At 36.0% G+C, this 144,179-nt stretch overlaps 2 protein-coding genes across 5 annotated transcripts; one reads left to right on the top strand and one right to left on the bottom strand.

The window, feature by feature from the left end:
• The first annotated feature begins 72,319 nt into the window (after positions 1 to 72,319).
• LOC125873364 (chaperone protein ClpB4, mitochondrial-like) lies at positions 72,320 to 92,866 on the top strand. The gene is made up of 10 exons (XM_049554277.1): positions 72,320 to 72,698; positions 73,579 to 73,797; positions 73,871 to 74,108; positions 74,572 to 74,767; positions 82,880 to 82,934; positions 83,653 to 83,803; positions 84,468 to 84,776; positions 90,385 to 90,650; positions 90,742 to 91,671; positions 92,186 to 92,866. Exons 1-10 carry the CDS (start codon positions 72,444 to 72,446, stop codon positions 92,495 to 92,497), a joined length of 2,931 nt encoding a protein of 976 aa, XP_049410234.1. The 5' UTR covers positions 72,320 to 72,443; the 3' UTR covers positions 92,498 to 92,866.
• A 10,003-nt stretch (positions 92,867 to 102,869) lies between these two features.
• LOC125873372 (uncharacterized) lies at positions 102,870 to 141,224 on the bottom strand. 4 transcript variants are annotated; one of them, XM_049554296.1, is made up of 9 exons: positions 141,086 to 141,224; positions 140,876 to 140,974; positions 139,577 to 139,753; positions 132,024 to 132,103; positions 127,472 to 127,511; positions 123,884 to 123,991; positions 110,152 to 110,232; positions 103,872 to 103,994; positions 102,870 to 103,114 (listed from the first exon to the last, which is right to left on the bottom strand). In XM_049554296.1, the coding sequence occupies exons 1-9, from the start codon at positions 141,095 to 141,097 to the stop codon at positions 103,052 to 103,054; spliced, it is 783 nt and encodes a 260-aa protein (XP_049410253.1). In that variant the 5' UTR covers positions 141,098 to 141,224; the 3' UTR covers positions 102,870 to 103,051. The 4 variants fall into 4 exon arrangements, with proteins under 4 accessions (XP_049410253.1, XP_049410254.1, XP_049410255.1 ...); XM_049554297.1 differs by having other exon boundaries at positions 141,057 to 141,185; XM_049554298.1 differs by lacking the exon at positions 141,086 to 141,224 and adding an exon at positions 141,053 to 141,072.
• Between the last annotated feature and the right edge of the window lie 2,955 nt (positions 141,225 to 144,179).

Below are 144,179 nucleotides of genomic sequence, written 5' to 3'. Positions count from 1 at the left end.
AAATGGACGGTTTTTAAAGGCCAAAGTCTTAAACTTTCAAACTCTTTCACTTTCCCTCACTTTTGAACTTCCCAAAATCACACCCACACAATATTTTTCCATATTTCTTGCATTTTTATCACATTTTAGTCGCCTTATTTTTGTTTGGATTTGGATTACTTTGCCACCTAGCATTTCAAAGTTTTTATTCGACATCTAAGGTTGGTTTTCTGAACCCCAAATCTGTATTTAGCAATTTTTACTCATTTGCAATTGATTTTGTCTTAGTGATGTGTGTTGGGCCTCTTTGATTGTAATTGCACTTGTGTGTGCCTATTTTAATTTGAATACATTACCTGTAATGTCTATATTATTGAATTTCAGAGTTTGTCATGCCTTAAAATTGATTAAACTTGTGGGGTTGTGCTTGCATGTTGTTGAGTCTAGTCGAGAGAAGTCTAAGTAACCCGTATTTGTACCAAATGATGTAATTTCCCCAATGATGGAGTGGTTGACGTCATTCTTAAGGGCAAAAGTCATCAAATGGCCAAATTTGGCCAAACCGAGAGAAGTCTGAGTATCTCAGGGGCATGGGTGTAATGGGTCTTAGTTTAATTGTAATAGTGCATGCTTTTATTTTGTTTTCGACGGCTGCAGAGTTGAATTTGGGAAGTAGGGTTGAAAGTTGGCACGTTGGGTCATTTGGCGAGTTGGATCGAGATCGCCGAACCACTCGGCGGTTCGCCAAAATTCCCCTTATCGCCTTTAATTTCATGTTTTATCTTGAAAAAGGTTGTGTAACTTTTGGCGAGAAGCCTGAGTTCGCCAAGTGCACTCGGTGACTCGACGAAGGTCTTCCTTGATTGCCCTTTGTCTGCGCCCCTAATCCTTAAATGCACTATAACTTTCGGCGAGCTAAGTCATTCTCCCCGAATGTTGTCGGCAATTCACCCAAAGGCCCTTCCCATCGCTGACATGCCATTTGTCTGAGAAATTTTTTAGCCAATCCTTTCGGCGAGCGCGATCTGGCTCGCCAAAGTGATTCGGCGACTCGCCAATTGGTTCGGCGAGTCTGTCTGCAGCTACTTTTCAGTGCTTTTGCTTGAATTGTTTCAAACTCTTTTTGATGTTTTTGTAGACATGGCTAGACCAAAGGTTGCTGGTAGGGACATGTCGCCCACAAGAAGGCCAAAGGGATAAAAATCAATAAGGATACAGCTGCATCCAGGGCCAAAGCCACCAAAATTTCCACAACTGGTGGGAAAGGAAAGGGCAAAGGGAAGGCACCTGCATCACTGGAGGCTAGCTCCGACAGTGATGGTATCTACGCCACTCACCTCACTACTTCTAAGAGTGAGGGTGAGAACCAGGAGCATCAGGCTGCAACTTCAGAGCCTAAAGAGGATGAGTCACTTGTAACATTGAGGACAAAGCTATATTCCAAGAAGCTGAATGATCCATCTAGGATCAGGACTCCCCGGGCTACCACTACTACTCCTCCTGCTCCAGCACACGTCGTGGTCGTAGCACCACCAGTACATGGTCCTCCTCATCGGTCTATGAACAGACTGAAGACTGAGCAAATGAGGACAATTATAGAGAAGAAACGGTTGTCGACAGATGGTGTCATTGACAGGTATCCAAAAATTATAAGTTGCCTAAACTCGCACAACTTCCAAATCTTCACCAAGCCCCATGGCCCTTACATTCCTAATTGGGTCTGGGAATTCTACGCTGCCTATGGAGCCTTGGTACCACAGAGAAAGAAGCAGGCAAGTGCCATTCAAGTCGGTTGACTACGTACTTGTCCGGAGAAAGAAGGTCAAGTGTGATAATGAGACTATTAATGTTGTCCTGGAATGTCCTGATGATATTGATGATGAGTGCCAGCATCTGATAAGGACAAAGACACTGGAAAATATGAAGAAATGGTTGGCCCTGCTAATATCAGATGGTACTCCCAAGTGGCTGGAGATTGGAGCACCGATTGAAAAAAATGATCTAAACATAGATGCAAGGTTCTAGTTTGGCTTCATCAACATCACTATCATGCTATCACAGAATAAGTCGACTCTCTGCCTAGCCAAGGCAGCCTGGGTTGCATCATTGATGAGACAAGGATAAATCTAGGGATAACTATGGCATAGGAGATGGTCATGAGGGTCAAGCAGCGCCAGACTTCCCTCCCCTTTCTAGTGTTGATCACTGAGCTGTGCAGATGGGCTCGGGTTCCTAGAGATGAGAAGAATGATGTGGAAGTGATTCCCACATCTTCTACTGATATCTGGAGAATCGAGGTGGAGTATTTAAAATATGAGGCAGAGAAGAAGAAGGCAGCCCCGGTGGACTCTTCCTCGGTTGTATATACAGACGCATTGCCTGCAGAGGCATCTTTGTCCACTCCGACCTCTGGGCCTTCAGGTACATCCAATGTTGTTCCTTCTGACACCCCTAGTTTCTCTGCTGTTACAGTGCCTCCCAGAGCTGTTTTTGTTGTTGTTTCCCGGCCCTCACTCTCTCAGGATGCATTACTCCATATGGGGTAGCTAGCCCATTCTGCCGATCGTCGTGCTGCCAAAATTGATGCCCTTGCAGCTAAGATAGTGGTATGTGAGCGTGGCCAAGGGGCAACCGATGAGGTGACAGTTCTAAAGACCGCCATTGCTACATTGAGGAGAGATATGGATCAGCTAAACTCCACCAACATGTCCATGATTTTTGGGATGGTGGAGATCCCAAATGTGCCAGTCGAGCCAGATATGCCTCCGGCTACCACCGGAGATGATGTTAGCATTGAAAAGATAGCTGATCCTAAGTCCGAGGCGAGACGGATAAGGAGATGCTTGGGGTTGCTGAGGAAGCTTCTTACGAGGGCCTTACGGAGACTGAGGACGCCATGGTAGATACATTTGTGCAGGCTTCTTTGGCAGATACACCTTTAGCTGACCCTAGTGACCTACTACGGTTGATATGACTCTGGGAACTGATGCCCAAGATCAGAGTATTGCACCGGGCACTAATGCCCCGACAGATGGAGCGACTGTTTAGACAGGATCCCTTTTTACCTCCCTCTCTTTCTTATTTTTGTTTGACTTTTGGATATTTTATTATTTGCATTTGAGGATAAATAGCTTTTGTTTGTGGTGGGGTGAGGCCCACCTTTTGTGACTATTGTTTTGTCTATATATTTGGGTGTTTGAGCTATGAATTGTGTTGATACTGTATTTTGTGGGTGATTGAGATTGTTGCTCCTTGCTTGAATTGCAAATGATTTTTGGACCCTTCTGGAAAATTGTGTGCCACCTTTTGTTTGTGTTTGAATGTGGTTGTTCTCTTGTAAATTTGAGTATCGGTCTTGATCAATACCGATGACTTGAATAGTGCTCATAATCAAACAAAAACGAATGAGCGGCTACGATGAGGCCAACTAAAGTTGCATAGACAATATGTGAATTTTTTGCATCTCGTTGTGACTAGCCAATTATCAAATTGAGTCTCTTGTGATGAACATTGCACACTAGCGAAAGTGTGGAGTCTTGTTTGACATTGGTTTCAATGTCTTGTGTTATGAGCTTACCGTGAACCATGTGTGATGACACCTAGAATTTGCCCCGTTGGTCCCGCTCACTAAGTGATGCAAGCTCTTGAGATGATCTTAGACAACTTTGAAGAGTGTGAAACAATTTGACATTGTACCTCTTTTTGTGGCCTACCTTGTGAGTGTGTGAACTTCACTTGAACACATTTTGAGCCTTAACCTTTTCTTGGAAGAAACTTGATGAAATTGTGACATTTCTTTATCATTACCCATAATCCTCATGATTTGTGGTTTGTGTGAATAGCCAACTTAAAAGCCTAAGTTGGGGGTGGGGTGAAAAGAGAAGGTAAATCAAGAAATGCAAAGAAGTCCCCTTTGACCCATGGTTTTGAGAAAGATGGAACCCCTCCATACGAAAAAAATAGAAAAATAAGAAAAGAATGAAAAAGTTGTGAAATAAAGTTATGAAAATGCAAAAAGAAATGGGGTGTCCAACAGTCCATGGAAAGTGAATAATAGGGTGACTTTTGAGCATGAGTGATAAATGATGAAGAAAAGGAAAATAAGTATTTTTCATACCACATTTCATGAGGATTACAGCCATTGAGCCTAAATGACCATACCTTTGCACTCATCCCCGTTAAAAGCCTTAAAAAGACCTTTTTGATCTTGAGTGAGCTGAAACAATTGTTGGTTGGAAAATAAGGGCAAACCTATGGGTGAAATCATGCATTGTGTTCATCTTTGTGAGTGTTAGTGTGAGTGTTGCATTTGATTCTGGAGCTTTCAATTGTTAAACCATTGTGTGTGACTATGGAATTATTCTTTGTGTGAGGGCATTTGATTACCTTTGTTGAGCTTGAACTTGCTTTTGAAGCAAGTATTGTGTACTTGAAAATCTTTGATAATGGTGAGTCACAACTTGAATCTTTGAGTGCACAATTGATCCTTGCATGAGTAAGTTGAGTCTTTTTGTGTCCATTCATGACTGAACTTTGTGTAGCACCATTTGAGACATCCTTTTTGAACTGCTGAACTTGAGTTTTACTTGAGGACAAGCAAAAGTTTAAATTGGGGGTGTTGATGAGTCCATGATTTGGACTCATTTAGGGCTTTATTTGGATAGGTTTAGTGTCCTCAAATGCTTATTTTGTGCCAATAACTGGTGTAAAATCCCTGTTTTCCAGGTATTTGGATTGAGGAACAAAGCATAGACACTAATGGGCAAAAAGGAACAAGGCAGCTAAAAGAACGAAGAAAAGAAGGCATGTTGATCGCCTAATACATTGGGTGAGTCATCGAGTGGCCAATACCTCGCCTAAATTTCTAATGTGCCAAGCCCTGAAGGAAAAAATCAATTCGGCGAGAGAAAGGAGCAGTCGGCGTGTCGCCGAACGGTTCCGTGATGCAGTGTTGGATAACCCACAGTTACAAAACTTGAGGATGCTGAAGGCCAAAGCAAAAAGGCGATGGAATTGACCAAAGGGCGAATCACCAAGTTGATCAGCGATCCCGACATACTGCGCCGATTGGTCATATGCAGCATATCTTTGACGACTAAAAATACATTTTTCAATTCTTAGTTTAGCATCAGTTTTCATAATATAGAATTTTTGAGTTAGAACTCTGAGTTTGGAGACAAAAATTTTCCTTAGCTTTGAAGAATTAAAGTTTTCCATTTTTGAGAAATTGGAAGTGGGTCTTTCAGATTCTTCAATTTGGACCTTTGTAAAGATGAAATTAATCTTACCTAGTCGATGAAAACACAATTTGGTAACGATTTCTATCTTTTTATGATGTCTAGCTAAAACACCAATTCTTAGGGTGTGATTATGTGATTATGGGTTGATTTAGCTTATGGGTATTACTAATTGATAGTTTAAATTTTGTTTAGAAGTGATTTCAATCAGTAATTGTGGTTTAATTTAAAGGGTTGAAGTTGCAAATGCAAATTTGCCTTCGTGTTATTGGCTTGCTCGAGAGAGAGGTTTTAAAGCCAAGATTACTGAATTTATGGTCTGTGGGTATTGGGTTGGCATGGGTTCAGCTCGAGAGAGTGAATCCTAAATACTTTTCCACACATTAGCTCGAGAGAGTGAATGGACTAAAGTGTAGGTTGATCTTAATTGCTTCTTGTTGGTATTTGAGAGAAACCAACTTGATTCAGGGTAAATTTTTTGAGAGAAAGTTTATCCCCACTAAAGTCTAGTTCACTGATTTATAGCTACTTATTATTAGTTACAATCATCCATTTGTCTACCTTAGCCTATAATCCAATCACATCCCAAGAACCCGTCTCATTACTTGTTAATTCGTGTTATTTGTTGTTGTTGTAGTTGATAATTACAATTAAAACCCCCATGTTATTTGACACTTGTGTCACCCCTTAACTTGAATTATGTTTTTATTCGTAAATATTTATTCATATGATTGATTTGAACATATTCGTACTTTGTTCTTGATTCTCAAACACGTACCACTCCCTATGGGATTCTACCCCAACTCATTTAGTTGGGTTATATTACTAACTAACGATCGTTGACAATTATTATTAGATGAACTGTTTTTGAAACGTTATTAATCATGAAGCGGGCCACTTCTATGAGGGGGAGGCTACGAAGTGTTTTAAGAAAAACTTCATTTTCTTTGCTATTCTTATCGTATGTGAGGTATGATTCAACTTATCCTTTCTAATTTGTCACTATGCATTTCAGATCATGCCTCCTCGTAGAGATAACACGCGGAATGCTAACTCACGCAATGCTAGAGCAGTTCCTCCAGTCCCGAACCATGAGGTTACGGATGCAGAATTTTGGAATGTGATCCAGCTCTTGGCTCAAAGTGTGGCCAATCAGAACAATCAGCAGGTCCCAGTTCCTGCAAACACTAATGGTGGATAAGTTGCAGCTAGGGTTCGAGACCTTGTTCGAAATAATCCGCCTGAGTTTCTAGGTTCGATGGTTTGTGAGGACCCGCAGAACTTTATTGATCAGGTTAACAAGATTATTTGAGTAATGCAAGTGACTGGTACGGAGAGTGTTGAGTTAGCATCCTATCAACTTAAGGATGTGGCTCATATCTGGTTCACTTAGTGGAAAGACAACAGGTGTGTGGATGCAACTCTTGTGACTTGGGATTGTTTTACTAAAGATTTTCTAGACATGTTCTTCCCAAGGCAGTTGAGAAAAGCTAAGGCACAAAAGTTTATCAACATGAAGCAGGATTCAATGTCGGTCAAAGAGTACGGGCTGAACTTCACCCAGCTCTCCAGGTATGCTCCACACATAGTTGCCGATCCTAGGGCACAAATGAGTAAGTTCTTGTTTGGGGTATACAATTTGGTGAAAGCCGAGTGTAGGAATGCTATATTTCTAGGGGACATGGATATCTCCAGACTCCTGACTCATGCGCAGCAAGCTGAGGAAGATAAGCTTAGGGAAATGGCTAAGGACAAAAAGAACGCTAAAACAGGGAATTATGAATACTCTTAGCAAAAGTAAGGCGGTGGGAATCACTCACAGTTTCAGCAAAGGTATATAGCCCCAACACATTTATCAGCTAGTGCTCTATCCCCCTGGTTTCGACAGGATCAGAAAGCAATGGCATCATGCTCTAAGAAACAAGAGAGTGCTTCAAGTAACCCTACTTTTCCAACTTTCCCAAAGTGTGGTAAGAACCATCCAGGTGAGTGTCTTTTTGGCAGAGAGGGATGCTTTGGGTGTGGCTAGTCTTGCCATAGGTTGAAGCATTTCCCTTCTACCGGGCAGGGGAAAGGAGGTAACAACAATAGGGCTCAGTCTAAAGCTCCAGCAGCACCAACAGGTCGCCGAATTCAGCAGGGTGCCTCATCTGGTGCAGGTAGCGGTCAGCGCCAGAACAAGTTGTATGCTCTCCAGGCTGGCCAGAACCACAAAGTTTCCTCTAATGTCGTCACTGGTACTTTGTGAGATTTTTATTTAGATGTTCATGCATTGTTAGATCTTAGGGCTACACTGTCTTTTGTAACTCCCTATATAGCAGTAAACTTTAGTGTCATTACAAAAACTCTTTCAGAACCCTCCTCGGTCTCTACTCTAGTTGGTGACCCAGTTATAGCTAGATGGGTATACAGAAATTGTCTTGTCACAGTTTCCCAAAAATTCACCTCAGTAGACCTCGTGAAGTTAGAAATGGTAGATTTCGATATCATTCTAAGCAAGGATTGGTTACATTCCTGTTATGCCTCAGTCGATTGTAGAACTAGAATCGTTCGATCTAAGTTTGAAAATGAGCCAACCGAGTGGAAGGGTAGTAGCTCAGTGCCTATAGGTCTATTTACATCTTACCTTAAGGCCAAAAAAATGATTTCCAAAGGGTATACATATCATCTTGTTTGGGTTATGGATTCAAAGTCTGAAACCCCAACTGTTGAGTCAGTCCCGCGAATAAATGAGTTTCTAGAAGTGTTCCCAGAAGATCTTCCTGGAGTTCCTCCGAAAATGGAAATCGACTTTGGATAGATCTCCTTCTAGATACCTATCCTATTTCAATTCCTTCTTATAGAATGGCTCCAGCCGAGCTTAAGGAATTGAAAGAGTAGTTGAAAGACCTTCTAGATAAAGACTTCATCAGACCCAGTAACTCTCCATGGGGTGCTCCAGTGTTGTTCGTGAAAAAGAAAGATGGTTCTCTCAGAATGTGCATTAACCATCGGCATTTGAACAAAGTCACAATCAAGAACAAATATCTTATCCCTAGTACTGATGACTTATTCGACCAACTTCAGGGTGCTAGTTGCTTTTCTAAGATAGACCTTAGATCCGGCTATCATCTACTTAGAGTCAAAGATAGTGACATTTCAAAGATAACTTTCAGAACTCGGTATGGTCATTATGAATTTGTAGTTATGTCTTTTGAACTAACAAATGCTCTTACAGCTTTCATGGACTTAATAAACGGGATGTTCAAACAATATTTGGACTTGTTCATCATCGTCTTTATTGATGATATCCTCATTTATTCTCGGAGTGAGAAGGAGCATGCGACTCATCTGAAATTAGAAATAACTAATTTTGAAAGAGCAATAACTGAAATTTTCCAAGTTAAGTTTAAGTTATGAGTTTTGGGTCAACTTCAAACGACCATAAATTTAAGTACAAGATGAGTTAGGTGGGCTTTAAGATATCAAATGAAATGCCTTGGAATCCTCTTTCCAACGCAACCAAGTTTGCTAATTTTTGAGCTCGTATGAGGGAGATATGCTTGTTTGAAGTCGGGCTGTCCATTTAAGAAAAGTTGCTCGGATTTAAGAGGGGTATTTTGGTCTTTTCCTTAACCTATCATATTTAATTCATTTTTAGGAATTAATTAGGGGTCTAAACTAATTTGTTTCAGTTTACGCAATTACAATTCATGCTAGGGTTTTTAGAAAAGCGTTCAAGAAGAGAAAAGAGGAGAAAGGTCAAGATTTCGCCAAGGGTTTGATCCCTAAGAGGTATGTGAGTTTATATAGCATTAGGTTCATTCGCACATGTACCATTCAGGTTAATTTCAGCGTATATTCATCCTAAAGAGTTGAAGGTTTGATGTTCTTGATTGTGTTCAGCAAAAGATGTGCATAGACTTGCACGATTAGGAGTTCAACTTATGGATTCCAACGAAGGAGGAGTAGTGGTGATGAATGGGGCTGAATCGTCACCAGTGTCTACAGTGAAAGAGAAACAAGACCAAGATCCTATTTTGCTTGAATTGAAAGCAAATGTTCATAAGCAAAAAAGTAATGGCTTTTGAACAACAGGCAGATGGTGTATTGAAGTATCAAGGTAGGTTGTGTGTACCAAGGGTGGATGAAGTCTAAGAGATAATCATGGAGGAAGCGCATAGCTCTAGATATTCTATCCATCCAGGTTCCACAAAGATGTATCGTGACTTGAGAGAAGTCTATTGGTGGAGTAGCATGAAGAAGGGTATTACAGAGTTCATTGCTAAGTGCCCAAATTGCCAACAAGTTAAGGTAGAGAACTCAAGGCCCAGTGGTATGGCTCAGAATATAGTGATTTAAGAATGAAAGTGGGAGATGATCAATATGGATTTCATTACTGGCTTGTCGTGGTCTCGCAGGCAACATGATTCTACTTGGGTGATTGTAGATCGAATGACAAAATCAGTCCACTTTTTGCTGGTAAAGACTACTCATTTAGCAGAGGATTATGCCAAGTTATATCTTCAAGAGGTATTTATACTTCATGGAGTCCAGTTTCGATTATTTCACATAGAGGTGCATAATTTACTGCACAATTCTGGAAGTCTCTCAAGAAAGGTTTGGGTTCGAAGGTGAACTTGAGTACAACTTTTCATCCTCAGACAGATGGTCAAGCAGAGCGCACAATTCAGACTTTAGAAGATATGTTGAGGGCTTGTGTGATTGATTTCAAAGGTAATTAGGATGATCACTTACCTCTCATAGAGTTTGCTTATAACAACAGTTATCACTATAGCCTCCAGATAGCTCCGTATGAGGCTCTTTATGGGAGAAGATGTATATCTCCTATTGGATGGTTTGCGGTTGGTGAAGCTGGGTTGATAGGACAAGCCTTAGTTCATCAAGCTATGGAGAAGGTGAAAGTTATTCAAGAGAGGTTGAAAACAGCACAGAGTCGTCATAAACCCTATACTGATGTTAGGAGAAGAGACTTAGATTTTGAAGTAGATGATTGGGTATACTTAAAGGTTTCAACCATGAAGGGTGTTATGAGGTTTGGTAAGCAGGGGAAGCTTACTCCCCGGTATATTGGTCCTTACAGAATATCCAAAGGTATTAGTAATGTAGCTTATGAGTTGGACCTACCGCAATAGTTAGCAGCAGTTCATCCAGTGTTTCACATTTTTATGTTGAAGAAGTGTATGGGTGATCCTTCACTTATCATATCTATTGAAGATATTGGTATTAAGGATAGCTTATCTTACGAGGAGATTCCTGTTCAGATTCAAGATCGTCAGGTTCGCAAGTTAAGGACGAAGGAAGTAGTATAAGTCAAGGTTTTGTGAAGGAATCAGTTTGTTGAGGAAGCTACTAAGGAAGCTGAGGAGGACATGAATGTCACGACCCGAGCCTACACCCTGGACGTGACCGGCACTCGAGAACCATTGCTGGTCCCCAAGTGAACCCTCATATTTGCTGACTACAAACGAAAGACTAACTCAAGCACACAAAGCTTACAAAACTAAATAAAATTCATCAACTCAAATACAAAGCCTTAACTCAAAATATTAACTCTAAATAAAAATAATATATTCAACTCGTCATATAATATGAAACTTAAGTCTTTAAAACATTTAACAAAATAAATGAATAGACTTTTAAAACTCTAATGTCGATCTATGAAGCCTCTAATTGACAAAGATGGAAGTCAGGGCAAAACCCACGACATCCTAACAACTGATATAACTAAAAGTACAAGTGGAACCCTTCGGAAGCAAGGAGGCTCACCACAGCAACTCAAACTCCATGTGGTATCAACGAAGCTCATGTTGATGACCCTGAATACCTGTATCTGCATCATGAAACGATGCAGTCCAAATGGCATACGTGGAATGTATGAGCATGTAAGGGGAATTCTAAAGTATAAACATAGGCTTGAACTTGATAAAAAGGAAACATATTTACCTTTTCTGAACTCACTTAACTCAACTCAATAATTAGATACTCAACTCAAAGATATGATACTCAACTAAAAAATACTCAACTCAAGATACTCAACTCATGATACTCAAGGATAAAGCAACAGCAAAAGATGCAAAATATATGGAAAGTTTTTAAAACAATAGAAAGTAACTCAATGTATTTAAGAATACAATATACTCAGTTTGTATGCAAGGATACAAAATAAACTATTTTTGTATATGAAAATACAAAAAAAAACTTTGTGTCTATAAGAATACGATATAATCTATGTGGGAGTTTCTCTAACCGATAATCATCACTATGAGCTATGTGATGATACAGCATTTTGCCTCACGCTGCCAGGGTCGTCCTATACCTTGACGGGGGTATAGAATCTAACTACTAAGTGGATCCACTAGTCTATGCTAAAAAGCACTAAGGAATCATCTAAAAAGTATGACCTTTTTCTACCCATGTTGGCTACACGGTTTATAGGGGTTGTGAGTTGTCTGAACTCTCCCCCATATCGGTGCTCAATACTACTCCCAAAATATAACTAGCTCATATGTTTAAAAACATAAATCTTTCTGTGGTTTGAGATAATTGCTCAAAAACTAGCTCAAAGGCTCTCTAGGAAATAGGTGTTCCCTTTCTTGATTAAATGTGACAACATTTACTCTTTGGGAATACATAGTCCCCATATACTCTTTTGGAGAAGTGAACTGCACTCTTTAATCTTTACTCAACTCAAAACTCAAGTCTTAAAACAAGTTTAAAGCATTAGTAAAAGACTTCTTAAAATTGGGTTCATGCTGAATTATGGGCGTGAACGACTCAATTCAAGGGTTTCAATAACCATGGATAGAACTCAATACTTAGAACTCAAGAAATTCAATGATACTATTCATTTCAAGAATTCTCAACTCAGAGGGCTCATGCGGAATTATGAGTATGAACTACTCAACTCAAGGAATCAAAGAAACTTCTCATCTCAAGACTGCTAGACTTCTAGGGTTCATGCGGGGTCATGGGAATGAACAACTCAACCCAAGGGCTTCATGGGTAACATGTAGTAGTCCCATGATTAGTAATATAATCTCAAAGGGGTTAGGAACTCAATACTCAGGACTTAGAACTTAAAGATACTACTCCTCTCTAAGGTACTCAACTGATGGAGTTCATGTAGAAGTTATGGGCATGAACGACTCGACTCAAGGGTCAAAATATCAATAAGGAACTCATGTATACAACTCTTCTCATTCTCATACTTACTTCCTCAAAATTTAGCTCGAATCAATAGTTGATCTCGAAAGATTCACGATTGAACTCAAAGGCTTTCTTAAACTCTACTCTTAACTCTCTCTTGAATGTGAATTATGAATTCAAGAGTTATGGTTCATGATATGAAGGATCTCATGATGACAAATTAGACTCATTACAACATTGTCCTCATCCTCATACTCACTTGCTCGAGTCTTGACACAGGTTACTAGAAGTTGTAGAAGACTCCTCAAAAGGACTCAAAGGGACTTTGTTAGAATGTTCAAAAGAATTCTCAAAACATAACTCTTAACTCTACCTTGAATTTGAATTATGAATTCAAGGTTTTGATCATGTTATGAATTATTTCTAGGTGATTGGAAGTAGCTTAGAGTTGTTTGAATCGAAAGGGAGTGAAGGTACACTTTAAAAAAAACTCAACTGGAGCAACCGACTGCAAAGTGGATAGGGAAGGCAACCCTGGCGCACTGAGTGGTGCAGGGTTCTAGACCCCTAACTACAAAACATAATTTGGGGCGCACTGGCTGGAGCGACGCACCAGGCCCCAAGCCAGAAAACTCAACGAATTTTTTTGCTTGTAACCCTAACTCACCTAGAATCGAACGGTTTCTTCTCCAATCACTTGGATTTGATTACTTAACATAAGTACACTCTAATATACTCAATACAGCCCTCAAAACACTCACTTTCATCTCAAGAAATCATCAAAACCCCAACACAACAAGATTTAGGATGAACTTCAAGAACACTTCTCAAGAATTCATCAAGTACTCTAATCTTTCAACTTCAAGAATTAAATTTGGCTGAAAATAACATGATTGGCAAGTGGGTGAACAAACCCAACACTATGGAAGCTTACATACCTCTTAGGGATTAAACCCATGGCGAAAATCCGCAACAAATTGCAATACTCTCGACGAACGCTTTGATCCTCTCCTCTTTTCTCCTTTATTCTCTTATTTTCTCTTCTTGAACTCTCAACTAAAACCTTAGGCATATATTAGGATTATAAAACTGAACCTAATAGGATTAGACCCTTAAAACCTTATTAAAAATGAATTAAACCTGATTTGGTAAGGAAAAGACTAAAATACCCATTACTATTTTCGGATAACTTTCCTTATTTGGACAGCCTGACCTAAAAAGGGCATATCTCACTCATCCGACCTCAAAACTTAGTAAACTCGATGGCGTTGGAAATATAATTCAAAGACCTTTCATTGGATACCTACTAGCCCACCTAACCCATCTTGTACTGAGAGTTATGGCTGTTTGGAGTTGACTCAAAACTTAAAGGAACTTAGGAATAACTTGAATGAACTCTCTTTAGTTCTTCTTGGAACTCAAGGTGCTACATATAGTGACCTTCATTCTCAAGAAATTTTAATTCCCTTGGTAAAATCCTACTCACAATGAACGATGGTTCGAGTCTCGATTCAAAAAAAATTTTGGGGTGTTACAGTGACGAAGAGATACCCACAACTCTTTGAGTCTGGAAAAATTCCAAATTAAGGTACTAATCCTTTTCTTGGCATTTATTTTAAGTTGGCATGTTGTGTTATATATTGCTTGTTGGGTGTTTGAGCGGAATGTTAGATGTTACACCCTTAGTCTACTTAGAGTGATCTCATTCAAGGATAAATATTCCCAAGGGAGAGATATTGTAACATCCCAACTTAGAGAGAATTAGAAATAGAAAGAACTAATTTGTAAAGAGCACAAACAGAAAATTTTCAAGTTAAGCTTAAGTTATGAGTTTTGGGTCAACTTAAAAGGACCATAACTTTTAGTACAAGATGTGTTAGGTGGGCTATAAGATATCAAATGAAAGTTTTAGGTATTCTCTTTCCAGCTCCGCCTAGTTTGCTAATTTTCAAGCTCGTATGAGGGAAATATGCCCGTTTGAAGTTGGGCTATCCATTAAAGAAAAGTTTCCCAGATTTAATATGGGTATTTTGATGTTATACTTACCCTATCATATTTAAATTCATTTTTAGTAATCAATTAGGGGTCTAAGCTGATTTGGTTCAGTTTACGCAATAACAATTCATGCTAGGGTTTTTAGAAAAGAGTTCAAGAAGAGAAAAGAGGAGAAAGGTCAAGATTTCATCGAGTTCTTGGGGATTTAGTTGGGAATTTTGCCAAGGTTTGATCCCTAAGAGATATGTGATTTCACATAGCATTGGGTTTGTTCACCCACACACCATTCATGTTAATTTCAACGTAAATTAATCCTAAAGATTTGAAGGTTTGATGTTCTTGATTGTGTTCTTGAATTTGCTTTTGTAACACCCCGGAAACTAGTGAGTTGAACTAGAGAGTTTTAGAGCTTTTTGTAAGATTTTTGGAGTGTTGTATGAGGGTTAAAACTAGTAAAAATGATTCCCATACTTAGAATAGGGGTTTAAGGGTTAGGGTGTTAAGGAACGACCCCCCAAGGACCACCCAAGGGGTCCTTGGGGAGGACCCTCAAAATAGTCCAAAGCTGCAAAAATCTAGCAGCACCTGCGTTTGGTCACCTACGACCAGTAGGTGGACCCACACCCCGTAGGTGGGGGTCATAGGTCAATGCCTGAATTGGCTAAGATGCAAGAGTTTATCAACCTTAGGCAAGGAAGCATGAGTGTTCAAGAGTATTCCCTAAAGTTTACTCAACTCTCTAAGTATGCTCCAACCTTAATGGGGAATTCAAGGGCAGAGATGAACCAATTCATGATGGGAGTATTTTAATTAGTAGAAAATGAATGTCGTGTGGCAATGCTTATAGATAATATGGATATCTCACGTCTTATGGTTTTCGCCTAACAAATGGAAGAGTCAAAACTTAAGAAAGAATCTAAGGAGAAAAAGAGGTCAAGATTTGATGATGATGAGTCTGATGGACATGGTCGCCCTAAGTTTAGACCAAATATCCCCGGGCAAGGTCCCTCAAGTACTCCAAAGTTCAACCAAAAGAGGGTGTCTAACCCAAGTCTCAAAAAGAGGGTAGTGAGATTCTATTACCGGTATGTAGTAAGTGTTATAGAAAGCATGAGGGTGAATGTTTAGCAGGCTCTAATGTTTATTTTGGTTGTGGTGAGATGGGCCACAAGAGAAGGCATTTCCCTAAGATTGCTAAAAATGAAGAGGATAGTCGTCGGAGGTCCCAACCCTACCCTTCCTCCGGTCCAATTGGTTTGAGTGGGAAGGCTCCAAAGAATAATAGATCTTAAACTCTCCAATATAGAGAAGATCAAATGTGATCTCCTCATGTCCCTTTTGGTATGTGTTTTATGCTTTAGTAATTTCTGGATTTCTTGTCTTTGGTGACTTGTTATGATAGACTTTGATGTTGTCTTTAGTATGAATGATGCTTCATTGTTGCCCTTATGTTATGAAATATATTTAGAAGAATTTGTGTAGGCTTACTCCCAAGGGGGAGATAGTGTGCCTATCTATCAAGGTTTTTGGTGTGGTTAGGTTTAATTGATGGTAGAACCCGACTTAGTCATGATGAGTTTTGAGGTTTGTTGATAGATTGGTTGAATAGGGTGTTTAATAATGCCTAAAAAGGGTTGAGTGAATAAACTCCTCTAAGAAGGGTAGAAGTGTAATTTACCATGGTTTAAAATCACCTTGTGTGATGGATGTGAAAGCTTAGTAATGACTTACTCCGACCCTAGAATTGAATGACATGAGGCATAAAAGAGTTTGTATAGGCTTGCTCCCAAGGGGAAGATAATATGCCTAGATAGCAAGGTCGTTGAGTACCCTTGATGTTTATGAGTTAGGTTTGCTTGAAATATTCACCTTGAATAGTGTTAGTGAGGTTGCTTGTGATTTAGTTTCTTAAAGATAACCTCTCTAAATTATAAGTACCGGTAGAAGTCTTAGACCGGAAAGTTAAGAAATAGAAGAACAAGGAAGTTGTTACATGAAATGTAGGAGTGATCTTTTAAGGGTTTAGTTGATGATGCTACTTGAGAGGCCTAGGGCCAATTTCAAGTCCCAATACCCTCATCCTTCTTCCTTGTATTCCTCCTTTATCATTTAAGATCTTGAGATTTTAAGTTCCTCTTGATTTGCTTTTATATATGAAGCCATGTGTGATTTGTGAGTTGCCATGACTTCTTAATGTGCATGTTCATGAAATGCTTAGGTCCTATTAGAAATGACTTATATGCATTGTTTTCCTCATGTTGTAGTGCATTGAGTAGGGTTACATATAGACTTCATGAGATGAGTTATGAGCATGCCTTAGTTTGGAGTTAAAAGATTTCCTCTTTGAATAAATACTTTTTGTGAGTAAATTGCATTGGGGCTCCATGAAGGAGTGTTGAGCATGTTTTAGCTAGTAGATGTTAATTCATCCTTGAAAATGAGTAAAATATAAAATTTCATGCATTTTGGGTTGGTAGAGGTAGCTCCTACTCCCTTATGTTGCATTGAATGAGTTTATCTTGGAATTGAAATTCTCTTGCTTGGTTATGTGCATTTAGATGTAGTGCATGCATGAGGGGAAGCTAGTCTAGAGTTGTGACTTTAGGAAGTGTTTAGAATCGTCATTCGAGGATGAATGATCCAAAGGGAAAGATATTGTAAAGCCCCGAAAACTAGTGAGTTGAACTAAGGAGTTTTAGAGCTTTTCGTAAGAGTTTTGGAGTGTTGCATGAGGGTTAAAACTAGTAAGAATGATTCCCGTACTTAGAATAGGGGTTCAAGGGTTAGGGCGTCAAGGTACGACCCCCCAAGGACCACCCAAGAGGTCTTTGGGGAGGACCCTCAAAACAGCCCAAAGCTGCAAAAATTTGGTAGCACCTACGTTTGGCCACCTACGGCCAATAGGTGGATCCACACCCCGTAGGTGGGGGTCATGGGTCAATGTCTGAGTTGGCCTGCCTTTCATGGTTGCAGTACCCATCTACGAAGTAGCAGCACGAGCAGTGAACCCACCCACGGTCCGTGGGTGGGTGATCCGTCGGTCCTGGTAGTTTTAACATTTTTAGTTTTAGTTAGGGGTTTAGGGAATTACTTATGTAATTATTTAGGGCTTAGGGAGGTCGGTTAATTAGTTAAATAACCACCTATAAATACCTAATAAGACCCTAAAACTTAGTCATTAACTCATTCATCTAAGACCCCAAATTCTCTCCAAAATTCCTCTCTCTAGAAGTGAAGAAGAAGAAGAGAAGAGAAGAGGGCAGATTCTTCCATTGATGAGAGCTTGATTAGGGCTATGAATTGAGGTATGTTTAGCTTATTCATCTATTGGTTCTTCCCCATATACCCCCCCCCCCCAGGTTTTCCCCCAATTGTGAAGTCAAAAACCCAATCTAGCTAGGGTTTCCTTCTTACATTGTGGGTAGGGCTTAGGTATGATTCCAATCTAGTGGATAATAGTATTAGCATCTAATTGTGATATTATGTTGAATTCATGTGATTTCTATGGTAAACCCTAATCTAAATTGATGAATGTGATATTTGTGGGTTTATGCCATTAGAGGTGAGCCTGCGCCTTACACAGTAGTACAGACCTATGTTGATCGTCTTCGACATAATCAGGCCAAATGTGAAGTTAACATTCACTTGACAACACCTGAAATTACCACTAAACAAGGTTTACCTGCTGTTCTCTATGTTAAAGACGAGATCATTTGCGACTTAGCAGCTGCCTGCAAATTCACTCTCATTGGAAAATTCAGTTACACCATGCCTAAAGTGGATCTTATTAGGAAGAATTTCATTCTTCAGACTCAATTATCTGGTGGAGTTAAGATAGCACATTTTAATTCTAGACATGTGTATATTGACTTGGATAATGAGCTTGACTACAATATGGTTTGGACTAAGCAACGGATGAGTATAGCTGGACAGATCATGAGAATTCAAGTATGGACTCCTAATTTTAAACTTGCGGAAGAAACTCCTATAGTCCCCATTTGGATCTCATTACCTGAATTACCTTGGCATTGTTATAATAAGGAGTTTGTTTCTAGTTTGTTGTCTCCTATTGGCAAAGTGTTATACTTAGATTATGCGTCTATTAAAAAGGCTAGGGGTAGTCAAGCTAGGGTGAAGGTACAAGTTGATCTTACCCAAAAGAGACCTCCTTATATTTGGATGGGTTATATAGGGGAGGACATTACGGATGGTAGATGGCAGAAAATAGAGTATGATAATATTCCGGATTACTGTTTTTATTGTAAGCACCAAGGGCATTTGGAAACTGATTGTACCATAAGGCAAAGGGATGAGGATAAGAAGAAAAAGGAAATGGAAAATGTGCAAAACAAGAATAATAGAGATGCAGGCAAAAATTCTCAACAACCTAAGGGACACACAGAAGAGGAGCAGCAGGAGACTAATAATCAACAAAACAAACAGCAAAGAGATCCGGAACAGATACAACTTCAACAAGAAGAACATTGGCAAACTCAAAGGAGAAAGAACACTAATCAAATGCAGGTTCCTAGAGGCACCACCAGTCATGCAGATCAGACCACTAAACAGGCAGGTAAAATTACTATTCCTACACAAAATACCTACATTAATCTTGATGTGCAAGAGACACCACAGGGATTAGAGGTCAGGGATAAACACAAAGGTAACACCAGTGCTAGAATACCTCAGACTTCAGTACAAAAGCAACAAGACCAAGGTGACCAAATCAGAATTACAGCAACAAATATGGGAAAGGATAACACTAACAAACAGGTACAGGTGGATAACATTCTTATATCTACAACAGGTAACAATAAAGGAAAAGAAGTTTTTAAAGGCCCAGCAGTCACAGGTATTGACTCAATGCTCCCTTCCCTTCAACCCCTTGATAATGTTGTGAATATTATTGCTGTGGAAGTTGTAGGAGGTTTGGATGGAAAGGGTCAGGAAACACCAATTAATTTGCAGGAAGGGGTTGCCAAAGGGAGGGGGGAATTGGCTAATGTTGAAATGGAAATTGACCATAATAGAGACTCTAGAGCCCCTGCTACCCCTACCACAGATCAGCATAAATCTGGAACTCCTCAATTTATTGATACAGGGCAATCTCAGAGTAGATTTAATAACAAGTCTGGGGACAGATTGAGTAAAAAGAAAAGAGAAGCTATAAAGAAGAGACTGCAACAAAGTGTTGGTATAGATTCAGATGGTACAGGTACTGGTAAACAATCTAAGGCACAGGTCTCTAATAAAGATCAGAATCTCTTAGACTCCAGTCAACATGTTGATGAACAGGATCCTAATTTAATCAATAAGGGTAAATTGACTACTGATGATTATGGGGCAATTAACTCTGATGATGAGATGGACCCTGATAATCAATCTATAGAAGAGTCTGATGAAGATATTGAGGATACCAGGCAGCATACAGGTCAAGTTTTTGGTTCTACCTTGCAGGATAAATGCCCAGATGTTCAAAGAATGACAGAACAACAGGGTTTATCCCCAAGGGGAAGGAAAAAGACTAGACACAATCATAATCAACCTACCACCAGTATGTCTGACACCTTTAGCAGGCCCATGACTAGGTCCAAATCAAAAGGTTTTTAATGATTAGGGCCATTTGTTGGAATGCTAGGAGTATCAACACCAAAGGGTCGCTGGAAAGATTACAAACACTTAAGAAACTTCATCATTTATCCATTATTGCTAAACTGGAACCGTTTGCAGATAATTCTTACATTGATAGGTTTAAACTTCAACTCCAAATGGATCATGCAACCAGTAATCCTAATGGGAAAATTTGGTTGTTTTGGTCTAATGAAGTTGCTGGTTCTACTCTAGAACAGCATGAACAGCATATCACAGTCACCTTTCAGCATACTGATATCCCAGATAAATTCATGATGACTTTTATATATGCTAAATGTAAGGACTATATGAGGAAACCTCAATGGGACAGATTACTATTCTATTCTAACATTGAGATACCATGGTGCACAATGGGTGATTCAATGTTATCACATCTATAGAGGAGAAATTTGGGGGCATACCCTACAATATACATAAGAGTCTTGAATTTATTGGAGTAATAGAGGCATGTGGATTGACTGATATTGGGTATACAGGACTCCCATTCACATGGTGTAATCAAAGGGATGCTGAAGCTAGAGTTTGGAAAATATTAGACAGGGCTATGGTAAATGATAAATGGTTAGAGGTTATGCCTCAGACCACTATTGAGAATTTATCATCTGTTGGGTCAGATCATACTCCCTTACTAATGGAAATGTTTCGGGCTAATGAGAGTCATATTAAATACTTCAAATTCTTACATTATTGGGTTGAAAATGATACCTTCATGAAAACAGTGCAACAATGTTGGACAAAAGAAGTGTCTGGCAATCCAATGAGGAAATTTCATCAGAAATTAAAAAGAGTTTCAGCCACACTTAGCATTTGGTCTAAACAAGAATATGGAGATATTTTTGCTAAGGTTAGGGAGTTTGAAGATAATATCAAGAAATCCGAGGAAGAACTTATGACTAACAACACTGAAGCTTTAAGACAGTCACTGCAGCAGAGGAATGCCACTTATATTAGGTATTTAAAAATTGAAGAATCCATCCTTAAACAAAAGACACAACTTCAATGGTTTAATGAGGGTGATGCAAATACCAAATACTTTCATGCTTTAATGAGAGGTAGAAGAAAGAGGTTATTTCTACATAAGATTTGTACTGAAAATGAGATATGGGTGCAAGGTGAGGAACAAATTGCTAAGGCAGCCTGTGATTATTATCAGCAAATATTCACTGGACAGAATGATCGAATAGATGAAAGAATTATTCAGAATATCCCTACAATTGTCACTGCTGAACAGAATGAAATGATGCAAGCGATGCCTACGATGGAGGAACTCAAACAAGTAGTATTTGCTATGAATCCAAATTCAGCAGCAGGTCCTGATGGTTTTGGGGGTAAATTCTATCAAGCATGTTGGAGTATCATTAAAGAAGACTTGCTGGCAGCAGTACAATCTTTCTTTTGTGGTAATAATATGCCTAAATTTATGACTCATGCATGTTTGGTGTTGCTTCCTAAAAATGAGCAGCCTATCAGATTCAAAGATCTTCGACCTATCAGCCTTAGTAATTTTACTAATAAGATAATCTCCAAATTATTGAGCATGAGACTGGCTACTTTTTTGCCTTTACTAGTATCAGATAATCAGTCCGGCTTTGTTCGAGGTAGAAGCATTACAGAAAGCATAATGCTTGCTCAGGAGATCACTCATGGTATTAAAAAACCTCAGATTGGAAATAATGTTGTTCTGAAACTTGATATGGCCAAGGCATATGATAGAGTGTCTTGGTCTTTCATATGTTTAGTACTAAGGAGATTTGGTTTTGGGGAGTTACTTATTGATTTAGTATGGAGAATTATGAGTAATAATTGGTACTCTATTATTATCAATGGGCATAGACATGGCTTCTTTCACTCTACTAGAGGACTTAAACAAGGTGATCCATTGTCTCCTGCCCTATTTATTTTAGGAGCAGAGGTCTTATCAAGGTTACTTAATTCCCTGCATCAGATTCCAAGCTATAAAGGTTTCTATATGGAACCTAAAGGACCTCAGATCAATCACCTAAGCTTTGTGGATGATGTTATTATCTTTGTTGCTACTGACAGACAGTCTTTAAAGCTCATTATGGACAGCTTAGGGGAGTATGAACATACTTCTGGCCAGCTTATAAACAGAGAGAAGAGCCATTTTATGATCCCTGACAATACTCATCCGGATATTATCAAGATCATTTAAGAAGTAACTACTTTCTCACAAAAAACCAGTCCTCTTACTTATCTAGGCTGTCCCCTTTACATTGGTCGACAAAGGATTAATTATTACTCATACTTAGTTGAGAAAATCTCCAAAAAAGTCTGTGGGTGGCAGACTAGAATGCTTAGTTTTGGGGGCAAAATTACACTGATCAAGCATGCTTTGCAATCTATACCTCTACATACTATGGCTGCAATTTCTCCTCCCAACACTACTATTAAATACATTAATGCCATTATTGCTGAATTTTTTTGGGGAAAAGAATTGGATAAAAGGAAATATCATTGGGCCTCCCTAGATACTATGTGTTTACCTTATAATGAAGGGGGGTTAGGGATAAGAAGATTAACTGATATTTGTACCTCTCTACAATACAAACAATGGTGGAGTTTCAGGTCTAAGGTATCCTTATGGAGTCAATTTCTTAAATCCAAATATTGTCAAAGAGCTCATCCAGTTGCTAAAAAGGTGGATACTAGACAGTCTTTGATGTGGAAATACATGATGAAACACAAGATTAAAGTTGAAGAGTATATAGGTTGGCAAATCAACTTGGGTAGCTGCTCCTTGTGGTGGGATGATTGGCTAGGAGGAGGTGCCATTGCTAATTATACTTCTTCTGTATCCAGCTTAAATAATGCTACTGTGGCACATTTTCTCGTAGATGGGAAATGGAATGAAAGAAAGTTGAGGCAATAGGTTCCACCTCTTCTAATTCCTTATATTTTAAATACTAAAATCCAGTTGGTGCAGGGAATTAAAGATACAGCAGTTTGGAAGCAGACTGAAGCTGGAAAATTCAGCTGCACATCAGCCTGGGAAATGTGCAGAACTAAGAAGCAACATACAATCCTTAATGCTCAAATCTGGCACAAATATATACCTTTCAAGATGTCTTTTTTACTATGGAGAGCATTACGATATAAATTGCCCACCAATGAAATACTAGCAGCTTTCGGAGTGGAACCAGTGAAATGCTTCTGCTGTCTTAAACAGGGATGGGATGAAGTGGATCACATTTTCATTCAAGGACATTTTGCAGGTCATATTTGGAAGTTTTTTGTAGGTAGCATGGGATTCAAGATTCAACAAACTTCACTGATTAATCAACTGTTGAGCTGGAATGATATTACAGGGAAGAATGTAGCACACACGACCATTATCAAAACTCTGCCTATAGTTATATGCTGGAATTTATGGAAAAATAGATGTTCAGCCAAATATGGAGGAAAGGTATCTAGTATCCTCAAAGTTAAATATTTGATTTTTAAAGATATGCTTTTACTTCTCCATTCTGCTTTTCCTTACCTACAGCTGCCTGGGAGCTGGCTAGAAGTTGTGGACTGCATTGCAAAATGCAATCAGGATATCAGAATTACGTTGGTAATGTGGAAGACACCTCCTACTAATAAATATAAATTGAATACGGATGGTAGTGCCCTACACAATCCCGGGAAAATTGGAGGAGGAGGCATTCTTAGAGATGATCAAGGAGTTATTATATATGCCTTTGCTGTTCCTTTTGGTGAAGGCACTAATAATCAGGCTGAAGTGCAGGTTGCATGTTATGGATTAAATTGGTGTATACAACATGGTTATAACAATATCTTGCTAGAAGTTGATTCTGAATTATTAACTAAGTGGCTTTTGCAAGTTTCTATTCCTTGGAGAATGCACAAGTTTATACAGGAATTGAAAACTCTTGCTAACCAACTTGTTTGTTTTGAGTGTTTGCATATCTACAGGGAGGCCAATAGTACTGCAGATCTATTGGCCAAACATAGTCATCAAAATGATATTGAACAACATTACTACACTCCGCAACAACTACCTCACGCAGTTAAAGGAAGTTATCTTCTGGAGAAAATGGGAGTTCACAATTTCAGACGCAAGAAGCTGAAAAGGATAAAGCAACCACCTTGATTAACAATAATTTGTTCAATAGTCTAGCCTTTTCAATATCAATGATAGGCAAGGATATTTTATTACAGGACTTACCATCTCTTATGAGATCGATTAAGTCATCACTTGATTCTTACAATGAATTCTTGAGATATATTCTATTCTGATCTAATATGTCTTATTTAGGTATATTAGTTTGTTTAGGTGTATCTTCATTTCTTGTAAGGGGAGAGTATCCCGCAGTTATGTATTATTAGTACTATGTCTTAAGAGAGGAATCCTCTCTAAGTGCTTAGTTTAATTTACATCTTATTGTATTGGGTGAAGTAGACTAACCTTAGTAGGTAGGTTTACTTCTACCCACCATAGGATTGGAGGTAAGGTACTTGCCCCCCTCCATGTATTTTTGAATTTTATATATGATAAGGCCTGGGGGTGTTGCTCAGCCCCTGACCCCCTCAAGGGTCGTTTTAATTAAAAAAAAAAAAAAATCAATGTCATGTGTAGTAATTGTTCAAAGTTAGGAACAAATAATCATGAATTGAACTAGACTTCATTGAATATGATTGATCTTTACTTGTAAAGATGAAATTGAACTTTTATGATCAATTATGACTAAAATCACCTAGTAATGATGAATATGATTAGAATACCTTAAATCTAGGTATAAAGATGCTAATAGGAAGTAAAGCTTTGAGGAAAAGGCTTGTAGCCATGAATGTTAATCATTAGGGTTTTGAGAGTAAAGCCAATTTGATGATCGAGATACGATAAGGCTTTGTGAGTAAAGTCAAAAAGAGGATAGAAGCTTAAATGGATAGAATTATGGTGGAAGATCTTTGCCTACCTAATCTACCTAATAAATGCTTGAATATGTGAAGTGATAGATTCACTTGAGTCATGAAGATACCAATGTATAATGTAGAATTCTAGATATGGTTTTATGCATTAATATGATATGACATGAAAGGTTCTCTCACATAGAATGATTCTACGTTGAAAGGTTTTCTCACCTAAAATGAATCTAAGTCCTAGGACTATGAAATGTGATGAGGCTTGTGGTGATTCCCCTAATTGACTTTTGCATGAAAGGAATGTATGGTGAGTTCCCTTACTCCTAATTAGTTAAACATGATGTGATTACCCATGTCATGATGTGGGAGTGTGAGGTAATTACATGTGACTCCCAAGGCAAGAAGTGATTACCCATTAGCCTTTATGTTGATCATGGAGGCAATTACCTATGATCCTTATGTGTTGATGTGGATGTGAATACCTACATTACACATTAATATTGATATGGAGGCGAATACATATATCACCTTAATAATGATATGGAGGTGAATACCTATATGACCTTAAAATGGAAATGGAGGCAAATACCTATGATTCATTAACTTGTATGACTTATGGAGACTCCCCTTGTCTTTATGATTTGTTAGTATGTGTGATAAGAGGTGATTAACCTTGTTTGTATATTTCCATGATATATGTGGCTTGAGGTGATTCCCCTTGTCTTTCATGATGAACTAAACATTTATGCCTTGAGGTGACTCCCCTTGCATTTGTGAACATGAGCATGACTAGTTTGGTTTGTAGGTCTAGATACCTCTCCACTTCATGCATGACTAAGAGGTGATAGCCCTTATCTTTATGATATTAAGAGATGATGAACATAAATGATAAACCTAAAGTGTCTAGCTTAGCATGGGTAGGATTATGGGGTCTTGTTCATGCATGGCACAAGCTTGCCTTAAGGTGACTCATAAGGTATTTCTCTTATATGATGTATGCTTAGATAGGATTGTGCTATAGTTGCCTTCCTTGACATGATATGATTGACTAAAGGTGATAGTTCCCTTGTCTATATGAGTAAGTTAGTAATGAGACCAAAGTAGGGTAAATATGACTATGATGACTTCAAGGTTATGATTAGTGTGAAGGGTAGTATGGGATGCCTTTCATACGTTGCACAAGTGTGATTTGAGGTTACTTAGGAGTATGGTTCCCTTATGGTAGGAAGGCTTAAGAGTTGACCATGTATGTAGGCTATGATTAAGATGACCAAAATGGGATACTTGGCTTGGGTGGTATTATGGAATGCTATTCATGCTTTGCACTTGTATGCTTTTGAGGTTACTTGAGAATGGTTCTATTATGGTAGAGATGACTAAGAGTCAATTATGCTTATATGATGCTTATGTTGAAGACTTGGCTTATTATGATTATGACTTGTCTCCTATGCTCATTAACTATGTCTTATGTTGACTTATGATTATTTGATGCTTATGTTGGAGATTATGCTATGACTATGTTATTTTCTCTTATGCTTATGTCTTATGTTAACTAACCATTTGAGATGTTTTTATGGTGTTGTTCTAGCTATCATACTTGGTACATTTTGTACTAACGAATATTGCCTACATTCCCTTGATGTCTTTTAATTCATGTTTTGAGACTATTGTATGGGTTGTGTTCCAAGAGTTTAATCTAAAGTGTATTAGATGGTTTGCTACAAAGTATAGAAAGACTTCCGCTTGATTTTATGAAAATGACTTCGATTGTAAAAGTTTTAAATTTTCCCGTATTTTCTATTATCTTATGTTATGATATGCTAAGGGTTGTATGAAACCCCTTTGGGGTCAAGTACGCCATGTTACGTCTAGGGGGTACCCCTGGATCGTGACAGCTTTCGCTCTTGAATTAGGATGAGATTGATGAGTTTCTTGAGATAATCATATCGATTATAGGAGTTGTTTTTAAGTAAATTCTTGGGCACATGTATTGGGTAACTGAATCTAAAGAGAAATTGAGAAAAAGAATCTAATTTAGTCGAATTAAGATCAGAAAATAAGTTGAAAAATTCATTGAAATTGACAAGGGGAGGGGTGGCGCTGCGCAACATTGATGCGCCACGATGGGTGGGGTGGCGCGCCAGTAGTGCACCAGAAAGTGCTCTCTGAACTTTTGGGGTTGGCACCCCGCGCCAGCAGTGTGCCAGGGTCGCCTGCCCCCACCGTTTTCCGTCGTTTAACCTGTCTAAGTCCTTCTAAAGTGTACTAACACTTCCTATCGATTCTAAATACTCTAAATGACTTCTAAACATCTAGAAATCATCCATAAACATGAATCACAACCTTGAATCCATAAATTTAAATTCAAGGTTGGGCTAAGAGTCAAGTCTTAAGGGTTCTTCGAGTCTTTTCAAAAATTCTTTTAAAATCGTTGTAAACTTGTTTTAAGACTTGAGCATTGAGTTGAGTAACAGTAAGAGTGAAGTTCATTTTATTTAAAATGATATATTGGAAGTAAGTATTCCCAAGAGTAAATGTTTTCACATTTAAACAAGAGAGGGAACATTGATTTCCAAAAGAGCTTCTGAGCTAGTTTTGAGTATCATCTCTTTTAAGAGAATGAGTTTTGAGTAATAATATCAAACCACAGAAAGAGTTATGTTTTTAAACATATGAGCTAGTTAAATTTTGGGAGTAGTATTGAGCACCGATATGGGGACGAGTTTGAGTTCAGATAATTCAAAGTCTCCATAAATTGTGTAGCCAACATGGGTAGAAAAGGTTCATACATTTTAGATTATTCCTTAATGTGTTTTAGCATAGGCTAGTGCATCCATTTAGTAGTAGGTTCTATACCCCAGCAAAGTATAGGATGGCCCTGGCAGTGTGAGGCAAGACAATGTATCATCACATAGCTCATAGTGCTGGTTGTTGTTCAGAGAATCTCCCATAGAGTTACTTGTATTTTCATATATAAACTGAGTTATTGTTGTGTTTTACAATACATTAAGTTGTTATCTACATGTTTTAAAGCTTTCTTTATACTGCATATTTATTACTAGTTTATATTGAAAAGAGTTGAGTTGAGATAAGGTAAGTTACTTCAGTTCCATTTTCAAGCTTATGTCTTGTTTTAGAATTCTTTTCACATGCTCGTACATTCAATGTACTGAAGCGATTTGGTCTGCATCATTATATGATGCAGATACAGGTAACCAGGATCAGCATCCAGCACTTCGTTGATCTAGTTGAGCTTCAGAGTTATTGGTGAGTCTCCTTGCTTTCGAAGGACCCCTTTTATTTGCTTTATCATTTTGGTTGATTAGGATGTCGTGGGTCTTTTCCCAACGTCCATCTCAAGTAATAGAGGTGATAAATCCTAGATTTGGACTCATTTAGGGCTTTGTTTATATAGATTTAGTGTCCTCAAATGCTTATTTTGTGCCAATAACTGATTTTAAATCCTTGATTTTGAGAAGTATGAATTGAGGAACAAAGCAACGACACTAACAGGCAAAAAGAAACAAAACAGGCTGAAGAAATGAAGATGGGCTAGCCTGAGGATCGCCAAGAGCACTCGGCGTTTCGCCGAGTGGCTTATCAGACCACCTAAAGTTCCAGTGTGCCAAGCCTTGAAGGGAAAAACTAAGTTGGCGATGAAAAGGATCAGTCGGCGGATTGCCGAGTGAATCAGCAAAGCCAATATAGATCGCCCAAAGTTACAGACCTTGAATATGCTGAATGCCAAGGTGGAAGGGCGATAGAAGCGATCAAAATAAGGTTCGTTGAGTGGTTCGTTAAGCCCGACTTACTTCACCGAATTAGATTTTGTAGCTTGTTTTCGGTGACTATAAATACATTTTTTAACATTTAGTTTAGTATCAATTACTCTTTAGAACAATATATTCTTAAGTTTTGAGCATCTGGAGACAGATTTCTCTAGTTTTCCTTAGCTTTGAAGGATTGAAGAAATTCGCTTTTGAGAAATTGGAAGTGGGTCTTTGAGGTTCATCAAATTGGATCATTGTAAGGTCGAAATCACTTTTACCCAGTTGATGGATAATCAATTTGGTAATGGTTTTTACCTTTTTATAATGTCTAGCTAAAACCCCAATTCTAAAGGTGTGATTATGGGCATATTTAGCTTATGTGTATTGGTAATTGTTAGTTTAAATGTTATTTAAAAGTGAGTTCAATCAATATTTATGGTTTAACTTAGGAATTGTAGTTGCAAATGCAGTTTTATGTTTGTGTTCTTGGCATGCTCAAGAGAGAGGTTTTAGAACTAAAGTTTTTTATTGATGGTTTGTGGGTATTGGGTTGACCTGGGTTCAACTCGAAAGAGTGAATCATAAACCCAATCCCACACATTCAGCTCGAGAGAGTGAATGGATTAAGATGTGGGCTACTTTTATTTTGCATGCTTGTTGATGTTCGAGAGAAATCACTTGATTCGGGCTAAATTTTTTGAGAGAAATGTTACCTCCTCTATTGCCTAGCCTACTCACTAATATCTAGCTATTTACTAATAGTTGGAATTACCCATATGTTTATACTAGCCTATAATCGATCACATCCCAAGAACCCTTCTCATAATTGCTATTTCGTATTGTTTGTGACTGCTTGTAGTTGATAATCAAAACTAAAACCCCCATTTGACATTCGTGTCACCCCTTAATTTGAATGATGTCTTTATTCAATAATTTCTATTCATATGACTAATTTGACCATGTTCATACTTTCCAATTGAATCTGAAACACGTACTGCTCCTTGTGGGATTTGACACCAACTCATTTAGTTGGGTTTTATATTGATTTACGATCGTTGAACACCTAGAATTGGATGAGGTGTGCTTGAAACGTTAAATCAAAATGGCGTCGCTGCCGGGGAGTGGTGTTTTTTGAAATTCTTTTGGTGAAGTTGAATTGGGTTCTTTTTAATCATAGTTGAATCTACTTACTTTAAGTTTTGGTTTTTGTGTTGCTTGTTTAAAATAGAGGAAATGAGTGTATATGGCGGCAACGGTAACCAAGTGGACCACCCTCCGTCAAAGCTGATAATTCTAAGGGATAACATCCAAAATTACAAGCACTTGGAGGGTGAGACAATCCATGAGTTGTGGATGAGATTTAAGACACTATTTTTGCAGTGCCCAACTCATGGAATCCCAGATAAGATGCTATTGGACTGTTTCTATAGAGGTCTTGGTCCTGAGAACAGAGGAGTGGCTGACCAACTTTCTTTGATTGGTCTAATACGACAACCCTATGCAATAGTATCCCAACTCCTCGATCGTATGACCAAACCCAACAAGGAGCAAGAAAGGGACCAGAATCTAGCAAAAATGTTGACTCACCTGGGTCTCATGGCCAAAAAGATCGTGGAATTTGAAGTACTGTACAAAAAGAAAGATAGGTACATTCCTTCTCATGAGCGTAAAAAGCCCAAGGATTATGAGGGTGGACAGATAGAAGAGATACTTTCACTCATTCTCCACAGAGTTGAAAAACACGACAGAGTGTTGAAAGAGATAAAAGAGAATGTCTCAAAGTTAAATCAGATGACTACTTCTCATTCCATATCTATTAAGCTACTGGAGACCCAAATGGGTCATATGTTGTCTCGTCTCTACCCAAGACAATAAGGGGGGTTGCCTAGTGAGACTAGGGAAAACCCCAAGAATGAAGTTTGAGTGGGTACTTGTATCGTGCCACGGCGTTAACTAAGTCACTTCTTGGGAGGCAACCCAAGTTTTTTATTTCTTTATGTTTGTTTCTGGAATAACGGGTGTTTATTGTGCAGGTAAAAAGTGGAATATGCTTGAAAAATGCATGTTCGCGAGCCAAATGTCCAGTCAGTGACTCACCGAAGAGGTCGATGAGTCTGACTTGGACCGCTGTTGGACTCAGGAAAATATCAAGTTGGAGTCTGTAAAACTCGACGAGCCCATGGACAAGTCGGTGACTCACCGAACAGGTCGGCGAGCCCGACTTTGTCAGCCATCTTGACCCCCAAATTAACTGGAGGTCTTGTAAAACTCGGCGAGGTAAGTTTCCACTCGGCGTGTCACTGAGTCTTTAGAAGAGGTCGACTAATATCGTCGAAGGTTCGTGAACTGAACAGTTTGTAAAGGCCTAAGGTTTAAACTTTCAAACTCTTCCACATTCCCTCACTTTTAGCTTCATACAATCACACCCGCACTTTAAATTTTCTATATTCTTGCATTTTTGTCTCTTCTTGCTCTTTGATCTTGTGCTCGGAGTCGGATTTATTTGCCGCCTAGGTTTTCAAACTTGTATTTCGGTATAAAGGTTGGTTTTTCGAACCCCAAACTCTTGAATAGCGGTTAAATTCAAATGCATTTATATGAATTGTGTTGATGTGTGTTGCGCCTCTTTGAAATTGTAATTGTGTTGCCAATCGTAATTTCGTACTTGTGCTAAATTGCCTAAAATGCTTATATTGTTTATTTCCTAAATTTTGTGCTCTAAAATTAATCATAAACGTGTGGGTTGCGTTAAATTATTGTTGGGTCTAGTCGACTGAAGAATGAGTAAGCCCAATTGTGCTAAATGACGTGTTTTGCCCAATGATGGAGCGTTCGACGTCATTCTTAAGGGCTAAAGTCGTCAAATGGCCAATTTTGGCCAAACCAGGGGAAGTCTGAGTATCCTGGTGGTATGGATCATATGGGTCTAGGCTTAATTGATTGAGTATGTTGTTTGATTTTGTTTTTGGGGGCTGCGTGCTTGTTTTTGGGAAAGGGGGTCTAAAATTGGCACATTGGACAGTTTGGCGAGCTGGGTCGAGCTCGCCGAACCACTCGGCGGTTCACCAAAGTCCCCCTTGATTGCCTTTCATTTCATTTTTTGATTGAGTTTGATTCTGTAACTTTCGGCGGGAAGCCTGAGATCGCCGAGTTCACTCGGTGACTTGCCGAAAGTCTCCCTTGATCACCCTTTTTGCGCCCTTAACCCCTAAAACATACTGTAACTTTCAGCGGGATAGTCTGAGTTAGCCTAATGATGTCGGCGATTCACTGAGTAGCCCTGCCTATCGCCGACCTGTTATTTTTCTGGGAAATTTTCAGGCTAATCCTTTCAGTGAACCTAATCTGGCTCGCCAAAGTGATTTGGTGACTCACCGACCGGATCGACGAGTCTTTCTGCAACCTATATTCTACAGTTTTCTTGAACTGTATCTAACTATTCTGATGTGTTATGCATATATGGCTAGACCAAAAGTAGCAGGACGAGACATGCCACCCCGCAAGAGGGCAAAGGGAATCATCATCAATGAGGATGCGGCTGCATCCAAGGCAGAGGCCACAAAACTTCCTACCACAGGTGGGAAGGGTAAAGGAAAAGGGAAGGCACCTTCTCCTAAGTCACCAGAGGTCATCTCCGACAGTGAGAGAGTGTATGCCAATCACCTCACCACTTCTGAGAGTAAGGGTGAGCACCAGGACCCTCAGGCTGTCATCTCTGAGCCTGAGGATGATCAGTTGATATTGGCCCGGAGAGCTGAACTGTGGTCCAAGAGGATGCATGATTCGTCTAGGATCCGGGTACCCTAGACCGCTATTCCTCCTCTTGTCCCAGACTAGGCTGTGGTCCCAGCACCACCTGCACAGGGTCCTCCTCCCCAGTCTATAAATAGACTAAAGGCTGAGGGATTGAGGACCATCATTGATGAGAAGAGATTGTCTATGGATGGAGTGATAGACAGATATCCAGAGATCTTGAGCACCTTGAGGTCCCACAAGTTTTAGATTTTTACGAGACCCCGTGACCCTTACATTCTTAATTAGGTCTGAGAGTTTTACACTGCCTATGGAGCTCTAGTGCCAGAAGGGAAGAGGAAGGTTGCCACATTCAAGCGGTATATTATAAGGTCGTCAAGGGGAAGAAGGTGAAGTGTGACAGTAGTGACAAAAATGTTGTGCTGGAATGCACGGCTAAGATTTCTGATGACTACCAATACATGATCAAGACAAAGTCCTTGGAGACTATGAAAGAATGGTTGTCTCCTCTGTTTTCTGATGGTATTCCTATGTGGGTCGAGGCTGCAGTATAAATTGAAAAGAGGGACCTCAATGTTGCAGTGAGATACTGGTTTGGCTTCATAACCAACACTATTATGCCCTCCCAAAATGAGTCTATCCTCCGCCACAAAAAGGCGGCTTGTCTTGGTTCCATCATTACAGGGAAGCACATAAACTTAGGCATGATTATCGCATAAGAGATGGCCATGAGGGCCAAGCAGCGCTAAACCTCCCTCTTTTTCTAATGTTGATCACCGAGTTGTGTAGACGAGCCCTGGTGCCTCGCGATGAAAAGAAGGACGTGGAAGTGATTCCCACCTCTTGTACTGACATCTGGTGGATCGAGGTTGAGTATTTAAAGGATGAGGCTGAGAAGAAGAAGGCAGCCCCGGTGGATTCTTCCCCGACTATACCTGCAGAGGTAGTATTGCCTACTCCGGCCACTAGGCCTTTAGGTATATCTCGTGTTTCTCCTTTCATGACTCCAACTTCTTCTACTGCTTCCTTGCCTCCTAGGTCTGCTGCTAGTGCCACTACCTCCAAACCTCCACTCACCTAGGCTGCGAACTACGAATGGGGCAGCTAGCCAATTCTACACATAGGCGTGCCTCCAGGCTAGAGGCTACAATTCATGGGATGATTTAGAGAGCTCGCCTTGCTGTTGTGACACCTCTTTGTGTGTCTAATAATGCCCTCACGGAAAGGATAGAGGCTTGTGAGAGGGGCTAGGGGGCCACTGATGAGGTGATGGCCCTGAAGGCGCTATTGCTGAGTTGAGGAAAGACGTGAACCAGCTGAAGTCCACAGATATGTCCATAATTTTTGGGACTGTAGAGATACCCGACATGCCAGCTGATGCAGATGTGCCTCTGGCTACCACCGGAGATGAGGTTCAAGCTGAGAAGGTGGTTGTTGCTGAGTTACAGAGGTTGAGGAGGCTATGGTGGATTGAGCCGTGCAGATTTCATTGGATGATACACCCATGGCAGGCTCTAGTGGAGCTAGTGCTGATGTGACCCCAGGCATTGATGCCACGATAGACGGAGCGACTGTGTAGACAGGACTTTTCTTTACCTCCCTCTCTATTATTTTTATTGACTTTTGATTTTGTTTATTTCATTTGAGGTCAACTGCCTTTTTATTTGTGGTGGGGTGAGGTATTTCCATACCTACCTCTTGTGACTATCTTTTGTATATATATTGAGTTTTTGTATTTTGAATTGTGTGTTGATTCGATCTTGTGGTGTTTGAGCTTGTTGCTCCTTTCTATGAATGAAAATGGTTTTTGACTCGTCCAAAAAATTTTGCCACCTCTTGTTGCGTGTTAATGTGGTTGTTCTTGTGCAAATTTGAGTATCAGTTATGATCAATATTAATGACTTGAATAGTGCTCTTAATCGAACAAAAATGAATGCGCGGCTACGATAAGGCCAAATGAAGTTGCATAGACAATATGTGGATTTTTTGCATCTCGTTGTGACTAGCCGATTATCGAATGGAGTCTCTTGTGATTAACATTACACACTAGCAAAAGTGTGGAGTCTCGTTTATGATATTGGTGCCAATGCCTTGTGTGATGAGCTTACCATTAACATTGTGTGATAACACCTAGAATTTTCCCTATTGGTCCGGTTGACTAAGTGATGCAACCTCCTGAAATGATCTTAGGCAATAATTTTGAAGAGTGAAACAATTTGACATTATACCTCTTTCGTGGCCAACCTTGTGAGATATGAGAACCTTACTTGAACCCTCTTTGAGCCTTATCCTTTTCTTGGAAGAAACTTGAACAAATATCACCCTTCTTTATTCATTCACCTATAACTCTCATGAAGTGTGGTTTGTTAGAATAGTCAACTTAAGCCGAAAGCCTAAGTTGAGGGTATGGTGAAAAGAGAAGGTAAATCAAGTAGTGTGAAGAAGTCCCCTTGATCCATGGTCTTGAAAAATATGGAACCCCTCCATATAAACAAAAAGGAGAGAAAGAAAAGAAGAAAGCAAAAGAAAAAGAATTAAAAAGTTGTGAAATAAAGTTGTGAAAGTTGCAAAAGAAATGGGGTGTCCGGTCTTCCATTGGAAGTTGAATAATGGGGTGAATTTTGAGCATGAGTAAAAATGCTGAAGAAAAGTGATGTTCAGGTCACATTTCATGAGGGTAGCAGCCACTAAGCCTAAATGACCATACCTTTATATTTAGCCTGTTACTAACCTTGAAAAGACCTTTCTGATCTTAAGCAAGCTGAAACGAATGTTGATTGGAAAATAAGGGCAAACCTATGAGTGAAGTCATGCATGTGTTCAACTTTGTGAGTGTGAGAGTTGTATGTGATTCCGAAGCTATAAGTTGTTAAAGAATTGTGTGTGAATATGGAATCATCTTTGTTGTGAGGGCATTTGAGTACCTTTGTTGAGCTTGAACTTGCATTTGAAGCAAGTATTGTGAACGTGAGCATATTTGATAATGATAAGTCACAACTTGAATCTCTGAGTGCACAATGGATCCTTGCATGAGTAAGTTGAGTCTTGTTGTCTGCATTCATGACTGAGTCTTTTGTAGCACTGTTTGAGACATCCTTTTGAACTGCTGAACTTGAGTTTTACTTGAGGACAAGCAAAAGTTTAATTTGGGGGTGTTGATGAGTCCTTGATTAGGACTTATTTAGGGCATTGTTTATATAGATTTAGTGACCTCAAATGCTTATTTTGTGCCAATAACAGATGTTAAATCCTTGATTTTCAGGAATATGGATTGAGGAACAAAGCAGGACACTAACAGGCAAAAAGGAAGAAAACAGACTGAAGAAATGAAGATGGGCGAGCATGAGGATCGCCAAGAGCACTCAGTGTGTCGCCGAGTGGCTCATCAGACCGCCTAAAGTTCCAGTGTGCCAAGCCTTGAAGGGAAGAACCAAGTTGGAGATGAAAAGAAGCAGTCGGCGGATCGCCGAGTGATTCCGCGAAGCCAAGACAGATCTCCCAAAGTTACAGACCTTGAGGATGCTGAATGCCAAGGCCGAAAAGGGATGGAAGAGATCAAAGGGCGGCAAGCTGAGTGGTTTAGCGAGCCTGACTTACTTCGTTGAATGAGCTTCCGTAGCTTATTTACGATGACTATAAATATGTTTTTGAACATTTATTTTAGTATCAATTACTCTTTAGAACAATCTATTCTTAAGTTTTGAGCATCTTGAGACAGTTTTCTCTAGTTTTCCTTAGCTTTGAAGGATTAAAGAAATTCACTTTTGAGAAATTGGAAGTGGGTCTTGGAGGTTCATCAAATTGGAGCATTGTAAGGATGAAATCACTTTTACCCAGTCGATGGATAATAATTTGGTAACGGTTTTTACCTTTTTATCATGTCTAGCTAAACCCCCAATTCTAAAGGTGTGATTATGGGCTGATTTAGCTTATGGGTATTGTAATTGTTAGTTTGAATGTTATTTAAAAGCAAGTTCAATCATTAATTGTGGTTTACCTTAGGAATTGTAGTTGCAAATGCAGTTCTATGTTTGTATTCTTGGCTTGCTCGAGAGAGAGAGAGGTTTTAGAACTAAGGTTTTTGATTGATGGTTTGTGGTTATTGGGTTGACCTAGGTTCAGCTCGAGAGAGTGAATCCTAAACCCAATCCCACACATTCAGCTCAAGAGAGTGAATCGATTAAGGTGTGGGCTGCTTTTATTTTGCATGCTTGTTGATGTTCGAGAGAAATCACTTAATTTGGGGTAAATTGTTTTAGAGAAAATTTGGCTCCTCTATAGCCTAGCCTACTCACTAATATCTAGTTATTTACTAATAGTTGCCATTACCTATATGTCTATACTAGCCTATAATCGATCACATCCCAAGAACCTGTCTCATTATTGTTATTTTGTATTGTTTGTGACAGTTTGTAGTTGATAATCAAAACCAAAACCCCCATTTGACATTCGTGTCACCCCTTAATTTGAATGATGTCTTTATTCGATAATTTCTTTTCCTATGACTAATTTGACCATGTTCATACTTCCCAATTTATTCAAAAACACGTACCGCTCCTTGTGGGATTCGACCCCAACTCATTTAGTTAGGTTTTATACAGATTTATGATCGTTGAACACCTAGAATTAGAGTAGGTGTGATTGAAACGTTAAATCAAAAGGCTTCATAGACAGTTAGATAGTGTTAGTTCATAAGTCTTTCCATTTTCATTCAGTTATGTTGAGACTTGAGTTTCCACTTTGGCTAGTTGAATGCTCGGGGCGTGACAATACAGGTGCCACTAAGATGTACCGTGATTTAGGGGAAGTCTTTTGGTGGAACGGCATGAAGAGGGACATAGCAGACTTTGTGGTTAAGTGTCCTAACTATCAACAAGTTAAGGTAGAACATTAGAAACCAAGAGGTATGACTCAAGAGATTCACATTCCTACATGGAAGTGGGAAGTGATAAACATGGACTTCATTACAGGTTTACCTCGTACTAGCAAACAGCATGACTCCATTTGGGTAATAGTAGACAGAGTTACTAAGTCCGCTCACTTCTTGGCTATCAAGACTACAGATTCAGTGGAGGACTACGCCAAACTCTTCATCAATGATAGTGGACAGGTTACATAGGTGTTCCCTTGTCTAACATCTCACATAGAGTCCTCAGTTTACCTCTCATTTCTGGAAATAATTTTAGAAAGGTCTTGGTACTCACGTAAATATCAGTACAATATTTCATCCACAGACGGATGGTCAGGGAAAGCGTACCATTCAAACATAACAGGACATGTTGAGAGCTTGTGTGATCGATTTTAAAGGTAGTTGGGTTGATCACCTACCACTCATAGAGCTTGCCTATAATAATAGCCTCCATTCCAGTATTCAGATGGCCTCTTATGAGACACTATATAGGTGTAGATACAGGTCCCCGATTGGTTGGTTTGAAGTAGGTGAAGTATCCTTGATTGGGCCAAATTCGGTTCATGAGGCTATGGAGAAAGTTCAGCTCATCAGAGATAGACTAAAGACAGCTCAGAGTCATCAGAAATCCAATGTAGATGTGAGGACAAGGGACTTAGAGTTCGAAATTGATGATTGGGTATTCCTAAAGGTGTCACCTATGAAGGGAGTGATTAGATTTTGCAAGAAAGGGAAGCTAGATGTAGGTCCTTACAAAATTCTTAAAAGGGTTGGTAATGTGCTTTATGAGTTAGAGTTTCCAGTAGAACTAGCAGCGGTTCATCCAGTATTTCATATATCCTTGTTGAAGAAGTGTGTGGGTGATTCGGCATCAATAGTACCATTAGAGACTGTGGTTGTGAAGGATAGTCTCACTTATGAAGAGGTGATAGTTAAAATTCTTGACTGTCAAGTTCGTAGGTTGAGAAATAAGGAAGTCGCTTTAGTGAAGGTTTTATGGAGGAGTCTGCCCGTAGAGGGAACTACTTGGGAAGCAGAAGCAGCCATGATGGCCAAGTATCCTCACCTCTTTCCTTCCGATTCCGTTTCAGCTTAAGGTAATAGTTCTTCTCCGTCTCTCAGTTTACTCTTGTAATTCATCCTCAGTATCTTGTTCCCTAAATTATTCTTGCATATATGCATGTTCTTGGAACTCAGTTCAGTTAGATATCAATTTCTAGTACTTAGTGGTAGGGATTAAAGCTCATTCCCTCCATATTCAGCTTGTTTAGACTTCATTTGAGGACGAATGTTCCCAAGGGGGAGACAATCTAACACCTCTAATCTCAAGATGAAGAAAATCCTAGTTTACAGAAAACTGGTGCCAGTACCAACGGAACCACCCACGGACCACAGGTAGAACCACGACCGTAAGTGGGGTTCCGTCGTTAAGGTCCAAATTTTGATGGTCTCTGATCCCACCCACGATCGACCAGTAGGTCTTTGGTGAAACCTACGGACCGTAGGTCTGTGGTTGGACCTACGGACCGTAGGTGTGGGTCACCAGCTATTTAGATCCAAGGAAATAGAAATGATCACTTTTTTCATTCAGGCACAAGAACTAGAATATTATGAATGAATGCTCACAATGGGTGAAAAATATTTTACTGAAGTGATCAAAGCAGAGACATGATAGAAGATGGCATGAAGAGTGAAAGAATTAAGAGTCTAGAATCTTTACAATCTACCAGTAAGGCCCTCCAAACTGGTGCACTTCGATGTGGAAAGAAAAAAAAGAAAGAACTTACTACGGTAATGGATCTGGGAGGTACTTCATATCCCATCAACATCGTGCTCCCCATTGACACTACCTCCAATATCCCCACGTTCATACTATCAAGCTCCATCATCTTAGAAACCTCATCCATCACAATTTTCATACCCTGTCTACCACACACAACCAACATATCAAGCTCCACGACTACCAACATATCAAGCCGCACCACCAAACTTTTATTATCAAAACAATCCATCTACACCACGTCCAAGTAGACCTTCCCGCAATTTTACACCATTGGGGGAGCCACTGAGTGTGGTGTTTGAAAGGTTGCAATCATTAGGCTTATTGTATCCCATGGAAGGTAGAATTCCATATCCATTGCTAAGAAGTTTTGATCCCTCTAAAACATGCACATACCATTCAAGGGTTAAAGGACATTCCACTAATCATTGTTATGTGTTGAAACATAAGGTTGAAATCTCATTGAGATGAAACAAATCATAGTCAAGCAACCGATACCAAATGTGAACAACAACCCACTCCCAAACCATAATGGTGCCTCAATGAATATGATTGGAGTACATGAGGGTGACTGTGATTTAACCAAGTTTATAGTGCCTGTGGAGAGCGTAGAATAGTATACTCTTGTGGTTGTTTCTTCTCCTGGTATAATGGTAAGAGTTATTGCACCTATTGAGATATTAGGAGCATCAAGTCAGTTGCATGTGTATGATACTAAGGCCGTACCGTGGAATTATCAACAAGCTGTGATGGAATGTCGAGGAAAGGGAACGGTCCCTGACAAGACAAAGACTTCAGGAATGGCAAGGTCTGGGAGGTGACGCCGGAGGAACTCGCTAGACTAAGGCAAAGCAAAGAGACCAATGTGCCTCCCAAAAGAGTTGTGACAGAAGCTAAGGTAGAGGATTTTTTAAAAAAAATTAAGGCAAGTGAATACTCAGTTGTGGATCGGTTGAAGAAGACTAATGCCCAGATTCCAATTCTCTCTTTTTCGTGGAGTTTATATGTACATAGAAATGCACTACTACAGATTTTGAGTGGAGCATATATTCCAAGTGATACAACGAGTGGGGTGTTGGCTGGAATGAAAGAGCGCATGATTGACAGTCATCGAATCAGCTTTGATAATGAAGAACTACCACTAGAAGGATGTGCTCACAACAAAGCACTACATATAATTGTTAAATGTCGCAACATGTTTGTATCTAATGTGTTGATTGATGAAGGCTCCAAACTTAACATTTGTCCATTTTCAACTCTAAAAGAGCTAAGATATGATACCAGTGAGCTCAAGACAAGTGATATAAATATTCGAGCTTTTGACGGGGCCCAGAGAAGTCTAATTGGAGAAATAGAGTTGAATGTATTGATTGGGTCAGTCGAGTTTGTCATGGATTTTGAAGTACTTGATATATCTACGACATACAACATGTTGTTAGGACGATTGTAGATCCATCTTGCTGGAGTTGTGCCATTTACTTTACATCAGACTGTCAAATTTGAATGGGATCAACAGCTTATATGTATACATGGAGAATGTGACATATATATATCAAGATTAATATATTTCATTCATTGAGGCAACATGAGGGTTTGATGGAGCAACATACCATGCATGGGAAATTGTTGGTGCTACCAGCGTGTGTGAAGAGAGTCAAGTCGAGGAATCAAAATTATCATGTGCCGAATCATGGTTTGGAAAGAGATGCTGAGATATGGGTACCAACCCGGACTTGGGCTAGGGAAGACATTGAATGGAGGGGTCGAGCATGTGGCCCTATCTAAAAATCACTTTACATTTGGTTTTGGATATGAACCAACTGAGGAGGGAGTTAAGGAGGCACGTGAAAAAAAAAAGGAAAAGGGATTTTCTTGCCAATACCCATTCCTACCATTGATCAAAAGTTTTTCAAAACTTGTCATCGCCAAAACTTTAGACTTGTCCGCTGAGATTGCTTATGATGATATTGTCAATGGGATTAAGAGTTTGGTCTTGGAAGATAAAGATGATCATCTTGTGGTAATTGAATATATTGCTTAAACACCGACTGTGTGGATTTTTGAATCTGGATCTGAGTTGAAGTATTGGATTTTCATCTCAGCCCCGATTTGCTGGGAAACTAAGTAATTCTTTTTTTTGTTAATGGTTGGAGGCATGAGCTAGAACCTTTTTTTGTAATGTTCGCCTCTATATTTTGTTACAATCTTTATATTAATATTTTTTTCTAGTAAAGAACTACGATTGACCTGACTTTTTTTGGATACATAGGCAACCCACATCGGGTTCGGTCCCTTTATATTAAAATCTAACAAAGTCCTTATTTTGTATGCATGAACTACGTGCGGCCTGATTACCTTTTGGATACATAGGCAACCCATATCGGATTCATTCCCTTTATTTTAAAAATTATAAAAGCTCTCATATTATATTTTTATGAACTACGTTTGGTTTGATTCCTATTGGATATGTAGTCAATCCGAGAAGGATTCCGCGTCTTTGATTTGTCTAATCATGTTCTTTTCCATTTTTTTCAAATTTAAGTATCCTAGTATCAAAGATTGGGGCAGAATTTGTTTTTTTAAAATTGCTTAAATTACTCTTATAAAGCTTTTATCATTATATCTTATCTTCTAATGTTTAGAACCAAGGGCCTCGAAACTGGGGTAAATTCTCTTGAGTCGACTTTATTTTTTCTTTAGTCTTTAAAGCTTTCTCTTTTTTTGTATTAATCAGCTATCCTCAGTACTTGAAACTGGGGAAAATTTCCTAGAAGGAACATTGATATTTTCGGCATTTCATAATTTCAAATTGAGTTCAACCATAATTTCAAATTAGAGTATTCAGAATCATTTGATTCTTTAAAACCATTAAAACATATGTTTGAGGTCGTCTAGATCTTTCAAGTATAGATTTTTTATATTACTTACTACTGAAACTCCTTGGCTAATAATAAGTATTCAGTGGGATATCAAAGTATTTGGACGCATGAAGACAAGAATCCGCTCAAGGAACAAGTTCTCCAAAAGCACAAGTCAGCCCGTTTTCTTTTAAGCTCATAATTTTTCTTTGATGAGTTAAGTTCAAATTGATATGCACATTGTGGATGTGATGGGGCATTTAACTTCTCCTTTAAGGAAAATAATGACATATATTTGGCATATATTCAAATTATAATGCTGGACATTGATTCTCGAGCATGGATTATGAGTTTCAATTTCATTAATCTTATAAGCATTTTATACATACTCATTTTATTCAAATTCTCTAACAAATTATCTTAGTATGTAGTATCCATGAAATGACAGGATATTCGTGGATGTGATCGTGGATTCATCTCAAACTCTTTTAAGGTTGTGAGTATAATTTCTCTCAGATTCAATTATTTTTGAATTTTTACCGCTAACGCTTCTCTTTAGGTTATGGCATTTTCTAACGGATCATGGACATAAATCTAATCTTCTTCAAATCTAATACGAATGTGGACACATAACATGAACTTAGCCCTCCTTATAAGAGGGCGTGGGATGAAATTGTATTTCTTCATCATTTTTTTTGTGGATGTAGACATTGACTTGAAAAACAATATATCAACATGGACGTAAATTTGCGAGCACGTACGTGTCTCTTGGAGTTAGAATTAATTGGAAGTGGATATGAATTTATACTTTTACATCAAAGATTTTGTGGATATAATTGTGGATGTGGATTTGTACCTTTTCACGATGGATCTTATTTATGTGGATTTACTTCTACATTGTGAATTTTACGGACGTGGATTTGAATTTGTTATTTTCCTTTAGAGTTTGTGAAGGTGGACATGGGTTAAAATTTTGCACGGTGAATCTCATGATGTGGATGCGGATTTATTTCTTCAGAGATGTGGGTATACTCTTTAGCGCTAAGAGCTTGTGGAAGTGGATATATATTTTTACTGTGAACTAGGTGGATGTGAAAGTGGACGTGGATTTACTTTTGGTTATGTAAATTCGTGGACGTGGATTTATCTTTTTACAAATTGTGGACGTGGATGTGGATTTGTATTTTTAGAGTCCGTGAATGCGGATGTGGATTTATCCTTTTACGGTTTGTGGATGTGGATGTGGATTTATATTTTTAGAATTTATGGACATGGATGTGGATTTATCTTTTGAAATCTTATGAACATGGATGTGGGCGTGGATGTAGATTTATATTTTTACAATTTGTGGACGTGGATGTGGATTTATATTTTTTGAAATTTGAGGATGTGGATGTGAATTTATCTTTTTACAATCTATGGATGTGGATTTATCTCTTCAGAATTTGTGGGCGTGATGAGGATTCATATTTTTGCACCATGAACTTTATGGACGTGAATGTGGATTTATATATTTATATCATGGATTTTTGTGGGCATTATTGTGCTTCTAAATGGATGTTGATATGGATTTTAGCCTTCATTCAAGTAGACATAAACGTGGATTTAGTTTTTTCTTCAAGTCATCTCCAATTTGGAGATTCAATTCGTCTTTAAACTGTAATGTCGATTCTAAATTCTTCAATAAGCACGACTTACAAGTGTAAATTTCATCTATTTCATTAACAATTGTTTTTAGCTTGTGGCTATTCGAAAAATGTCAAGATCAAAGTTGGAATCGCTCTTCAACTCGTGGATCGTAATCTAAGTAGTGAACTAGGGCAATTATTGAAGTTTGAGTAAAGCTCGTCAGCAAGAGGTTGAAGATCTACTCCCAAACTACATCTCTACTAATGTGTGGATGTGTAGGTAATTCAAATCCACTCAAATCTAAATCGTGCTTATTTTTTGAGCCGTCAACTCCTTAACTTCCTTCTTCACATAGTCCGATATCACCTTTATTTGACACTGGGGCAGTTTATAAAACCATAGTCAATCTGAATTTTTACCTTTCGAACTGCACGTGACTCAATTCTCGTGAAACCCAAGATATGTAGGCACTCAAAACTAGAGTTTGGTCATAATACTCAATCTATTTCATATAAGTCTCTTAATTTTTCCAAATCTTCTACCTCATAACCAGTCCAGTAGCATACCTCCTCAAACCCCTTCTAAGGTTGTATTTGTTGATCGGGACAAAATTGGTTATTAAGTCAACTTCTTTGACCGAAGATTTTTTCATCCTTTTTGGTCAAAGAGGGGCAAGCCGTTGACACCTAATTTTGTCCCACCCCTTCTCTAATTTATTTCTTTGCGCTTCCTAGTCATTAATAATCTACTTTTAGTCATTGTTATATTTTTTACTATATTGTACCGCTACTTTTCATATATATATATATATAATATTACTCGTGTTATCGATATTATTCTTTTAGTTGCGTTATCTATCACTTTTACTCTATTCCATTGTCATTTTAGTGTTGTTAGTATTGTTATCGTCATATGTTCTAATTACAACGATTATACTTAGCTATTACTACTTTTACAAATATTTTATCGTCGTATTTTTAGTGTGTTAATATATGTATATATATTGATCAAATAATTAAGATAAGTAAGCCAAGAGAAATTATTTTTAGAAGGAAATGCCTTGAAAATTCATTTAAATAAGGCCCACACAAGACCAAATTTCAGCCCCCTTTTTATATGGAAGTTAGCTCAAATGAGCCCCCCAAATCAGAAATGTGTTCAGCCCATATTTAATGTCAAATCTGTCCAAAATATAGCCCATTTTCGCTACAATACAGCAGCCCACAACCCTTTCTTTTATCCAAAATAACATTTAGAGGATAGGGTTCCTCTAAGTGCTGCACCCACTCGCTCTTTTTCCTCTTCCGGCGAAACTTTCTAACACTTCTTCCATTTAAAAAACGCTTCCCTCGCCATTTTTTGCAAACCTTTGAAGTCATAGACGTGTCGCTCGTTCTTTTTCATCTTCATGCGAAACTTTCTAACACTTTTGCCACTTAACAAACGCTTCCCTCACCATTTTGTGCAAACCTTGGAAGTCATAGACGTGTCTCTATCTTCTCTTTCCCACTTTCATGCTTCAAGGATCTCCATATGAAAAGCATAGTCAAAGTTATAATATTTCCAACGAAGTCACATGAAGAAAGATGAAATTTCTCAATACCTTCTCTGGCACAATTTTGATTATCTTGAAGTAAGCATTTTGAATTTCAAACAGCTTCAAATCCCGCTCAAATCAAGCCTACTTTCATCTATAAAACACCTTTGTTTCTTGAGGAAAGGACGAAGTTTTAGACTCTAAAAAAAAATCCTTTTTTCTCTTACTCTTCTATCTCAACCTATACAAGTTATAATCTCGTTTTATTGTCGGTGAAAGAGTTTTGGATCTAAGACCTAAAATGCTCTAGTCACTGCCCCGTGGAAGGACGTTCGAAATCATGAGGAGTCTCAAATGAGACTCAGCTTCGTCTCTAGACCTCAGGCATACAACACAATAGTTCAATACCTCTATCGTCTCCTCACAATACTTTGGAATTGAAAAGAAGTTGGAGAACTAGAGGACTTGCATTCATTTCTTTATTGGTTTCTCTCTTTCTCTTGAAGGACAAGAGGGAACTCACAATCTGCATATGTTCCTTTACTCATATACTTTTGTCCATACATATTTGTTTGTGATTGATCAACTACCTTTTTTTTATTATTTATGATTATTTGTTGAATTTATTGTGATTTCATAGAATATTTGAGCCTTTAGAGGGGTAATTGAGACGTTATTTTAAACCTTAAGAGTTAATCTTTTTTTTCGTAATCTTTTCTTTAGTTCACTTTTTGAGTTGTCCCTTTTATATTGTTTCATTATTTAAGCACTTTTTGGACAATGTGATATTGACACTCTTTCAATTTGACACAATCTTTTATTTATTTTTAAAAAAAGAAAAAATCTATTTAAATATATTTATTAATAAAATGACCTTTTTCTGAAGCAAAATCCTAATTGAGGAGGATTATTTTCTTTAAGAAAATTTCAACTTGAAGTTTAGTTTATTTGTTAATTATCATCAAAACCAGTTTTTAAACTCAAGCTCTCTTAACTTTTTTCAATGGAGTCACTGTTGTCTCCAAATTTTGACTAATACTAATTTTGTACTAAGATGTATTTCTCATATTAGGATATATCATATACTTTAAAGACTAGCTACTTTATATACTTATATTAACTTTTATTTTATATCTTATAAGATTTCTTTTTAATCAACTTAAGTTTGATCAGTTAATCATTTTTAATGGATCTTAAAGGATGGCTTACCCCTTTTCTATAGGATTAATTGAACTCTTATGTTAGAATCTCCAATTGGTTATATAGACCTTTAAACGGTGTTTAAATATTATAAATTTTAGGTGCCCTAACTCAACCCTTTAATAGTTAGGTGTCAAATCCTTAAATAAGTTAATTAATTTAGGAATCACCAATATGTTGAACACTAATTTGACCTCTGTTAAAATGGCATATAACAGGACTTCCTACGGTCCGTAGGTTGGACTCGTAGAACCTACTTCAGTCAATTTTCAGCATTTTTCTTTACTCTCCAACTTCTGAGATGTTACACCATATTAATCATCTCCCACTTTCATCCCGGAAGAGCTATGTTCCAAGCCACACCACATGGCCTTTGGTGTTCAACCCTTTACTTGCTGGAAATTTGGGCAATTAGCAATAAAATTTGCAATACACCTCTTCATACTATTCCACTAATAAACTTCTCTCAAGCTATGGTATATCTTTGTGGAACCCAGATGGATCGACTATCTGCAACTATGAGCTTTTTCCATGATCCTCTCTTGGAGGTCATCCACCTTTGGAACATACAATCTATCTGGATATCTCAACACACCGTATCCATCTTGTTCAAAAGTCATCACCTTTTGCTTATGAACATTTACCTTTAGCTTAACTAAGATGGGGTCTTTGTCTTGCTTCTCATTCACTTCTTACACTAATGAGATTCAACCCCATTCATCACAATAACTCCACCTTTACTAGAATCTAACAACCGGACTCCCAAACATGCAAGTCTGTAAACTTCCTTAGCCATCTCTTTCTTGTCTTCCTCGACATGAGTAGTACTCCATATGGATAACATGCTCAAGGCATCAACAACAATGTTAGCCTTACCTGGATGATAGAGGATACTCATGTCGTAACCCTTGAGTAACTCTAACCACCTCCTTTGTCTGAGATTAAGCTCCTCTAACTGAAAACATGCTTGAGACTCATACAGTTGGTGAGAATATCCACATGAACTCCATAGAGATAGTGACATCATATCTTAAGAGAAAAAATTACTACTTCCAACTCGAGATCATGAGTCGGGTAGTTCCTCTCATAAATCTTAAGTTTCCCAAAGGCATAGGCTATACCTTACCATTCTGCATCAATACACAACCAAGACCCACTCTGGATGCATCACAATAGATGACAAAACCTTTTATACCCTCTGGTAGGGTCAACACTGGAGTAGTAAATAACCGAGTTTTCAATTTTTGAAAGCTTTTGTCACAAGCTTCAGAACATTAAAACCTAGATGTCTTATGAGTCATCAACTTAGTCAACAAGGATGAAATAGATGAAAACCCCTCGATGAACTTTTTGTAGTAACCTGTCAAACCTAAGAAACTTCTTATATCAATTGGGGTGGGTTGGGCCAACTCTGCATTGCCTCAATCTTTAGAGTGTCGACTCAAATTCCTTTACTATATGGCCTAAGAATGCCATAGATTCGAACCAAAATTCACACTTTAAAAACTTGGCATAAAGCTACTGATCCTTGAGAGTTTGAAGGACTATTTTGAGATGACTGACAAGATTCTCCTCATTCCTCGAGTAGATCAGGATGTCATCGATGAACACAATAATAAACATGTCGAGATACTACTTAAATACTTTGTTCATGAGATCCATAAATATTGCAGGAGAATTAGTCAAACCAAATGACATAACAAGGAACTCAAAATGACTGTAATGAGTCCTGAAAGTTGTCTTCATGATGTCACTTTTGATTACCTTCAACTGATGATAGTTGGATCTGAGGTCTATCTTAGAGAAGCAAGTGGCACCCTGAAGTTGGTCAAAAAGATAATCAATCCAAGAAAAGAGATACTTGTACTTTATGGTGACGTTGTTCAACTAACGGTAATCAATACACATCCTTAGGGAATCATCTTTCTTTCGCACGAATAAGACCAGAGTGCCCCCACACTGAGATATTTGGTCAGATGAAACCCTTATCAAGGAGATATTTTAACTCAGTTGGAGCTATTCTATTTGGCGGAATAGAGATGGGTCGAGTATTTGGAAGTATGTCAATTCCAAAATCGATATCTCTTTAAGAAGGGACCCTGGGAAGATCATCGGGAAAGACTTCAGGAAACTCATTTATGACTGGAACTGACTGAAGAGATAGTGTCTTAACATTAGATTCATTAACTCAGACTCAATGATAGACGCATGCCTTAGAGACTAATTTTTTGTCCTTTAGGTATGAGACGAAACGACCCTTAGGCACTACTGGATTACTTTTCCATTCTATGACTGGCACATTAGGAAACTGAAACTTGGCTACTCGAGTCTTATAATCGATTGACGCATAACAAGAATAAAGTCAGTTCATGCCTAAAATGACTTCAAAATCCACCATGTCTAATTTAACTAAATCAGCCATCGTGTTTATATGATAGATAGAGATGGTACAATTTTGATAGACTCTTTCTGCTAGAATAAACTACCTGATAGGTGTAGATACATTGAAAGGTTCAAGCAGTTGTTCGAGACAATTCCCAAACTCCATAGCTCTATAGGGAGTTACAAAAGATAAACTCGCACATGGATCAAGTAAGGTATATACATCAAGAGAAAGGGCCTTAAGCATACCGGTAACAACATCTAAGGAGTTCTCATGATCCGAATGACTGGACAGACGGTTTGAACCTCTATTTGGTCTTGAAGTGGCACCCTTTGTTGTACTCCTACCCTAGTTCTACATCGAGCATTCACTGGAAAAGTGATTCTCTCTTCCACACTTTTAACAAACTGTAACACCCCGAAAAGTTTTAAGCTAAGGCCTGAACTATTCTTTATTTGCACATAAGGTCTTATCAGGTTGTTCTCAAATTGTTCATATTTGTAAAGGTAAATTCTTAAGTATGGAAATGATTTTGGATATCAACTAAGATCACTAGAATCTCCTAGCACAAAGTTGAGTTGAAAGCTTTCTTACCGATTAAGTTTTAATGTAAGATTCTACTTAGGTCACTAGAATATCCTAGCACAAAGTTGAGTTGAAACTTGATATTTCTTATTGTGATAGTGACGGTGTGTTTATTTCATCTAAGGTTATAAATGTGAAGGAAGAAGGAGATAAGGTTTTACGATGAGTAATAAGTCATTTTCCTAGTAATACTGCATGATAGTTAAGTTGGTAGAAGTGATGAGAGAATGAAGAATTATTATAAAGGTTAGTGAGTAGGAGTTCATGGAGTGGTTATAGTTCTAGGCTTGAATGTGGTGTTGGTATCATGTGGATATTCGCATGATACATTAGGTGTTTCTTGATATGGGCTCAAGGTTAGTTGAAGGTTAGTAGGTAATTTCAAAAGTCAGAAAGATAGTAATAGTAACTCTTTTCCCTTCAATGCTCAGTTTAACAATCATTCGGGGAGATATTGTAACACCCCAAAAATTTTCAAGCTAAGGACCGAACTATTTTTTATTTGCACATAAGGTTTTGTTGGGTTATTCTTAAATTTCTCACACTTGTAAAGGTAAATTCTTTAGTATTGAAATGATTTTGGATATTAATTAAGGTCACTAGAATCTCCTAGCACAAAGTTGAGTTGAAAATTTCCTTACCGATTAAGTTTTGATGTAAGATTCTACTTAGGTCAATTTCAAATGACCATATATCTTAGAATTTAAAGAGTTACGTGGACCATAACATATAAAATTAAATATATTTGAATCCTCTTTCCAACGCCACCAATTACGCGTCAATCCAAATTTTGAGTAAAAAATTATGACCATTTTAGTAACATGATACAGTGCAGTGACGAATTAGCCGACGGGAAAACATTAAAAAGGGTTTTTTTTTTTGTCTTTTTACCTCTAAGAAAACCTTAAAATAATTTCTTGACTAATTAAAAACCCAACACAATAATATTTTCATCTCTTAATTCATCATTTCATTCTCTCTCCAACCCTATGTAACACCTCGAATCCGAAAGAGGGAACCATATAAGATTTCAGCATTTCCATGTGCCATCCACAATGACCAACCATGGCCCGTAGGTTGAACCACGGACCGTAGGTGGATCCATAGATTGGCCACTTAAAAATTGTCCAGGGTGGGAACCATGACTGGACCTACGGATCGTCGGTAGGTCCACGGTCCGTGGTCCAGGGGTTCGTAGGTCGACCCAAAGTTTTTGACCACCACCCACGGTCCACCAGGATGGGCTATGGGTCAGACCACGGTCCGTCGACTGGGTCCATGGGCTGGTAGGTCGGTGACAGGTGACAGTTTGTTCAAGGGTATTTGGGTCTTTTTCAAATTAATTAGTTCCTATACTACGTCGTTTTATCCTTCACTAAGACCCATATATAAGATTTTTCAACCCCCAAATTAACCCATTCACTTAATTCTTCCAATTTCAAAAAAAAAAAAACAAATCTCCTCTCCAAATATTTCTCTCTCTAGAAACTTGAAGAAGAAGAAAAAGAAGAAGAAGATTCAACCTAGGGTTTCAAGTCAAGGTCTCAATTCCTCCATTGATGGCTAGCATTTGGATTCAAGGTATGACAGTTTTCATTCATGGATTTCCCAAATTCCTCTATTTCAAAAGGTAGAATTCCCCAATTGAGTTAGAGTTCTCTTCAATTATCATTGGTTCTTTTCATTGTTGATTTTAATGATTGAATTATGATCTCTTATGCATGAATTGATGAAATATGATGATTTTATGATGATTTCCCCATGAACCCATGTAATCCCCATGTTTTCAAGTTATGAACCATATAATGTGGGATTTTGATCTTAAAGAAAGAGTTTTATGAAATTGAGCATGTATTGCAAGCATTACATGTATTTATAATGAAATCCATATCTAACCCATGTTTTCTAAGCATTGATGATTGAAAGTGGGTTTTGACCCTCAAGAATTAAATTATGGACTCATGTCATTTCTTATGAAATCTACGCAAATGTTTTAAGGGTGCTTTGAGAATAAAGTACCAATGATGATGTTGTGTTGCGAAAGGATATTCTCATAAACACATACTAGCATGATGTGAAAGGTTTTCTCACATAGAAAGGATTCTTAGGTTGAAAGGCTTTCTCACCTAATGGAATTAAAGAGTAAGAGCTATCCTAGTTAACTAGCTTGGATTGGTTGTCCAAGGGCACCTCCATGGGATTTATTCTTAGCACCAAGTGGATATTGATGATGGGCTGGAAGCACTCCCATTAGTAGAGGTCGGATTTCTAGAAGCAATCTCAAGAGATGAAAGCTCCCTCATTAGTAAAGGCCAGGTTTCTAGTAGCAATCTCATTATCCCTTAACTATGTGTCCCCATAGGTTAATTAGCTGGTGGATCAGGTTAAGCTAGAAGTTCATGGTTCTTCCTTGGAAAGTAGGACAACCCTTTTTGGTGTGGGAGACACCGAGGGATCATATTATAGCTCACATGGTCTCTATGTCGGTTAAGGCTAATTCCCCACAAGTAATAATGAACTAATGTTACTTCAAGAAGTATCGCATATGAGCTCAAAGGTTTTAAGATGAAGTTAGATTGCATTGACCATGATGTTATGACTTGTGTTTTCTAACTCTTTTATATCAAATTTTAGCTTGGTCAATTGCATGTCATGAAATGAAATGTCCCTTTTAGCATGATTTAAATGTTTTATGCATGGCTATCATGGTTGGTACATTGTTTTGTACTAACGCATTATATTGCCTACGTTTCCTCAAATGTAGGGTCCGGTAATCAGGGTACTCAGTTTTGTGGCTAGAGGTTGCGTTGAGATACTTCTGAGTTCTGGTGAGTCCTCATGCTTCGAGGATGGAGTTTTATTGTTTCACTTTCTTTCATGTATTTTCTCTTTTGAAAATGATGTATGCGCTAGGCCCAATTTCATTCTATTGTATTAGATGGCTATGATGAGACAAGTGTTTTAGACTTCCTCTTTCGTTTATAAATATTTTAGACTTGAACTATTGTTGTACTCTTATGTTCTATTTCTTATGTTATGAGAGCTAAGTTATATCTAGGGGTACCCCTGGGTCGTGACAAACTTGGTAATTAGAGCACAAGGTTTATAATGGTCCTAGGATGTTTCATAAGCCACGTCTACTAGAGTCTTGTTCACGAGTGTGAAGCGCGCCATATTTATTAATGAGAGGCTACAAGATGATTAGGAAACTCCACTTCTTTCATTACTCTTAAGTCGTGCAATAGAGTTTAACTCTATAAGGTATCTCTCATAATCCTTATCTTATGTTCTTTAGGATATGGCGATTCGATGAGCTTATAATGTGAGGGAGAATGCGGAACAAAAAGCTCATCCCTAAGCTCCTCAAGTTCTAGTTTATCATTTGGTTGAACAAGTGTCGAATGCGGAGTTTAGGGCTGCTTTTCAAGTGTTGGCTCAAGCCATGATGGTCCAAGACAATAGGGAGGTAGTGGTTCCCGTGAACCCAAATGTGGGTACGGTGGCTTCAAGAGTGAAAGACTTCACAAGGATGAATCCGCTGGAGTTTCATGGTTCCAAAGTTGAGGAAGATCCTCAAGAGTTTATTGATGAGGTCTATAAGGTTTTGATGATCATGGGAGTGACGCTGGTGGAAAGGGTGGAGTTGCCGCTTATCAACTAAAGGGTATGGCTCAAATACGGTATAACCAATGGAAGTAAGGGAGACCGAAAGATGTGGGTCCTATAGATTGGGAGAAGTTTAAGGCCACTTTTCTTGATAGGTTCTTTCCCCTTGAGATGAGGGAAGCCGAGGTGCTTGAGTTCATTAACCTTAGACAAGGAAGTATGAGTGTGAGGGGATATGCGCTAAAGTCACTCAATTGTCTAAGTATGCTCCATCTATGGTTGCAGATTCGAGGGCTAAGATGATTAAGTTAGTTTCAGGTGTGTCTGAAATGGTGGTGAAAGAGTGTCGAACCACCATGCTCATTAATGAGATGGACATCTCTCGTCTCATCGTACATGCGCAACAAATTGAGGAGGAAAAACATAAGGAAAATTCTAGGGAGGCAAAAAGGGCTAAGAGCGGAGATGGAAATTTCTCTAATACAAGGTCCGAGGAAAAAGGTCGTCCTAGATTCTGACAAAGGTTTTCCGGTCAAGGTTCCTCCAATGCTCCTCCTAAGTTCAACTAAGATAGGGTGTCTAACCCTAAGCCTCAAGGAGGTAATTCTAGTGGATCTTCATTTCCTAGGTCTAATTGCAGTAAGTGTGGAAGTAAGCACGAGGGTAAGTGCCTAGTCGGCACGGATGGTTGCTTTAGTTGTGGTAAGAGTGGTCACAAAATAAGGGATTGCCCAATGCTTGCGGCTAAAGGGAGAGAAGGCAAGCAAGCTACTTGTAGTGGTGCGGGTTCCAATGCTCCTAAACAAAACCACTTCTATGCACTTCAGACTCGTGGTGAACAAGAGAGTTCTCTGGATATAGTCACTGGTATGTTGAAAGTTAACTTGATGTCTATGCTTTACTTGATCCCAGTGCTACCTTGTCGTTTGTGACGTCATATGTGGCTATGAGGTTTGATGTTCTTCTGGATGTGTTATTAGAACCTTTTTATGTCTCTACTCATATTGGAGATTTTATTGTAGCTAAGAGGGTCTATAGAAAGTGTCCCATTTCCTTGTCCCGTAGAGTTACTCTTGTTGGCTTGGTAAAGGTTGATATGTTAGATTTTGATGTTATCTTGGGTATAATTTGGCTGCACTCTTTCTATGTTTTTATAGATTGTAGAACCCGTGTAGTCAACTTTCAGTTCCCGAATGAGCCTATGCTAGAGTGGAAGGGGGGAAATTTTATGCCTAAGGGTCAGTTTGTTTCTTGTCTTAAAGATAGAAAGATGATTTCAAAAGGTTGTTTTACTATCTAATTAGGGTAAGGGATGTCGATTCCAAACCCCTACTCTTGAGTCGGTCCCTGTTGTCAATGAGTTTCCGAAAGTGTTCCCAGATGACTTACCCGGTATTCCTCTCGAGTGGGAAATAGACTTCGGTATTGACCTTTTCCCAGATACTCAACTTATCTCTATTCCTCCTTATCGTATGGCTTCGGCAGAACTTAAGGAGTTGAAAGAACAATTAAAGGATTTGTTGGATAAAGGTTTTATTTGACCGAGTATCTCTCCATGGGGTGCTCCAGTTTTGTTTATTAGAAAGAAAGATGGTTCTCTTCATATGTGTATCGATTATCGAAAGTTGAACGAGGTGACTATTAAGAATAAGTATCCGCTCCCAAGGATAGATGATTTATTTGACCAACTTCAAGGAGCAAGTTATTTTTGTAAGATTGATCATTGATCGGGTTATCACCAATTGAGGTTGAAAGATGATGACATTCCAAAGATGGCTTTTCGAACTCGGTATGGTCATTATGAGTTTTTGGTAATGTCGTGTTAGTTGACTAATGCTCCGGCGACGTTTATGGATTTGATGAATAGAGTGTTTAGACAATACCTTGACACATTTGTGATTGTGTTTATTGATTATATTTTGATCTACTCAAGGAGTGAGGATGAGCATATTGATCATTTGATGATCGTGTTGCAAATTCTTAAGGACCAACAACTTTTTGCAAAGTTTAGCAAATGTGAATTTTTGTGAAGGTCCGTAGCTTTCCTTGGTCACATTGTCTCGAGTAAGGGTATTGAGGTAGATCCTAAGAAGACGGATGCGGTCAAGAGTTGGCGTAAACCTCTAACTCTTTCAAATATTAGAAATTTCTTGGGTTTAGCCAATTACCATAGAGGGTTTGTTGGGGGTTTCTCTTCAATTGCCTCTCATTTAACGGCTTTGACTCAAAAGAAGGCTAAGTTCATATGGTATGAAGCGTGTGAAAAGAGTTTTCAAGATTTGAAAGATAGACTTACTTCCGCTCCGGTGTTGACCTTACCAGAAAGGACGGATGGTTTCGTGGTTTATTATGATGCCTTGAGAATTGGGCTACGGTGTGTACTTATGCAAAATGGGAAAGTTATTGCCTATGCCTCAAGGCAACTTAAAATCCATGAGAATAATTATTTTACTCACGACCTTGAGTTAGCGGCGGTCATTTTTGCTCTAAAGATTTGGAAACACTATTTGTACGGAGTACATGTAGATTTGTTTACCTATCACAAGAGTTTGCAATATGTGTTTAATCAAAAAGATTTGAATATTCACCAAAGAAGGTGGCTTGAGTTATTGAAGGATCATGACATGAGTGTCCTTTATCACCCCGGTAAAGCTAATGTGGTAGCAGATGCTCTTAGTCGGTTATCTATGGGTAGTGTTGCTCATATTGAAGAAGAAAAGAAAGAGTTGGTTGGAGATGTTCATAGATTGGCTCGATTAGGTGTTCAACTAGTGGACTCTACCAAAAGTAGCGTTATGGTTCACAATGGTTTCGAATCATATTTTGTGATGGATGTGAAGGCCAAGCAAGGTCTTGATCCAATTTTGGTTGAATTAAAAGAGACGATGCTTAAGAAATACGTTGAGGATTTCTCCCAAGGGAGAGATGGTGTACTTAGATACCAAAGTCGTTTATCTGTTCAAAATGTGAGTGACCTGAGGAAACAAATTTTAACAGAAGCCCACAGTTCGCGGTATTACATTCACCCAGGAGCCACCAAGATGTACTGTGATTTACGGGAGGTCTATTAGTGGAATGGAATGAAGAAGGATATTGCAGGATTTGTGGCTAAGTGTCCAAATTGCCAACAAGTAAAGGTTGAGCATAAAAAACCAGGAGGTTTGTCCTAATACATTAGAATTCCTACTTGGAAGTGGGAAGACTTGAACATGGACTTTATAGTTGTGTTGCCTCGCACCTGGCGACAACAAGATTCGATTTAGGTGATAGTAGACCGGATGATGAAATCGGCTCATTTCCTTCCCATCAAGGTTTTCTTTTCGGTGGAGGACTATTCCAAGTTGTACTTGAAAGAAATGGTAAGGTTTCATGGAGTGCCTTTGTCCATTATTTTTATTGTGGTACCCAATTCACTTCTCAGTTTTGGAAGTCATTCCAAAAGGTGCTTGGCACTAAGGTTAAGCTTAGCACGACTTTACATCCTCAAACTGATGGGCAAGCAGAGTGTACGATCCAAACTTTGGAAGATATGTTAAGGGCTAGTGTGATCGATTATAAGGGGAATTGGGACGACTATTTGCCATTGATTGAGTTTGCTTACAATAACAATTATCATTCTCAAGTATCGATATGGCTCTATTTGAGGCCTTATATGGTAGGAGGTGTAGATCTCTCAGAGGATGGTTTGAGGTGGGTGAAGTTACCTTAATAGGCCCCAAATTAGTACAAGAGGTCATGGAGAAAGTTCAGCTTATAAGGGAAAAGTTGAAAATGGCTCAAAGTGGGCAAAAGTCCTATGTCGATGTGCGAAGAAGGGATCTAGAATTTGAGGTTAATGATTGGGTTTACTTGAAAATCTCACCCATCAAGGGTATAATGAGGTTTGGTAAGAAGAAGAAGCTTAGTCCCCAGTATGTAGGCCCATATCAGGTTTTGAGGCATGTTGGTAAGGTTATTTATGAGTTAGATTTGTCGAACGAGTTGGCAACAATGCATCCTGTTTTCCATGTCTCTATGTTTAAGAAGTGTGTAGGAGATCCAACTTCCATAGTTTCCCTAGAAGGGTTGGGAGTTGATGAAAGTTTTTCTTATGAAGACGTTCCGGTTGAGATTTTGGACCGGCAAGTTAAGAAATTGAGAAATAAGGAAATAGCTTATGAGATAGTATTGTGGAGGAATCAGTTGGTCGAGGGTTCTACTTTGGAGGCCGAGACCGATATGATGTCCCAATATCCTCATCTCTTTCCTTCTACTCCTATTCTAATTTGAGGTAATGAGTTCCTCTTGGTTTGTCCTTGTTTTAGGAGTCATGTGTTTTTATGTGTTTCCATGATTTCTTTATGTGATGCATGTTCATGAAAACTTGTGTTTTGAAAGAAAAAATGAGTTTACATGCTTGATTTTCCTCATGTTGTTGTGCATTGAGTATGAGTTGCCTATAGACTTCATGAAATGAATTGATGAACATGCTTTAGATTTTTTTTTTTGAGATCGAATTGCATATGAGCTCTATGAGATTGTGTTGAGCATGTTTTTAGCGTGGAGAAGGTAGTTCCTCCTTGAACATGAGTAATGTTGAAAATTCATGCATATTGGGTTGATAGATGTAGTTCCTACTTCCTTATGATGCATTTGATTATGTTGAGCTTAGAGTTGATGTTTCCTCCTTGTATATGTGCATTGCATGCATGATGGGCTGATAGAGTTAATTCTACCCGTCTTATGATATTTTGAGAACGTCCTAGCTTGGAGCCAATAGTTCCTCCTAGGTTGTATGCATTGCATTGTAGGTTGGGTTGTTAGTTCCTTTCCTACTCTTTTAGAACCAGTTTGAGTCACATTCGAGGATGGATGGTCTAAAGGGGGAGATATTGTAACACCCCAAATCCGAAGGAGGGCACCATATCATATTTCAGCATTTCCAGGTGCCATCCATGATGGCCAACCACGGCCCATGGGTTGAACCACAGACCATAGGTGGGTCCATGGGTTGGCCACTCAAAAAATTTCCAGGGTGGGAACAACGACTGGACCTACGGACCGTCGGTAGGTCCACAGTCTGTGGTCCAGGGGTCCGTAGGTTGACCAAAAGACTCTGACCACCATCCACGGTCCACCAGGAGGGGTCGTGGGTCAGACTGGTCTGTGTGTTGGTAGGTCAGTGACAATTGACAGTTAGTTCAGGGGTAGTTAGGTCTTTCCCTAATTATTTAGTTCTTATACTACGTCATTTTACCCTTCACTAAGACACCTATATAAGCTTTTTCAACCCCAAAATTGACCCATTCACTTTATTCTTCCAATTTCTCAAAAAAAAAACGAAAACCAAATCTCCTCTCCAAATATTTCTCTCTCTAGAAACTTGAAGAAGATGAAGATTCAACCTAGGGTTTCAAGTCAAGGCCTCAATTCCTTCATTGAAGTCGAGCATTTGGATTCAAGGTATGATAGTTTTCATCCATGGATTCTTTCCATTCATGGAGTTCCCAAATTCCTCTATTTCAAAAGGTAGAATTCCCCAATTGAGTTAGTGTTATCATGGGTTCTTTTCATTGTTGAATTTAACAATTGCATTATGATCTCTTATTCATGAATTGATGAAATATGATGATTTTATGATGATTTCCCCGTGAACCCATGTAATCCCCATGTTTTCAAGTTATGAATCATATGATGTGGGATTTTGATCTTCAAGGAAGAGTTTCATGAAATTAAGCATGTATTGCAAGCTTTACATGTATTTATGATGAAATCCATATCTAACCCATATTTTCTAAGCATTAATGATTGAAAGTGGCTTTTGAGCCTCAAGAGGTAAATGAACTAAGGTTACTTCAAGAAGTATCGCTTATGAGTTCAACGGTTTTAAGATGAACTTATCTTGCATTGACCATGATGTTATTACTTATGTTTTCTTACTCTTTTATATCATGTTTTAGCTTGGTCAATTGCATGTCTTGAAATGAAATGTCCCTTTTATCATGATTTAAATTTTCTATGCATGACTATCATACTTAGTACAGTGTTTTGTACTAACGCATATTTTTGCCTACATTTCCTCAAATGTAGGGTCCGACAATCAGGGTACTCAGTTTCGTGGTTAGAGGTTGCTTTGAGATACTTCCGAGCTTTGGTGAGTCCTCATTCTTCGAGGACGGAGTTTTATTGTTTTACTTTCTTCCATGTATTTTCTCTATTGAACATGATGTATGGTCTAGGCCTAATTTCATTCTATTGTATTAGATGGCTATGATGAGACAAGTGTTTTAGACTTCCACTTTTGTTTATAAAATGTTTTGGACTTGAACTATTGTTTTACTCTTATGTTCTATTTCTTATGTTATGAGAGCTAAGTGGCTTGTATGGATTCCTTCGAGGTTCTATATTCCATGTTACATCTAGGGTGTACCCCTGGGTCGTGACACCTTAAGGCAAAACCCTAAGAAAAATCAAAGTACAAGACTCCATTCAATATTCTTTTTAAAGGTAAGTTTTTCTCCAAAAATTTCATTCTTTCCAATTCAAATTCCTCCATACAATTATGAATCACTAATGAAAATCATAATTCTTGGCCATCGAGATTTTAAGAAACCAATTTAAGAATCTCAAGAAAGATTTTCTTGATTGTTCTCCTTCAAGCTATGGTTTCAAGGCATCTAATCAAGTTCTTCTTCAAGATTCTTCAAGATACTTCAAAATTCTTCAAGAACCGTATTCTTCCACGTATATAAGAATATCATAGTGTTGGACTAGTTCGTCCTCACGCCCTACATCTATTTTCAAATCAGTAAAAGAGTAATCTAGGACTCTACCCCTAGATTTGAGTATTCTTGAGATGAGTTGATTTCCAGTTCTAGAGTTCCTATTTCTTTTTGAAATTCTACTCCTAATTATTGAATTGCTAGAGGCTATGCATTAACATTCTGAGTTGAGTCATTCATGTCCATAATTTCGCATGAACCCTATGAATTGAGTTATAAATTTTGAGAGGCTTTTTAAAGCCAACACTTCAGTTTTAAACTAAGTTTTTTTGAGGAAGTAAAGATGAATTTTGAGAAAGAGTTGTATTCATGAGTTTCTACATGGTTATTGAGGTCCTCAAGTTGAGTCGTTCATGTCCATAATTCTGCATGAACCCTACAAATTGAGTTATAAGTGTTGAGAGTCTTTGAAAGCCAACCATTGTGTTTCAAACTGAGTTTTGCGAAAAAGTTTAAAGGTTATATTTCATAAAAACTTAACATTTTCTAATGTTATTTTATTCATATATATATATATATATATATATACCTTAGTATATGGTTAGACTTTTAACTTCTTAATAACAACGATGGATTAACCTGTAAATTCCTANTATACCTATGTTAATTATTGGACTTGAAAGATAAGTTCATAAGTGCGTGTTTTCAAGAAGATAAATATGTTTCATGTTTTGAAAAGTATTTCAAGTAATGTAAGATGCCCATTCTTTGTAATGGGTGAATTGAGCACAAATTTATATTAATTATTTTGGGAGTAGTATCGAGCACCGAGTTGGGTTTGAGTCTTTTATGATTTGGAAGTCCCATAGAACTACATAGCCAGCATAGGATATGATAGCATTGATTCTTCATGTGACTCCTCACTGCCTCTAAGAAGGCCAATTAGATGGATCCATAGTCACAAAATCATCCTATACTCCCGGCAAGGTATAGGATGGGCCCTTGCAACATGCGGTAGGACATTGTATCATTGCTAGGCTCATAGTAATTGTTGTCAGTTAGAGAAACTCCCCACAAGTAAAGTATATTATTTTCATGTTGCTTTCATTGTATATTTTAATGTAAAGCATAAATGGTTTTCACTTGATTTTCATGTATTGATTCAGTTGAGTTTCTTTCAGTCATTCAGTTCAGTTATTTGTTTACTCAGCCATATTACATACTCGTACATCCCATGTACTGATAGCATTCGACCTACATCCTTTTATGATGCAGATATAGGTGTTCATTATTAGCAACATGCGGTTCGTTGAGATCACTCTGCACTCCAGTTAGTTTTGGTGAGCCTCCTTGTATTCTAGAGGACTTCACAGTTACTTTTCAGTTAATAGTTTTGAGGTGTCGTGGGTCTTGTTTCGACATCCTTTTTTAATAGTAGATGTTTCACAGATAGACAGTTTTGGAGAGTCTTTCAGTTTCAGATATTTTATTTAAAACTTATGTTTCATACTCAGTATATCTAGTTCAATTTTGAGATTCAGTAAATCATTTTTAAACACTTCTTATTGATGCTTATGTATGCTTAAGTTAGTCTTCCGCTTGTAGTCAGCCAGGATGAGGGTTCGCTTGAGGACCAACAATGGTTCCCGAGTGTCGGCCATGTCCAGGGTGTAGGCTCGGGTCGTGACAAACTTGGTATCAGAGTACTGAGTTCAAGTGTCCAAGGGTGTCCATGAAGCCGTGTCAAGTAGGATCTTATTTATGGTTGTGAGGGTCCCACTTTTATAAATGAGGGACTACATGCATTTAAGAAAGGTTTCCCTTCTTTGATACTCTAAATCATGCAATAGAGCTGTATCATAAGGAATTTATTCAGAACTCGTGTGTTTCTCAGATTCATTCAACTATCTCCCATACTCAAGGTAGTTGAAAAACAAAGTTAGTTCATTATCGATGAGTTATTCTTAGCAAAAGACTTGAGAAAGATGAGATTACAGAGGGTCTTAAGAGAATCCCATGAGTGATCTTAAGTGTTGAGATTCAAAAGAATGCACTCTTATTTCATATGAATTGTGCATTCGAGCTAAAAGCGAGATGTATTCCCAAACTCTTTTCTCTAAACCTTGTTTCAGCTGAGACCCTTATGTGAAAGTGTGTTTTGGTGCTTGGGTAATATTTTCACCCGAAAAAAGATAGTGTGAGTTATGGGATTATAAGTAGTAGTAGTAAGAGTTCCCAAAGTTAGATGAATGCATGCAGAGGTTTAGTAATCTAAGAAAGGGAGATAGTAATGAGGCAAGATATGTTATTATAGTCATGCACCCAGTAGGTTATTAATGGAGAGTTTTCCCTTATGGGTAGACTAAGAAGTAATAATTTTGTATAGAGTTCATGATAGAAGGTAGAGGAATAGTTACTAGTTAGGGTGAGTTAGAGTATACTTTAATTAGAAAGGAGGTTATGATGATGTGTCATTGTATTAGTAATGATCAAGTGTAGGTGTTGAATAGAAGAGCATGAGTATTCATGAGGTGATATCTCTAAGCTAGGATTATGATCTCTAAGGGACAGCCCATAATATACAAAGGGTTATAGAACTAATTAGACAATGATGTATAGTGAATGAGTAAATAGTACTTAAGCCATGCAATTGAATGTGACGATAATTCATAAGTATGTAGACAAAGAGATAAAGATTGACCATGTGTCATGAGATTTTAGTGGGCAAGTGTTTCTTAAGTTGTATCTAGTAGTTGTAAGTTAGTATAGTAAGCGAGTAATCATATTGATATCCGGGTTTAGTAATAAACATTAGGCTTGAATTTGAGATGGAAGCGGTGGTAAAAAGAATAGAAACATGAGGGTGATGATGTTACTTCGAGATCTAATATGGTAGATTTGACATAGAGTAGGTAAGAAATTAAGGTGTTACCTTTTACAAGTGTGAGTGGTACAACTATGAAATTTTAACTTTTAGATGAGAGCAATGAAGTATGGCTAAGTCATTAGATTAACAAGATAATTAAGAGGTGTACCCGAGGTCGTATGCAGTTAGACAAGGTTCTAATTAAGTTAATGATTATTTTTCATATGTGCCTAGATTGTATAATGAGCTATTAATGTGTAATAGGCTGAGGTAAGCATTAATTTTCTTCCCTTAAGAGCTAGATGAAGCAATCTTATAAGCCATTGAGAAGAGGTTAAGAGAAGCATCTTAGAAAGAGGTCTTAGAAGGAGTCTTAGTACCTATTTATGGAGAGTTCAGTAGCCATGAGATAAGTCTTTCCCAAGTATTAAAGTAAATGGAATGTAGACCAGTTTAGAGTTCAGTAGCCACGACATAACTTATCGAGATCTCTTCATTTTTCATCATTTTTAGGTACTTGAACTTTTGTCAAGGTTTTATGAAGTATTATGTTATGGTGCTCTTTTAAAGCACTTGCCCCATTATCATGATCATTCTGATAAGTTTCTTTTCTTCTTCTTCAAAGAGTTTAACATTTGAAATCGATTGATCTATCACACTTTTAACTTATGATAGACTTTGTCCTTCAAGGACTATTTATTAGAGCATTTACAACTTAATTAAAATATTGAGTCAGTAAATACATCTGCCAAACTATTTGCAATATTTGCAAATGAATTATCTCTTGAACTTCAAGTTCATATTTTTTTAACGATGATCTAGATAATTCACCCCACACATAATTTTCAATTGCTAATCATATCTCCCCCTAATGTTAGAAAATCTAACATTTACCCCCAATCTCACTTAGGGATCCATCTTTGTGCATGGTAGAGCAATAAATCATATGTGCGCACATAAAAATTTTAGATGGAAATTATTTGGTTTCTGATCCTGAACCAATTGTGATAGGAGAACCTTATTGGCTAGATGCGTACATGTTAAATAAACCCATCTCATACCAAATTTCATTTAGGAGATTTGTTCTCATAATAAATGGTCTAGTTATAATTGGAGGCATACAATTTCTGCTAAACCAACCAACATTATTAACATAATTTTATAGTTTGGAACTGTGCTCTAAGTTTAACAATTCGAGCAAACAACCTTACAAAAACTAATTTGTAAGTTGATACAAATGCACATATGACCATATCATAGATGCATCTATTAAATCCTAATAGTAAGCGGTCCACATGACAGGTAAAAGGGCTCATATTCACCTTTCTATATGTTCCAAATAATTTCAGGGGATACAATCCCAACCTTAGCTGGTACATTGATTATTTTATCATGAGAATAAGCAACACAAGAGAATTCTTGAAGAATCTTTGATTTCTTCAAAACATATAGTCACGTGAATTCTCAATTTCTTTTGCACCACATTTGAACCGGAATGGCCAACTGGTTATGCCAACTGATATTTATTCTCGTAAACTTTTGGTTTACTTTTGCATGTGATTCCTTCATCATTCCCATATTTTTATACAACAAACAAGAGAAAGGCGGGTAACCTTTTACATAAATATTTATAACCCGCTTTGATTGTAATAATCTGAAGATATTTAATCTTTCAATAATTTACAGTCTCAATATAATAATTTTTTTCTTTTCAATTCCTCTGAAACTTAAAAAGTTTTTTTGAGACTTACTACAACCCCAATATTATGAACTATTTCATTTCTAGATATTAACAAATTACTCCTTTTGAAACTCTCAATTGATTTTGTGTACTGCCACAAATTTCATAACACCATTCTTATGGCGACAATCTCCTTCAAGGAGAAAATTATTATTATTGTCATGGTTAAAATTATTACACGCGAGACTTACTTCTTGACAAGCAATGACAAATTTGTGTTGCCACACAACAAAATTTATTTTGGTCATGGCCACAACCTTTATAGAAAATAATTATTTCTTTCTTTTGTCCTCCATTAGTTCATAATAAAACATACCACAATATTTGTCTAGTACTCAAAGTATATGACCAAAATGATCATTTATGTCAAAATATATATTTTTTCAGTCTCTCAAACTTTCCATAGAGGTGAGATATGACATTTATCCAACAATACACGAACATGTCCTTATCCATATGATCACAAGTCACATTCTCTTAAGAAATGACCATAACCATTTGTACATGCTCCATAAGTTTTTATTAGAAACTCGTTGTCATGCTTTGACTTTATCAATTGATGTGACTCACCTCAACATCACTTTAAGAGGTCAAATGTACTACCACTTTGTCCTTTACTTTGATGGAGGATTTACAATACTTTTCAAATTGGGTTGCACAAAAAACAATGTGCCCAATAACTTTTCATACCACTTTGATAGATAAAATTACATTCACATTTGAAGGATCATCTTAAGAACTCATAATGTTCTTCCTTTTAATTACAACAATGGCGATCATTAACATTTTACCACACTCATATTCATACATTCAACCACTTGTCATTTTTTCAGACATATTATGCACTGCTACCACGTTCACATAAGAGAATGGAGCAAATTAATTGGGCAAATTTCATGACTTTCAGTCAAAAGTATACAACTTTATGTTAGTCATCATCATATCATCACTATAGTGCATTAGGACTTAAACACAATGTCTCTCCCACATAAATATATCTTTGGTCATAAATCAACGGGAGTTGAACCCAACTTTTTATTATCATGGTGCACTGAGACTTTAACTCGATGTCTTACCGACTTGGTGCGGTGAAACTTGAATTCATCATCTTACCCTCAATGAATGTCTTAATAAACCAATTGCATTACCAAAAAAACAAATATTGAATACCATAAATATAATCTGAATTTGACTTAAAAATGAATAAAAATAAACAAAACTAATTAATTAGAATAACATGTCGGAACCATACAAAAGTCCCAAGTTAAAACAAATTAATACATTTTAATAGTCCCTCTCAATATTGTTATGAAGATTATCATAATTTACTAACCATTTTAAAATAACCACAAAATAAGCTTTGTTAGTACAAATAATATATAGGATATGAAGTATACCTTGCAGCCGAAGAATTACTAGGATAATTCATAAAAATCAAGAAATACCTACCATTGATTCTTGACAAAGAATGAGCAACTCGTGCTCATAACGTGTTGTAAAATTAAAGCAAAATAAGACAAGAAATGTTAAAAGATGAAAGCAATAGAAATAAAGAGACAAGAGATGAGAGCTTTTCTTATTCTTTCAAGTATTCAAGTGTTCACCAAATCTTCAAGTTTATACAATATGAACCATTATGCCTCTATTTATAGTGTAACATAGAGGCATACAAGAGGTTAGTCATAAACATGACATTAAACATGAATATAATGGCAAAGGTTATCGAGGTGAAAGGCTACAAGAATAATGATCATAAAGGTGGAGGTTATCTTCATAATGAAGGGAAGTAATGTAGTAACTTCTTGGTGTAGTGGACATCCACAATATATTATTTTATAACAAAAGAGAAATGAAAAGTAATAAGTATAATACCGAAATGTTTGTTTTGTCTCATATGGTGTGTGCCAATACTGATATATAAGAATTTTAATAATTTAAAAAAAAAGCAAAAAAAATTTACTATAATAGTTCTAGTTTGAGTTGGACAAACAGAATACTCATTTACTTGAGACACATCCTAAAAAAATATTTGAAAAAAAATAGGAAATAAAGTATAATTTTATATCTTATATTATATTATATAAAGAGAATACTAGGTCCGCCTATGTGGCAACCTTAGAAATCATCAATTTACTTTTATGTTTTCCTTCGAATTTTTAGGCTTCTTACTCCTATTTTATTTTTACCTTTAAATTCACTTCTTCAACTCTTGCGTAAGTTTGTTGTATTCCTTTTGTTGCGTCTCTTCAACAACTACCTATAAAAACTAGACAAATCATACCCATTATTACCTTCGTCTTCGTGAAAAATTTCATCCCTAATTTTTGTCGAACTTCGCCAATTTCTTGGAAGTTTACTTTGGATCTTCACCAAAAAAATAATGAAACAAAACTATAATTTCCTTGTAGTTTTAAAAGAAAATTATTTCAACTGCTCAATTCTTAAAGAACTGAGCACAATCATGACAATATTTTGGTTCGTACCTATTTCTTTTTGTGGATTTTTCCCTCCGGTCATCACTTTGTTTGAGAACTAATGTTAGTGTTTTATTCAATAATCTGTAAAATTTTATCTTTTATTAATTTGTATTGAATTACTTTTGTGTTTTTGGTTGTGAAATTTTTGTAGCATTCTTCATGGAATCAGAATTGAGGAAAAGACAGTAAAGAGAGAATAAAATCCACCATAACTTGATAAGGTACTTGTACCTATTAATATATTTTAGTGGGAATTGAAATGTTGTTGTATTAATCATATCTCAGAAATGTTGTAAAGTTTGGCCAATATAAAAAATTCACAATGCTTCGAAAAAGTCGTAACTCTTTGAAAAAGTCACGAGCCATTGAAATAGTCACAATCTTTTAATGTGAAAATGTATCTGCTTTTAATATATTTTATATATTTTTTATAATATAAATAAATATGATATGAAATATTTTTTTGGATTTAGGCTTAGACTTTTGGTGTTAGTACTTATCCAGCTTCTTTGAGATAATCAATTAGTCGGACAAATAGTCCATACAACTGCTTTAAAAATATAGTATGAAATATAGAATATGTACTAAATTGGGTGTGAAAAAGAAGAAGAACAGAAAACTTAGAAATTTTTTGTTTTAAAAATGTGGAGAACCCCTTTATTTACAACAAACAAAGGGTAGTATGTACAAGTGTTTATTGTGCCTTATCAAAAAAGTCACAACCTTTGGAAAAATCACAATATTTTGGAAAATATAATATCACCACTCTTTGAAAAAGTAACAACCCTTCTGGAAAGTCACAACTCTTTGGAAAAATCACAACCCTTTGAAAAAGTCACAATCCTTTAATGTGAATATACGTCTTCTTTTAATATATTTTATATTATAATATACAAATAAATATAGAATATGACTAAATTAAGTGTTTTAAGATGAAGATAAAGAAGAAGAATAGAAAACTTAGAAAATTTGTAGTTTAAAAATCTGAGGGAATTCCTCTATTTATCGCGCCAACAAACGTAGAAAGAACATGTGCTTATTGTGTCTTATCAGAAAAGGCACGATTCTTCAGAAAAGTTGCAACTCTTATGAAAGGTCACAACTCTTTAGAAAAGTTACAACCCTTTAGAAAAGTCAGAACACTTCTGAAAAGTTACAATTCTTTAGAAAAGTCACAACTCTTAGGAATAGTCTCAACCATTTTGAAAAGTCACAATCCTTTGAAAAGATCACAACTCATGGGAGAGCACAAAACTTTTGGAAAAGTCACAACCTTTTGAAAAAGTCATAATTCTTTGAAAACATCTCAACCCTTCAATGTTAAAAGGTGTATATTTTTAATATATTTTATTTATAAACTAAATATTTAAATAAAGGGATGTAACATAATATAAAATATTGAATTACTTTTGTGTTTTTTTGTTATGAATTTTTTTTAGCATTCTTCATGGAATTAGAATTGAGGAAAAGCCAATAAAGAGAGAACAAAATCCACTGCAACTTGATATGGTACTTGTACCTATTAATATACTAGTAAAATTACTCGTGCCTCATGCGGGAATTTGATATCATGGAATTTATAAAATAATACTTAAAATCTATCGATCATTAAAACTAAAACACTATATTATCTTACATACAAGATTATGTAGTAAATAACATTAATAATGTAAAGAAAAATGATAATTATAACATCTTATCATTTATCCTTCAGTCAACCATAATTAATTTGATTTTATAATTTATCCTTTTGCTTCTAGGAAGTGTTACTATTTGATATTTATGGGGAATCAAATGAACATCAACCTGAGCTATTAAATTTTCGAATAAATAATAATCGTTGGTGAAGGGATAAATAAATTTTAAAAGACTGAAAAATGAACAAATATTCTAATTCTAACGTGTAGAAAGTTCTGCCCTAACTTTTGTTTTACATATATCATTTTAAAGTTCCTCATTTAAATGTATCATAAGTAATTATTAAAATGAAAAATTAAAGGGAGAATGTATCATATTGGACAACAATTCAACTTATTTTATATGCTTGAAAGAGAAAAATATTACACAAAACTATTCAATTTAATTGGGTATTTATTTAAAATCAACATACCAGAGTGATGGAGTTCAATTTGAAACTACACTTTTATTTTGATTGCAGTGTCGAGAAACACATTTATTACTTCAAGAAAAGTATTTACAACCAGCAGTAAACATGAGAATCTATACATACTTCATATTGAATGTGAGCAATTAATTTATTGTGTAGTTATCTATGTCTTTAGGATTAAAAGAGGCTCCAGTTTAGTCATATTCCTTTATAGGTCATACGGCACATCCTTGAATCCATGTCAAAAGTTTATCAATTTTTGTCTTCTTTTCATGGTTCACTTTGCACATCAAGGCGCGATAAAGTTTTTAAGGTCTTTATGTCCTTACAATGGCATACCAAATATGAATTTTGTCTTCAAGAGATGGTAGTATGGATCTTTAAGGAATTTTTATTGTACCTTCAACAATTTCACTATAGAAAACTTGTGTGTATACTCAATTAATGTATGCTATTTAATTTGTACTAACTGTCACGCCTCGAGGCTACCCCCTTGACGTAAATACGGGACCTAGAATCACGAGTGACCCCAAGCTAACCCTGAGTTGGCATATCATAAGCATACTTAAACAACTAAACAAAAGATAATATATGGAAGCTTAAAACATGAGATAAAACTGAATGATGGGGAATACCCAAATCTGGTCTGAATATATAAATACTGAATAGTTTAGTGATACTAAACAATCAACCAAAACTAAAGCTGAATCTAAAGTTATGTCTGAATAAAGCCTCTAACTGACTAGAGATGTTGGGACATGCCCCCAGCTAACTCTAGAAAAATTGAAACTGAAATGAAAAACTAAAATACGAAAACATGTCTATTGTCCTCGAAGTATGAGGACTCACCACTGAAGCTGCTGATTGTGGATCGAGAATCGATCTACGTGTGATCTGAATGTTGAGGACCTGAACCTATATCATGAAAAGATGTAGCACAGAGTATGCGTCAGTACTTGGAAGGTACTGAGCATGCAGGCTAGGATAGAGCTGAACAAACATATAAACTGAACAAAGCATACTGACCAATGATATAATCTCGAATATACTGAATATATATAGAAATGAACTAACTTAATGCAATGACCAAGTACATAACATGCTGAGACTGAAAACTGTAATATAACTGAAAGTCTAGTCAAATACACTAGAGTCTGACTGTGGGAGCTACTAATGACCGACATAAAACCACGTGAGCTAAATGTGGAGTCCGATGTATACACCCCATCGAGAGGACCCAATATACCTTGCCAGGGATATAAAGGCATGACTGCGTGATCATTAAAACTAATGCCCACAAAGGGGACTTATAAACCTACGGGGCACCTAGTTCTAGAACTATGAGGGTATGTTGAACCCTAGTCCAAGTCGGTCTAAGCCTACTCCCAACTGGAATGTATATAACACATAATTGAAATACTGGATAGCTCAATGTTCTGACATACAAATCTGAGACTGAAACATTTTAAATATTGACAATGAAATATTATTAATTGGAGCATGTATATCTGTTTAAACTGACCTAGCAAGTGTAATTCATGAACTAACGAATCTACACAACTAGGGTTCTGAGTTTCATGCAAAGAACTAAGCAACGATTCCACGAAAACATGATAATCTGATTAGGAATACTCTAATAGCTAAATCACAACTAATATCTAAGGTTTTAGAAACCCTATGTCTAAGCAAGATATAGGAATCAAGAATCTGACTAAATTCTACGGGCCTAGTGAATGAAAGGAATCCACCAATGAAATTCCACATACCCGGTGACAAATTTCACGGATAAATCTTTTGATTTTGGGGCTGGAACTAAAGAAAATTTGCTGCGTGTTCTTGAGAAAGCTATTGCATGCTTCTTCCCTTTTTGCTCTAAGGTTTGATGGATTTAGGAAAATGGTCGACTAGGGTAGGTTCTGATTAAGTTACTAGGCTTAAACTAACCAAAACTACATAGTTTAGGGGTTAAACGACATAGTTTAGATGTCCAACACATGGGGATAAGACCAAAACGACCTTGACTTAAAATTTGATGGGGAAATCAACGGGCCTGACCGACGTACCGTGGACTGACCGACGGTTCGTCCTGTCAGTCCGTCAATTGGTGTTAGAAAGTTGAAAATTGGGGGTCTGAACTATGGACCGTGGTCCCACCTATGATGTGTAGGTCCTGGCATGGCTCTAACTTTTTTTCTGAAAATTTTGGGTGGCCGACCTACAGACCACACCTACGGTCCATGGTCCCACCTATGGGCCGTGGGTGGCCTCTGTCGGTGGCACCTGCAGATATCTATAAAGTCTGATATTTTTCTCCTTTTGAATTCGGGGTGTTACACTAACAAATACTTATAACAATAATTTTGCATAAACATAAACAACAAAGTTTAAAACAAGTACTCAAAAACAACAATTAATATCATAAGCATAAATTAGTGACTGTAATAAAACAAACCAGGATCTGTAACAATAGAATGAAATAGAAAGGAAAAAATCGAGCCCACTGAATGAACAATGTACCCTTAAGGAAATTATTCCCCTCTAGTACCCGAGGTTTAAAGGAATAGATCCTCTGACGATGGAATGATTCTATTCACCAGTGTATTGATACAAAAACAATGGTGTTAGCGAGCCACTCAACAGTAGCAAAGTACATGAATATTTAATTGTGCAGAAGAAGAAGTTCATAATTTTCGTTGTTTTAGAATGAGAGGAAATCTCTAAATTTATAGACAACAAATGGTAGTGTGAACAAATGCTTATTGTGCCTTATCGGAAAGGTCACAACTCTTTGAAAATGTTACAACCCTTCGGAAAGGTCACAACCTTTCATAAAGTCACAATTTTTCATAAAAGTCGTAACTATTCATAAAAGTCACAATTTTTCATAAAAATCACAACTTTTCATTAAAAGGGAAAGCTAGTTTTGGAAATAAATAAATTAAAAGGGAATAATGGTTTGTGGTGGCGCACGTTGGCGGGCCTAGGATTCTCGCTTATCTTAGAAATAAATAAATTAAAAGGGAATTCTGATTTGTGGTGGCGCACGTAGGCGGGCCTAGGATTCTCGTTTATATAAGATATGATATTATTGGGAGTTGAAATGTTGTTATATTAATCATATCTCGAAAATGTTGTAAAGTTTGGCCAATATTAAAAAGTCACAAACCATCGAAAAAGTCACAATTTTTCAATGTGAAAATCTCAAGTTGATGTTTATTTGATTCCCCCAAAATATCAAATAGTAACATTTTCTGGAAGCAAAAAGATAAATTATAAAATCAAATTAAAAAAAAATGATTTATTAAAGGATAAACGATAAGCATTCATAATTTTCAGATATCAGAAAAATGATCATTCATAATCTTAATGAGGTTATGGACGCGGATATAAATTAACTAGAAAATATAATAGTAATAAATTATGGATAAAAAAAACAATTACTTTCAATTTGTTGTCGCCCCTTCTCCAAGCTTCCGGTTTACTTTACAGGAAGTTAGGAACATTCTACACTCTTCTGGTTACAAAAATTTGTTTGTCCCGAAGCTTCAGTTTATTTGTCTCAGCGTTCAGTAAAACCCCATTTGCACAATCGCCAGACAAAACCCCATTTGCACATAAGCATTGCCGTAAGGAAGAAAAAGAATGAGCATGGCGACACGGAGGTCTGCTCTCGCGTCCCTTAAGGCGTCTCGTTCCCGCGTAATGTCTCAGTCTCGTCCAGCAGTCTCTCGTCTCTCTGAGAATAGAATACTTGGCGGCAGCACCACACCGCCTAGGAATGGGTTTGTTATTGCAGAAAGAAGTGCGGCCAGTTCTAATGGTTGGAGGAATTATGACTTGTTTGGCAAGAGTTTCTTACGCTCACACTCCACTGCTGCTCCTGCTAGCTCTGGACAGGCACGGTTTTCTTCTTCCTAATACCACTCATTTCTTTGTCCAATTAACTTCAATTGAATGCATTTGATCCTTTTAGCTCCGTATTAAAATATAATCTATGTGTACATAGTGCCGGTCAGAATACAGTTTTCTCATTTGATCGTGTTTTGGAACTGTACCTACAGAGGTAACTTTAAGAAATGTATCTCCCGGCCTTCCTTTGCAGACTGGAGGCCTTAAATATTGTTGGTTTTACTACAAGTATGGAATGCTTGAGTTTCACTGATACTAGGACCTGAGCAGACTGTTTTATGAACTCCTATGTATGCAAATTATTATTATAGTGGTACATATTTAACCATTCCCCATTTGTAGGCACACACAGAATTTGATATCCTATTGTCAATTGTTTAACAATTTGGTGGAGCACCCACTCTGTATTTCTCCCATTCTGTATAGACTTTTGTGATAGCTGTTTATTTGATGCTGTCAGTTTGCTTCTTTTTTCCGGCTGTGCATTTCATTTGACAACAGTGGTGTTGCCATAAAAGCTGCTCTAGTGTTCTACTATTGATGCTAAGAAGCAATGGTGTGAATGAAAGTAAATCTGCCCCCTCAACTATGTTATATCCTTTTAAACAAGGAAGCTTTGATGTTATATGGTACAATACTAAGGGGGTCTGCAGATAAAAACAGCCTTTTTAATTAGGGTCCATTGGTCTCCCAGGCATTGTCTAATATGAGAAGTACCATGATTGTAGATATGTATCTACACCATATTGCCATTTGTCAATTCTCTTATATTTGACTTGATGATTGCTTATTAACTTTGGCTAATTTCAGATGGTTCTGCCATATTGTTTGTTTGTTTCCTATATTAATTTGTATGAAGATTTAGCAGATTAATAATACGGACTACACCGAGATGGCTCTTGAAGCTATTGTTGGTGCTGTAGAAGCAGCACGGACCAACAAGCAACAAGTAGTTGAGACAGAGCACTTAATGAAAGCTCTTTTGGAGCAGAAGGATGGGTTGGCTCGAAGGATATTCACGAAGGCTGGGTTGAACAACACATCAGTTCTGCAAGAAACAGATAATTTTATATCTCAGCAACCGAAGGTATGAAAAATGGAGGCTTATTGTGAATTCTGTAAGTTCTTTGAATAGAACCATCAGATATTTTTTCTTGCAGGTTGTAGGTGATACTAGTGGCCCAATAATGGGTTCACATCTTAGTTCACTCCTAGAGAATACAAAGAAGCATAAGAAGGCAATGGGAGATTCTTTTATGTCTGTGGAGCATATGTTGCTAGCCTTTTTTTCAGACAAAAGATTTGGTCAAAAGTTATTTAGGGATCTCCAACTTACAGAGGAGGCTTTGAAGGATGCTGTCAATGCTATCCGTGGAAGTCAGAGAGTAACTGATCCGAGTATGTATATGCGTGTGTGTATATATAGCTTCAAGTTTCGTAGCCCTGTCTCTTCTGATATCATTCAATCTAGTTGGGGGTATAGCCTAGTTATCTAACTACATCACAATATGAGACGATCCTTACTTTGGTTGATTGGGTGGATTTTCTTTTGCAATCATGCAATTTTGTTTGTTGACAGGGATGTCTTGTAAGATAGTTAAAGCTAATTATATTTCATAAAATACATGCCTAATAAAATAATTCCTAGTAGCTGGTATAATACTCCATCCACATGGACTTTAGACTCGAAGGAACATTTTATATGTGGTAGAACCTTAATAACATGATGAAATATGTAATTCTCTTTGTGCCCTTGCTTTGTTATTGTCTTCTACTTGATACAGAAGTTGCCGATGACAGTGCTTTGAGGTGTCACTCATTTTTCTGGTTGCTGCTAACACATAGCTTTAACTCTTTCCAGACCCAGAGGGAAAATATGAGGCACTGGATAGATATGGAAATGACTTAACTGAACTTGCCAGACGTGGTAAACTTGACCCGGTAATAGGAAGAGATGATGAAATACGGCGCTGCATCCAAATATTAAGTCGGAGGACAAAGAACAATCCTGTAATTATTGGTGAGCCTGGAGTGGGGAAAACTGCAATTGCAGAAGGGTATGATCTCTAGCCTTTTGTGGTCTCACTGTGTGATGTATGCCTATGTTTTTCTTTATATTTATGTGGTATCCTGTTTCAGTTGAGAACACCCCAAAACACTACTGAAAATGCATGACTATTAGCTGAGGGAGGTTTGTGTTATTTGGCAGACTCTCTGTGGGATTTACACGAAGAACTTATTGCTTGTTTATATAGTTTCTGGACAATATGTTCGTACGGTTGACTATTTGAATTGTGAGATGGCTCCGGATATGTTATGTGGATTTGTTGAAAATTTGTAATTATGTCATTATCTGAAATAATTATTATCTTTCTTGTTTTCCATGGTTCCTTGTGTTCATCTTTAATGAATAGTTGTGGGGTAAAAGGAATATAGTTATCACACTTCTTACTTAGGACCTTTATGTTGCAGTATTAGGGTATCATTGAGTTTTATGTTAACTCCCTTTGCTTATAAGAATTGAGGTGGCAAAGCCCTTTGGATGACATTGATCCTCTTTTTAATTAATAGAATACCAAAATTGTGGTAGCTTGTAAAGCATTGCATCGTCTCGTTTTTTTTTTACATAGGTCCAAGATAGTATAGTGTGTAACGTTGCTAGTCTTGGGAGTTAAATGCAATTGGTAGCATTGTTCACATCGTCTATTATATGCATTATTTTAGGTTTCTGGCCTTTGTTTAATGGAGATGTGCTTTTGATAGCTTAATTTCTGAAAGTCAGCTACTTTTGTTTCTTGAAATGATCTTTTGATGCTCATATGCCGGAGTATTAGATTTGATGGCTGAAAGTGGTCACAATCTAAGAAATAAAATTATATGGGTAGAGTCGGAATGATGGCACGACCCAACTAGAAAATAGAAATTATATAGTAAAGGTCGGATTGATGGCACGACCCTATTGAAGAAGAGAAATAACATGGGTAGGGTCGGAATGACGACACGACCATACTGAAAAAGAGAAATTATCGGGGTAGGGTCGGAATGATGGCACAACCCCATACAAATCAGTTTTGAGATGTCATCGGAAAGACAAATGGAACTACGGAAATCAAATCTGAGGAGTCACCGAAAAGACACAGTGCTATGCAACTCAAATATGAGAAAGTAGTTTTCCACGGTACTACGCAAATTAAAAATGAAAAGTAGTCGGAAAGATGCACGGTGCTATGCAAATCAGATATGCAAAAAAAAGGTTACCGGAAGGATAGCACAGTGCTACACAAATTTAATATGAAAAAATTAGTCACCGGAAAGATCACACAGTGCCACAAAATTAAATATGAAAAAGTAGTCACCGGAAAGATGGCACAGTGCTACACAAATTAGATATAGGAAGTAGTCACCGCAATAATGGCAAGGTGCTACACAAATTGAATATGAAAAAGTAGTCACCGGATCGATATCACAGTGCTACACTAATACCGACGGATATGGGGTTGACACAAAGCAGTCCTAGAAAGTCATCGGAAATTGACGCGCGATGAACTGTTTAACTGAGTGTTCTTCCCCTAAATATGGGGTTCATGCATATATCATTGATGTCACTTTTGTTAACATAATTATTGGCCAGACGAGCGACATATTTGGGTAATAGCCACCCACCGGCAGCGGAGGCTCTTTGATTATCTACCAAGATTGTAGAGACTCTGATACCATGTGAGAAATATTGAAAAAAAATATTATTGAATTGTTGTTGTGTCAACATTATTACATTGAAATTCTATTTATAGACACTACAATATAATCCTTTACAAAGTAGGATACTATTTACTATTTCTATTTTATTTTAAATAGGATTGTATAAACCTATTCATGTTCTAACATTTCCAAAATTATGTTTGTCTTTTAGTTGTTACTTGTTATTACTACTTTGGTTTTAGACTTAGCCTTTGTGGTTTTTATGTTTCCAAAAATAGTCAGTATATTTTTAGCCTTTGTGGTTTGTATATGTTTCCAAAAGTAGTCAGTATTTTCTTAATTACATCAGTTGTTGTAGTTGTAACTGATTTATCTCAAGATTTATGAAATTCTAGTTTGTTTATCTTATGAGAAAAGCTGAAGTAACTGTTAGGCAGATGTGTGTCTGCAAGGGAAGGGAAGTGGGTATGTCTGAATAGATACTTGAGTATATTGAGAATGGAGCTATTCTTTGCTTCAACCTAGAGACGTAATATAATAGGTTGGCACGAAATGTGGGACAATCCCAATGAGAAATATTGGAAAAACATATTATTGAACTTGTATTGACATTATTACACATAGATTCTACTTTTAGATGATATAACACAATCCTTTACCAATTAAGATACTATATACTATTTCTATTTCTATTCCTATTTTAAGTAGGATTATATATACCCATTCTTATTCTAACACTTCCCCCTCAAGCTGGTGCATACAAATTATATGTACCTAGTTTGTTACAAATATAATTAATGCAAGGATAGATGAGGGACTTGACGAAGATATTTGCAAGTTGATCACTTGACTTCACCAATTTTGTAACAATATCTCGTGGGAGTATCTTTTCTTTGACAAAGTGAATCAATCTATGTGCTTAGTCCTCACATGGAACATTGGATTTGATGCGTTATGAAGGACCGCTTGACTGTTACACACAAGTTTCATATGATTGGTTTCTCCAAATTTTAGTTCAATCAGCAAATGTTTGATTTAAATTAGCTCACAAGTTGCTACAACTATTGCTTGATATTTTTCTTCTACATTAGATCGAGCAACCGTACTCTGTTTCTTACTTTTTCATGACACTAAATTACTTCTTATTAAAACACAATATCCGGTTGTAGAACCTCTATTAGAGGGTGATCTTGCCCAATCAACGTTTGTATATTCAGTGATATGCTCATGGCCTTGATCCTTGAAGAGTAGTCCTTAACCAAGAGCTGACTTTACATACCACAAAATACTAATAACTGCATATTAATGACTATCACTTGGGGAAGTCATAAATTGTCTTACATCACTTATATGAAAAAAATGTCGGGGTGAGAATTGAGATAGTTCAACTTTCCACTGGCCATCTATATCTTTCATGATTACCTAGTGTCTCCTTTAATCCGCAAGGGGAGCTTAACATGCGAATCCATGGGTGTGGCAATGGGTCTTCATCACATCATTCGTGTCTCCTCTAGGAAGTCCAAGGCATACTTGCGCTATGAAATAACAATACCTAATCTAGATGGAGCAACCTCAATACCTAGGAATACTTCAGTCTATCTAGGTAGACTAGGTCCTTAGTCTGAAAATATTGAAAAAGATGTTGCTTCAATTAGTTATACCATTGTGATTATTGTCGGTGATAACGATATCATCAACGTAAACAAGAAAATGAATATATAGATTTGGTGCAGAAGGTTGAAACATAAAGTGATTAGCTCCACTATGAGTCATGCAGAACACTCGAATTACTAACTTTTCAAACCAAGCTCGAGGAGATTGTTTCAGACTATAGAGTGACTTATGCAATAAACATACAAGGCTACTAGGTTCCCCTTCAACAATAAAATCAGCTGGTTACTCCGTAGAAACTTCTTTCTTAAGATTACCATGCAAAAAAGCATCCTTAATGTCCAACTGATGAAAAGGCTATTGACAAACGACAACCATAGATAGGAAAAGATAAGTATATGCTATTTTAACCATGAGAGCGAAAGTGTTACTATAACCTTGCCCAAATATCTAAGTATATCCTTTGGCAACAAGGCGAGCGTCAAGCCGTTCAACTTGACTATTTGGACCAATTTTGACGTTATAAACCCAATGGCAACCAATAATAGATTTACCTACACCAATGGAGACAAGCTCCCAAGTACCACTCATATGAAAAGTAAACATGTTAACATTTCATCAATCATAGCCTACCTACATCTAGAATGAGAAATTGCTTCATTTGTAGTCTTAGGAATGGAAATAGAGGACAAAAGTGATACAAAGGCATAATGAGGTGTTGATAGATGATGACAACGGAAGAAAGTATAATGTGGGTTAACATTTGGAGTGGATCGTATACCTTTTTTGAAGTGTAGTTAGTTGTCTAGGAGGAGGCAAGTCCACAACAGGAGCAGGGTCCCCGACACATGACATGAATCATTTGAGACTAGTGTTGGATGCAGATGAGGATGGTAAGTCAGAAGTGGTGGCACTACAACTTGAGATGTAACAGTAATTGCAGATTCCTCGGTGGTCGGTACAGGCAAGACCTCAGAGAAATTAAGATGATCAGAAGATGTATAGTAAGGTTAAGATTCAAAGAACGTGACATTAGCAGATCTTTCCTTGGTGCTAAGTCATGAATAAAGCATGTGCTTCTGTATTTCAGCAAAAACAACTTATCATTCATTCATTAAGAAAATCCAAATGCATCTTGAATCATCAATGAAACTAACAAAATAATGATATCCTCTTGTTGAACTAACTTTACTAGGACCCCAAATATCAGAATGACGTAATGTAAAAATAGACTTTGAACGACCCTCAGTACTATGTGTTGCTCATGTGTGTTTCCCAAGTTGGCAAGACTTACAATCTAATGTGGATAAACTAGACACTTATCTTTTGCAGGTTAGATAGAAGCGGACATTTGGAGGATCTGTAATAGAGCATGATGTGAAAGAATTTGAAGAGGTAAGTAGTAAGGTTGTTCTGATTCATGTCTTGTGCCAATCATTTATCCCATATTGCGGTCCTGCATGAAAAAAAATGACGAAAGATGTTATGCCACAATGTGGCTAGATTAAAAGGAGAACGAGGGACGTAAAGAATTGAGTCTAGAGTGATAGAAGTTAGGGATTTCGCTTTCTCAACCCCGTTTGGTTGTGTTTGCCCATTAATAGCAGGACGAGACTATGAATAAACAATATGAGACAAAAGTGATTTATTGCTGAAGATATGATCAAAAGCGCCTGAGTCCATGACCCATGATCCAAGAGTACTAGATTGTGAAACATAAGCAAAATTACTCGCAATAGAAACATGAAGTTAAGCAATCGAAGCTATTTGTGGAAACTTTTGCTTACTTGTTTGATACAGAAGGAACTCGTCATATGCTGTTTGAGAATTATTTGATGGTTTACTAGGCTGAGCAACATGTGCTACTTGCGGAGATGTTTGCTTACTTGTGCAATTTCGAAAAAACTCATTATAGTCTTTTAAAGCAATAGGATCATCACTAGGTGGTGGATTATGCAAAATATAACAGATGTCACGAGTGTGTCCAAGTTTATGACATTAATTACACTTGGGTTGAGGTTTCCCAAAATGGCCTCTTCGTTGATTCTCCATGACTAATATGTTTGTTTTTTTATGACTTGAGATGCGAGAATAGTGGGTGATGAAACTACTTTGTGACTAGGAGGCACAACAATATGAAGTAGAAGAGAGAATAATTCATTTATTGGAACTGTAGGACTAGCTATCTACGTAAACATTGTGTATTCTTTACTTATTGTTTTGTAGTTTTGTAGTTGCTTACCTTTTGCTTCAGTAGTAGTAATTAGGTCCATGACCTGGTTCCCTGACATGTGGTGGACTCATACTATTCATCAATTGATATCCGAGCATGTTTCTCCTAACATATTAATACGTTGGAGAGATCTTGCTCTGATCACGCACTGAATCACGATCCTTGTGATGGTGTTGGCTTTTGCACAACACCCACAAAATAAAAGATGACACATATTAGTTCCAACCGTTGCGGAAAATTGCCGCACAAAGACTAGTTTTTTTCTTGAATTTTGTCACCAATGTTGTGATACCACGTGAGAAATATAAAAAACTATTATTGAATTGTGTATTTACATTATTATATAGAGATTCTATTTATATCCACTATAATATAATCTTTTACCAGGTAGGATACTCTTATTCCTATTCCTATTCCTATTCCAAGTAGGATTGTCCTTCCTCACTCAGATATTGATAGTGCCCGTGAAGTTCTTGGAGAAATGAAAACTTCTTGAAAGAAGCTTCGACCAATGTATCTTCCACATCTCCAATCCATACCTCTTGAAAAGGGTATGTATTGGAAACCTACCTGGAAAAGTACTCCATTACTCGACAACTTTGTCCGCCTGTTTCAATATTCGGTGGATGATGTTGTAGACGGAGCAACGGCTAAATATGTTAAAGAACACAATATCTTTGTGAACTTAAAGCATGAGATAGCAGCGTTCATCTTTAATGTGAATAAAATTCATTCCATAGGATTGTGTATACCTATTCCTATTCTAACATTCCCAATTTTTTGTAGTGGAAAAACCACAACCCCTTGGGATTATCCTACTCAAATATAAAAGTACCATAAATGATGTGTATGAAGGAGGGGGGGGGGGGTGATCTAATAGTGGTTGGAGATGTAGAGGAGTTCTTTTGTAACAGTGAGTCCTTGCTAGGGATCTGCTCTAAGCCCACAATTTCTTAGCCTGGTTATGTAATGATTTATTCAATAATACATAAAATAAATTTTACAATATATGCTAGTTGCAAATGATATTTTGTTATTTGATAAACTAGTGACAGAGTTGATCGTTGATTGACAAAACTAGTGAGGAATCAATTAGAAGTTGCAATTGTAGACAAGAATGGTAAAGTATAAGGAATTTTACAATAGGTAAAAGTAAAACAGAAGATATGCATTGCAAGTTTAGCCTTAGAAGAATGAAGTTGAAGTGGGGGTTAGATAGGATAGTGGTGTCTAAATACAAAAAAAAAACAGATATCTAAACTCAATCTTTTATTTAAATGACATGAAAGATGAAGATGTAACACAATATTTAGGCGGACCCTCCATTAAATGCTTCCCGATGATGAGATACATACATAAGTGGAATGAAAGGTTAATGGGGTTGGTTAGATCAAACTGGATTATATGGGAGTAAATGCTGGACCATTAAGACCCAATTTTAAATAGCTTGTAAATATTAGTGTCATATGTCCTACAGGAGGAGTGTGAATAGGTTCATTATATTCACTCTATATAAATAAATAGAGGTGTAGGGTCTATCGATTAGCAATTTCCACCCTCTCTTTTCTTCCATGTTTATTTCTCAGACCCACCAAATTGACAAGATGAACATAGTAAATATGCGGTGTCAGATGAAGGTATACAAGACGAGAAATGATTGCATCCAAGTGAAGGTGCAAGTAGCACACATTGACAGTACAATGAGAGATTGCCTCACTCAGTTATGTCTTTCGTAGGCCTTTCAAGTGTGTTGGCTTATTGTTGATGCTATGATGATTGAAGGTCATAAAATTGTTTGAGTAGATCTAAAACTACATGGGAGTCAATCTAAAAACACCTACATTGTCAACAAATATAATTAGATTTTTTAAATTTCTTTATTTATATAATAACTAGATTTTGGTTATGAATTTACAACAGTAAAAGCAATTGATTAAACTTATGCAATACTAATTCGTTGGAGTTGAAGACTCGTCGCTATTACTCTTACATTACATTTTGTGTTTACCAGGAGCTCTTAATGTTGTTAAGAGATTTGTATATCAATGTAAAATGTAGAAAATCTCTATTCTGAAAAAACCCTTAATTTGTCAAGACCCAATTTACGTTAAATCGTGAAAGCACCCAACATCCCCATGTTGAGTGAACCACACAATAAACAACTAACACATTCCCAACATTAGATAATAAAGTCTAAAATAGGGAATGCCATAGATAATTGAGTCTCTACTAAGATGGTAGAGATTTTTGTATCATGTGAAAAAGAAGAGATAGTACTGCTTATTGACTTGATTATTGACATAATGAGTGGTTTTTATGAAGGGTTTTTAGTCTAGTGGTATAAGGTAAGTAATTACTTTATGTGAAGGATAAGATAACTAATTGTTCTCTTACAGATGCATAAGAAAGCACTAAAAATATCATATAAAATATTATACATTTTCTCCTATTAAGATAAAATGAGCCTAGGCAATGCTAACCTATAATTACTTTGATTCTCTTTTTATTCTAACATGGTCTTCAATCATTAAAAGAAGTCAGGAAAAAAAAGCAGAAAAGAGGTGAAAGATGGTATCAGCCAAATCTACATGACACTTTAACGATGATTTGCTTTCTTACCTTGCAGGTTAGCTCAAAGGATAGTACGTGGAGATGTTCCTGAACCTTTGATGAATCGGAAGGTTATAACTTCTCTTTCTCATTGCTTAATATAATTGAATTTATATTATTGTGTAAAGGATCAGCAAGAATTTCTCTTTGCATGAGTTTAATCAAGTGATTGTGTAAGTGCAAAAGCTTGGAAGATGGCATTTTGCAGTGTTAGTCGGATTGCTTTTTCTTCTATTTTTTTTTTGTTTGGGGAAAGCCTATCTTGATTTGAAGAAATAAATGATAGTTGAAAATTGCTGCTCTTCTATTGAGAAGTATGGGCCTTAAGCTGTTGCTTACTGAAAAAAAGGTGATGTCTCTCTTGTTGCAGTGATATTTTTATGACAAAAAATATCTAGGTTTCTTTTAGCTCTCCCAGTTTATTGGTAACATAATTTTCTGTTGAAGATACAAATCGGCTCAACCGCTCAAGACAGTTGATGCAGTTCTTACTCAACTGAACCAGCATGGCAAAGTTACATATTGTCTTAATAATTTCTGGGAGTAATATCCAATCGAGTTTGATACTGAGAAAAATATGCATTACACCTGCACTCAAATGTAGACTAAATTTTGATCAACTAAGCTAGTCCGCTTCATAAGCTAGTCTTTTACCCAACCCCTCACTCTCTAAGGGATAGGAGGAAAAGGATACAAATAACCTCATTCTCTAATTGTCTATGAGGTTTATAAAGTCTTTCAAGTGCTAATACTGTACTCTAATTTGCGTTTTCTTTTCATTTTATTTAGTTGATATCTCTCGATATGGGTGCCTTGCTTGCTGGTGCAAAGTACCGTGGAGATTTTGAGGAGAGGTTGAAAGCTGTTTTAAAGGAAGTCTCTGCATCCAATGGGCAGATTATATTGTTTATTGATGAGATACACACTGTAGTTGGTGCAGGTTTGGTATATTATTTTTAATTTCTATCTACCCATGAATGAAATTGTTTATTTCTACTGAATGTTTAGAAACTTTTTCAACAGTAATCTTTCTCTGAACGATCATTTCTCTATTGTCTATTTATAAATTTCTATGCTGAAAAGTGCTGGCTCAAGCTACTTTTCTGTTTTCAAATATCAAGATTATGGACAACAAGTGGTGACTTTCTCTTTTTGTTGGATGATTTTTCTCCTCGCTTAATTATTCTTAAGCAATATAAATTTCGTAGTTTAGTTCCTGTGATGTCATTAGGGAACACTAGGTCTGGACTTTAGTGAGGTCAAAAGCACTATTGCTTCGCCAATTGTGTTTTAGGTAATCCACTTTTGAATTGAGCTTGGACCATAGAAATCCTTAAATTATCATCCTGTTAATTTAGTCCTGGACCTTGGAAATGATTGAACTAGGTTTGTTTTTCTTGTTTTCATATCATAAAGCTGATAAAAAATGATTGATAATGTTCTTTATGTAAGCGGCCGGGTAGAGAAGAAGGCATCTTTATACCCAAGATATAGCTTCTGATTGTAGCTGGGCTTATATATCAACTAATTTAGTGAATATTACTTGGTTAAAACTTGATGATATGTTATATTCTAAAAATTGTGCTTGTTTATGTTGGTTCTAGGAGCTACTAGCGGGGCCATGGATGCAGGGAATTTGTTGAAACCCATGCTTGGTCGGGGTGAACTTAGATGTATTGGAGCAACCACTTTGAATGAATATAGGAAGTACATTGAGAAGGACCCTGCTCTAGAGCGTAGATTTCAACAAGTATATTGTGGCCAACCTTCTGTGGAAGATACAATTTCTATCCTCCGTGGATTGCGTGAACGATATGAGCTGCATCATGGTGTTAAAATATCAGACAGTGCTCTTGTGTCAGCTGCAGTTCTTGCAGATCGATATATCACTGAGCGATTTTTGCCGGATAAAGGTAGGCTAACTTATCATTACAACTGCAAGTTGTCTTAAATGCTTCCATTGGGTTCCTATGAGATCCTTGTGAATGTTTCTTGTTTCTCACCTTGACAGCAGTAATTACTGATGTCCCGTTAGTTCCTTTTCTTCAAAGCATTTACCATCCTCCTATAAATTTTATAAGCTTAGAGATTACTCACCTTGACAACTATAATCTGCTCTGTTAGCAGTATTATTATAATGCTAGCATTAGTTTATTCTTCATTTTATTACTACAGTTTTTCCTTTTTCTTTGGTTATTGGTACTATTTCTACTGTCAGTACTTGAAGAAATTCTTTCTTCAGTATCTCATCATAGCTTTTTATTCATTCATTTTTTGCAAGCATGTTCTGAAACACAATTTTTTTTTGAGCCGAGGGTCTATTGAAAACGACGTCTCTACCCCACAAAGTTAGGGGTAAGGTCTGTGTTACGCCATATTCTCCCCAAACCTGTGCGATGTATGGTATTGTTATTGACTTCATTAGTTGGTGAATCCTTTTTCACATCAAGTAGTACCTCTGGGAACTGCTACTTCTATTGAATATATTATTTTCAATAGAGTAGTTCATTTTGTTTTTGAAAACTTGGTAAGTTTAATTAGAGAATTGTGTTTGATTTTTTCTTTTGATGTGTGGAATCAGAATATGTCATTAAGGTGTGGGATGGGGAGGGAAAATCAAATCAACCTGATGGATATTAAGATCTGCGTGGGGGGGGGGGGGGGGGGGGNAGGGGGTTGTAAACCTTAAGATACGATTAAAGAGTACCATACTGTATACATGATCCTTGTAAACAATCTGAAGTAATAAGACAAAAGGAAAAAGAAAAAAAATTGAGATTGATATTCTCTACAACAACAACAACAACATGCCCAGTGAGATCCCACTAGGTGGGGTCTGGGGAGGGTAAATTGTACGCAGACCTTGCCACTACCTCGTAGAGGTAGAGAGGCTGTTTCCAGGAGACCCTCTACTGTTATATAAATCTTTGGAAGGAATGGAAGACTCCTAATAAATACTGGAGCTAAAGTAGACATGTTAACATGAAAATTGCTGTAAGATTTGTGCTATATATTTCAAGAAATATTAGAATAGTCGAGGAATTTACCAATCATCATTCAAGTTGTAGAGTAGTATCTGGAAAATATTTATTAAAAGCAAACCTAGAGACTCGGGTTAAAAAATTTAATGATGTAGCAGTTGTTGTCAAGTACCTTGTGAGAAATAAAGACTTGGGAAAATATTATTGAATTGTGTATCTACATAATTACACTGAGCCCTATTTATAGACAAACATGACAATCCTTCTTCAAGTAGAGTACTAGATACAAATCATATTTCTATTCCTATTTTAACACTCCCCCTCAAGTTGGTGCATAGAAGTCATTTGTACCGAACTTGCTACATATGTAATTAATACGAGGATTAGTGAGGAACTTGGTGAAAATGTTTGCAAGCTGATCACTTGATTTCACAAATTTTGGAACAATATCTTCGGAGAGTATCTTTTCTCTGGCAAAGTGACAATCAATCTCAATGTGCTTAGTCCTCTAATGATATACCAGATTTGATGCGATATGAAGGGGGACGCTTAAAAAGCGGTCTCATTTGCTGCTGGGCAAGCACTTTGTTGTTAGGACTGATCTGAAGGCATCGAAACATCTCCTAGAGCAGCAAATTCATACAGACTTTCAGGTTGCTGGCATTTCAAAAATGATGGCCTTTGAGTTCTCCATTGAATACAAAAAGGGGTTTGAGAATAAGGCTGCTAATGCCTTATCCAGAATGCTTGATGCTGAACTTTTAGCCATTTCCTTACACATGATTGACTTCTACCTCAAGATTAAGGAAACTTGGTTGACTGAGCCTGCCTTGCAGTTGGTAATTGAGAAACTGCAAGTTCAGCCATTTAAATCCTATACTTGGTGCAATAATCAGTTGAGGTGGAAGGGTAGATTGGTTGCAGGGTGATGATCCACAGTTGAGGACTATCATGGAAGTCTAGCATAGTACCCTCAACGGGGACATTCTGGCATGGGTGCCACTATATGAAATTGCAGTCCTTGTTCCATTGGAAATCACTCATTCAGGATGTCAGAGACTTCATTCATAAGTGTGATATATGCCAGAGACATAAGTATGATGCAGCGGCTTCCCCAGGTTATTGGCTATTCCAGAGTACTCCCAACCTTTCATTGTGGAGACAGATGCTAGTTGGAAGGGTATTGTAGCTGTTTTGAGGCAAACCCCCTTGGCTCCTAGACACCAGGCTTTGTCTGTGTATGATAGAGAGTTGTTGTCATTGGGTTTTGCTGTACAAAAGTGGTCTCATTTTCTGTTGGGTTACCACCTTGTTGTTAGGACTGATCAGAAGGCATTGAAACATCTCCTAGAGCAGCAAATTCATAGACTTTCAGGTTTCTGGCATCTCAAAAATGATGGCTTTTGACTTCTCCATTGAATACAAAAAGGGGTTTGAAAATATGGCTGCTGATGCCTTATCCAGAATGTGCATGATGCTGAGCTTTTGGCCATTTCCTTACTCCACATGATGACTTATACCTCTAGATGAAGAATACTTGGTTGACTGATCCTGGCTTGGCGTTGGCAATTGGGAAACTGCAAGTTCAGCTATTTAAATCCTAATACTTGGTTGACTGATCCTGCCTTGGTGTTGGCAATTGAGAAACTCCAAGTTCAGCTATTTAAATCCTATACTTTGCAATAATCAGCTGAGGTGGGAGGGTGGATTGGTTGCAGGTGATGATCCACAGTTGAGGACTATAATGGAACTCTGGCATAGTACCCTAAGGAGGCCATTCTGGCATGGATGCCAGTATATGGAGATTGCAGTCATTAATCCATCGGAAATCACTCATTCAAGATGTCAGAGACTTCATTCACAAGTGTGATATATGCCAGAGACAAAAGTATGATGTAACAGCTTCCCCAGGTTATTTGCAGCCTCTTCCTATTCCTTACGGTGATTGGACTGACATATGCTTGGATTTTATTGAAAGCCTTCCTAAGTCCCATGGTAAGGATGTTGTCTTAGTTGTGGTGGATAGACTTAACAAGTATGCACACTTCCTGAGCCTACAACACCCATACACTTCTCAAACAGGGGCCAAATCTTAGATAGTGTCTTTAAGTTGCATGGTATGCCAGTTACTATGATCAGTGACAGGAATCCTGTGTTCCTGAGTTCCTTTTGGCAGGAGTTGTTCACACTCCAAGGTGTGTAGTTGCAGAGATCAACAGCATACCATCCTTGGACTGATGGCCATACAAAGGTGGTAAACAGTACATTGGAGACTTACTTGAGGTGTTTTTATAAGATAGTCCCAAGTAGGGATGGCAAAATGGGTAATTTATATGGGTACCTATTCAAATTACCCATCTTAAATGAGTTGGGTAGCCGACTCATTTAAAATGGGTAAAAAACGAGTCAAACTCATATTACCCATTTAAAAGTGGGTTGTTAAATGGGTAAAAATGGGTAAAAGAGACTCATTTATAAAAGAAAGAAAAGTGACATTAATATTTTTTAAGGTGTAAGTGGTCGGGTAGGGATGGGTGGGATGAAAAAAATTGAATTTGTTTTTGAAAAACAATTTTTTTTTTGGGAAGGGGCTGGTTGGGGGGTGGGGGTGGGCTAGTAGGGGGTGAGGCTAGTAGGGGGTGGGGTAGTGGTGCAGGGGGGGGGGTCGAAGTAGTAAAAAGTAAATTTAATTTCTTTAAAAAAACAAATAGAAAAATAAATTTAATTTTTGAGGCGTTGGGGGTGGGCAGGTGGAGGGGTGAGGGGGGAGGGGGGGTAGGAGTAGTGAAAAAAAAACTAATTTTTGAGGAGTTGGAGTTGGAGTTGGAGTTGGAGTTGGAATGGGAATTGGGGTTGGGGGTGGGCAGGTTAAATTTAAAAAGTTTCAAGTTTTTTTTTGTAGGGGTGGGGGTGGAGTGGGGTGGGAGGAGTGGGTGAAGAGTGGGGTAAGAGATTTTGCTTTTGAAGCTTTTAACATGATCCCTATAATAATATGGGTAAATATGGATACCCATATTATCCATTGGGTAACACGTTTTACCCATTTAAAATATGAGCCGAGTCGAGTATTTTACTCATTTTTATTTAACTCGTTTTTGATGGACTCATATTCGACTTGTCACTCCTAGTCCCAAGGATTGGGCTACTTATCTAACCCTAGCAGAATGGTGGTATAACACTACCTTCCACTCCAATATCAAGTGTACTCCATATGAGGTGGTTAGAAACCATCTATTCATTTGCCTTAATTGGTGGATGAGAGTGCAACTGAGGTGGTTGATAGGACACTTGAAGCTAGGGAAGCTATACCTCCAAATTCATATGCCTTATTTGGTGGGTGAGAGTGTTATTGAGATAGTGGATAGGATACTTGAAGCTAGGGAAGCTATCATTCAGCTGTTGAAGTTTCACATATTGCCAGGGCACATCAAAGGATGAAAATGTGGCTAATAAACACAGATCAGACAGGTCCTTTGAAGTTGGTAATTGGGTATATCTGAAATTACAACCTTACAGACAGCTTTCAGTGGCTTCCAGACCATTTAACAAGCTTGCTGCTAAGTATTATGGACCTTATCTTTTTGAGGCCAAGATTGGTGATGTTGCCTGTAGACCTTACTCCCTGATGATGTTCTCATACATCCTATTCTATGTTTCTCAGTTCAAGAGGTGTCATGCTGTGCCGTTGAATATCAACCATCCCTCTGTCCAGTCCTCATTGTCCTTTACCTAGATCTATGTTAGATATATATTGGTAAAATGGGGTAACAAGGCTGTGTCTGGTGCTCATCAAATGGACTTGTATTGATGCTGCACGGGCTACTTTGGGGTTCCTACCTGAATTGCAATAAAGGTTTCCATCCTTCACGGGGGTGGGGGTGGGGGTGGTATTGATACAAGTAGAAGGAGCAGAGATATTGAGGTGAGCTGGCAGCTGATGTGGATGGATTGGTTAAGAGTTAGTTAGACAGGAGTCAAAATTTTGTTAATACCGTAGCAAATTCAGTTAGCACTAAAGCAGTTTCCATTAGTTAGTTCAGTTTCATTCTAGATTGGGCATAAAGTCTCAATAGTAATGGATACAAGATTCATCCATGAAAGATAATATAAACACTCCTCTCTTTTCTATATTTTCTCTCAATTAGCTTCCCTCTCGGTTGATCATTAATTCATTCATGAAATATAATACAAACTCTTTTCTCTCAATTAGTTTCCCTTTGGTTGAATAAACCGACTTAGCTTCTTCTTCCTCGAGAATAATCTCCTGGATTGAATATCTTCATTACAAGTGTAATGGCAACAGGTTCCAGATGTTGAAATCTTCAAAATTAGTACAGCAGCCTTGTATTTTTATAGATTAAGAAAGTTTAAGGGTCCAGGTGCTTATTTTTATGCCTCATTCAAATGTTTTTATAGCATCTAGTGGATTGATGGATCAAGATTTCAAGCTGCTTGTAGAATATTTTTAGTACAGTATGTTCGTAATTTGACTTACTTTTATTTAGTGTTTCTCACTCTATATTCTATTATTACTTTTCAGCAATTGACCTTGTTGATGAAGCTGCCGCAAAACTAAAGATGGAAATTACTTCAAAGCCAACTGAATTAGATGAGATAGATAGGACTGTGATGAAGTTGGAAATGGAGAAACTGTCTCTGAAGAATGACACGGATAAAGCATCCAAAGAAAGACTGAACAAGCTAGAAAGTGATTTGAACTCCTTTAAGCAAAAGCAGAAAGAGTTAAACGAACAGTGGGAACGCGAGAAAGCTCTGATGACACGCATACGTTCTATAAAGGAGGAGGTGGATAACTGTTTTTGATGCTGAAATCAAATCAAGTTGCAGTTTTTATTTGTATTCTCATGATTACTGTCTAATCTTTTTCGTTGAGTAGATTGACAGGGTGAACTTAGAGATGGAAGCTGCTGAACGTGATTATGACTTGAATCGTGCTGCTGAACTCAAGTATGGGACCCTAATCACCCTTCAACGCCAGCTAGAAGAAGCAGAGAAAAACCTGGCTGACTACCGGAAGTCTGGGAGTTCAATGCTTCGTGAAGAAGTAACAGATCTTGATATTGTTGAAATTGTAAGCAAGTGGACGGGTATACCATTATCAAACCTTCAGCAGTCTGAGAGAGACAAGCTTGTCTTTTTAGAAAATGAACTTCACAAAAGAGTTATTGGTCAGGATATGGCAGTAAAATCTGTAGCTGATGCAATCAGGCGATCCAGGGCAGGTCTATCCGATCCAAATCGGCCCATTGCAAGCTTCATGTTCATGGGCCCCACAGGAGTTGGCAAAACTGAACTTGGAAAGGCTCTTGCTGCTTACCTTTTCAATACTGAAAACTCTTTGGTGCGTATTGACATGAGTGAATACATGGAGAAACATGCTGTTTCACGGTTGGTTGGTGCACCACCAGGTTACGTTGGATATGAAGAGGGTGGGCAACTCACCGAAGTGGTCCGTCGGAGGCCTTACTCTGTGATCCTATTTGATGAAATTGAGAAAGCACATCATGATGTTTTTAACATTCTCTTACAGTTATTGGACGATGGAAGAATAACTGATTCTCAAGGGAGAACTGTTAGTTTCTCAAACACTGTTGTAATAATGACATCAAACATTGGGTCACATTACATTCTTGAGACTCTTCGGAACACTCAAGATAGCCAGGAGGCAGTTTATGATTTGATGAAAAAGCAGGTTATTGAATTGGCAAGACAGACCTTCCGTCCCGAGTTTATGAATCGGGTTGATGAATACATTGTTTTCCAGCCTTTGGACCTTAAGCAAGTTAGCAGAATTGTTGAGCTCCAGGTAATACAGATGTGTGAATCCTGATCCTCCTGACTTCATATGTACATTTTTGTTCTGTTCCTTTTGTTTCCTGTAGTGTCATCTGCGTTCTGATTACTTTCATTTAAGAACTTTATAAGCACTACATGCAGTTTTCTGTGATGCAGTAATCTGTTAGTATCAGCTGTTCAGTGTGAGAGCAAAAAACTTTTCTTAGTGCACATTAGTACTCAACATTACATGAAAGTACATTTCATTTGCTTGAGAACTGGATTGAGCTGCAGCACATCCTATCTAGTGTCTGCTCTTGTAGTAGTTCTGTTGCTGAGTATGACCTAAAGATATTGTTTCATCTGGTGCTTAAGCTTGCTCGAAGACGAACCTAATTTTGGTGTCTTTTCTGTGTTTCTGATTCTTTATTTGGGGTAACTGTTTGGCTACGTCTATATTTCAACCTTAGCATCGCTCTGAATAAACTGTGTATTTGCATAATCATCTTGTTAGAAACCTAACAAGGTCATTTTTTCTGATGCAGATGAGAAGGGTGAAAGATAGACTGAAACAGAAGAAAATTGAACTTCAATACACGCAGGAAGCTATCAGTCTGTTGGCGAATATGGGCTTTGACCCCAACTATGGAGCTCGGCCTGTTAAACGAGTGATTCAGCAGATGGTTGAGAACGAAGTAGCAATGGGAGTTCTAAGAGGAGATTATACGGAGGAAGACATGATTATCGTTGATACTGATGCTTCACCTCAGGCTAAGGACCTTCCTCCCCAGAAGAGACTGTTGATAAGGAAAATTGAGAATGGTTCTAACATGGATACCATGGTTGCCAACGATTGACAGTGCACAACCTAGTAGGTATACATATATAATCTAAATGCTTAGATAGGGATCTAGGCTGTAAATTTAACATCAATAAATGAAAGACTCTTGCTGTTGCTTTTCTGTGCCAACTGAGGGAACTCCAATTTCCAACTTGCAAGTTGTTTTTACTAGTTAATGAGCTAAAAAGGCTGCAATTCAAAAATTGAATGTACGATGTACCTTCTTAACTTAATCTTAACGTTATGCTGACTCAAACACAGATGCTAGCGTGGTTTTCCTTTTGCTCTTGCCAAGTATGAGTGAGTGATGGCCATCTTCCACCTTCTGAGCAGCAACACCAACTTGGGATTGGGTGTTTTCACGTCTCACCGAACTTGAGATGGTTCCACTGCCAAGACTTGGTATGGGCAATATGGTGTGCACTCCCAAGACTTGTTTATTGATTCACTAGTTTTGGGAATGTCCGTTGAATGTTTTTTCCTTATTACTACATAAAAATTACGTGGAAAGACCATCCTTAAGACTTAACTACATAAATAATACTACTTTTCAGTATTACAAATATGAAAGTTTTTTTTACATATATAGTAGTTTAAAGAAGTTGAAAAGATAATATTTATTATTATTAATATATATAGATTATATATATATATATATATATATATATTAAATCAAAAAGAGTACGGTTGGTTCTCACTATTGGGTAGTTATCAAAGCTTGCATTTCTTCCGATATAATCTTACTTTATTGTTTTTTCACATAGTTCAGGTAGGAGTATTATTCAATGTTGTGAGTTTCATTCAATTATTTGTGTACATTGTTTTCTGCAAGCTTCATCTTTGATAGTAATTAAAAGATAGTTATTGTTAGCTTAAATAAAGGAACTGCAGAGTTTGTGGTACCTTGAATCTCTACTACATCTTACTCACGATCTATTCAGAATGTAAAAAGGCTATAGAAGTAAATATTAAATATGTCATAATTGTTATTCATTGAATACGGTCATATATATATGTGTGTGTGTGTGTATGTATGTGTGTGTGTGTGTGTAATTATTTATAAAAAGGGTGTCTACTTATGTATTTTTCCCAACTATATAATTAGTTCGATAGAAGAGTATTGTAAAGGATCTAATATCCGTAGCAGCTATAATTGCATTCATATTGGATCCTAAGATTGTTGAGTCTAAATCTTTATTTTGTTTATGCCAAAAAGAGGCATAGTGAAACTTGGATTTTAATTACCAGAAAATAGAAAAATGAAGAGCTACGAGATTTAGGAGTTGAATAAATTTCAATCTTTTAGCCTTCCAACAATCTCAATAATACCAACTTCTTATGAGACATTCACACAAAAAAATAGCATAATTAACGATTGATTAAGAAAACTAAGATGATAATATTATATCATCGTGTCTAGGGGTGTATAAAATCGAACCAAAAATCAAATCAAATCAAAACGCAAACCGAGTCAAACCAAGAAAAAAAACCCGACTAGTGGTCGGTTTGACTTGGTTTGATATTGAAAAAAAACCCGACTATATTTGGGTTGGTTTGATTTTAACTAAAAAAAACCAATCCGAGACCAAACCAACCCGACATTATATATATAATTTTAAAATTTTATTTTATACATAAAAATATTTACTTTGATATGATTTTTAAATATTTCTTATACTTTTTCATAGTTTTAATCTTTAATATATTATTTCAAGTTTGAAACTTAGAATTCTGAATGGTTCAATAAAGATTATAGTCCACAAATGTTGATAATTATAATAAAGCTTATATCAAAATCAAATTAATATTAATGCAAAAAGAAAATCAATTCAACACTAAGAATGACAATAATATTGAATATTTGTTCTTTAATTTTACATTGTTTTAGACAATTCAAATACATAATCTAATTTTAATTTCCTTTAATATTTAGTCATGTAACTAATACTTATTAAACTTATTTTAGCATGATTTAGTACTTTTAAATTATGATCATTTTCATTATGACTTGTTAATTTGCAATATTTGTTTTACGCGATTTCATTATTATTTTTTTTTTGTTGGATATTTTAGTGTCATTACTCATATCATATTTTGTGTTATTTTCTTAAGAAACACCTTAGATAGTTGTATTTTGGTAGGACTAAAGAAATATTTGAAGTACAAGTAAATCATATGTTTGTATGAATACTTTACCGGAAAAACCCAAAAAATTCGAAAATTCGAAAAACCAGAAAAAATCCGAGGTTGAAAAACCCGACTTTTATTGGTTTGATTTGGTTTATAGATTTAAAAAGCCGACACAAATGATTTGATTTGATATTTGAAAAACCCGAACCAACCCGGTCATGTACACACCTAATTGTGTCATATATATATATATATATATATTACCTTAAAAGCATGAACTTAACTTGAATGCTAAATTACTATAATATCCCTAACTTAGGTTATGACTTTTCTGATAAGTTGTGACTTTTTTCAAAGGGTTGTAATTTTTCGATGAGTTGTGACTTTTTCAAAGAGTTGTGACTTTTTAAATAAGTTGCGACTTTTCCAAAGGGTTGTGACTTCTCGAAACGGTCATGACTTTTCAAATAAGACACAAAAAATATTTGTTCATACTACCATTTGTTGACTATAAATAGAGGGGCTTCCTCTTATTTTTCAACCATAATTTTTTTTAATCTTCTACTCTTCTTCTTCTTGCATTTAAAAAATCTCGTGTGATTTATTGTCGTTGAGTGACTTCGAAATTTAGCGGAATATGAGGTACCACTATTCTGATTAAGTAAGTCGTTTTATCCTAAAGGGTATATTTCTTAACCTCGGGTATTTAAGGAAAATAATTATAATGATACAATAATTATTTTTTTGCTTACTATAGACATTATTATGTAATGTTCCAATATATGAAGTTAACATTATGTAGTCTAAATTCATTTGGTTTTGTTAAAAATTATCTTGTGATGTAGATATATGCTTCTGAATATATTTTTCCAACATTATTAGATTATCAGGAGTTAGAGAATTGTCACTGTTTGTTTTTTGGATGATCAAGACAAAATAATGACTTTATTTGGCTTCTTATATGATTTAGATTGTCAGAAAATTTGCATCAAAATAGTTATTACTATATAAACATTGAACGTTTGTTTAATCGATTTTACTATTTCTTAATATTTCAGTATTTTCAACGAAGAAAAGTTCATATGACTTGTAATAACGTTAGTTGAAGTTTGTCTTAGTTTAATTTTTATTATTTATTTAATAGCTAATGTCACGACCCGGGAGCACCCCCTAGTCGTAACCGGCGTACTCGACCTCGAAGAGGTCTAATACAAGCCTCTTAGCATTCATTCATCGCATAGACACCAAAACTATAAGGAATTAAAAACTTTCTTCACACACGAAGATACTTTCAATAAATAGCAAGCGGAAGACTTTCTAGACTTTATACAATATGTCTCAAAACCATCTAATACTTGAATATAACATTGGGACTAAGCTCACTCAAAACCTAAGCAAATACTAGAGAGACATNCACGAATGTATTATCAAGTTAACAAGATCTTCTAACTTCAAAATATATTATTTTAAAATGTTCAAGTTCTTTTTTTTTTAAAAAAAAAAAAAAACTCACATCAAATGTGAAAATATGTGAATATAATATGAATCACTTAAAATTTATCATTAACAAAATAAATTTTATATTCTGTAATATGGAATACATATTTTCGACTTGTCCCTACACTAAATAAAAATCTAATAACTATAAAATAAAATAGTAACATTAATTAAAAGTCCTATTTATTTATGTAAGTATAAAATTTATTAGAAATTCATCTATTGCACATTAATTCTTTAGTAATAACATTATAAATTCTCTTAATTATTACTTATTATTAATTATTGCAAACATTATTCACACTCTTTTACATTCTTTAGTTATAATATTATGAATTCTCATAGTTATCACGTTAATTATTTCTATTTTTCATCTTTCTTTATATTAAATTTTTATCAATAATTTTTCGTATTACTATACCGCCCCTATATTAACACGGTGTTGTTATTTTTCCTTGGACGAAACATGCTTGGTTGAATAAATTGAAGATTGTTACAAGTATATGAGCTATATCTTTATTGGGAGTAAGATAAACAGGTGATTATATATATGATTTCACAGAAAAAATATATTCTTTAATTTTAATTTTTAGTTTATCCGGTAAATAAAAAGGAAACATTTCTAAGTTAACTATGGACAGTCAGATAACTATCTTTGATTTATGTACACAGTCAATCAAGAAGTCATAACTTATAAAATAAAAATAAAATATACAAAAATAATTCTAAATTATAAAATGTAGTTGTTCTCCACATGTTCATATGACATCTAAATAGATTAACGTAGAATACACGTGGATAGCACATCTGGTTAGATGACAAGAAAAATACACAACAAATGTCGTCTATAAGGTAATATTAGTGAGATACGACTAATTACATGATTGAACCTCATCAAATTGAAATAAATATATACATTATTGCATTTAACTAATAAAAATTTTCATTGACCATCTTCATAGGTTCGCGTGAATAAGAGATATATATGACGATCCACATTGAACATTCACAAAAGAATCTGCAATATTATTTTGTGCAAAACTTATTATTTAAATATTCGCTTAAATTTTCTGAATTGATAATCACGCACAACACATGTGTTGAAAAACTAGTTACCTTAAAAGAATGAACTCCTAACTTGAATGTTAAATTACTATAATAACTCTAACTTAGGTTGTGACTTTTTCAATGAGTTGTGACTTTTTCGATAAGTTGTGACTTTTTTCAAAGGGTTGTGATTTTTCGATGAGTTGTGACTTTTCCAAAGAGTTGTGACTTTTTCAATAAGTTGTGACTTTTCCAAAGGGTCGTGACTTTTTCAATAAGTTGTGACTTTTTCAAAGGGTTATGACTTCTCGGAAAGATCATGACTTTTCAGATAAGACACAAAAAACACCTGTTCATACTACCCTTTTTTTACTATAATAAGTTGTGACTTTTCCAAAGGGTTATGACTTCTCGGAAAGATCATGACTTTTCAGATAAGACACAAAAAAAGTACACCTATTCATACTACCCTTTTTTTACTATAAATAGAGGGTCTTCATCTCATTTTTCAATCATATTTTTTTTAATCTTCTACTCTTCTTCTTCTTGCATTTAAATTTTTTTGTGTGATTTATTGTCGTTGAGTGAATTCAAAGTTTAGCGGAATATGAGGTACCACTATTCTGATGAAGTAAATCGTTCTATCCTAAGAGAGTATATTCCATAACCTCAAGTTCTTGAGGAAAATAATTTTAATGATATAATAATTATTTTTTTGCTTAATATATACATTAGTATGTAATGTTTCAATATATGAAGTTAACATGATATAGTCTAAATTCATTCTTTTTTGTTAGCAATTTCTCTTGTGATATAGATATATGCTTCTGAATATCTTTTTTCATAATTTAGAGAATTGTCAGGATTTTTTTTTTATGCTCAAGACAAAAAAATGACTTAAATTATCAATACTACATATGTGATTTAGATTGTCAGGAAGTTTGCTTCAAAATAGTTATTACTATATAAACATTGCCCTTTTGTTTTACTTATTTACTATTTCTTACTATCTCTGTATTTTAGACGAAGAAAAGATCATATGACTTATAATAACGGCAGTTAAAATTTTTATTAGTTTAATTTTTATTATTTATTTAATAGCTAACTTTTATGAGATAAATATTTTCATTAATGCAAACATATATTTATATTTGGGTAGGTATTTATATTTAAATTAAAGTATTATATATGTCACCAATGTATTATCAAGTTAAAAGATCTTCTAACTTCAAAATATATTATTTTAAAATGTTCCGAGTTCTTTTTTTAAAAGAAAACACAACAAATGTGAAAATATGTGATTATATATGATTCATTTAAAATTTATCATTACACAAAATAAATTATATATTCAATAATATGGAATAAACATTTACATTTTGTCCCTACACTAAATTAAAATCTAATATTTATACAAAAAAAATAGTAACATTAATTAAAAGTCCTATTTATTTATGTAAGTATAAAATTTATTAGAAATTTAGCTATTGCACATTAATTCTTTAGTTATAACATTATAAATACTCTTAGTTATTATTAATTATTGCAAATGTTATTCACACTCTCTTACATTCTAAGTTATAATATTATGAATTTCATAGTTATTGCATTAATTATTTTTATCTTTTATCTTTCCTTATATTAACTTGTGACCAATAATTTTTCACATTATTATACCACTCCTACATATGTGATAACACAATACTGTTATTTTTCCTTTGAGGAATCATGCTTGGTTGAATAAATTAAAAATCGTTTACAAGTATATGAACTATATCTTTGTTGGGTGTAAGATGAACAAGTGATTATATATATGATTTCACAGATAGAAATATTCTTTAATTTTACTTTTTAGTTTTTTCGATAAAAATAAAAGGAAACCTTTCTCAGTTAACTATGGACAATCAAATAACTATCTTTGATTTATGTACACAGTCAATCAAGAAGTCAAATATGAGAGCCAACAACAAGAACATCATCTATTATGTTATAACTTATAAAATAAAAATTAATATACAACAAATAGTTATAAAAGATAAAATGTAGGTGTTCTCTTCACATGTTCATATGACATCTAAACAGTTTAACGTAGAACACACGTGCAAAGCACATCTGGTTAGATGACAAGAAAAATATACAACAAATATCGTCTATAAGGTAATTGGTGATATACGAATAATTACATGATTGAACCTCATCAAATTGAAATAAATATATACATCATTACATTTAACTAATACAATTTTTCATTGATCATCTTCATAAGTTCGCGTGAATAAGATATATATATATATATATATATGACGATCCATATTAAACATTCACAAAAGAATCTACAATATTATTTTGTGCTAAGCTTATTATTCAAATTTTCGCTTAAATAAGCAAACTATTTACTATAACATATATTTTCTAAATTTGCAATCACGTGCAACGCACGTGTCAAAAAACTAGTATACGCTAAAAGTGGGAAGAATGTTAGGCAAAAGTTAGATTACAATTCTATCCCTACATTAAATTTAAATGTTATAAACTATTTAATAAATTATATTGAATAGTAAATCATCATATTAGTACATGAATCAACCACTTTCTTGAATATGTATTCTTTTTATTAATTTCATGTTGGAGTTAAATTCATGAATTTTTTGTTTTGTTCATCTTCCAATTGGAAATATGAATGGTTATATTTACCATTAACAAAAACAAGAAAAATCATATAGATCTATATTATATTCTTTTTTGTATATAAATATTTGTATTAATGTGAAGTACATTACATAGATTTTATTATCTCTAACTCTTCATTATGTAAATATATGCAACTCCCACTAATTATACTCATTATGATTTTTACTGACACCTCTCATCCATAATCAAATGGATTAATGTCATAGTCATAACAACTTTAAGTGCTTTTCAATCATATCCTATAAATAGTGACATTTGACACAGTATTATATACACTTGAAACAATTGGGAAATAAAAAGAAGAGAAAATCTCTATGCTCTCCTCTTGTTTTTTTTTTTTTTTTAATGTTTATGTTTCTTGTTTGTTGTTATTGTATAACTTTTTATTGTTTTATTATTAATAATATTGAGAATTTACAGTGATTTTTTGCTTTGTATACATTAACCTAGCATGTGGTATTTTAGTATACTTATTTGAATATTGTATTTGTACAATAATTAGTTATTTTTATTTTATGCACTTTTAGTCAATTTTATAACTAAGGATGTATTCTTTTTATTAGGAAGATATATGTAGTTTCTATTGTAAAAACGGTGGTTTTTTTTAGTAAATACCAATAAATTTGAAGCGGAAAAAATATGTCATTTGCAATACAAAATTTATATGAAATATTTTGAGATAAATGTGCAACACACATTTTTAGAATTGGTATTTTATAAATACGATAAACCTTGTATTGATTAGTGTGTTCGTACATGGAGCTTACTTTTTACCTCCAAAAAGAAAAGAAGAGAATTTCAAATATAATCTTCTTAGACTAAAATATCTTATTTTAATAGATGTTTTTCTACACAAATATAGATGTCAACTAATTCTTTTCACTTAACCTAGTATTGTTAGTGTATATTCTTATTTGGGCTTTTATTAGCTATTGGAAAAATGGTATGAAATAGCAAATTTAATTCAAATTAAATGTTATAGCCATAGTTTATTTTAATTGTAATTCGCAGAAAACATTCCATTTTTGCCATCTGATTCGGTATACAATTAGTAATTTTATACATTTCGATATAAAATGCGTTTGTGTTTGTATAAAGCGAGAGAAAAGTGTACATACAAATATAAATACATATATATTTTTGTCCTATACACTTATAATTATACAAATACAGATCTTATTATACAAATTACTATGTATAAATGAATTTATACAAAACTGAACAATTTGTATAAAATTGGATGTTTCTAGCGAATTATACAAATCAAAAGCTCCATAGCAAACATAAAATTTGTTATGGAGTGCAATTATGCAAACTATAATTATAACATACAAATATGATTTTTATGTTTGCTATATGTGAAAGTTGCTCTTAGTTATTTGTGATTTTATTGAAAACTTGCTAACAACATGACAACTTATAGATTTAAGGAAAACTTACTTGGATGGTTACCTTTTGATAAATAATTACTGATTTTAGCGATATTTATTTATTTATTAACATTTTTAGCAATACTATGTTAAATCTGCAATATGTATTAAAAGTAAATTATGTATACAATATATATGTATTATAATTTTTTTTTTAATATATTATGCTTGTTTGGTAAGAAATTGACACATTGTATTATAAGTGTATTAAAATATGTGATAAATATATTATCTATCAATAAAACTTGTATTATATGTGAATAATAAATTATTCTTTGTAATATGTATTAAAATTGTATTATAAATATATTAAAAATAATCAAATGAGAAAAAAAAATGTTATTGCTATAAGTGGTAAATATTTTTTTAATGTTATATATTTATGTAAGTTTCCCCAGATTTAATCGGCAATAAATGGCCCAGTTTTATTTATTTGGCAATTTTTTTTTTAATATTTACTTGACATTAAATAGTCATAATTATTTTTCTTGTAAACTGTTCTTTTTCTTATTTTCTCTCTCTAATTCTAGACACGTTATTTTTTCTCTCTCCTTGTTATTTGTCATTATCAAATTCAAAATAGTTAAATAAAAAGAAAAATTACTTGGATGAGTATCTTTTAATAAATAATTACTGATTTTAGTGATATTTTTTATTTAATACCATTTATAGAAATATGTCGTAATACTATGATAAATCTGCAAAATATATATTAAAAGTAAATTATGTATGCAATATATATGTATTATAATTATTTCAAAATATATTATACTTGTTTGGTAAGAAATTGACATATTGTATTAAAATGTGTGATAAATATATTATCCATCAATAAAACTTGTATTATATGTGTTTTATAAATTGCTCTTTGTAATATGTATCAAAACGGTATTATAAATGTATTAAAAGTGATCAAGTGAAGAAAAATGTTATTGCTATAAATGGTAAATATTTTCTTAATATAGAATATTTATGTAAGTTTCATAATGTGAATGTATACACTTTAATTTAATAATACAACAACAGCATAGATATTTTAAATAATTTCCCTCCGTAAGGAATGTTGATATTAAAAATATATTGATACTTATTTTTTTTCAATTTGATTCTCAAAAGTACTTTTTCAAAAAAAGATTGTCCAAATACAATTTGCTTATCAAAAACACTTTTCAAATGAATTAACCAAACAAAAAATATTATTTATTTCAAAACTTTTTTCGAAAAACTATTTTTAAAAGTAAACAAATTATAGCAATAGTAAACAAATTATAGCAATAATGTCAAACAGACTCTAAAACATGATCTATCGAGGATTTCAGTTTGAGAATCATATAGGTCACATATGTAGAAATTATAATGGGTCAACATATTGTGTACCACCAAAAATAAAGAATATGCTTTTTAAATTCATCTGAAAACAATTTCTTGTACATTTATGTTCAGCAATAACGATAAATAATCTTTAGCATAGACTCAAATAATCTCCAATATTGGATTACATCTACCTTGACATGAAATCTTGTTACATAGCTCCAATTTTATGATGCACTTTCAAGAGAAATATCAATACTGATAATAACTCAACAAGAATCGTTCAAGTCTTGACAGATCAACAGAAATAAATGAAAATGATATGCAACAAGAATATGATATAAGGAATTAACTATATTTGTACCTTCATGTATAATTAAAAATTTACTTCAATAATTACTAACATTATTTTTCAGAATATACATTGTGCATGACTTGAAACAAACTAGTATATATAAATTTAATCAACTTGTTAAATGTTCTTGTGAAGTCTGCATGCGAATTCTTTCATTCCTAGCACATTCCACCTGGAAATAATAGAAGCATAACATTAGGAACTACTCATTTGCTGCTGACAAAACGATGTGGTAGTAATTCTGAACTAAAAATTCACATTCATATAACTGTTGAACAAGAAAAGGCTCTTTAACTGCATAACTGCGATAAAAAGAAGATAAAAACTTAATGTGAGATGTTCTTTTTTAGATAAATTTCTTGTCTCACAGCATCATGATTCCTACAATTCGAACAAAATTAGATGTCCTTCACTAAAAATCTGAAAGAATACCCCCACCAACACCAACACCCCCTCCCACAAACCCCACCCCAAAAGAAACCCAAGGTTCTTGATGGGCTAAGTTCTTCTAAAGTACCTGCGCCACAAGTTTCCTTGAGTAATTATGATAAGAGGAGTCATAGTGGTTACAACACATACTTAGCTTGCACAAATGTGAATTTGAAGGTTAGACTAGTTTTCTTTAAAAGCCACACTAAACCTGTCCATATCCAACAAAGCCTGCTTCTATAGAGATGCAAAGCTGCAGAGTCCACATGCTACTTTTTTTATACGTTGTGTCCCTCAATGAGTCAAACTTTAGCAGGATGTATTCAAAAGGTGCAAAATAAATGCTCCCCTCAATGAGTCAAAGTTTAGATGGATGCATTATCAAAGTGCAACATCTTCAATAAAAATTAAAGTGAAATAAAAAGATTTTACGATTCATTTTCAAATATAGCTTCTAAATGTATTATGCTTTCTTCAGATCATATTAATAGGGACCATACCTGGAAAGCCTCTAAGATAGAATTGTAATGCCTTTGCTCTGAAACTGCAGCTGCATATTGCCCCTTGAGAGCTTCATGAGCTTTCTGCTCCGACTGTAGAGCAATTTGCACCTTTTCCAGCTTCTGGGATATGCAGCTCACTAGTAAGTGTTCATATTACAGACCATACAAGAGCCACTAAGAAATAGTTTGATCTTTTAATGCTTATGCTGAAATTTGTTTCGGATGAGAGAAAAGCGTAGGCAATAGGCAAGAGCAAATATAAATGGCAGAAATATAACTGTCAGTGAAAAAATGGAATATGACACAGAGAAGATCCAGTACTCCTCTACACAACTTGCCAAAAGGAAAATAGGCAATGCAAGAGCCATCGAGGAGATCTTCAAGCTTTCCTTTTAAAGGCATTATTGGTTTCATGAAAGGTACCCCCAATGTCACTTACACTCCCACTGAATTAATTACTATCATGCAGGGATTAAAGATTGCTTTACAACATAATCCTACTCCCATTGAAATAGCCTCAGATTCATCTGAGGTAATCAACATGCTACAAAATGGACATCTGACTTACTGTCCGTCAATCTCCAAATGCAAGTCATAGATGTGTTGGTGTTTTTTCAAAAGTGGGGCAGCACAAAAAGATTAAAAATGTCTCTCAATGGATTGAAATGACTTTCAATAGCTTTCAATAAATTTATTAAGCATTGAGGGGCTTTAAATAGCCAACATAAAACATATAATCTGCATAATTTAAAATTTAAACAACCTAAAATATCTCAACAACATAAACAAACTAACTAAAATTCAAAATTCAAATTTATTCAAACTAATAACTTATTTTGCTAAAAGTTACTGCAGTAACTAAAAGCAAACTTCAACACTCCTCCTTTGCTTTAGTTACTGCAATTGAAAAAAATGCTCCTCAATTTTTGCTTTGGTAGTTGATGCTGAATTTTTTTTCATTGTTTTTGAACTTGCAAATTTTCTTCTTTTGATTTTGTTCTTCAAAAACACATGCGATGACATTGTCTTGTGTAGAAGTTTTTTTGAAAGTGCTTTAATCTGAACTTTTGTATGATTTGCAGAGAGAGGTTGTAAGGGTTTTTCTTCCATCACAACCTCACATATCACATAGGTTTCAAAATATGATTTTATTCTCAAAGACCAAATTTGATAGTTTTCGTCTGTGAAAATTTGTGGGGCATTCAAAGAGAGACAACTGCTTGCCATTATTTTGGTTAAAAAATGATTTAGAAAAGCCTGTGCGTTGAAAAAAGCACGGGTTGAAACGGTAGCCTTGATGGGTTAAGTAGCCCTGATGGGTTAAAAAGGTAGCCCTTACGGGTTAAAAATGTATGGTAGTTTTTGGAAGATTTCACAGATCCCTTAAGATCAATGAAGCTCTTGATACCACTGTTGGTGTTTTTTTAAAAGTGGGGCAGCACAAAAAGATTAAAAATGCCTCTCAATGGATTGAAATGACTTTCAATAATTTTATTAAGCATTGAGGGGCTTTAAATAGCCAACATAAAACATATAATCTGCATAATTTAAAATTTAAACAACCTAAAATATCTCAACAACATAAACAAACTAACTAAAATTCAAAATTCAAATTTATTCAAACTAAATAACTTATTTTGCTAAAAGTTACTGTAGTAACTAAAAGCAAACTTCAACAAGATGCAGTCACAGGATAATCCAACAGTCAGTCACATACAGGGAGAAAAATCAAGTAGCTGATCTACTGGCAAAAGAGGGTGCAAAGAGGTAATGTTTAGATAGACTTAGAATTTTGATAGTTCCTCTGATGTTTGCCAACAATGTGTTTGGACAGACATTCTAGAACTACTTTTGCTAGATATATCTCGGGCTATAACATTTCATGTGTTGGACACATCTGGCGAACAAATTATAGGAGCAATGCTCCCACTAATCTAGAATTTTGCCATATTGGTATGATAATCCTATCCAGTTAACATCCCCTCCCCCCCCCCAAAAAAAAAAAACCGTGCCTATTAATAATCACCAATTCACATGACACTGGCCCCTCCTCCAAGTCAATTTTTTGATGAGTTATAACGAAAGCATATTCCTAAACTTCTTGTATCTATCTAAAGGATCAGAGTCTGTGTATTGATTTTAGTCCCTCCTCTAAACACTAAATTTCTGGTTATTATGAACCTTCTCATTGTTCTGAAAAAGCTTTTTTCTCACATACAGGAATTGATTAAATGCTCTGAAAAAATGAATTTTCAACTGTTCAAGAAAAGTCATACATGCTGCTCTTTTCTTTGAGGTATTGGTATAGAGTTTTAAGTATTAAACTCTCCTCTAAACATTGAATATACAGCCATTATTCCAAAAAAAAAGGGTATCATTCAATTCTACTAATGGACTAACAATAGCACTATCATCTAAAGCTAGTTCTGTCTCATGGTGACAAAAGGGAAATAAAAAGTCAATCCAGCATACTCAACTTGACTTTACAGTCTAGAGTTGCAAATTCAAGTTTCTTTACCTTAAGTGATAGGGTAAGTAGGAAGTAAAAAAGAAGAAATCACATCATATATGTCTAAGGTTCTCAATATGTCAAGATTTATTGAATTTGAGTAGGAAAGATACTGTAGAATACTCCTTTTCTTTAAATTTGCTTATCTTACTTTCCTTTTTCCTTCATTTAAAAAAGAATGTCTCTTTCCTAATTTGGCAACCCTTAATTTCAACATTCCACATTGCATGTTGAAGACCATAAATTTAAAGTGCATTTTGGTACATTGTATATCTTTAGTCAATAACCACAAGATTCAAGTCTTTTTTAATTTCTTAAAATCTATGTCTGGTTAAACTATGACAACCAAATGGGAACGGAAGGAGTATTATATTAACACTAGTAAACGCGGGAATTTAATATCATGAAACTTATAAAATAATACTTAAAACCTATCCGTCATTAAAACTAAAACACTATATTATTTTACATACAAGATTACGTATTAACGAACATCAATAATGTAAAGGAAAATGAAAATTATAACATCTTATCATTTATCCTTAATAACATAAGCATAAATTTATGATTGCAAAAACAAAACCAGGATATGTAACATAAGCAATGGTGTTAGTGAGCAACTCAATAGGAGCAAAGTACACGAATATTTAAAGAAGAAAAAGCAAAAAAATAAGAAGTTCAGAATTTTCGTTGTTTTAAAATGAAAGGAAATCCCTTTATTTACAAACAACAAAGGGTAGTGTGAACAAATGTTTGTTGTGCCTTATTAGAAAGGTCACAACTATTTGAAAAAGTTGCAACCCTTCGGAAAGATCACAACCTTTCATAAAAGTCACAACTTTTCATAAAAGTCGCAACTCTTCATTTAAGTCGCAACTTTTCATAAAAGTCACAACTTTTCATGAAAGGGAAGACTAGTTTTGGAAATAAATAAATTAAAGGAAATCCTAGTTTGTGGGAAGAAGAATAAGAAGTTCAAAATTTTCGTTATTTTAAACTGAAAGGAAATCCCTCTATTTATAGACAACAAAGGGTAGTGTGAACAAATGTTTGTTGTGCCTTATCTGAAAGGTCACAACTATTTGGAAAAGTTGCAATCCTTTGGAAAGATCACAACCTTTCATAAAAGTCACAACTTTTCATAAAAGTTGTAACTCTTCTTTGAAGTCGCAACTTTTCATAAAAGTCACAATTTTTCATGAAAGGGAAGACTAGTTTTGGAAATAAATAAATTAAAAGGAAATCCTGGTTAGTGGTGGCGCCACGTAGGCAGGCCTAGGGTTCTCTTTTATATATATGATATGATATAAGATAAAACAAGAAATTGTGCGTTTTTTTATAAAATAGTCACTAAATAGGCATAAAGAATAATAACCTAGCATATTACATAATTAAAATGACAGTATAAGGAGCCTCTCTTCTACATTGATAATAATCAATCCATTATGAAGTAATCTCGCTTGTTTTTTCTTTTTCTTTTTTCGCATCAGATTTAGTAATCAATATCAATTCAACTAATATATGAATTCTCTGTATCTAAGTGTTCAGCCAATTCACAATGATTATGATATTTTTCCGTCAATTGTTAATCTACAGCACCTCTTCTACTTTTTCCAAGTTAGGAACTGGCTATACTTTGTGAAAGCATAAGCAGAGCTTATTCTAGATCTTGCAAACAAATTTTTATTTGCGATCTACCATCACTTCATATAATACAAAAGAGCATCTCCTCTACCATTTGTCACAATAGAGATAAATGATGTTTCACAATACTATGTGATGTACAACAGCACTGAAATTTGGTGTAATATGATATATCATTTTTTGATCAATTCAGATTTTAGAACTTGAAATTGAGGGTGTCACGATAAGAGAAATTTTATGAAACTATTACACAGATACTATTTCCTCCAGATATAATAGCACTACAAAGTGTCAAAGCCATTTGTTTCAAACTAAAGAAAAACAAATAAAAATAAGATCTAACTCTTTTTTCAGTGCTACCTGAATAGACTGGTGAGAAAAGGAAAAGGAAGAGAAAATTATTTATCTTAACAAACACAAATAGAAAAGAGGCGGACATAAATATATTTAGAGTTCAACTTGTAACAGAAGAAGTGAAATTTATTTAACACCAGTAGTTCATAATCTTGAAATAAAGTAGCTTCTGACAATAGATAAATGTAACCTGACTGTAAAAAATCATTACACCGCAGATGTACATAAGTGTTTTAAAAAGAGTTTTTGGGGAGAATCAGGATGAGTCCCGGGGTGGGGCACAGTAAAAATGCACTGGGGAGACCCAGGGGTAAAAAAATATTGGGAGGTGTAAGCCCCATTGTTCTGGGCAGACGCCTAGTCACTGGGCGAGTTTTTGTTTTGGGGCGTAAGTCTAGAAAGCCTCTTCCAGATTACTAGAATTGCTAAACAAGTCTTTAATTTAATACCAAAACCACAAAAGTCGGCTTGTTATAAAATTCTAAAAAGTTAAAAAACTTGAAAGTCAATTTTTTATTTTTAGTCCTAATTTTTATTCTCTCTCTTCATCTTTTGTCAGGTAAAGGGGAAAATGACTATTTTTGCAATTTAAAAGCAAAAAACTTCATCTTTCATCACTTGCTCTGGTTCAACGCTTTTGATTAGGTTTCTTTCTCACTTTTTCTTTCTTTTCAAGTTCTTTTTCAAGTTAGTTTATGAATTTCTACTTTAACTTTCTTTCCAAGTCTGGTTAGACTTTTTTGATGGATCAAGTTCTAATTAGTTTTTTCATAAATTGATTATTCTCATTAGCATCTTTAGATGAAGTAGTTCTATATACATTTTCCATCTTTTTTATATTTATTTCTATGACATTAATTTATAAACTATTAAAAATTAAGTCTCTTGGGGATTACGCCCAGTGCCTTGAGGCTTATGTCCAGCGCCTCGAGGCTTACACCTCACCCCTTATTAGAAAAAAATATCCCCCCTTGCACTCAGTCCTTTTAAGACACTGACGGATATCAGTTAAACTGATCTCTTTATCCTTTTTATTTTAAAAAAAATTCTCACTCAATCAAATAAATTGGAGAAAAAGCTTATAAGAGTAACCATGACAAACTGACATTTGCTAAAAGGTAGTAATATAAAAACCTTGGCAAAGACTAAGCGCCTAGGACTGAATTAGAACTATTATAAGATTTATTTTCCTGTTTTTAAGAGTTCCTCACTCATTCAAAAGAATTGGAGAAAAAGCTTATTAGAGTAACCATGACAAACTGACATTTGAAAAAAGTAGCAAACTAATAATATTGGCAAAGACTGAGTGAATCCTAGGACTGAATTAAAACTACTATAAGATAATTATTTTCTGGTACTAAAATAAGAAAAGCTGTTTTCTTTTGGGAGTTTCTATTGAATGTATTTTCACTTTAAATCATTTTTCTTCTTACTCTTAGTTACATTGTGGCCCAATTTGCCAAAAGTAGCTCAGGTTAAAAGATGTTAGATTAATTTGTCTTAAATAATGAATCAATGGGTTATTTCAGATGTTAATAAATATCTGAAATATAAGATATAAAACTAAAAGACATGACATGGTTTTGTTAAATCATCAGAACATCCAGCTTTTCAACCACAGTGTGCATCTTTCCATGCACCAATTTTCTGTTCCATTTAATAATACATACTAAAATTTCAAATTTATCCCAAGCAGGACGACCAAGAAACTGCTTCACTCTCCCTTGTATATTAGTACAGATGCATTTCAAGAATGAGGAGCATGGATACCTGTTGAGTACCGTGCAGAATTCCTTCCATGGAATCAATTAGTTTCTTTCGACCAGCAGGGCTAGTAAGAGCATCTTTGAACTATACAAAGAGAGACAAAAAATGACAAGATAGAAGAAATCAACACTGTCTACAGAAAAAATAGGATGGATCAGAACACAAAGGGAGGAAGATTCAAACAAAGTTTGGATATCAACAAGAAATCAATGTACATTTACATGGTAGAAACCCAAGAAAACTATCAGAGAACTACAAAGTGTATGAGATAGATTACAAAGTATTCTTTTAAATTTAATCTGTGTTAAATCAGTACAGTTACACAAAAGAAGAGGAACTCAGAAAAGCAGCAAAAGTCTTTCCACTCTTCAAGAGAACAAACAACCAAATACACCTCGCTCACTGATCGATAATAAGATCAATAGGTCATTTGACATATAATTTGATGCATTTCACCTCATACTTTGGTGTGTTTTAAGTGCTTTCATTAGTGAAAAATGACCTATTGATCTTAAATTTGAGGATTTAATGTGTAGGAAGTCATGAGCGAAAAGGAAGAAAATTTGAACTGAAATGAAGAAAAAAAGCAAAATCCAAAGTAATTGCATGCGGGTTGGTGCGTTGCATGGTCATAGCATCGGCGACTGGCAGATTCTGATGAAGTAATTGCATGCTAAACAGTGAAGTAATTCCTCACTGCATGGTCATCATGTTGGGAGATTTAGTATCCCAACCTTTAGTTTTGAGTTTTGCGCTTTGGTTAATGGTTCGATACTTCCCTTAGGTGCATATGATGTTTTAGGACATGTTGGGATGCTTGGTTTGGGACTCGAAAGACTGGGGCGAGTTTCTGCATCATCGGACAAGATGCTAAAATTTTAACAACTGAAACAGGGTCAAGTGCAGCCAGCACTTAGGAAGTACGGCCAACACTTGGCCAATTTAATAGCTGAAAATTGGTAGATGCTTACCCAAGTGCATCCAGCATTGCCCAAGTGAGGTACTGCAGATATAGCCCGGGTTTGATATTTTATTTCATTCTTTACCATTTGATACCTGAAGGGTTTTGACCTAGATCTTCATCTACAAGCTTGGTGTAAGTGACTCCAACTTGGAATTAAGTCTATTTCATGAAACTAACCAAAGATCTATCATCTAAACATGGAATTAGTTGGGTAAAATTAAGGATTTGAGACATAAACCAGAGAATCACTAAAGTGAGGTTTTGAGCAAGCAAATGGACTTGAAATAAGAATCTAACCATAGATTAGAAATCCTTAGAAAATGGATAACCCGATTGTGAATCTTGTTTCGAGGTTTGTCCATGCTGGTTGGAGGTGACTTACACCTAGTCTAGAATTATGGAACGATTCTAGAGACATTGTTTGACCTCATTGAGTATTATTTTGGATAGGCAGAATTAGTGGGATTTAGGACGGAATCGAATAGCAAATACACTTGCGGTCAAGACAGGTCTTGCATCTCCTACCTTATGCAATTGACTGACCTGCTACTTCTTTCCTTCAATAATGCCTCGGCTTCACTTCAAGACACTATTTACCAAGGAAAGACTACTTTGTTTTGAATGGAAGTGGCAGGCTCGGTACGGTTCGCTTATCCATCGGCAAACAGGTGGCACACACTATACTCAATTGGACTATCGCCCAGTGAATCTTTCATAGAGAAGCACACCAGGTGCTCCCTTAATCTGCACTCCGGGCTACTCAAGTTCGTTTGGTAGATTGAGAGCGACAAAGGTGGTTCACAAAGGTTAAGGCTAGCTCGGACCGGGAAAAGTTAAGGATTTGACCTCAATGAGGAAACTTTTTCCAAATTGACTTGTTTTACACTAACGAGCGTACATGCGGATACTAGGGCTTATATGCTTTCCGAGATATAGGATTACATTGCTAGCTATGCTTAGCATGTGACTCCCTTTGTCCCAATTTATGTGGTACCCTTTCCTTTTTGTTCTGTCCCAAAACCTTTCTATAATTTATTGAACCTAGTAACTGTGTATGTATCTCATTCTTAGAAAAACAGTACAATGTTGTACTGAAACCATATTTACAAGATTTACTTTAAAATCCTACTATATTTTTCCTAAAATGAGTCTAAAACATCAATTAGAGATCGTATCATTTGAGTATAACTGATTACACCAAAAACATAGTTGTGAGAAATATATGGAAAAAATATTATTGAATTGTTTTTCTAAATAGTTACATTGAAACCCTATTTATAGACACTACATTGGAATCCTTTTCCAACTAGGATTCCTATTCTCATTCCTATTCCTATTCCTATTCCTGTTCCTATTCTAAGTAGGAAATACTTATTTATATTCTAACACTCCCCCTCAAGCTAGTGCATACAAATCATATGTACCTAGCTTGTTACAGATGTAATTAATACGAGGACATGTGAGGGACTTGGTGAAGATATCTGCAAGCTGATCATTTGACTTCACAAATTTCGTAACAATATCTCCCGAGAGTATCTTTTCTCTGACAAAGTGACAGTCAATCTCAATGTGCTTAGTCCTTTCATGAAACACTGGATTTGATGCGATATGAAGAGCCGCTTGATTATCACACACAAGTTCCATCTGATCAACTTTGCCAAATTTTAGTTCTCCCAGCAACTGTTTGATCCAAACTAGCTCACAAGTTGCTGTCGCCATTGCTCGATATTCTGATTCTGCACTAGATCGAGCAACCACATTCTGTTTCTTACTCTTCCACGACACCAAATTACCTCCTACTAAAACACAATATCCGGATGTCGAACGTCTGTCAGAGGGTGATCCTGCCCAATCAGCGTCTGTATATCCAATGATATGCTCATGGCCTTGATCCTCAAAGAGTAGTCCTTTACCGGGAGCTGACTTTATATATCGTAGAATACGAACAACTGCTTCCCAATGACTATCACAAGGGGAAGTCATAAACTGACTTACAACACTCACAGGAAAAGAGATGTCAGGTCTAGTCACTGTGAGATAATTCAACTTTCCAACAAGTCGTCTATACCTTTCAGGATTACTAAGTGGCTCCCCCTGTCCTGGAAGGAGTTTAACATTCGGATCCATAGGAGTGTCAACAGGTTTACATCCCATCATTCCTGTCTCCTCAAGAATGTCTAAGGCATACTTGCGTTGAGAAATAACAATACCTGATCTAGACTGAGCAACCTCAATACCTAGAAAATACTTCAATCTGCCAAGGTCTTTAGTTTGGAAGTGCTTAAAGAGATGTTGCTTCAAATCGGTGATACCATCTTGATCATTACCGGTGATAACAATATCATCAACGTAAACAACCAAATAGATACATCGACTTGGTGCAGAATGCCGATAAAACACAGAGTGATCAGCTCCACTACGAGTCATGCCAAACTCCTGAATTACTGTGCTGAACTTCCCAAACCAAGCTCGAGGAGACTGTTTTAGACCATAGAGTGACCTGCGCAATCGACATACAAGGCTACTAGACTCCCCCTGAGCAACAAAACCAGGTGGTTGCTCCATATAGACTTCTTCCTCAAGATCACCATGCAGAAAAGCATTCTTAATGTCCAACTGATGAAGAGGCCAATGACGAACGGCAGCCATAGATAGAAAAAGACGAACAGATGCAATTTTAGCCACAGGAGCGAAAGTGTCACTATAATCTAGCCCAAATATCTGAGTATACCCTTTGGCAACAAGGCGAGCCTTAAGTCGATCAACTTGACCGTCTGGACCAATTTTAACTGCATAAACCCAACGACAACCAACAGTAGATTTACCTGCAGGAAGGGAGACAAGCTCCCAAGTACCACTCTTATGTAAAGCAGACATCTCATCAACCATAGCCTGCCTCCATCCAGAATGAGAAAGTGCTTCACCTGTAGTCTTAGGAATGGAAATAGAGGACAAAGACGACACAAATGCATAATGGGGTGATGATAGACGATGATAACTTAAGAAGGTATAATGTGGGTTAGTATTTCGAGTGGATCGTATACCTTTTTGAAGTGCAAGCGGTTGGCTAGGAGGAGGCAAGTCCGCAGTAGGAGCAGGGTCTGGCGCATGACATGAATCATCTGGGACTAGGGTTGGACGTGGACGGCGATGATAAGTTAGTAGTGGTGGCACTACAACTGGAGATGTAGAAGTAATCGTAGATTCCTCAAAGGTTGGCATAGGTAAAACCTGAGGTATGGGTAAGACCATAGATACATCAGGATGATCAGAAGATGTATAGTAAGGTTGAGACTCAAAAAATGTAACATCAGCGGACATAAGGTATCGATGAAGATCATGTGAATAACAACGATACCCTTTTTGAACTCGAGAGTAACCAAGAAAGACACATTTAAGGGCACGAGGAGCTAATTTATCTTTCCCTGGGGCTAAATTATGAACAAAGCATGTGCTCCCAAAGACACGAGGGGGGATAGGATAGAGATGTGACTGAGGAAACAGTATGGAATGTGGAACCTGATTCTGAATAGAAGAAGACGACATTCTATTAATTAAATAACAAGATGAAAGGACTGCATCACCCCAAAAACGCAGCGGAACATGGGATTCAATGAGGAGAGTGCGAGCAGTCTCAATGAGATGCCTATTCTGTCTTTCTGCTACACCATTTTGCTGAGGAGTGTAAGGACAAGATGTTTGGTGAATAATTTCTTGGTGAGACATAAACTCCTGAAACTGGGATGATAAGTATTCTAAGGCATTATCACTACGAAAAGTACGAATAGAAACACCAAACTGATTTTGTATTTCAGCAAAGAAACTTTTGAATATAGAAAATAACTTAGAACGATCTTTCATTAAGAAAACCCAAGTGCATCTCGAATAATCATCAATGAAACTAACAAAATAACGAAATCCTAAGGTGGAACTGACTCTACTAGGACCCCAAATATCAGAATGAACTAATGAAAAAATAGACTCTGAACGACCCTCAGTACTACGTGAAAATGTAGCACGAGTGTGTTTCCCCAGTTGACACGACTCACAATCTAATGTGGATAAACTAGACAAACTAGGCACCATCTTTTGCAGTTTGGATAGACTTGGATGTCCCAAACGTTTGTGAATTAGATCTGGGGAATCTATAACGGAGCATGCTGTTAAGGAATTTGAAGAGGTTTATGACAATGACTACACTTGGATCGAGATTTTCCAAAACGTTCTCTCCTTCGTCGATTCTCCATAGACTGGTATGTATGCTGGAAACTGACAGAAACTGCTACAGTGGTCTGAAAATATTGGAAGCTGCCGGAATCTGCCGTAATCTGCCCACAGTGGCCTGAAAATTCTGATTTTACCAGGAACTTGCCAGAAACTGCCCTACAGTGGTCTGCTTTCGCCGGAAACTGCCTGTAAATCACCGGAACCCTAATTCCGGTGATCAGATCTGGAGAAAACTGACTCGGTTCTGGTCGGAAACACTGGACGACCCTAACAGAAGAAAACTGCTCGAAAACAGATGACCGGAGCAGCACTCACGCGCCAATGCGTGACCAGATCTTGCCGAAAAACTTCCACCTTCGAACGGCGCGTGGAGGCGTGTGAGGGGCTGTTTTCCGGTGGATCTAATTGGGGTTCGGTCACCTGAGCTTCCCGAGCCTCGTGATGGTGTTGTCTTTCGCACAACACCTTCAAAACGAAAGATGACACAAATCAGTCCCAACCGTCGTTGCCGGAATTTGACACGGTGACTTGAAGTTTCTCACCAATGCTCTGATACCATGTGAGAAATATATGGGAAAAATATTATTGAATTGTTTTTCTAAATAGTTACGTTGAAACCCTATTTATAGACACTTCATTGGAATCCTTTTCCAACTAGGATTCCTATTCTTATTCCTATTCCTATTCCTATTCCTGTTCCTATTCTAAGTAGGAAATACTTATTTATATTCTAACAATAGTATCGAAAGATTATTTAGCTTGACCTTCTACATACTATTCTCTATGCCATCAAACATCTAGATTCTAGAGTTCCTATCCTTCTAAATTGTCCACCAAATGTTAGCAGGACAATCCTCCATCTATCACGGTTTTTTGCATGCATACCTTCTTCGTCCCAACTCTGGTTTGCTTCAGTAATCTTGCCTGGCAAAGTGCAAGATATGCATATGCCCTTGAGATTTAAGAATATCCTCCTCAGTTGTCCCGTGATTTTACAGTGAAGAAATAAATAGTTAACTGTCTCAGCAGTCTCACCACAAAAGAAACATCTAGGACATAATGGTATCCCTCTCTTCATCAAATTATCTTGAGTCAGTACTGCTTCATTAGTTAACAACCAGACAAAACAGCCCACTTTGTGTGATATTTTGGTTTGCCAGATACCTTTCCATGGCCAATTGTTCGAACTCTGAGTGGAGGGATTCATCCAGTTGTAAGCATTACTCACCTTGAAAAGGTTCTTTCTCCATTTCCACCATAATGTATCTTTTCCAGCCTCCAAGTCATTGAAGTGATCTATGATTGCTGAAAAAGTCTGTCACTCTTTGAATCTCCCAATCATTAAACTACCTTCTTAGGGATGCCAATGAGACGGTGCGGGGCGGAGGCGGGGCGGGTTGAGCTTAACCCGCAAAAAATTTAAGCCGCCGCCCCGCATAACAATTCTTTTCATTTTCAACCCACCCTGCATAAACCCGCCCCGCATAAATTGTTTAATATTTTCCCTTTCTAGGTAAGTTTGATACTAAAAAAAAAATTCATAAAATCAAATTTATTCTTTTATTAAGTTATATTAATTTAATAGATAATGACTTAAAATTTTATGTTTTATAGGTCAATTGGAAGTATGTAAGAAATTGTATTAGTTTTGATTGAACCATTTTCATTTACTATCTTGAACAATTTAGTAACTTTAAAGAAATATCTTAATAGATAATGCTCTACAACTGTTATAACATGTAAAAAGTTAAAATTAATATTGAACCCGCATAAAATCGCATAGACCCGCAAGCCGCCCCGCATTAGTTTCTAAAAACCCACTTCAACCCGCCCCGCATAACCTTAAACCCGCACCACCCCGCATAGCCTTAAACCGACCTCGCCCCGCATCCGACCCAGCCCCATTGCCATTCCTACACCTACTGAAGATAAGACTCCATCCTTGAGGTGTCCGAGCTCTGCAATAGTCTTCTGCTGATGAAAAGTTAAGGAGTGTATGTCTGGGAAAAGAGCTCCCAGTTTGCCTGACTCGTGGCAGTCATCCTTCCAAAATCAGTTTTTTTCCCAATAACCACTTTGATCTTACTGTTGGCCTTGAATTCATTCCACAGTTCTGATAGACCTCAATAAGGTGTGCTTATCTCCTTGGTCATCCAATTACCTTTCTCTTCATACTTTGCACAGATGACATCCTTGCATAGAGACTAATTTTCATGGCTATATTTCCAAAACCATTCATTTTGAGAGCCTTACTCCGTATTTTCAGATTCTTGAATCCTAATACCCCTCTCTCTTCCCAACTGTCACTCTTTCCCACTTAACCAAATTATATCCCTTCCTTTCTTTATTTTCTTGCCATAGAAATTTCCTCCTAATTTAATCCAACCTGTTGATAATTGAAGTGCTGGGAAATTACGGCACATTTAATACTTTTTGATAAGGAATTTATGCAAGCCTTAAGCACATTTTGTATGATATGATGGATTTTTGCCAGTGTTTCAGGTAAACAACTAAAATGAAATGTGAAGTTACAGACGGATTAGTCCACGGTCCGTCAATGGCATTGACGGACCTTCATTGGTGCCGTGATAAGGCCAAAATCCTGCAGACAAGGACGAATTCAACCACGGTCCATAGAAGGAAATGACGAACCATCAAAGTCACCATAAATATCCAAAAAAAACCTGCAGACTAAAACTTTAAGGAAAGTGTAAAATTCAGAAGAATTTCACAGCGACACTACAGACCGTAAAATAGATCGACAATCCATAGGAGATCCTATAAGTAGAAGAATCGGAGACTTGAATATGCAGAGGATCCTGTTGATGATGAACAGGATGGCCTGTGGAAACAAATGAGGGGCCATAATTTCTCCCATGGAGCAGACAGCTGAAGTTGACTTTTCACTAACGGTTGACTATGAACGATTGACAAACTGTCATTGAGGGTTGCGGTCTGTTTGAAGCAGCGTCAAAAGCCTTTCCCAGTTCTGATAGGACTCATTATTTATTGTCTATTAATATTTTCCTTAGGTTTTTAGAACAGAATGTTGTATGTCATAGGAGTTTTTGCGATTTTTGAGTTTGTCTTCAAGTTTGTGGAAACTTTGCTACGCTTTTCTAATTCAATCTTTCAGTTTACTTCAATCTAATTCTTCATATGTATTATGCTTTCAGTTATTAAGTTTGTTTGTACTCCAATTATGACCAGCTAAACCTCTTGCTAGGGTTGTTAACCTGTATGATGGGAAGTTCTTAAGATACATAAATCGGTATACACGGTTAGAAGGTTTTTGATGAATAATTAATTTGTAATTCTCTCATAGAGATTAATGGTTGCAGAGGTTGATCACACCATTGCTCAAATTCAATTCGGAAGAGTGAGTTAGGTTTTGGTCGATTAATTATCAAGAACTCAATGCAGTAACCTTATTTAATAAATCTGCATAGGAATATGTTGGCTTTACTTGGCTTAGTATGATCAATAATTGATATCACTTCAGTTGTTTGCAAATTTAGTAAACGGAAAGTATGTTTAACTGTTGGAAACCACTAGATGTTAGAATATAAGATCATTGCTCATCAAAAACAACCTGACAAACTGCCCGTATCATGGGGTTGGAAATTAGGGCAATGAGAGGGCCAAGGAAGACGCATTTGCAGAATTGACAGTACTATGTGAGGAGGTCTCACAAGCCAGAGCAGATATTGCTGAGTTGCTGTCCAGATCAGCCCCCTTATTCGATGACCCCGCCTGTCATAAGCATCCTTAACAGAGAGGGGTGTGGTCCTATGAAGATCAAATAGAAAAAAAACATGTTCCATATTTTCTGAGGATACTTCACAGTGAAGAAGGAAATGTCCAGTAGTTTCAGCCTCCTTTTTGCACTTATAGCAGCATCTGTTTGGGAGTTGGATTTTCCTTTTCTTCATATTATCTTGAGTAATACATGCCTCATATAGAGTTGTCCAAGTAACACATACAACCTTAGTGGGAGATATAGAATAAAATGCATGGGAAAAGACATCAATTGGTACCTACTCATTTGCCTCCTCTTCCTGGTTTTGTTGGGAGTTCAATTTCCGCTATTAGGTACAATGAGTAGCCATGTGCAGACCACAGCATGCAAAACACCCACTTATCTGCATGAAGGCCCCTTTGTGGATGCAACACTATTGCTACCTGATGAGAGTCTTAAGAGTTATTTGCACCGGATCTCCCCCACCTCTATTAAGACCACCCCGGCTAGGTTGGTCCCCTGTGTAGTTTTGAAGGTTGTAACTGATTGTCCCTCCAGGATTCCACCTAATAATCCACAAGGCACTCAACAGTTTGCATTGCCTTGACAAAATTGTCCACCCTTCACTGCTGCAGCTCCAAGTGAGCAAAAGGCTTCGTCCCTTCCATGAGAGCAGAAAACTCATGCACATAATCCCTTATTGACTTCATTTGGTGTAGCTCCCAGAGTCATCTTCATGCATTGTACTACATAAGTCCTCTCATGTCTCCAGAGTGTCTTCACCAGCCCTAATGGCTTCATACTTCACTCACCACCAAAGCTTGGTATCCCCTCGCAAATACATGGCAGTAGTTGCTACCTTCTTTGCTTCTTCTAGCTCCCCACGGCCTTAACGTACTGGTCGATGTCGAAGATGAAGTTCTCAACTTCATTGGCATTCCGAGCACCGTGCTAGGACTTTCAGGAAGATGCTTATCATGGAAGAAGAGCCCAAGCATGAGTCCAAAAATTGTGGAGAAGAGTGGACTAAGTGTTACACATTTCATGGTCCATGTCAAAATCCCAGAGGAAAATTGGTGTCACATGGAGCTCAAAGGGAGCTGAAAATCAAGCCCACATGGAGTCAAAGGGTGCTGCAAATCAAGCCTAAAATAGGCTGAAATTCACGCCCAAAACATCCTAAATTGGGCTTGTGTTTTTGGAGTAAAACAAAGGCATTCTTTCCTTTTATTTTTTTTGTTTGATTGTTTGGCAGAAAGTGTGACATTAATTTTTACTTGTTTTCCTAGTTTAAAGTTTTCTAGTTAGGATTTACTATTAATTATTTTCATAAAAAAAGGATTAGAATCCCATGCTATTTGCGATAAAGTGTTCGACATCTCCCTATATTTAGCTGTGGATTTTGTTCTTTGAGTAAACAACATTATTATCAATATTATTGAGAGTTCTTTTCTTTAAACCTTCGTGCATTGGCTACTTGGGATTTACCTTATAACCTTACAAGAAAGATTTCTTTAAGAGATAAGACAAATCATGTGGTTGATATCTATGGTTCTTCTTTGAGCTAATAATTAGATAAGGTAATTTTTTTTTGAGACAAGGGTAACTTTGTGTTCACACCAAAAAATTCATCATCCAAAAAATGATGAATTGGAAACTTACATCCCACCCATGGGTATACTTTACAAGTTTCCTATAAAATCAACTAAATCTACTATATCCCCTACAAGATTCTGTTTACACCAAAAAAACAAAAGGCTTATACAATTCATTCTAATCTTCTGTAAGTTAGTCTTTTGTCCCTCAAAACTTCTTAAATTTCTTTCTTCTGTAAGTTAGTCTTATACTAATCATTTTAATTATTCAACTAGGAGTCTAAATCACTTGCATCTAAGTTGTTGAATTGAATTTACTAGTAAAAAGGATTAGTCTTATTTTGCAAATTAGGTCTACTACAATTAATTAGGGTTCTTAGCACTTTTTTTTTTTTTTTTTGATAACCGTCTGTGACCCACCCTTTGGACCAATCACAACCTTCTAAACTCGGGTTCTTAGCACTTCATTTCGAAGTTTGGAGATTCTATTCTCTAATTGCGGTTATCTTAATTCCATGTCTGTAATCTTTGTATTTAACTTCTGCATAATTTTCTTGTTTTTCTTCAAGTAACTCGATTTTTATCAAATGGTATCAGAGTGGTTCTATCAAGATTCCGTTCTTGATAATACGGGGAGTTTCTTCACCAAAAAATAAAAATAAAATTAGAACTCTAGGTCATCGCGGCCCTCTATGGAGCGAATCAGGACTCTTGTTTTTTCCTGTTTGTTAGAACTCTTGCTTATCGCAACCCTTTAAGAAATTTGACATTTATCAATAAAACAGGTTGGACCTCCATCAAATTACAGATATTAGGAACTTTCTCAAAAAAGTTCCAAGGTCTGTAATTCCCCTTAATGAATTGCAAAATTCAGCAATCATAGGCAAGTCAAGGAACAAAATAACAAGAGATTAGACCTACGTGTTGGGCCTGATTTTCCTGTTAATCATCCAGTGGCTCAATAAAAAATTAGGGACCTTAACACAGAGACACAGGATGAAAGAGAAAGCATTGTGGAGAAAGATCCTTGCAGACAAGTATGGGAAGAAATGGAAAGATGGAGAACCTACCACAATATGAAGCAACATGGGATATCTTTATGGAGAGACATAATGAAATAGCATATAAGGGGCCCTACAAAAATATTTTGGCAAGAAAGGTGATGGGAAATGCTCTACAATGATGCCTCCCTGACAACATACACTATATTGAGCAAGAAGAAAGCAGAAGTGGCCGAGATTGCAAGGAATAAAGAAGAAAGAATACTAAGGGATTTGACTTCTGAAGAAACAAACATGCCATACTGAGATATGAAAGAGCCGAATAGTTTGTTGGGAAATATCATATAAAATGAATGTCAGTCATGGAAAGAGAAGAACGATCATGTATTCAGTGTTTAAGTCTTTCTATAGTGACTGTTGAAAAGGGAGAAGACTCGGAAGAGAGTTTCTGCATACCCAACACGGATCCAGAGGGCATCAAGGAAAATTTCAATCTTTACTTGGACAGCAGAATGGGGAACCATTTAACAGGTGATCTTGAGGAGAAGAAAGATATCCACCTCAATTGGTGTTTCATGAGCAAGCACGCAGAGTGGATGCCAACCATTTACAACTTTGTTTCTTGGTTGCATACAGTTTATGATGTAAGATGTTAAGAATATCTACGGTTGGAATGGTGACTCCATTGACAATAAGAGAATTATTCCTGCATGGAAATTCAGAAGAAAGACAATAGAAGGGGGAATAGCGCCCTTAACATGGACAATTCGGAAAGAGAAAAAGAAGAGATTTTGAAAGCGGTGGAAAGTGCTTTCAAACAGATCAGCCTTTTTTTTTTGGTATACTCTTGAAGAACTTTTTGATATCCCTACAAGTGTTGATAATTGATATCTCTACACTCTCTGAAGAATCATGACCTTTTAGTAAGATTCTCTACATTTTTTATGCGGGGTTCCCACCATGTCAGTAGCATTAGCTTAAACAGAAAAAACATAAAAGTATTATATACACCAAAAGGATATAGGTTTTGTTGGTGTTTTTTAAAAAATGGGGCCGCAAAAAGAATGATTGACATATCTCACAATGGATTGAAATGACTTTCAATAGCTTTCAATAGTTTAATTAAGCATTGAGGGGCTTTAAATAGCCAACATAAAAAACATAATCTGCATAATTTGAAATTTAAAAAAACCTAAAATATCTGAATAGTTCAAACAACCTAACTAAAATTCAAAATTCATATACATCTTATACTAAACAACTTATTTTACTAAAAGTTACTACAGTAACTAAAAGCAAACTTCAACACTCCTCCTTTGCTTTAGTTACTGCAATTGAAAAAATGCTCCTCCTCAATTTCTGCTTTGGTAGTTGATGTTTGGATTTTTCAGTATTTATGAACTTGCAAAATTTCTTCTTTTTTTCTTTTTCTTTTTGATTTTGTGCTTCAAAAACACCTTCCATGACATTGTCTTGTGTAGAAGTTTTTTTGAAAGTGCTTTTATTTGGATATTTGTAGGATTTGCTAAATATTGTTGTAAATTTTCTTCCTTCACAACATCACATATCACATAGGTTTCAAAATATGATTTTATCCTCACACACCAAATTTGATAGTTTTCGTATGTGAAAACTTTTGGGGGATTCAAAGAGAGACTACTGCTTGCCATTATTTTTGGTTAAAAATTGGTTCAAAAAAGCCTGTGCATTGAAAAAAGCACGAGTTGAAAATAGTAGCCCTGACGGGTTAAATGGATAGCCCTAATGGGTAGAGTAGCCTTTACGGGTTAAAAGAGTAGCCCTTACGGGTTAAAAGTGTAGCCCTTACGGGTTAAAAATGGTATGGTAGTTCTTTGAATAATTTCACAAATCCCGTGGGATCAACGAAGCTTTGATATCACTGTTGGTGTTTTTTAAAAAATGGGCAACAAAAAGAATTGAATTGAAATGTCTCTCAAAGGATTGAAATGACTTTCAATCGCTTTCAATAGTTTAATTAAGCATTGAGGGGCTTTAAATAGCAAACATTAAAAACATAATCTGCATAATTTGAAATAAAATATCTCAACAATTCAAACAACCTAACTAAAATTCAAAATTCAAATTCATCTTAAACTAAACAACTTATTTTACTAAAAGTTACTACAGTAACTAAAAGCAAACTTCAACAGGGCAAACTTCAATAGGTTTCTTTTGCTTAGTACAATACCTGTGAGCGTATGGAGTTCAGTAATGATGTTTCCTTTAGCATCAATTCTTTTATCCCCAACAATGTATTGTAAGTAGCATAGTATTTACGGGTTTGACGATCCTTGGCCTGCATGACTCATTTTAGAGGTTAACAAAGTGATTGACAAGGAAGTGAAAAAAAATTTGTTATAGGAAAACTTATGCTCCTAGGGACAGGTCCCAAGAACCCTCTCTCTCCTACTTCTTAGGAGAAAGAAACCACTTTTTCCTGCAGTAACCTGCCGGAATCCTTCCTATCTTTCGCCTCTCACACAAGCTACCACTTTTTGTGTTAGCTTCATCCTCTCTTCTTTTCTTTCCAGAACTGATCATGAGGGAAAACAGAATATATTTCAATGCAGGGCACACGTCTTTCAACATTACAAGGTGGAAAGCCAACAACTCGGTGTGGTATGATTGGGTGGAAAGAAGTCGCTGGTTGATGGGAAGATCTTAGATGAGCAGTAAGACCATGGAGTGGATCTACATCACTCTAAAGGAAGCATCTACAGATCAAAATAACAGTCACTTTTATATGAGAGAGAAAAATGAGCACGGAAGATACATGAGCATCCTCTCCTTAAATAAGGAAGGTATTGATCACCCCTGAACTGGCCTTGAATGTGGGTTGGTGTGACATTGCTTTCAAAATCGAAAAATCCATTACGTCCTCTGAGACAGTAAGGACAGGTCCCCCAAGAATGACTGAAGCCAACTACCCTTATGCAAAAGCAGTACAAAACGGTAAATGGTCATCAAAGAATCTCCGAGAAGCTGAGGTAAGGAGCAAGAAAGGTATCATTGAAGTCTCTGCAAAATCTGGGAAGCAAGAGGATGGGCTTTTGAAAGGGTGCCTAATTGGAGGTCTAGACGAAAACATATAGGAGAACCCAACCCTTTGCTGATATGAGAAGATGGTCATCAAGTTCATGGAAAAGTACCTTCGGGGTAAATATCTATGAATGAGCATAAGTTCCCTTTTTGAGTTCTCTAACAGACTCATGGCAGAACAGGCAGTGTTATCAAAGGCGCGCTTAAGCCCTGAAGCGAGGCTCAAAACGTGTTGAGCGCTTCGCCTCGCTTTATGTGCGCTTCAGTGTCGTCATCAAGGTTCTAAGGCAAGCTTTTCCTTGCCAATGAGCCTTTTATGAAGAAGTGAAACTAAATAATTGATATTTCACTTAACCATAATTTTTTTTCAATTTCTTTGGTCATATATTTGTCATTCATGTTTATAATTATTAGTCTTGGACTAAACATATATATTTGTATTCTTTTCTCCCTTAGCGCCTTTTTTCATTAAAGCCCACGCTTTATTTGCACTTAAAGCCCCCATGGACCTTAGAGCTTTTTTGCGCTTTTCGCCTTTGATAACACTGAGAACATGTGGTGAAAAAACAACGGGAATGGCAGAAAAGGAATTTCAATCTTGAATGGTTGAGCCCTACGTCGGGATGCATATCAAATTGCAGCTTTGTCAAGGAAACTTGGGTAAGAGCAGTTGGAATCCCTTTACACCTATGGTCACAAAAGGTGTTTCATGAAATTGGCGAGGTATGTAGGGAGTGGTTGGCAATGGAAAAAGACAGCTTTGAAATCATCTAAAAAATGGGCCAAAATTTTAGTCTCAAATGACGGGAGAAGCGTTCCGAGATAGGTAGCACTTTCTCATGACGGGTTCACGTATGACATTCCGATATGGGTCAAGAGGAAAACGAGAGTGGAAATCTCGCCGGAACTCACCAGAAAATCAGTCGGAGAAGAAGATGATTTGAATTACTCTTTGATGTGGCTAGAGTGGAAGCCTAGAAGTGACTCATATGCAGATGATACACTCATCTTCTGTGGGACTGAAGAAGATCAACTCAAGCATCTGAGGATGATCCTGGTTTTGTTTGAAGGGATTTCGGGGCTTCGTATCAACTGGAGAAAGAGTTCTCTGTATCCTATAAATGATGTAGCTAACATGGAGGCTCTGAATATAATACTGGGTGGCCAGGTGGGATTCCTTCCTACCACATACTTGGGGATGCCTTTCGGAAATCACTCGAGATTTGGAATACAGTGATTGGAAAATGTGAGAAGAAATTGGCCTGATGGAAGGGACAATACTTGTCTCTTGGAGGCAGAGTCAGACTAATCAACTCTGTTCTAGTTTCCATTCCAACCTACATGATGTCACTATTTCCAACCCTAGCAAGGATGATCAACAGATTGGACAGAATCAGAAGGAAGTTCCTATGGCAGGAAAATAAAGAAAGAAAATGATATAATCTAGGAAGGAAGTTCCTATGGCAGCGAAATTAAGAAAGAAAATGGTATAATCTAGTTAAATGGAAGGAGGTGATTGTATAAAAGAGATAAGGGGAAATGGGAATAAAGAACTTGAAAAACTATAAAAGCACCTTAGAACAAAGTGGCTCTGAAGGTATGCAAAGGACAAGTAGCACTTGTAGGGAAAGACTAAGAAGCAAAATATGAGGAGGATAGGTGGATGACAAAGGAAATTACTGGACCATATGGAGTGAACCTATGGAGGTCTATCAGAACTCTATGGAATGAACTTGAGAGAAACACCAAGATCAAAGTGAACAACGGGGGAAAGACGAGGTTTTGGAAATAGGAATGGCATGAGGCAGGCATCCTAGAAAACCTCTTTCTAGACTTGCACAACATAGCAATACAACAACACAGTACCATAGCAGAAATTTGGACACAGGATGGGACATCACCTTCAGGAGACAGAGTAATGATTGGGAAATTGTAAGAGTGGCAGAGTTTCTCAACATAATTGGTCAGTTCAGTGGGACACAAGAGGGGGAAGATGAGCTATGGTGGCAGGGCTGTGGGAAAGGCACATTCAAGGTTAGCAAAGCATACAAGAAATTTCCCCAACCAACAGCTTATCAACTGGCCATGGAAGAATATCTGGAGGGTCAAATTCCTTATAAGGTTGTCTGTTTCGTCTGGCTCTTATCCAAAGAGGCAGTGCTTTCACAGGATAACTTAATGACGAGGGGATAACGTTATGCCCTAAATATTTATTTTATCCAGAGAAGGCGGAAACCGTAAACCAACTCTTTTTGCACTGTACGTTTACAGAACAATTATGGAGGTTGTTTCTAAACTTGAGAGGTATATCTTGGTCCATGCCAGGAAAGATCAAACAGACACTTCAAGCTGGGAAGAGATAGGGGAACTGGCCAAAAGCAGAAGTAGATGGAGAATCATACTAGCCAATAGATGGTAGACTATATGGAGGAAAGAAATTCTAGGTGTTTTGAGAACATAGAAAATAGCATATATCAGATCAAGTTGAATTAAATCTTGACACCGTGTTTTTTGGTGTAATCAGATTTGGTCTATTATCATATATCTATTATTGACGTTCTAACTTCATTATAGACATAGGATTTTGTAAATATGGTTGTAGTTCAATCCATGTACTACTCTTTACTTATATATAAATATAAATTTGATAGTTTCAAAAGAATAAGAAGTGATTGACAAGGACCTGAAATGTGAGTCATGGTCAAACAAAGGTTCATGTCACTGACTATGGTTGTACCTGAATATGAGTATAAAGTTCTGACAATCGGAGTTCATACCTGCAGAAGAAAAGCTCCGTCATAAGTATGAGTACAAGGCATTAATAAATCCAACCACATTCATGGCTAATAACAAGCATACCAACACAGAAATAAATACCTAGTGATCCGAATATAAAATTCAGAAACAAAGGAAATTCAGTTGACCAAAGTCAATATCAAAGGCTAGTGGGGAAGTTGATCTACTTATCACACACTCGACCTAATATGGCTTTTGTTGTAAGCTTAGTGAGTCAATTTATGCACTCTCTGAAGAAGGAGCACCAAGAAGCGGTCTACAGGATTCTAAGATATTTGAAAAGCTCACCAGGGAAAGGATTGTTTTGCAAAAAAGGTCAAGATAGGGGCATTGAAAGCTTTACAGATGCAGATTAGGCAGATTCTACTATTGATAGGAGGTCTACATGAGGATATTGTACTTTAATATGGGGAAATCTCGTGACTTGGAGGAGTAAAAGCAGAATGTTGTAGCCCGTAGCAGTGTTGAAGTTGAATATCGATATATGGCCCATGGGATCTGTGAAATGATTTGGCTCAAGAAGATGTTGAGAGAACTAAAATAGTGTTTGTGTTATCAATGAAGTTGTACTGTGACAACAAAGGCGCCATAAGTATTGCTCGCAATTCAGTTCAACATGACAGAACAAAGCATGATGAAGTGGATAGACACTTCATAAAAGAGAAAATTGAAGAAGAAAATGTGTGCATGCCTTTCATCCCAAAGTAGGAAATTCTTGTAAGCAAGTTAGGCATGACAAATATTTACATGTCAACTTGAGGGGGAGTTTTGATTTAAAAATCTAAGTGTGATCAGATATGATTTTGTAGGATTTAAAATGATCTAATAAAATCATATATGATATGCTATTGAATAGGTTAGGATATTAGATCAAACAAAATCGTCCCTTGAATCAAGGAATTTGATTGCTAGTTAGTTTATTTTTCTATGCTATAAATTTGTATGTTTATGGATGAATTATATTATAAAACTTTGGTACCAAAACATACAAAAAGCTCAAGTAGTGAGAATTTCACAACAACTTATAAGGAGGCAACAACACATACGCTTACAGATTTCAGATTTCCTCATGGCCTAGACTAATCATTTGAAGCTTGTAGTAATATAACAAAGTGGCCCAATGTTGGGTAACCCAACATCAGAGAAGGGTCTAACTTTAATATCACGTTAGGAAAATGCACATTGGGCATGTTACGACCCCAAAAGTTAGCTCAAGTGATGAGGATTGACCCAAAGCAAAATACAACTAATTTAACCGGTGTGGAACTCTAACAATAACAAATAAAGGTTCAACAACTCACTTTTTGACAGAAAGAGAGAATGTGTGTATTAATGAATGTTAGAATCCTAGGAATATTGTATAGCATATGTGTAAATATAGTAGGTAGCTTATTTACTCCTAGATCTACTCCTATTTTAATTAGGTATTGATTTGTATTGATTTCCTTTCCTTTTTAGGACATGTAAACTTAGCTATTTAAACTCCAATAGTTTGTGGGAATAATCAGGTTGAGTTCTCTCTCAAACTCCTGTCTTCTCACAACGAGCATGTTTCAATCACCTAAGAGAAGGATAGTAAGTTAATGGTGTTTCACCACCACTTTAATTGTTATGCTTAGTGAATGAAAGCATGAACACAATTTGCTATCTGTTGTGCTCAATGGGCTAATGGATGAACTTCTACGGGAGTTATGTTATTAGAACATGCCGACCCCCAATTAGATTATTTTTTCCCTTAAACTAGTATGACTGGGCACCTTAGTTGTGGTTCAAGAAAATTAATATAGATCAGAAGACATCGAAATTGAGGAACTAAACTTCTTATACCTGGATAAACTCATTAAAAAGAAAAAAACAATTTGATGGGTTCTATAAGGGCTAATTGGTACGTGATGCCATCTAATTTTCTATTCTTTGTTCTGTCATCTTTCTAGAGTAATTTCAATACGACCCAAACTGTTGAATTTGTTTTTAGTTACTGCAGTAATATTTTAGCATAGTAAGTTACCTAGCTTTAGGATGAATTTGAATTTTAAATATTTCTTAGGTTATTCTAATTGTTGAGATTATTTAGCCTTTTTTGAATTATTTTTTTTGCAGATTTTCTGCAAATTATGTTATCAAGTTGGCTATTTAAAGCCCTATTATGCTTAATAAAAATATTGAGAGATATTTCAATCAATACATTTTGCTAGCCCGCCATTAAAAACATCAACAGTGGTATCAAGAGCTTTAATGATCTTACGAGATCTGTAAGTTCTTCCAAAGAACTATCATATCATTTTTAACCTGTCAGGTCCACTTTTAACCCGCAAGAGCTATTTTTCAATCAATTTTACCACGTCAAGCTATTTTTAACTCATGCTTTTTTCAATGCACAAGTTTTTCTCAACCAATTTTTAACCTAAAAATGGCAAGCAACAGTCTCTCTTTGAATGCACAAAAATTTCAACTAGTGAAAACTATCAGATTTGGTCAATGAAAATGAAATCATATCTTGAAGCCTATGATCTGTGGAAGTTGTAACGGAAGATATACCCTTACAACCTCTCCCTACAAATCCTATCCTTTTCCAAATTAAATCTCATTCGGATGAAAAAACCAAATAATTCAAAGTCAAAACTGTAATTCAAAATTCAGTTGCGGATTCAATATTTCTAAAATCATTGGTTGTGAGACAACAAAAGAAGTTTGGGAGAAATTTTAAAGAAAAAATATAAAGGAAGTGATCAAGTCGGACAAATGCAAATTTTGAATTTGGAAAGGGATTTTGAATCTCTTAGGATGCAAGAGGATAAAAAAATTGTTAAGTATTCTGACAAGATTTCTTTGATTGTTAATAAAATCAGGTTGCTTGACGAGAATTTCAAAGAAGACAGAATAGTAGAAAAAATTCTTGTGACAATTTCAGAGATATTCGAGTCTAAAATTTCATCTTTGGAAGAATCTAAAGATCTCTCTACTATCTCTGTTGAAAAACTAATAAATTCTCTTCAAGCACAAGAGCAAAGAAGAGCCTTTAGACAAGATAATGTTACTGAGGATGTTTTTTATGTATAAAACAGAAAAGAAAAAGGTAATTATCCTCTTTGCAATTACTGTAAAAGAAAAACACACTTGAAATTTTTTTGTTAGTGGAGACGTGATGCAATATGTGGAAATTGCAACCAAGCCGGCCATGTTCCAAAAGTGTGCAAGCTTAAAAACAATCCTCAAGCACAAGCAACAAAAGCAGAAAAAGAGGAGAAGCAACTTTTTAAAATTGTAGTATCTAAAGGAAAGGAGGAGTGTTGAATTTGCTTTTAGTTATTGCAGTAATTTTTAGCATTATAAGTTACCTAACTTTAGGATGAATTTTAAATATTTGTTAGGTTGTTTTAGTCGCTGAGATTATTTAGCCTTTTTTGATTTTTGTAATGCATATTTTCTGCAAATTATGTTATCAAGTTGGGTATTTAATGCCCTATTATGCTTGATAAAAAATATTGAGAAAATATTTCAATCAATACTTTTTGTTGCCCCATTTTTAAAAACACCAACACAAACAACCAAGAAACTATGGAGGCCATCAAACCTATAATCTATTAAAATATCTAAAGCCTACAAGCTAATATGCTCTTATGCAGTTTTTATCTCCAAATCATCATGGTGGGATGCTGGAGAATCAAATCCCACCTCCTACTAAGATATTCACAATAGTAAGACTCTGAAACTTGGAGTCTTGGACAAAAGTCGAACATAAAATCCTCTAATTTTGTATACTGGTACTCTTTCACTAAATATACTTGAAGCATCTATAAAGTAGTTAGACAGCTTGTGTAGATTGTTTCAATAACAAACTAAAACGAGATAATCAACAGCTGAAAGCCAATTCCAGGGTTTTCTAAATCAATATCATATCTAATTGCTTTCATTCATCTCAGCTAAATGCTACCCTATTAATTCTAGAAGCAAACACTTCTTCACAAATGTAAGGGCTTACAAGATTTAGGCTAGGATGAAATGAGGTTTCATTGATAAATAATGAAAGCTTAAAGAGTTCAAGTACCTTTAGATAAGGATAGACTCTCACATAACCTTGCACCCAAGGAGAGTGGCCTAATAGTCAACGTAGTGGGTCAACAACCATTAGGTATCAGGTTCAAATCTCAGTCGAGGCAAAAACATAGTGATTTCTTTCCATCTATCAAAACCTTGGTGGAAAGAGTTACCCAGTACCTATGATGGTGGGAAAGTTGACCAAGATTTCACAGTTATCAAAACAGAACGAAACAAAAAAGACCCCCCCCCCCTCCCACCCATAATCTTTAGTGCTCCAGATAAACATTTCAGAGAGCTAGAATTTAATTGGTTTTCGATTCAATAAAACAATTCCTCACCGATTCAAAACTTATGCTCTTTGTACACCGAACATATTAAAGAGGGATTACCACATTCAGCGGGTATGAGGAGTATAATGCACAAAATGGAAAAGCAATAATAGAGGAACATACTGAATGAGTTCAGCTTGTGATTGCACGTCATCGAGCTGCCGTTTAAATGACAGAGTTGACCTCAATTTAGCTGCAAGTTCCTATAAAAGAAAAAAGAATTGTAATTTTAATATGACATACATCATCAAGGTGCAGTTTATTGGATAGTGGTGAACTTAAGTACAATGGTGCTGTGTTTTAAGTAGAAAGATGCTAAATCTAAATCTTATCTTATCCAAAAACAAAGATGACGCTACAAGAACTGATTGCATATCAAGGATGCTGTCATACTTGAATTAGCAATCCTGATGGTTGTTAGCCTAAACATCTTAATGTAGAACTAATAATGGTCCATCGGCTATCCAACAAATAGTCCAAATTGCTATCGACTTTCCCTGGATGATTAAAACTTGAAACACAAAAGCAATTAATGTGCAGAGCTGCCCACTCGACATTGTTTTCTTAAGGCCTGAAAAGAAGGAAATGCATCAACATGGGGTTTATCATGAGGTATGCAAGAAGTACAAAACAAGAAACCAAGATCCATGTTAAGGACCAGACCTGGGGAAATCCTTTAGCCAAGGAGAGGACGAATACAAAGCTTTCCCTATGTCAGACTAAAGAAATATCTCACAAGCAGCAAAGAAGTTTGTGGTCCTTTTTTACTTTAGGGAGTATATCTGTTGGCTAATAGAGGATTTCCAAGAAGATATTCTTGTTATCAAGATATGATCTTCTAAGATCTTAGGATTATTGTGGTAATCTAGAATATCATATCTCTGATTCTTTTTCTTAATGTAAAATATATGATTCTGATTTCATAGGATTTAGGTGATTCTATTCCACAATTTCTTATGTATATATAAAGCCATGTATATGACATAGACACATATGAATGAAATTATTCAACAATCTTATTTCACATGGTACCAGACCAATTTTATTCATCCTATCTTGAAAATCCCATTTTGCTATCTTTGTCTGCCCAAACCATGTCTGAAAATGGTACAGCCGCAAATATTCCAGCCTCTGAAAATGTTTCTGCAACCGTAGAGAATAACTCTACAGTTTCAACTGGAGATTTGCAACATTCAGCTTCAACAGGTAGTTGTTCATTGTCCTCCACAGGTATTTCTTACTCTTTTATTACTAATGTCTTTGGCAAACTTTCTCAACGTGGGTGATTGATTCCGGGGCAACTGATCACATCTTTTCATATCATATTTCCCTTGTCCTAGCTATAAAAAAATAAGTATAGCTAATGGTTCAGTTATTACTGTAGCTAGACAAGGAGATATACCACTTGGAAAATCCTTGATACTTTGCAAATCTCATTTCTATCCAGAAATTCACCAAAGATTCCAAATGCCAAGTAACTTTCTTCCCTTCATATTGCTTATTTCAGGAACAGGAACAGAACACGAAGGAGATGATTGGGCGTGCTAGTGAGAAAGGTGGTCTTTATTGTTTGGATTTCCACAGTGGTGAATATATATCTAAGAATTCCTTGTCTAGTTCATTCTTGTCTGAATCTATCAAGTCTAATAAAGAGGAAGTTTATGTGATGAAGACTTTGGAGTGCTTGTGGTGTATGGCTTTATCATCGTCAATTAGGTCACCCATCCTTTTTTGTAATCAAAAGGATGTTTCCATCTTTGTTCAAAATTTGATAGTTGAGTCTTTTCATTGTGATGATTGTGAAATTGCAAAATACAAACGTGCTTCCTTTCCAAGAAGTCACAAAAGATGTCAAATTCCTTTCTCTCTTATTCATAGTGATATTTGGGGACCCTCTCCCATTCCTAATATTTCTGGTGCTAGATGGTTTGTTTCATTCATTGATGATTGTACAAGAGTTACGTGGATCTATTTGCTAAAGCGAAAATCAGATGTCAGTCAAATTCTTCCTACCTTTTTTAATATGATCAAAACCCGATATGATGTGTCAATTAAAAGACTCTGATCTGATAATGCCAAGGACTACTTCAATCAAAACCTCTTTTGTTTTCTTCCAAAAAAGAGGGAATTATTCATGAATCTTCATGTGTCAATACTCCTCAACAAAATGGGATAGCAGAGAGAAGAAACGGTTGTTACTTGACATTACTAGATCACTATTGTTTCACAAAAAGGTGCCAAAACAGTATTGGGGGAAGCTGTCCTAACTGCTGCACATCTTAGTAACATAATACCATCAAGAATTTTGAACTTTCAAAGTCCGCTTGATACTCTTAGGAATTTCTTTCCAAATTTTGAAATATCCAATAGATTGGTTCCTAGAATCTTCGGAAGTGTTGCCTATGTTCATATTCATTCTCAAAATAGAGGCAAATTAGAACCACATGCTCTTAAGTGTGTTTTCATAGGATATTCTCCTACTCAAAAAGGTTACAAGTGTTATCAACCATCATCAAACAAATTCTTTGTTTCAGCGGATGTCACATTTGATGAGAGTGAATCATTTTTTAATCATTCTTACGGCCAGGGGGAGTCATTGAAGGGAGAGGAACCTCTAGACTTGTCACTATTTGATTTGTCCATCTCTAGTCATGCCAAATCCTTGCACCATTTCTTCGGTCACATGAGCCTCTAAATCCAAATGAGCCCATTGAGTCTCCCAATCCGAATATAGATAATGGAATTCTAGAAAATAATCTACCATTGCAGGTATATTCCAGAAGAAAGAGACTAGCTGGTCAAACTACTCGGTTGCAATCATCTCCTTAGGTTACTACTCCTTATACCCATCTTGAACTTGCTGAACCATCAGAAACACCAAACCAAACTGATCATGAAGAAGAATTTAACCAACCTAATGATTGCACTCAGAAAAGGAACTAGAACTTGCACACAACACCCTTTGAGCCTCTCTGTGGCATATCAAAATTTATCCCCCCCAAGTCATAAAGCTTTTCCCTATAACCTCCACACAATTCCTATCCCCAGAAATTTGTCTAAAGCATTAGGAAATAGAGAATGGGAGAAAGCTATGAAGGTAGAAATGGAAGAGTTGGAGAAAAACAAAACTTGGGATATTGGGAGGAAATCTGGTGACTTGAAGGAGTAAAAAACAAAATGTAGTAGCTAGATGAAGTGCAGAATCCGAGTTTAGATCTATGGCTATGGGAGTTTGTGAGTTGTTATGGTTAAAGGAGTAAAAAACAAAATGTAGTAGCTAGATGAAGTGCAGAATCCGAGTTTAGATCTATGGCTATGGGAGTTTGTGAGTTGTTATGGTTAAAGATAATCCTTGATGATTTGAAAATAAGATGGGAAGGACCTATGAGACTATATTGTGACAACAAATCAGCAGTAAGTATAGCTCATAATCCTGTACAACATGATCGCACTAAGCATATTGAGGTGGACAGACATTTCATTAAGGAGAAATTAGATAGTGGACTCATTTGTACGCCATTTGGATCTACAAAAGATCAGGTGGCTGATGTTTTAACAAAAGGACTGCCAAACAATGTGTTTCAAGATCTAATAAGCAAGCTAGGAATGGAAGATATCCATTCGCCCGCTTGAGGGAAGAGAAAGAATAAAAAAAGTGGATTCAACATTCGGGAGTGTTGGCTGATAGAAGATTTCCAAGAAGATATTCTTGTTATCAAGATATGATCTTCTAAGATCTTAGGATTATTGTGGTAATCTAGAATATCATATCTTTGATTCTTTCTCTTAATGTAAAATATATGATTCTGATTTCATGGGATGTAGGTGATTCTATTCCACAATTTCTTATGTATATATAAAGCCATGCATATGAAATAGAAACATATGCATGAAATTATTCAACAATCTCATTTCACAATATCCTAGGAAAATAACTCTGCTTAACTTTCAAAAAAACACCTAAAAATGCAAAATTTACACAAAGATATGAAAAGAGAAAGCATTCCCATTTTGAATAACTTTATTTGCTTTTTGGACTTTCACAAGACGATTTCTATAATCCTTTTTTGTCTTCATTGATCATTTATGTTGATCAATGACGGCAAGGAACACATAGCCTATCATATGCATCTTATTAGATAGTTCGTATAATAATATACTAAGGGGTTGATTGGTTGGTGGGTTGGGATAGACAAGTCATGGGATTATTTCACCACAATCTATAGGGGATAACTTTTCCCACCATTTTTTACTTAAATAGTGGGATAAAATAATCATGGGACTAAATAATACACAATACCAAACGCATGACAAAATAATCTCATGGGATATCCTAGGATTATTATCCTTATCCCACCAACCAAACAACCCCTAAGCGGTTGTTTGGTTGGTGGGATAAGGATAACAATCCTGGGATAAAATTCAAGATTATTTTATCATGTGTTTGGTTATTATTTCCCATCATTTGTACTAAAATGGTGGGGTTAACTATCCCATATAAAAGGTGGGATAGATAATCCATGGGATATCTTGTCTATCTCATCCCTCATACCAAACGACCTACGAGTCCCATATTGGAAGATATGTATTGAGTATTGTGTAAAGTTTGTATATAAACAGGGTTCAACGCAAAAAAATTAATTCACGCATCTTAATAATAGTTTCTCGGCTCACTATTACACACATGGTATGTGGTGAAAAATATTCAGAAAAAGAAAATACAGTTACACAGTCAGCGAGCCTCAATTATTCGATGACTAGCTCAGATGTCTTGCATCATCCTCTTCTTACATAAAAAAAAAACCAACACTACCATAAAATTCATCATCGACTGGAGATCAAATCCCAATAAGACTTTCCGGCAGCCAATTCTGCATGTGCCGTCAGCATCTAGTGTTCAGACGAGCCAGTAAAGTCACACGCCGACGTGTGAGGTAGTTTCCTGGTATTTGTCAAGTTGGAGTCTTTTCCTATGGTGGTCACTTGTTGTTTCCAACCCCACTCACGGGGATTTTTCTAGTAAACGGTCACTGAAACAGTGTTTTCCAATGGTACAATGACTTTTTCAGATTTTGTTATTTTTCAGCCAGTTTTTAGTGGTTTCTTCACTGTTTTCAGCTGTGATTTTGCGAGACATCTTTTCCATCGAATAGGTCTTTCAAGTTTGATATTTTTGGCTCCAAAAATACAGCATAGGAAATTCAGGTTTTATGATTACTTAAAAACCCTTAATTGGAAGTTCAAACTATTTAGCCTGAACTTCCTCGATTGAGTTGTGATGCAAAGACCAAGGTGTTCAAGATCACTTGACCAAAAGGACTATTGAGGGAGATGACAAGGCTCAAGCACAGCGGAAAAAGACTGATACTCAATTATGTAATCACTTGTGGCAATCTATCGACTCCAAGTTGATGCCTTCATTTTATCCTTTTAATACATTTTATTCAGTTTGGGAAAAGGCCCACACTTTATACACTAATAACATCTCATTTATGATGTAATATCAAGGGTGACAAACTTAAAAAAAACATGAATTGGATGTCTACTCACTTAGGACAGGTACAGGCAATCATGGAGTAATTTGATTACTAACTTTTACAGAATATTTCATCCTAACCAAAATGGAACTCTGAAGGAAGATCTGAAAAATAATGTCTCAGAAACAAGGAAAAGTTAGTGAGAACATCGATTTTGACTCTCCAACATAAGAGAAACTTGAAACCTTGAGCCATAATATTGACTTTTTGTTAGATATAATCTGATTAACTCAAACATTTATATCTTAAATCCACATTTAACCTCTACATTTACCACTGACTGCAAGCTTTTGCCTGCACCTAACTATAGTCCTCAGATGGAGTTCAAATAAATCTACTTTGGAGGTGATTTCACTTTTGCAGAACAGTTGAAATGAGCTCTTTTTTTTTTTTGAAACTGGTAATATTGAAATGAGCTCTTTTTCAAACACATGAGTATAATTTAAAGCTTATAATTAGTTGAAGGTCAATGTTAAGTGTGTCCTTTCCACCCCATCATATCTTCAATTCCCACAATAACCATCAAGTCTAGCAGAGAGAATTTATACCCACAAGTTTGTACTTCCATCTTAGATTACCTTTCTTGAGCCAGAAGATACCCTTCTATTTTGTATGTTTCTCAACACCCTCCTTAAACAAGTGTGGATTTGTTTACTTACGTTTTCTCTGTGATCAATTGAGTAATAATTTCATTAATAAAAGGAAAAGACTCCCGTATAAAAGTAGAATACCAAAAAAAAGAGATCTGAACAAATAGGAATCTCATGGGTGCACCAAAGAAACATGAGGGATAAAGGGCCATTCTTCAAATATACAAAATGATATTTAATTCCTTCAGAAGTTCTTGTATTTCTTTCTCTCCACACTACACACATAAGAGCAAATGGAGCAATGTCCCATGCCCATCTTCTCTTCTGTCTTCCCTTCTTGTGGTAAAGCAGAACCAAGTAATTACGGTATCAGTCCTTACCAAGTAGAAATTCTTCAAAATCAACACAACAACAACTACCTCCAAAAATATCATGAAAAAAAGGGAAATAATAATGTAGAAGTGATGTACAAAAGATTCATACAGAATAATAAGCCAAGACAATAAGAACATTGATTAAACAGAATAGGTTGATGTAATTCAGACTAGATATAATCCTTCATATTTTTGGTAAAACTGAAGCAATATCTAAGTTTGTGTGATGAACATCCAAACCAACAAACAAAGCATAAACTTTTGTAAGAAGCATAAACATAGCATATCAGATAAAGGCTACTCAAATTGGCCCCGCCATGAGAAATAAGAGAAAAACCAAGTAAGAAGCTTAACTAATCCCTCAAGTTTGGTTTGGATTTTATTGCAACTTCTTTAACAATATAGTAAGTGTATAATCACGAAATCAAGTCATAATCAAATTCCTAATGAAATCAATTCTAAGTATTGTAAATCTTGTACAATCTTACCTCAAGTTGGAGCGTACATAATCTTGTTACAAATATACTCGACTCGAGGTCTTCCTACAGATGGTAAGAACATCTACTAGATTATCATTCTGACTGAAAAAGTTGGTGTCTATGCATCTGGACTCAATCTATAATGCCCCACATGTATTTAGGTAATTTTAAACTCATTCCATGAATTAAAACATGTCAATTGAGTGATACTCTGTGATGGTAATTAATTATGATGTTTGAATATTGATGTAGCTGTCGATTTGGGTGTTGGAAGTGAGTTAGAGGTAAGTAGACATAGCAAAAAGGAATTGAAATTGTCACAACCCAAGGCCATGGGATGTATTATACGAGCGGATTTATCACTCATGCTACGCAACATCAATCCCCAAAAGTGTGCATACCAGGTGAACTTGAGTTATGCCTTATAAAACTCTTTATTTTCCTCTCCAGAATCGATATGGAATTCGCCTAAGGTGTTATGTGCACCTCATCTTCAGAAGTTTACCAACCTAGAAGCCTGCTAGTCCTGCTAGGCCCACCCTCATCAGTCCGCCCATTGTCAAGGGGCTCATATAAATTTAAAAGTTTGTCTGGCTGTGGTGGGTCGCACCATGGTGTGCCCACCATGTGAAAGGGGCATAACTCAATCTATTAGTTCTTTGTTATTGTTAGCAAAAAAGTAAAGCATTTTCTTACCCTCTTCGCGAAATCAAGCTTCTCAGTGGAGTCCCGAAAAGTATGGTCCAAATTTTCAGAGAACGTCATCTCTTTGCCTCTTTGCAGTAGCTCCTCAAACTCATCAACCTTAGTTTGCAATTTAGCATGTGCTAATATGCACCTAGATTGGAGCTCAGACTCTTGGCTGTCAAGGGCCTAAAAGAATCAAGAGCAAAAGTTGGTCATATGCATTTAATCATGGTCAAAAGGACATCAAAGAAAAAGGCCGCATGAAACAAGATAATCTTTTAAAATGAAATTAAAAAAGAAAATGCTACCAAGATATTGAGTATAAATAAGAGAAGAAAGATGATGAGAACGTCGAGAAAAGGATATTGAGCTCAATAGAATTGCATGTAATCCTTTTATTTTTTAAGATTTAAAATCTGACCAAGGTTGAGATATTGGTTAAGCAACAAATGATGCTCATCCACAAGATCGCAAAAGGCAGCAGATATCAGGTTAAATATTTCATGTCAAGAAAAGGATTTCATCCAAAAAAATATAGAAACAATTTTAACAGTGTAATCTTAATCATCCACGACAACCAGAATGCAACAATATGATTGTATTGGCAAACATATACCGGAAGCGAAGACTATTTGACAGAGACACGTCGCAAGTGTAGATAGGATTACAGTCCAACTGTCTAGTCAGTGAACGCCATTCAAACCAAAGATTTCTTGGACCATCCCCGAGAATCATCTCCCGGACCCGCCTTATTCTCACCAAACAGCAGGAGTCTGGAAGAATCCATCCGGGGAGGTTCAAAGTGCCTGGACGGTAGATAACTCAAACAACGGCCAGATTCCAAGATATCTGGTTTTCCATTTAATCTCATTAAATGGCAATGAACTTAGCCATGTAACGGCTGAAATGAGCGTGAATCATGAAGCAATCACCACTGGCCTACCTTTTAAACTCCGCCACTGTTCCCCACTATTAATACCATTTGAATTCACCTGAATACACATGTTACTTTCGTCTTTTATCTCTTCTTTTATCAGTTATCTAAATTTGGCTAATGTCTTGTTATTTTTCATATCATTATTCCAACTAAATTCACATTATGAAGAATCACCAAGATATGAATTAATTACAATAATTTAACTGATTGATCTGATAAATGAATTTTAGGTTAAACAATGATAGGTTTTCTACCGCTGTTAGACGCGAAAAACTATTTCAAAACACAGAGTTCACTAAACTCATCAAAAACTAAGCATATAAAAGTAATGTACCATCTATTACCGAAAGAGAGAGAACTTCAGCACCCACCTTGGACGTTTCGAGAAGCGATAATATCTTCTGCGCAGAGGGATCACCGTCAATTCTTTCTTGTAGTTGCTTTATCTCACTCATCAAATCATCTTTTTTCTGATTCAAAGCAAATACGGATCAATAATTGCTGATTGATGGACATGACCAAATTCAAAAATGTCAGTTTTCAATTACCCACTTGATTCTGCAATTCTAATAGCTTCTTACCAGTTCTTCCATTATTATTTCCGAACGATTCCTCCTGCAAGTTCCGTACAAACAATTTGAGTTATATCAAGGAGATGGTGGAATAGTTGATAGGATTACCTGTTCTATCAAATAGAAAATTGAATTAAAGGTGTCAAATAAGTTTTGGTTTTTGGTTTTGTTTTGGGTGATATTGACTTAGTAGGCGTTTGGCCATGCGATACCATATCACGATTTGGCCATGCGATACCATATCACGATATGGTGTTGTGAGATGGAATCAGCGTTTGGACATGCAATTTTACGCTGATTCAATCTCATGATTCCATATCATGAGAGGTGATATCATATTCTCCAAAAACCATGATATGAAATTATATGGTGATTCCATATCATGATTTGAGATATTTTAATACATTAATTGATCCATGAGTTTATATTTTGTTAAAACAACCCCACATTTATATCTACTAACCATTTGTTTCATATGTAAATAAAATTTATAATCACATCATTACTTTTTAAAATTTATTATTCTTACCAATATAAAATTTATTATTACTTTAAATTTGGTGAATATAAATGATAAAGTAGAAATTCATTTGGTGAATATAAATAAGAACGAAGGGAGTAATACTTTTTTGATTTTTCATAATAAAAAAAACGTCTTAATCTTATGACTAAGCATAATATTGATAAAAGACAATTTTCATTGGCGGTGCCACACTTTCTTAATTTTAGTATTCGCAAAATGTTCGTTCACATGACTGAAGAATATCAAGTCCAATGGATTGAGGACTTGGGAAAAATTTGATCAATTAGTTATTAATATTTAGTCAAGTGGACTAGTTATAATTTTTTTGATTAAATTTTATTAGAAGTGTTTTTGACTCAAACTTGTGATAACTTTTTAAAATTTCGTTATTCTATAATATTTAACTATTGATTTTTCTTGTAAATAGTTAGAAGTCTGTGATGTTTGTTAATTTTTATCTTACTTCTAAGTTAATATTTACTCACTAATGTATGTTTTTTTTTCTACTTTATAGGTTATTTGTAAGGGCACGTTTGGCCATAGATTTTCCAAATAGTATTTGGGAAAAAAATGGCAAATAGTGTTTGCCCATACAATTTGCCATTATTTGGCAAATATTTTTGGCAAATATCCCAAATTCCCAAATACTAGTTTTTTCTAGTATTTGGGCCAAATCTCATTATTTGGGATCTTTTGAAAATTGAAATGTTACCCCAAACTTTTATCCTTTACAAAAACACCATCTATAGTAGTTGTTTGTATCGTATTACATAATTTTTCACGTGAACACCAAAGTAGTGATGAAATATTCAGTGAATATTAAATGATGATATAGTTGTTGATGAAAATGATGAACAATTGGCTCAGGGTAACAAAGTCATGTGATTTATCTACTTCACGATGTATGACACTCACTCCAAACTACCACATTGCTCTAGTGTCATGAACACTATTTGTTATTATTGCAACGAAGATTCAATTGACTTGTAATACAAACTTATGGTTAGTTTTGATAGTTTTTAAAACTTATGGATATAAATCATATTTTTCTAATAAAGTGAAATATATTTCCCAAATACCATAGCCAAACACATGGTGAAATTTCACCCAAATTTTCACCCAAATAATATTTGCCAAGAATATTTAGAAATCTATGGTCAAGCGCTAGCTAAGAGTAGTTGAGAGATATGAGCATATCAAGTACAATTTATGTTCAATTTTTTTAATTAAATTAAAGTTAGATGAGATAATTACTCAAGTGGAGAACAAATAACTTTGTAATAATTTATTATGCGATTGTATAATTTTTTGCTTATTTGATAAGATTGAATAAACAATTGCGGCTATTTTAATAGTTTTACAACTTATGAGATTTTTATGTTTATGAGAAAATATACAAAACAAAAATTTCATATCGCATGTCCAAATAAACCTTCAATTTCATCTCATGATTCCATATCATGATACCATATCATGATTCCATATCATGAAACCATATCACATGGCCAAACGGGCCCTTAGTCAAAGAGGATTAAATGAAAAGTGGGAGCTTTTGGTTAAAATCATTCCTTAAGTATGACTTAAATCTAAGGGATAAGGGTCTGAAAAATACCTCAACTTTGATCGAATTTGTTGTTCGATCAAAGTTGGAGTATTTTTCAAACCCTTATTCCTAAATCTAAAGTACATCCTTATCTATCTATCTATATCTAACTTCTATATTACCTTAAAAGCATGAACTCCTGATTTGAATGTTAAATTACTATAATATCCCTAACTTAGGTTGTGACTTTTTCGATGAGTTGTGACTTTTTTCGAAGGCTTGTGACTTTTATGATAAGTTGTGACTTTTTTCGAAGGGTTGTGATTTTTTGATGAGTTGTGACTTTTTCAATAAGTTGTGACTTTTCCAAAGAGTTGTGACTTTTTCAATAAGTTGTGACTTTTCCAAAGGATTGTGACTTCTCGAAAAGTTAATGACTTTTCAAATAAGACACAAAAAACATTTGTTCATACTACCCTTTGTTGACTATAAATAGAGGGGCATCCTCTCATTTTTCAACCACAATTTTTTCATTCTTCTACTTTTCTTCTTCTTGCATTTCAAAACTTTTTGTGTGATTTATGATCGTTGAGGGAATTCGAAGTTTAGCGGAATATGAGGTACCACTATTCTGAGAAGTAAGTCTAAATTCATTTGTTTTTGTTAACAATTTCTCTTGTGATGTAGATATATACTTCTGAATATCTTTCCCAAAATTTAGAGAATTGTCACAATTTGTTTTTGATGTTCAAGACAAAAGAATGATTTTATTTATCAATGTTACTTATGTGATTTAGAATCTAATGACGTTTGCTTCAAAATAGTCATTACTATATAAACATTGCCCTTTTGTTTTATTTATTCACTATTTCTTAATATTTCAGCATCTTAGACGAAGAAAAGTTCATATGAATTGTAATAACGTCAGTTTGAGTTTGTATTAGTTTAATTTTTATTGTTTATTTAATAGTTAATTTTATGAGATAAATATTTTCATTAACACAAATATATATTTATATTTGGGTAGATATTTGTAT

The sequence above is a fragment of the Solanum stenotomum genome, chromosome 8 (assembly GCF_019186545.1).
Source record: "Solanum stenotomum isolate F172 chromosome 8, ASM1918654v1, whole genome shotgun sequence".
Classification (NCBI taxonomy): Eukaryota; Viridiplantae; Streptophyta; class Magnoliopsida; order Solanales; family Solanaceae; genus Solanum; species Solanum stenotomum.
Note: the sequence above shows the minus strand (reverse complement) of the source record. Positions and strands in the feature narration are given on the sequence as shown.

Bases quoted from the DNA above. Each gene is read 5' to 3' on its own strand.
- LOC125873364 (XM_049554277.1), top strand. From the start codon at position 72,444: ATGAGCATGGCGACACGGAGGTCTGCTCTCGCGTCCCTTAAGGCGTCT. The intron at 74,109-74,571 runs GTATGTATATGC...AACTCTTTCCAG, and splicing joins TCAGAGAGTAACTGATCCGA to ACCCAGAGGGAAAATATGAG. The intron at 74,768-82,879 runs GTATGATCTCTA...CTTACCTTGCAG, and splicing joins AAAACTGCAATTGCAGAAGG to GTTAGCTCAAAGGATAGTAC.
- LOC125873372 (XM_049554296.1), bottom strand. The intron at 139,754-140,875 runs GTGGGTGCTGAA...TGATTCTTTTAG, and splicing joins CGCTTCTCGAAACGTCCAAG to GCCCTTGACAGCCAAGAGTC. The intron at 132,104-139,576 runs GTAAGAAAATGC...TTTCTTTTATAG, and splicing joins AGCTTGATTTCGCGAAGAGG to GAACTTGCAGCTAAATTGAG.